Genomic DNA, 108,263 nt, shown 5'->3' on the forward strand with positions numbered 1-108,263 from the left:
TTATCATAAATAGTGCACCTGGACAAAAATCATAAATTACAATCTCAAATAATTTAAATTTGAAAGTTTTAAATCTTCTTTAAACTAACGATTTTAAAAACAGGAAATTTTATTTCCAGCAAAATTAATATTGAAACACCATTTCCAATCATCCATACGGTAGAATTCTATTCATTTAAAATAGCTCTAATGTAGTTATACAAACAACTACAACACCGATTTAACATAAACAACCAATAAATTTAATTTTTCTTCTAGTGAAACAAATATTCCTGAGCTTAATAAGCCAATAACATTAAATTGGAGGTTTTGAATTATCATTATGGTATTAGAAATATACAACACTAATTATCCTTCCATTTAAACTTTTTTTATAATTCTGTAATACATTGGCTTCAGTTGAAAAGTTATTCAGATTTGATGCAATTAGTGTTGTTAAACGGCTCGATTTGAGCCGATAATTAAAAACGGCTAATATATAATGTTTTTAGATGAAAAATATATAGTAATAAAATAGTTAAAATAAGTTCATTTTTCATCTAAAAACATTATATATATATTATTTAAAAGTTAATTGAACAACTTAAATATAAAATAAATAATATTCAAATTTAAATCAATCAACATTCCCCCTCTTCTACAAACAACGAAGCTTCTTCTCAGCAGTCATCGAGAGCTTGTTGTCCTAGAAGTTTTTCTTGTTTCGATTGTACTCGGTTTAATCTTGGTTAGCGCATAAGTCTCAAATGTTTTCGTAGGCTTGATTCTATCACGTAGGTTTGATAAAATCGTTTATTAGAGTTGCGTGAGTTTGTACGTTTTTTTGTAGGCTTGAATCAATCGCGTAGGTTTGATAAAAATCGTTGAACGTTATCGTTGGTTTGATATCCTTATCGTATGTTGTTCACATTTCTCAAAATTGTTATTATCATTAATCCAGTTGAATATTGGAATTTGGAATAAATCGGAATATATAATTTGGAATAGTTGATCAAATCAAATATATGAATATGCACGAATAAAATTTTGAATTTAGGAACAATAAAATATGTAATAAGGAATGATAATTTAAGGAATAAGGAATAAAATCCAAAATAAGGAATGATAAATCATGATGATTATTATATTATTTTTTAGGTGTTAAGTTAATCATAGCGTTTTATACTTTTAGCGTTTTATGCGTTTTATATTTTTAGCGTTTTATATTTTTTGCGTTTTACATTTTTTTACGTTTTACATTTTTTAGCGTTTCAATATTTAATTACTAGCGTTTTAATATTTAATTTATTTTTATTTATTTTCAATCTCCGAGGTTAAAATATGCAAATAATGCACCTTTCCCTCTCTTAAAAAAAATTTAAATTTCACACAATATTTTTCTAAAATAATGATGTTTTAATTTTTACATAACCCTTTTGTCTTCAAAAGCTTTATTTCAAAAACATTTTTTTTATATTAAGTATTACTTATAAGGGTTATTTAAATCAATCCCTTTTAATTCATATGTTTTAATTACATTTTAACATATTTAAAATTAAGTTTTATCTTCTTGTTTAGGATTTTTAATGGTTTATTTTTAATTATATCTAAGAATTCATCTTTAGGTTTTGTTAATTAACAACAATTCGTCATCATTCAAGAAATCAAAAAATATCAATATTATCCATTATGATTTTACATTTTAGTAATTTTAAAAATTTATAACATGCCTTTATCCTGGCATAAAATTTTAATTTTTAATAACTTTTCTTCTTACGTGGATTAGAATAATAAGTAATCATCATTGGTCTCACAAAATGGAATTCATAACCTAACGTCCAACTTTCATATTGGTTCTTTCTAGGTTGCCACCTTAGGTTAGGTGCTGGCTATCATATTCCAGTCCAACATCCAGAGCCGGGACACCATAAAGAAAGAAGCTTTTTGCATGAAAGAACGTACTAAGGTTTGATTCTTGGTCATCTCAGTAGGATTAGGTAGTCACAATAGATAAGGTAGTCATAATAGGTAGTCATCTCCATAGGTTAAGCAGTCTCCATAGGTTAGATAGTCATCTCAGTAGATTAGGTAGTCACAATAGATAAGGTAGTCATAATAGGTAGTCATCTCCATAGGTTAAGCACAAGGTAGAGTCATAATAGGTAGTCATCTCCATAGGTTAAGCAATCTCCATAGGTTAGACAGTCATCACAATAGGTAGTCATATAAATAGAGTCATCTCAATGGATTAAGCAATCGTCACAATAGGTAGTCATATAAATAGAGTCATCTCAATGGATAAAGCAATCGTCACAATAGGTAGTCAAATCAATAAATAAGGTAGTCATCTCCATAGGTTAAGCAATCTCCATAGGTTAGATAGTCATCACAATAGGTAGTCATATAAATAGAGCCATCTTAATGGATAAAGCAATCGTCACAATAAGTAGTCAAATCAATAAATAAGGTAGTCATCAATTTCAAATTTAATTTAATTTATACTTTATTTTAATTTTAGACAAATTATCTATATTTTATTCTTTTTTTTTTTTTTACAAAAAAGTAACAGGGCGCCATAAAAAGAAACAAGAAGTTAACAAGTTTTTATTTTTACAAAAGAAATCAAAGTAAGGATATTTTTTTTAATTTTTTTTTTAAACTTTTATCATTTAACTTTAATTTAAAACGAAAAACGTACCACCGTACCCGGGGCACCATGTAAATAATAAATGTAAGAACTTATTTTAATTATTTTATTACTATATATTTTTCATCTAAAAACATTATATATATATTATTTAAAAGTTAATTGAACAACTTAAATATAAAATAAATAATATTCAAATTTAAATCAATCAACATTAGCCAAAAAAATACTGTCTAAACCTCGAGATTTCGTTAATAGATGTTCAAACCTTTGTGCCACTTATGAGCAAAATCTTAAAGTTTGCATAATAATTTTCCTAATAAAATATTGAGTTAGCCGTTTTTTAAAATCGGCTCAAAATGAGCCGTTTAACAACACTAGATGCAATGCTAAATACACAGAAACTGCAAAAGTTCAATAAATTATTTAAAAATTATTTATTTTAATAATAACATTTTGATTTAATAAATACATTAATAATATATATAAATACTATTTATTATAAATTAAAATTTTAACTTCATAAAATAAATTAACCATGCCTATTTAATGCTATAAAAGGATTAAATTTAATATTAAATGTTTGATTAAGTAATCTACCTCCAATGATAATTTTAAATATCATAAACTATTATAAATAGCATATAAATTTTAAATAAATTAAACTTTTATCTATTGTCATGGACAATTTATTGTAAATTTTATTTCATACTAAATTATTCTATTTAATAGGTAATGATCAAAGTATCTCTTTAAACTCTCATTAGGCAAAATATACAAACATATCTCAAAGATATTTTTAATAAATCACATCTGTATCGATTATTTTTTTACAGAGATTCCCTACCTGTATCTATTAGATTTAATTTGAGGACCTACCAATGATATATGGACCTACCCAACTTCTCTAAACGTCACTTATTTTATAACGTCAATTTAATTTATTTTCTGCTGTTGGTCTACGATTGAAACATGTTATTTCCTAGAGTTTTACGAAGGTTTCAAGATAAGAGAAATATATCACATCTTTTTATTTCTCTTCCTGCAAAAAATAAAATCCCTCAAGCGGTTAGATTATATTCTATATATTAACAATTGATTATATATTGTAGGAAAAGTATGTGTGCTATCTTTTTATGAGTGTTGGCATATTATTTTATCCATTATGGGTCTTATCCAACATCAAGGAGTATCAGAGAATAGCTAAAGAAAGAATTGGATAATTTTTACATTACATAATTAGATGTTAATTTAATATATGCCTATCTTATTTATTTCTTGTAGAAAATATTAGAATTCAACTAAAATAATTTCATCAAAATTTATTAATTTGATTGTCTATATGGAATGTTATATAATTATTAATTGTCATAAAATTAAAAAAGAATTTTTTAAATCTTATGTTTCTGATTTGATATTGACAATAAAACAATTTAATTAATTTAGTCTCAACTGTTGTTTGTGATGGTGCTGGATTTTTCAATAGCTGTTCTAAAACTATTATTTTAATATGTTTTTGGATTAAATATACCCTATTTTATCAATAATATTAATTGGCTTACTCCATGATTATATTTAAAAAAATCTATATTAAATACACAAAAAAATTTAAGTATCAAAAACAAATACTTTGACATAAATTTATATATTACCAATAACAATTTTCTTTTCTTAAGAATATTTTATTAACCATTTTTTAAAAGTGAATAATATTGAAAATATACAGGTATTATTATTATTATTTGTGCTTTTACTTTATTATTGGTTTTTGCTGGATTACCATTACATAATAAATAAATAGTGGATTTAGTATTTATAATATAATTAAAATCTAAAAGTATTACTTTCTATTTTTAAATACGAATATTTGCAATTCTGCCCAACCCTTTTTATCTAGATACAGATACATGGCCTAAAAATATATTTAATTTTTTCAAAATACATTTTTTTAAAAAATTATAATCATGTAAGTTGTGTACAATGCCAAAATTGAAAATTGATTATTAAACTTTAATTGTGAATTGAATCAAATATAGGTTCCATTCAAAATTTTGAAAATTAAGTTTGTCAACTATTTGCTATCAATTCTCTTTTTTTCTGGCATTTGTAACCAAATCAATTTTGAAAAATTGCTGATGCTGGATTGTTACTTCTTCAGTATCACAAATATTGATCATCTAAAATTTTTAACATAAAGATTTTTATCATTTGTTATGTAAAATAAAACTTGTCCTGAATTTAAAATAAATAAAATCATACTGATAAATAATAAATTTTATACAATGAACGTAAAATAAAATTTATTTTGTTTTTGCTTTTTATTTGATAAGATGCAGATTCATCATTTTTATACATTGACCTGTTAACAACTGCACTATATACACGTGTTAAAATTTGAAATATTAAAATTGAGTATCATGTTATTGACATTCAACATGGAGTTTGTTTGAAGATCATATTTAGCTCTACATTTCTTTAACCATAGTGAAGGTTTGGTCCTAATTGTGTTAAGCCAAAATGTTAGCAGACTGGTCTTTTATATGGTCTATAGTCAAGAACTGTCTTTTTGTAAATACAATAATTATCTTATTAATTGGCTAAATATTGATTGAGGTCTGAAATGAGATTTTTACCCATAATAAAAAGCTATAAAATAAAATATAAAGTCAACCAACCAATCAAATAATTTTAAAAAATTGTATTGCTTGTAAACTTGATGGGGAAGGGGGCTCTTTGAGCCCATTTTAAAAAAAGACTAACTCAATATTTTAGCTAATATTGTTTAAGCCTTAATATTTCACTGATACTTTATACCATCCATATGAGCAAAATCTTCCGGATTGCGTAGAATTTTTCTGAATAAATTATTGAGATAGCTGTTTTTAAAAATCGAGTTAAAAAATTCCCATATATCTTTCATTTCTTCGTTTTCTTTAGGCTGTATTTTTCTTTTAAAAGATTTCATTCATCTACGATGATTCTTTTTCTGTATTTTATACATTATTGGAATCCATTCCGATTAGAGGTCTGCATTGGGCGGGTTTTTGGACCATAAGCCCGCCCACATAATGTTTTAAAAAAAATTTAACCTGCCCGCCCATAGTTTTCAAAATAAAATATACCTGCCCGCCCACCCATTATTTATAAAAATTATTTCAACCCAAGCCCGCTATTATAAAATTTAATTATGGCCATTCTTTCAATTTTTTAAGCATCTAATAAAAAAAAATTCAGCATTACACCTCTACAAAAAGTTTTTAGGAAATTACTATATTTAGCATAAAAAAATATTCTATTTAAATTATGGATAATTTATTTGATCAAATAAATATTTATGAAAATATAAATACAAAATTGATATTATATGTAATTAATAATGCAATAATAATAATGAAACGACATTTTCTGGATTCAAACACGTTCTTCTTTGTTCTAAAAACCTTCCTGCAATGCTAAATCCTCGTTCAGAAGAAGCACTAGTTGCAGGAATTGCTAATATTTTTCTTGCTAATCTTGATAGCTTTGGTAAAATCTATTTGTCGATTCCACCAAAGTAGTTTTAAATATACAAAAAAGTTATTTATAAAAAGCTTTTGATACCAAAAAAGGACATTTTAATTTTTAATATTCAAAAAGGTTCATACTAACAATTTTTTATTAATATTTACTTAAATGATTTTTAATTTTTTAACCCGCCCGCCCATTCTTAAAAAAATTTTTGCCCGCCCACCTTACCACTTAGATAGACGGGCGGCCTAAACCCAGCCCAATGCAGACCTCTAATTCCAATACTGAAGGTCCATTCATATTTATGAACATTTAATTTGACGAATTATTTACTCCTTAAATTATTCGTTTATCTGCCATGATCAACAAAATCATAAGATGAAGGCCTTTTTCACACTAAGTTGTAGGATAAAGTATCAACACAGTTAATGAATTTTAAAAATTGTTAGTATAATCGATATATTGTCGAAGCTCATCATATTCATTTAATTTGAATCTATGGCATTCTTTTATTTGCTTTTCGCAAAATCATGCTTTTCTTAGGAAAATTTCATTTGGAATAAGGTATATATCGGGAATAATTTGTAAAATAAATAATTTTACAAAATTTATAAATAATTTTCAAAGTTGTTCATTAGATGTGACTGCATGATGATTTTTAATGGTATATTAATAAAATTAGAATTTCAATCGAGCGACATCTGTAAATATTTAGCTTCATATAACGTCTATATAAGAGGGGTAGGAGCGATTTGCCACCAATTTTTTGAAGGATGATAGGCATACGAGGAGGGGGGGTTAATCTAAAGTAAAAATAAACGCTATTAATAGATTAAAGATAAAAATAAATAATGATACGTTATTATTCCTGGCCTAAATAATCATAAGGCCTGAAAATTTTTAACTGAAATTGTTTTAAGGCTATAAATGGCGGCTCACCATAAGATTTTTTAAATTAATATCTTAAGGTTGTTAAAATGGGTGGGTATAAATTTTCGGGTTATAAGTCCAACTTGACCTAATGTTTTTATACGAATTTTCTGGACATGATAATTTTTCCACAATTTCAATTAAAGCTCTTATGACTATCCATTTCTTTGTAGATTTCAATATCTCTATCATATAGACCCTGCCTACATATAATTCTCAACATGTTCCTAATGATTAGGAAAAAGTACACCTAAGAACCCGATAAAATAATATCCAATTTATTATTCTTTCATAGTAAATCGATCTATCTTAATAACCTACCTATTTGAAAATTCCAAATTCCTATTTAAACATTAAAAAGTTTTTTTAATTGAAATATTTCTTGCCTTGTAGTTTTGTTAAATCGGCTAAATCCTAATAGTCAAAAAAATGGCTAACTTTTGAGGCAAGAGTAATTTTTTTAGAGGTGCTAAAAACCTATTAAAAATGGAGCTATATATCACCACCACGGTGAACCTCATTCTGCCTTAAATAAGGGAGAAACGGCGACGATATAAAAATTTATAAAAAATATTTTAAAAAAAAACTTTTTGCTTCTCTATCTCCTATATGGCTACAAAAAAATGTGTATTTTAAAGATTCAATTTAATCTTGTAGTAGCATAATTTTGAACATTATTGTCTTTGATTTTTGGAGTTCAATTTTTATATTTTAAAATTTAGTCTTTAGATGGGGAGTGGGGGGGGGGGTAATATTATTTATATCTAGAGTTATAAAATCAATTGAAATTAAATCAATTTTAGCTGACTTCAAAAACAGATTAAATCAAAATTTGTTTAATATTTTGTGAGTCATTAAGTAACTTGTTGGGTTGGCAAAAATAAACATCGGAATCGAATATTTAGTCTATAATCGACATTAATTTTTATAATATAATAAAATTAACATTTATTATAATTTTATACTTATTTATTATTACACAAAAAAATAATAAACATTAATATTTATTTGATCCATCAATAATTTTCATAAATGTTTAATAATTTTTTAATGATAATATTACAATTATTTATTGATATATTATTTTTAAAAAAGAGATTTTTATAATCGAAATAATTTATAAAAATATATTTTTATTATTTTTAAAATGGTGCGAAATAAATTACATGTCCATTATAATATAAATATAAAATATAACAAGTTAAGTTGAGAAGAAGTAAAATGGAGGTTGGCAAAAAACAACAAATGTTTGGAAACTGATTCTTTTTATTATCTATCAAAATACCAAAATCGATACATCGCCTAAGTATTTCGACCGATACATTTTAAAAAAGATTTAACTAAATTAGATCTTTAAAAGATGATCGATTGGCAAGAAACAAATAATCAGCATTTAAATAAAATATACCTAAATATATATGATCTTCAACCTTAAAATATAAATTAAAAAGAAATGGAAAGTTAAAAAAGAATATTCTATTTACTGTAGGGAGGAAAAATAAATAATTTTTTTTCACATCTCATGAGCGAGTAAATAATACGACAATTTCTAGCATAAATAATTAAGGGTGGTAAAGAAGTATAATTCTTATGGGAAAGTAAGAACATGTTGGAACTATTAATAAAATAAAATTGCAAAGATTTTATTTTCCTAGTGTGGGCCGATTAAAAGAAACGTTTTTAAAAAAGCTCATCATTGGATAAATATGGGCTCTCGGGTCCTATAAAAAAAAATTCCGTCCAGGATTATCACAGTTCAAGACAATCATTTAGAGCAACAAGAAGTAGCGGAACCGATGGTAGACGATCCGCTTTGATTACTGTTTGCTAAATCCAGGCCACTTTTTTTCTGACCTGCCCCGTGGGCTTGCACATCCGGTCCTTTGGGAAGCTTTTTGGCGATTGCCAGAAATACTTCGTTCACGTTAATCGCGGTTTTAGCGGAAGTCTCCATAAACAGAAGCCCGTTCTCGTCGGCGAAAGCCTGGGCTTGCTCGGAGTCTACCACGCGTTTGTCGGCGAGGTCGGTTTTATTGCCTAAAGATAAGATAATGATATTGGAAAATTAGTATATATTTTCTTTCGGAAATGGAATATTAAACTTATTTTTTTAAAAAAAATATTTTAAAGTTAAAGTATAACATTAAATTTGTATAATTATCAAAATTTAAAATCGCGGGGTATTGGAAAAAGATAATTCCGATAGTCAAACTTAAATTACCAAGACCATGCTTAGTGGGCAATCGCCCTGAGCAGTCAAATTTTACGCAATTTCAGAGGCCACAAGATTTTAAAATAATTTATTTTACCTTTTTCTTAAGGGGCAAAGAGGGGGTGGTTATTTTTTAATTTGATCGGAAATTATATATAACAAAAGGATTCAACCGCTAATTGCATATTCCGTTATGGTAAATAAGCAGATTAGATTATGAATTTAGGTAATAAATAAATATATCAATATATCATACAAAAATATAAACAATTGGTAAATGACGAAATTATTAAGCATAATTTAGGTAATATATATTATTTTATTATAATTTACGTCTTAAAATGAAAATAACCAAAAACGCAAAATCTGTAATATTTTGCTGGGGAAAGCAAATATTTCGTAAGGCGGAGCCCATGAATTTTCCCCCTCCCCCAACCTAGTTAAAGCTTTAAAGAAGGTTCATTTATTTTTTATATTTTTATCTATACGTTTCTTTCTAATTTAAATATAATAAATTTATAAAAACTTAGATTTGAAAAACAACCTAATTCTTTATTAATCCCTATTATAATATTACAATTCAAATAAATTCAGATAACTAACCATCATATTTATTCTCCTCTAGTTCCTTTCCGTTCTATTCTATATTATATTATATCAAACATTAGCAAAGAACACCCAAAAGAAGTCTGGAGGTTGTTTGTAGAGTAAATTATCGTATTTAAATTATTATTTACCATCTATCTTTGAACCACAAAATAAATATTTACTTAGCAAAAAACAATAATTAACTGTAAACTATGGGCAAAACATTAAATTTTCCATTTTTCATGGCCAAGGTGATATTTGGTGCACTGTCAAGAAGTATGTGTTATCTTATTCCCAAAAATTGAATCATCTCATTTAAAATATGTGATATGTTTATGGCTGAATGTGAATCGATAAATATTTTTAAATCCTTTTCTTGTTGCAAATAAAATAATATCATATTTTTAGATACTCTTTTTTTAAAAAAATAATTAGTTTTTTTTTTAAATTACAAATAAATTGAGATTTGATTGCTTTTATCCATATATTATTATTAGGAAATTATGCATAAAATAAAATATTATGTTATTATATATATGCTGCCCCACTTCAGTAGTATTTGACCTTTCTTATTATTTATTTTAGCTTATTAAAAATTTTAATTTATAAAATAATCATAAAAAAATTCAAAAACTTTATTATAAAATATCAATATATAATTAAAATATGTAACTCTAATTCAAAATTATCACCCTTCGATGGTAAAATATTATTTTCACCCAGCTTTAAATTTTTATTGCTTGCCTTTATAAATGAGGCTATTTTTTCTGACAGTGAATTAAAATTAAGCTCTAATATATTATTCAAAGAATCTTTTGCTCAAGGTCACTGATTTCTAAGCTTTTGTATTTAAATGTTACTGGTATGGTAACCTTAGATTACTTTATGATCCATTTTAAGGGTTAAGTTGTAGTATGACAAGGAGATCCATATCAATAAAAGGTATATTTCTTTCATGTCCTAATAAATGAAGGATAGAATATTAGTAATATTTTGATATTTAGCAGTAATCATATTATTTATAAACAGAATATATCTTGGCCTTTTTCACACGCGATCCCAATCATTATACTATATGAAAATTTAATGATTTGTAAAAAAAATTAGGATGAAAGCTTTCTGCTTATGTTCTATAATCCTATTTTGTACTGTCATAACCAAAATCTAAAAAAATTTAAATTTGTCACTGATTGTGTCACCCATCTCTTGTTTATAAAATAATATGATGTAAACAAATTTTTTAATGAGTTTTTTTTGCCTTATATGTATAGAATATCTATTGAATACAATCTTTGTAGTCAGATTGATATGAAAACTCATGTCTATCAATTGTATAAATTTTTAAAAAGGTTATAGAATAAACAAATTATAATATAATGTTATAAAAGAGTAAATTGTTAATTTTTTAAAATAAGGTAAATAAATTTTCATGGGTAAACATTTTTGGTGGTCATAATGTGGTGAGTAAATATATATGCATTAAGTGGAAATTTTAAAAATATTTATATTTTCCTTATTATCTATAAAAAATTAAATTCTAAATATATTTTTACATTAATTACAAATTAATTCATATATAATAACATTAATAAAAATTCTAATTTTTAAAAAGATTAATAAATACTTTTTAATTTGAAAATTAATATAAACTAGAAATCAAGGATTATCACATATCAATGAGTAAGTAGTATATACTATCATAGAAAAAAATAATAATGTCAATTTTTTTTTAAATATCAGACTAATCTAATATTTAATATTGGCACAAACCTAGTTAAATGTTTATAGAAATTAGAGATGCAATTTAATAGGTTTGGGTCAATACCACTGTTCAGTATTGACAATCTAATATTAGTGGCCAATACTCAAGATTGTTAATTAACCTTGAAATTTTTTTAAAAAAATGAAAACTATTTTATATGAATCCATAACAAAAAATCATATAAAATCTTTAAACCAATAAAAAAAAGAGAAAGACACAGCAGCCATTAATTTTTATTTCCATTTCTTTTAATTTAACCCTCTATTGTGCCTCTCAAAAAACTATTAGTTGGTCAAGTTATATTTTTCTACTCATACTAAACTATGAAAAAAAAACTTGTTATTAATCTTAATTAATTTTTTGTTATTTTGTTGCAATGATAAATATGCATTCAATAAAAAAATAATAAGAGAATTCAAAAATGGCAATTTTTAAAATAATGAAATTTCTAATGTGTATAAATATTATATATAATATTATTTAAAATATTTTACCAATTTGTGGTATGTGTATTTAAAGATCAGCACAATAGAGGGTTAATTTACTTTTATAAATTAATTATAAAAGATAAATAAATGGAAAATGATAATTTTGATAAAATATTTGTTTTTTTTTCAATAAATATATTTTAGTATATGCAATACTTTGTAAATATGAGAAAATTTAAAAAATGGGTAGGATTGGTTTTATAAAACTGCTGACTGTACTAGTGGATATGAATGGTTGGAAGCATTACCAAGTCGTAACTAGATAATCTCTTATCATATGAACAATTAAGAGTTGCCATAAGCCATCGATTTGGATGTAACATTGTTCAACCACATACATGCATCAAATGTAAAATATTAGTTGACTCCAAAGGAAGACATGGTCTAAATTGTATATATAGTCAATGCAGGCAAGGCATGCAGCAATTAATTTAGTTATTAGCCATTCTCTTACCAGGGCCCGTAGACCAAACATCCTGGAGCCTATAAATTTATCATTAGATGATGGCTTAAGACCAGATGGCTTAACTTTTGTGCCTTGGTCTTTAGGGAAATCCTTAATTTGGGACTTCACATGCGTATCTTCTTTCCCAAAAAATTTAAATTCTAATCCGGTTGATATAGCCAAGAAAAATAAACAATGAAATATTCCAAATTTACAAATTATATTTTTACACTAATCGTTATCTCTTCCCTTGGGCATATGCCAAGCGGAACTTTAAAATTCTTAAAAAATATAGGCGATAAGATAAGAGCCCTTACATCAGAACCAAAAGAATACTTTTTTTAAAAAACAAAATCTACAAATAACTATTTTAAAATATAACTATTCATGTTTTTTGGGAACTTGTAGTCCCACCTCTGTTTTTATAAAATAATGTTTTATTTTATTTTATATTTGATATGTAAATTTTAATAATTTTATGAAAGATTTTAAAATTTAATAAAATATACTTATAAAAAATTTTTAAAATCAAATATTTTCTTCAAAAATAAATATCAAACAATATTAGCACGATGTTACCCAAAAAAATTGATTTGATATAAATAAGTTTACAAACATAATATTAAATAATTGTGTTAAGATTGTATATTTGAAAATGTGCAATTGTATAAAATCTTGAAAATATGTAATTATTATTATTAATAGGAAAAAATATTTAAAAAAATATAAAAATAAAACATTTATTATAACTAAAATTTTAACCCCAATTATATTCAAAAATACATAAATATCATTAATCACTAAGATTAATTAAATTGTATAAAAACTATTAAATATTTTTATTTTGGTAGATGTTAAATTTGAATATGATTCAAAAATAAGATACTATGATAACTAGTCAAAATTTTAAAAAAATTATTTGTAAAGTGCAAATTAAATAAAATTATTTAAAAAATGTCTATATAAAACAAGTATATAACTACTAAAAATATATTGATTATAAGTTATCTCATTTTTTAATATAAACAATTAATAATATATATTTCTTTACCTGCTAGTGCAATAACAATATTAGGACTAGCCTGTCGTTGTAATTCTTTAACCCAATTTTGAGCCCTAACAAAACTATCATAATTTGTAATATCATAAACGATGATTGCAGCTTGAGCACCTCTGTAATACATAGGTGCAAGGCTATGATATCTTTCCTGACCTGCAGTATCCCATATTTCAAATTTAACAGTGGTATCATCTAAACAAATAGTTTGAGTAAGGAAAGCTGCACCAATTGTGCTTTCCTGATATTCATGAAATTGTCCTTTGACAAATCTTAACACCAAGCTACTCTTTCCCACTGCCGATTCTCCTAGTAATACCAATTTAAATTGACATACTTTATTGGATGGATTTAATAAAGATGGTCTTTGCGACATAAGATTATCTAAATAAAATGTTCATACATCACGATTATTTAAAAATATTACTTTAGATATTGAGCCATTTCGTAATATTATAATAATTAAAAAATGTTTTGGATGAAATTGTGGAGTGTTGGATACTAAAGGAATTATTTTGAGCCATTTTTAAAAATGGGCTAAATCGAGCCGTTTAAAAGCGCTAATAATTTTGATATAGATTTTATTATGTTCAAATTTAATTTATACACGCTTCAGTGTACTATTATATTATTATATAAATTATATATTACCAATTTTATATAAGACAAAAAGTATTATGCTAATATTATTAAGAAATATATAATTCAAGCTTAATTTACTTTTAATTTCGTTAATTTTGTTATTTTAGTTTAAAAAGCGTTAATAAAATGTAGTAGCGTCATATACTACAGTGCAAAAGATAAAAATTGGTTTATACTAAATAAAAGAATTTTTTTTTAAATTAAAATATATTCGCCTCAAATTTTTTCGCATCAATTTAATCAAAAGTATGTCCATGGGATTAACTTAGGAAGAGGAACCCCATCGCATAAAATATTTTACAAGTAATATTTATCATAATAATAAAACATCCTCCTATATCCCCCCCCCCTCCAGTTCTCCTCCAAATAAAAAATAAAATACAATGGCACATTCATAAGTGAAAACGAAAATTTATAGGAAATAATTTGGACAAAGTTTTTAAACAGAAAATGAAAATTATCATGCTTTACTACCTGGGAAGCAATTAATTTTTTATTCAACAATATAGAAAATTAAAAAATTCGCATCCATTGAGTCATTCATATTTATATTTAAAGTCAAGACAAGATATACATTCTTTCTTTATAAAATTGATATCATTGAACATGAAAAACAGAAGTCCCAAGGTACTAGTGCATACAACATGAACGATATTGGAATGGGGGTTTTCCCATCGATTGGATGTTAAATTCTCATTCTATCAATAATTATCAGAGATCCGTGACAATAGTATTTGCAAATGATAATATACTATGCACCAACTTTTTGGATAAAATCTTGACAGCTGTTTTTTAAAAATCGCCTAGAAATAGATTTTCGATCAATACTACAGCATAAACATAATGATTTATAAATGTGCTTTAAGAGTTCCTAAGGTATATTTATTCATAAGCTAGTTAAATATAAAAAAATTTTATAGGGGAAACATTTTTTGACATTCTTCTTAAATTATTATTTAAGCTATCTTAAAACATAAATATGATTCTGATTTTCAATTGAAGGATTTTTTTTAATTAAATTTATTTGTCAATATATTAAAAAAAACATCTTATACTTAAAATTTATTACACCTAAACTAATATTGTTGTTGCCAATCATTTATTTAATCATTCTGGAATGATTTGAATATTTTCGAGACACTATAAGCTTTTTTATTTTAACCCCCTGAAATCCTTGAGGTAAATTTATTTCGAGTGTTTGATTGGACATCCCAATAACGTTAGATCCATTAGAGTGTGATATCATCATCCTCAAAGGAGGTACTTTTCTTTTATCTGTGTTCGTTACAATGGTATTATCAATTTTTGATACAGGCGTAATAACGGTTTTAGTTGAGGTTTTCAATCTTGACTCCATCATTAATTTATAACTCTTGAGATTTTGAGCATGTTTAAGTCTATAAAGTCGCTTGAGCTTTTCTATTCTAGCATCCTTATTTCTTTCCATCTTAGATAGTCGTTTTAAAAATTCAATTCTCATTGATATTTTATTGATCTTCATCTCGATTTCTTTTACACTATTCAACAAAAACTTCAAAAAACTGTCTAATTTTTCCAACACTTTCCTCAACCTTCTATTTTTTTTAATTAGGCTCTTAGCTGTTTCTTCGCGCCGCAAAATTTTATAGACATACTCTGAGATTTTTTGGGAGCTGTTTTGCCTCCTATTATTGTTCAAACTTGTGAGATTCGATGATAACTCTGGAACTTGCTTCGCAATAATGTAACTCATCTTTATTTCGTCGTGCTTATTTTTATTCAAATATTTTTCCAATTTTAAATATTCCTGTTTCGGTTCTTTACCTATTATTTTTTAGAGTTATATAGCCTTTTTTAAGAAAAAATGAATTATCATGAATAGAAATTGATGTTTAATTTAGAGATCTTCACAACCTGGCCCGAAGGTAAAAATAGGAAATATCTCCTATAAATTATCTTATGAATAGGGTTGGAACGGGCCCAGTTCGTAGGATAGATCTCAAGTTTAATTAATATTTGATTTTTAAGAAAATACATAATTAAAACATTTGAATAAAAATATAATTTATTATTTATAAGCTCACAATTACAATTATTTTATTGTATAATTCCTTTATTTGCGCTAGATAGATCCCAAAAGAAGAACTTATATAAAATTTTGACTTTAATCTTGTTTCGATATATATAAAAAGAAATTAACAATTATTTTTATTTAAATTAACACATTGTCTGATACAATCATAGACTAGACTATCGACGGTCACGTCTACATGAGCGGGAGGATTAGGAACAGTTTGCATCCTATTTTTTTGAGGGGGTAGGGGGTAAGCTGCTCTAAGGGTAGGATAAATTTTTTGGGGGGTTATCTATTAAATTTTGAGATGAAATAGGACAAAATTTATTGCTGTAAAAATTAATACTTTTATTATAGTATTTTTATAATACAATTCATCGACCAAATCTATATATTGCAAACAATCATATACATTGTTTTCCAAATAAACTATCCTTTTAAATGTAATTTAAAAGGTTTAGATATTTTAGCAAGCTCATAATGCCATAATAATTAATTCATTGTAAAAATGGAGGTTTTAATTGAATTTATTATCTAAAAAAATAAATTCTTTATATTCACAAAATATCGATAGTTGGTAGTAGAGATAGATTAATTTAAGTTATCCTTTATAAATTTTTTGACAAGAGTATCAATAAATAAATAGGTGAAAATAATGATAATTTTTAGGGGGGTAGGCAAAGGTTTTTGAAGGGGGTTTGCATCCAGTGAAAATCCTGTCATGTAGACGCTGTCGACGGTTAAAAAAAATCGCCATTTGCAGAGATACAACTTTCATTTTAATAAGTCTATGTTTATAATGATTAAGGTGAAATATTTGTATTTAAGAATTTTTTTTTATTTTATATAAATCGCATATAAATATAAATTGGAAGATGTAAAATTTTAATAATATAAAGATAATTAACTATTTTTTAAAAAATTTATATAGAAATGAATGTAAAAAATTAATTATATATTAAACAATTTTTAATAATAAATTTTAATAAGAAAGTAGGGTAACAAGAAAATTTCCATAAGATAGAACATTTTTAAAAATTTAATTTGTATATTTTTTATATAATAAAAATAGCTGTTTAATTTATAACAGAGTATAAATATATATCCTATAATATAAAATGATAAAATTTGAAATTCATGAAAAATTAATTTTTTTTGGAAGAATGGATAAATTAAAAATTAGAAGAAAAATTAAAAATAACCCCACATAATTCATGAAGACATAAAAGTTTCTTAAAAACAATAAATTATGTTTTATATAATGAAAAGAAAGATTATTGAGCTAAAATTATTATATTTTTAACTAGTTTATTTATCACATTTATTTTTAAATTTAACTTTTCTCTCAAAATGATGAAATAAATGTTTTTATATCTCATAATATGAGTTTAATTTATATTTGCAAATTACTAAGAGATCTTAATTCCTGATATATCATATGCTGATTAAAAAATGCCCTTGCATGGATCTACTTACCTTTTATTATTAATTAAAAACTTGAATTCCAGATATTGTCATTAACTTTTATAACTTACTATAATTTATATTCGTTTTTCCATAGATTTTTTTATATAAATTATAAATGACTCAAAGGTTAAAAGTAAAATTGTCTGGAATTTATAAGATTTTTCTATGCATGCGAAAAACGGGCTTAAAAAATAATTCAAATTGCTGGAATAAACACATTACCGGTAACATATATGTCAATTAATTGTTATTTTAATATAGAATTGCAATACAATTAATAAAGGTTTTGGATTAAAAGAAACTTATTTCTTCCATTGAAAGCGCAAACTTATACAGGCCATTTAGATTTAGCTTGTAAATATTTTGTTAATGGAAGAATTTAAAAATCCTGTCAAAACACATTTATTTTATTTATAAATGAAATAAGATAAATTGTAGATGTTGTATAAAACGATTCATTTGAAAAATGTGCAATGCAGAGACTTGAGATTTGTTTGGTTTCAAAAATTCTCGCATGGTTTACTTAAAAGGGCTTGATTGTTAATTAAAAACCTAAATATTATTAAAAAATAATAAACATTTTGATTCAAAGCCACATCTTATTCTATATAATAATAGAGTGATCAGGAATAAAAAATAGTTAAAAAAAAAGTCAGAGATATTAACATTATGTAAATTAAAAAATAGTAAAAAAAATAATATTAATTAATTACTCACGATATTATATATTATAATTCAGATTCAACTTAATTTACATTATATAATGATTGTTAAAGGTTTAAGAAAATTTCAGAATGCAGTTATTAGTAAAAACAAAAAATATATAAATAAATGTTTATACATATGGAAATGATACATACTTATTTTCGCTAAAAATTACACGAATTTTAAATTTATGTCATTTTATATTATAAAATAAATATTCATATTCTGATAAATTAAACCGCTATTTTTGTTATATAAAAAAATATATAATTAATCAAATTTTCTAAAAATGCTTCATCCATCGGAAATTTCTTTGTTACTTTATTTTCTTTAAAAATTGTTTAATATATATTTAATTTCGACATTCATTAAAATATGAATTTTTAAAGAATAATTCATTATTTTTATATTATATCTTTTTGAAAAATGTTATATCTCATTTATATTTATATGCGATTTAAATAAAAAAAATTTCATAAATACATGAAATATTGATCGTTAAAATCATTGTAATTAAAATGTAGGTTGTATCTTTGCAAATGGCCAGTACCGTCACTAAGTCCCCTGAAAAATTTGAAAAGCTCCTCAAAATTTTGAATTTTTTTTATACCACTAAAAAAGTTAGCTAAAAAGGCAATTTTGGATAATGTTAGCTAAAAAAAGAGGTAATTTTGAAAAAAAAATTTCTGATTCCCCTGAGATTGTAAATACTACTGACACCTGGAAATGGCTGCTAAATGAACAATGTTTATAAAATTATAAAATTGGGGTTGAGCAGTCCATGTTAATATAAGTGTATGGATACAATAAAGTTGAAATTTACCTAATCCTGATTAGGCAAGATAACTGAGGAAAAAATGCTAGGTCATTGAGGACCACAGCGAGAGAAAAATATGGGATCCATCTAAAAATTCCTACCCCCTAGGGAAATTTTAAGGAAATATATTTAAATATACTACATATATGATTCCAAATGTTGTGGAAATAGATGAATTATATTAGCATATTAGCCTATTGACAATTTCTGGTTTTTGAAATATTTTTATTTTATGAATTGATTAAATGAATGAAAATAATATACAAATATATATTTGGAATATAATTTTTTTTTTTACCTCGGCTATGATAGCTATTTCTGGATTTCAATGTATAATTTAATTATAATTAAAAGACATGTTTTTTTTAATTTTTTTAATAGATAATTAATTGAGGTAATAAATTTCGACGTATATAATCAAATGATAAAATAAATTTATAAGTCTATTCTGTTTATAAGCCATAGCCATAAAATATACATAAAATATTTATTTTTTTAAAGTTTAATTGATAATTCAAGTATTTGTGGAAAATAAAAATATTTTAGTATTTAATCTCATTTCCCCCTTAATTCCATTTTCTCTAAAATAAATCATCATTTCTTAAGGCTTTTGTGGTATTGATACTAATATTTTCTTCTCTTTATAAACAGAATAGGGATATTTCATTAATATCATAAAGAAATAAAGAATGGACGGGCGTTATCTCTCAAATTTATTTCATTTACTGAAAGCGATTTTAAAACTTGAAAAGTCGGATTTTGTTTGAAATGTCTCCAACATGTGTAACCTAACTATTCTATGAATTTAAGACAATCTTCGCTTTGAGTTTGAAAGTCAAATTCATACGAAAAAATACATAAAATGAACACAAATTAAAGGTAGTTCAAAAGTTTATGGCAAATTTTAGACTAGATACTTTACACCTTCGAGAATAAATTTCGGTCAAATTAAATTTTCCAAATTTAAAAGTCGCTCTGAATAATGATTTAAAATTCAGAGTATCTACCCGTTTCATATCCCAATGTCGCATATATTTATGATTACACATTGTCAATTTAGCTTTTATATAATATGATAATAAATGGCACTGCATAAGGTTGCTAATGGCCAGTTTTCGCTGAAAGTTGATATAAGCTTATCAAATGTTTCAATAAAAATCAGATTGAAAGAGATATGGATTTTTCCTGATGAATATCATATTTTCATCATTAAAATTTGTCTTCTAAGCTTAAGTGTTTGTAAATAAAACGCTTTTCAACATTAACCTTGTTTGCATAAGAAGCTAACAAGATTTGAGTCATTTGAATGGATTAAAGCGAATATTTATTGGTTTTGAACTAATCCACTTAAATAATTTTTTATAGTTAATAAAATTTCATTTTTATTGTATTCTCCACTCTTTTTAGTCAAGTGAGCGCAGACTTTAGAAAGATGTTCTTCTAATATAGATACACCTCTATATGTGTTTGTAGAAAACATGACTCTTTTTATATAAGATAATATATAATATCCATTTCTATATAATAATTTTAAATGATATAACCTGATTAATAAGTCATAAAAATGTGTTAGCATATAAGATACGAATAAAGTTATAAAACGCCTACTAGTTTTTAAGAGAATGTTACTAACTATTTTCAACAATTATTTTCTCAGGCTTATAATAGAATGATCATTTAAAATGGAAAATAATGTTTGGATAATATTGAGTAAAAAATATTTTTTAAAATATGTTACATAGTTTTAAAAAAAAACTCTTACTTGAATATAAATCGATAAACATATGAGTATGAATAATCAAAATGCCTAAAAATCTTGAAAACATTGTTAATGCTTTTCGCTATTTTTTTTTCTTAAATAAAAATTCAATAACAATCAATTTAAGTTGAAAAAAAAGTGCTGTAAAATTTAATTTTTCATTTTTTTTTAGATATTTATTGATACAAAATGGGCATGAATTTAAAACATTCAAAAAATCTTAATAATTAACATGAATCAGGCCATATGATTTGATTGTAAAGATTCAAATGTAAAAGGATCAAAGCAACTTCATTTGCACTCAAATCCTATAAAAAATCAGATTCAGTTATAAAAATCAAAACATAAAAAATATTTATAGAATGTATAATAATTTATAAACTAAACGCACTTTTCAGATAATTAATACGGTCATGTTTTCGTATTAAGGATATTTCTAAAAGGAGGTGAGATAAAATTCATTGGAGATTATTAGGTCTACTTATTGAGAGCCATTGAATTGGCTATATTACTTTTTTTTTAAACATTAAGAATATAAATATATGATATCCTATTTTGTTTTATGTAATGTATTTATATTTAATTTTAATCCCTAGCATATTAAAATATATTATATATTAATTATACATAAGTAAACTTATCAAATTGTAGCCGATGGGGAAGGGGGGGGGGCACTTGTTCATTTAATTTGTCAATTTATCAAAGTTAGTATCTCCATAATAAAAAGATAACATTTCGTTATATACGTCAAAATGGGATTTCTTAGGAGGATATTGAAGATTTTTGAAACAATTTGAATGCTGGCCAAATTATTTATGGAATGATTAGTTTTTGAAAGATATATTTGATATCTATCTAAAGTGATATAATATGAAACTGTGCCTCTCACTAAGTGACTTATGTGTGACCTCGAAGTTTAGCATCTAAAAACTTATTACCTATTAGATTAATATAATTTTGAATATTTTTTTTGAAATATTCATACGCATTATTTACCTCCTGATGCTGAATATTGAATGATAGTCCTACAAGTTCTGGCTTAGATTGGAGGAAAAAAATATTCTTTTATTCTATTCTATTTTTTTATTATCAATTTTTAAGATTTCGATAATTTTATGCAAATATATAAATAACCAATCCCAATATGAGAAGCAAAAAAGTCTTGAGCTAAATATTGATTAAAAATCTAGATAAATTATTTTAAATATCCTATTTTTTCTTGATATAACTTTTTTATGGGAAAAAAATATTTCGAAAATTAAATATTGTTGTATTGTAATAAACACGTTTGCACTTCCTTTCCTCAATTTTTCTAAATTATTAATCTAATTATTTGTTTAAAAAAACCATATAACATCTTTTTTTACCATCTAATTTCTCTTATTGTTATCAGATACAAATATATAATATAAATAATTATTATACTAAATATAGTGTTAAAATGACACAACGGGGGTGAACTGGCCATTAAGACTAGTGGGAAAAGTCCCATAGGGCCTAGAGATTATATTAAAACAATGGGGTCTTTAGATATAATATTTTTTTCTTTGTTTATACGAGTCCAGAGAATCGTTTGGAGCAGGTAATTTGAGAAGGGAATCTATTGGTTTGCAAGCTCAAATTTAGTAAGAGTAATTATATTTATAGCCATATTCTCAATTTATGTATGATACATGTAATAATCTCGAGGCAAAAAAACTCTTTGCAGGACTAGGCTTGGACATTTATTAGCGAACTCGAGATTTAGACAATATTTTTCTGGCTAAGATATTAAGTTAGCCGTTTTTAAAAATCATGTCAAATGCAGCTTTGCATTATTTATTGGGTCCGTGAAAAAAAAAGTTGAGTATCAGCGTCTTAGTTATTTTAAATTCCTTATCATGACAATAGAATTAATTAAAATAAAATATCAACACACAATCTTTCTTATTAAAATTTATACGCCTAAACTTTGAAATTTACATAATTATAAAATAAAATAATATTATAATTATAATTATAATAATTTATAAAAAATCTTTAAAAATCAAACAAAGTCACAAATATTTGTATATTATAACCAACGCCACCACATAATAAAATAATTTAATATTAATGAATTATTATGCTAAACAAATACTTCATTAGACAAATATATAATATTTTAAAAAACAATTATTTTTTTTTTACAGACACAAACCGCAAATATTATTAAGCAAAAATATTTCAAATATTTATGTTAATATTTTTTTATATAAATGGATATTTTTTTCATTCATAAAAAAAGTGAATATAATCCCTGTACAATTTCAAGTTACGACTCGAAATCAAAAATTTTTATTAAAAATAACATTCCATATTAAATTTGAGCTTTATAAAAGAAGGATTTGAAGGCTATAATAATCTTAAACAGCGACTTGGTCAAGGCTTAAAGAGGACATATGAATATCCCTATTAGTGTTCATTTCTGGTCATAGATATAATTAGATATTAAAATAACATAATAAAAAAAAATAAAATAATTTTATGACGATATCTTATTTTAAACTAAACAAAATATCATAGGCTGAAGAGCGTTAAAACGTCTCAATTATAATTATTCAAATATTTATTTTATCTAATTAGAGTTGCCATGTATAAATATTTTTTTACTTGTAAAATAAATTAGAGGTGTTATTAGCATAAATCACGATAAATATTTAAGTGAGTTTCTAAAAAAAACATGTTCAAATCGAGAACCTTTCCGAGAAAGATGATTGAGTTTTTTTTCCATAATGCTATTTCCTATTCCATAAATTATATTCTCCCTAGCCTAAATTCTTAAATACGATCGTGTTTTTGAGCCATACTAATGCTAAGATGCGCAGATCTGTTCAAATCAGACGATATGAATTCTCACTTAAAAAAAATTTTTTTATTCAGGAGGGACTCAAGACCTCGGCAATTTTATTTTCTATTGTTTTTTAAAAAGAGGTTTGTGAAGAAGAAAACAAACAATTTTTTTTTCCTCTAGTATAATTTCAATCTACCTTAAAAATGCCTACTTTTTCTTCAATCCAATCTTTAATAATTTTTTCTTTGGATCTGTCACCTTCTCCGCGAAATAAACAATATTGAGGTGCTGCCTATTGAAAAAAGAAGCTTATTATAGAGTAATTCCAAGATTATTTTAAATATAATATATATATTTCAAAATTTATATTATTTTACATGATCAAATATTTCTATCTTTCTTTCTTTCTCATTTTTTTTGTAAACGCTTCCAGATATTTTGTCAAAAAATTTATATTTTTTATGATTGCGAAATAATTAAATTTAGAAAGTCCTGTGAGCTCTTATAATAATAAATATTTATTATTAAATATCTTTGCAAAACAAAATAATTTGAGAATAAATTAATTTTCCATTATTTTTTTCTGCGAAGTTTTGGATTCCTTCATTTTGGACACAAAGTAATCTAATATTTCGATATTTATAATTATAAAAATTATCTATGGAAAAATATAGTAATTTTATTTTAAAACCATGTTAGTCTCGATGTGTTTTCTCCGACAATGTGTTATTTATTCTACTATATTATTTATTGAGGACATTTTTTTATCAGAAATGTATTCTAAAAATATGATCATAATACTTACTATAAATTTCGGACAAGACAAATTTGTAATAATTTATATAAATTTTTCCATATATTTTTTTATATATTATAAATTAAATATTCCTCAAAATTTTTATGATTAAATTATCTTAAATTATTAAACGTGCTGAAATAATAATAAGGAAATTCGGTATTAACTTTTAAAAATCCTCAAAAAGTGATTTAAAGATATTTTTTTTATGCCCGATATTGAGACTAGAATTTACAAAGAAATAACAATGGAAAGGGAGTAGTTAAGAATTCCTATTGGTATTGCCTAATAGAATTTATTTAATTGTGAAGGCGACTTTAATAATTTTATTATTCTTATATATTTGATATAAAAAAATAAAAATGGCTCACGCCTATTTCAAATAAATTAAAAAAAAAACACTCTTATAGTTAGTAGGTAAAATATATATTATTCATAGAGTTATTTGTTTTTTTTATTTGGGGGAGGGAAGGGGTAGCTTTGAATAATGTCTAATATCCTGTTATCTTTATACAAGTTTCGTAAATTAAAATTAACATATTTTATCTTTACGTAAATAAGAAGTGAAAGTTTAAAAAGTTATAATACCTTACACGCTACATTCAAACCTGATATTATCTTAAGTATTTGTTAAAACATATACTAGGCCTATGGAAAATTATTCGATATTCAATTTTCATATCGAATATACAAATAATCAAAAAAATTGACCAAGAGTACATTTTTAATTGATAAATAGAGGTCCAAACCTTTCTGTCACTTATGAGCAAAATCCTCAGGCTGATATAATATTATTTTGGCTAAAATCTTAATCGGGCCGATTAACAACACCGCCACTAACTATATTTAATTTTTTTTTATTATTGGGCTTTTGTTTAAAATTTTCTGAAACTAAAAAAAAACAACTAATTGCCTGAATATTATAGTATTCTATATCCACTTTTTCATAAATTTTTATTTTTTTCCTAAAATTCTTCCATATCATCAATAAATTAATAGCCATAAATATGATAACAAAAAATTAAGGCGATGTCCGAAATATTTTGTAAAAAAAAAAATTCAAAGAGTTCAGAAATTTTAAAATTTTAATGAAAATAGTATAATAAATTTTTTAAATTTTCTGGAATTTTATTTTAGACAAGTTTTTATTTTTAAATAAAGTCTAGTTCTACTTTTTCGATGAAGTATCGGAAGTTTGTGAATTTAATTTTTTGACATTTTGGACACAAACAAAAACTTATGCCTGAAAGAATAGCTTTTTTTCAAAATTTATTTTTAGAATTTTTACGAATTATTATGCAATATAATGCTTTATTTTTTTTATTATGCATGTAATTAGTGTTGTTAAACAGTTCGATTTGAGCCGATTTTTAAAAACGGCTAATTAAATATTTTGGCCAGAAAAATATTGCCTAAACCTCGAAATTTTGTTGATAGATGTCCAAACCTGTTTGCCATCTATGACCAAAATCTTCAGGCTTGCGTACAATATTTCCGGATAAAATATTGAGTCGGCCGTTTTTTAAAATCGGATCAAATCGAGCCATTTATCAACACTACAATATAATATAATATTTGAAGAAAAAAAATCTATGTTTGATCCATCAGAATACAATTTTAATATTCGATTCGAATATCTCATTATTCGATTAGATTTTCTGAAGACCTACCCTGGACAATAGCCATTAAATATAATAAAAAAAATACAATGATTTATGCTATCGATTTCTCCGAAAAGAATAGAAAGAAAGTTGATTATATATTTTATGAATTTGATAACTTAATATTTATCTTTTTAAAAATTATGTCCTAAAGTAAAATATTTAATGATTTCATGAATTGGAAGATTATTCGAAAAACTAAAATCTATCAGGGCATTTAATATACTATTAAAATTTAATATAATAAATTTTTATTCATTATGATTCATAGATTTGAAAAGTTTAATACACCGTTTTCAAACAAATTTACAGAATCAAAAACTTCCCCCCCCCCCTTTTTTTTATTCCTTAAAGGAGAATTATAAAATAAAATATTTGAAATGGTTCAAAATCTATTATTTTTTAGAAATTTGTCTAAGTTTGTTAGGATGGGAGGAATAAGTCCTATTAAAACTTATCATATAAGGGATAGCATTTCTATATTTATATACTTATTTATATCATAAATATATGATTGTAAAATTATATTAATACATTAACATGTCATATCTTTGTCTATGGTCGCTGAAGGGTATCTAAGTTCACGATAAAAACTTATCAATTATCATCAGGAAAGAGCACATATTTAAAAAAAAAAAAATATGTTCAAAGCTTTAATTAAAATGCAATAATTTTTTCTTAGATAATTAACCTTTCATTTTAAAGCTAATTTTTATCCTTAACTAAGTTTTAATTAATAACAGGGGATATTATAAATGAACACGTTTGGAAAAAGGAGGCCTCACAAATTTAAGGTATAATCAATAAAAATATAATCTCGTATAGTTTTTTTTCGAAAGAAGGGGGGGGGGGGTGGTTAAATAAATAAGAAATACATTGTAAAACGAGATTGGCTTCTACGTAAGGTTCCTTTTAGCAATTTTTATGCTATTTCAAATAGCTACACAATTGATTTTAAAAATAATTGTATATTAATTAGACAAGTTCAATAATATGCTTTATATATATATAACATATAATAAATATTTACGAATCACACATATTAACTTTTTTTATATTTTGTGAAGGACTATCATCTCTTATTCGCAACCTGTTAAATAAGACTAATATATTTTTGTTATAAGAGTGATCTTACCAGGCCTAGGCCATAGTTGAAATTGAATAAAGTGTCAAATCCAAGAATTTAAACCTCTTTTAACATTTTATAGGAATTGACTTATAACCACCTTTTCATTTTTTTTATACTATGAGTAAAATTTTTCCTAATTTGAGCACTTAAAACTTTGGAACATTTTGGTTACAAATGATTTTTTTAAAATTATTTAAATAAACATCATTCCACGTTAAAATTTGGCCACAAAGTATATGATAGGTATAGATAATATATTTATATATATAATCATATTAATCATTTTGAATATGCCTTATATGAGCACTTATGCTTAAAACAATTATTTTTATTATATTGATGTCAATGAAATATTATTAAAAGCCAGAAGGTCAATTTATTTCTATTTATATTCTAAAAAAGTGATTAATAATTTTTTTTCGCCTCATCCTGATAATTTAGGTATAAACCTATGCTGTCACTTTATTTATTATAAGTGTACATACATTGAAATTGAAGTCATTGTAATCAATTTCATTGGCTGTAGCAGACGTCATTTAAGGCATTTAGTTTAAATGCCTTTCAATGGCGGACTTCAATATATGCACTTTCTTGTTTAATTTGGGCAGAAATCTTGATTCCTAACTAATGCCCAAATTAGACAAGTTTTATAATTCATATTTTTAATTTGATTTAAAAACCTCACTTGCCATGTGCATGCGTATTTCCAATACAAGTGCGTCTTTTATACATGAAAGCGTTAATTTTTTTAAAAATAAAATTTATATCGTATATATCGTAATATAATTTTTTTATCCATTCTTTTATAAACTCTCGTCTCGCCATTCTCAAGCTCTTATTAAATTTGATTTTTCTATTTTATTAAATTATTTAAAAATGAATTTAGAAAATATAATTAGAAAATTTCAATTATATGAAAATATAAATCCTTTATTTGGGAAAAACGAGGATAAATTGGAATGGGTTAAGTGCACTGGCTGACAATTCATATATGAGTTTAACAAAGTCATGAATTGCCAGAAAATCATAAAGAGAATGGTTAAAAATGAAAAAACATTATTTATTATATTATAATATATATATAGATCATTTTAAATGAATGATGAAATGACTAAATATAAAACTATAATTATATTTTTGGTTTTATCTCGTTTTGAAAAGACTTTTTGCAGTAAGAAAAGGATATATTTTATTACAATTAAAAGCGTTTGTTCCATATTATAAGCTTTTATTAAAAATGATTTTAATTAAAGTCATTCCAAGCCATTTTGGAATGTGTTTTGATTTGGTTATCTATAGATTACTACAGAGATCATATAAAGGATATTTATTTATATAAAAAAAAATCTAGAATAAATGAAAAAGATTTCGATATCGCATCTTCAAATATTCCTCAGCCTTTTCTATGCTCTCCAAAGTAAAAATATAAACCCATAAACTTGTATAATGCCTTTTGATTTACAAAAAAAATAAATAAAATAATTATAAATAATGCTATCAAATTAGTTGATTAAAAGCATTGAAAATTGGATTTCTAACCCATCTTTCTCACTCCACATAATATTTTAAATGGGATCTCTTAATTACTCAGATCATTTAATTTTCAATAGAGGCGAGTAAAACTCAAAATTTTAATTTATAAAATTAATTATCTTATAAAAATATTTAAAAAGTTATTTTTACCCCTCCCTCCCCCAAAAAAATGATGCGGGTACCACCTTGGAACCCTTCAAACCTTAATAATACGGGGAAATAATTTCCTTTAAGGCTACCTCCTCATCCAAATAATTAAGCCACGTTTTAATCCCCTTAATTATACCTACAACGATGGATCCTAGAAAATTTAAGCTATGCGATATTTCAAAATACAAATATAAAATATTTTTATAATTAAGAATCCCATGACTATGATCTCAGTCAGATATACAAATATAAAAGTGTTTTCTGGCCAACTGCTGATATAATCGACTAGTTAACAAGATATATTTCAAAAAAAAATTAAACTAATCAAATGATATTACAAATTGGGAGTAAAACCATATCGAAAATCTCATGTCGAATCGTTTATAACTAGTTATTGAATGCTATTAAACACCTCGCCCCTGTCTGTGACTTTATTTTAACGGCTTGTAATGAGTTTATTTACGCAGAAAGTTTTTCTCTTATTTTATTTAAACCGGTTCTCCAAAGATGATTAAATGTTCAAAATAGTCCAACCTCCCTTCGAAATTCATTTTTTGTTATCATAATAATCAACATAATTAGTCCTTATCTTTATATGGTTTTCCTGATTTATTCCGGAAAAAGAAATCCTTATACAATCTTTCTCATGACCTTATAGCTCCAAATCTATCTTAGTTATCATTTTTAAACAAAATTTATTAATGGGAACTCTTCAATGATAGTAATTTCCCCTTTAATAAAACACGATTACTTATAAAAACTCATTTTTTTAAAATTAAAATGATAAATATTTCACATATTTTTCAAAATACTGTTTTCTATCATATAAAAAATTAATCTGACTTTATAAAAAATATTTATATAACTCCTTATTAATTACTATTACGAATGTAATTATGATTTATTACAAATTAGATATATTATGTCAAAATTCCCCCTTTCTACACGAACCAGAAGATGTTAGCATAAGTGTTGGAGGGAGTGTGATATTAAAATGCGTGATTAGACCCGATGTCGGCAGAGCATTCTGGGTTAAAGATGGAGTCGCGCTTTATGATCTAACTAATAACGATAGGTAAAAGAAAATGAATTTTATATTAAATCTATTTTTATAGAAATATATATATATACTATTTTTTTTTAAAACTATATAATAATAAAACCAAGTTGTTATTTAAGTTGAGGTTTATGTTAAAACCAGGGACCCGGAGTGAACCGTAACGAATCGTTAAACCATTATAAACCATTTTAAATATCAGAACCGTAACCCAATCGATATAATTATTTTTTGAAGTAGTAAAAAGAACCTTTATAAAAAAACGTTAAACCGGTTCAAACCGGTTCAATTTTTATATTTTAGGAATCAAAAAATTTGAATATCCAGAATTATACAAACTTGCTCTTATAGTACTGGCGGTTCTCGAAACACAAGTTTCTGTAGAAAGGGCCTTTTCGGGGCTAAAATTTGTGTTATGGTCACAACAAACAAATATGAATTCATTTATATTAGAAAATATATTACTTATAATATATTTAAAAATGAGTTATTTTGAATCTTATATATTTTTTTTATATATAATTCATAGATGCTTATAATAAAAATAAATTAGACGATAGTGTTGCTTCAATAAAAAAAAGAAATTCTAACCGTAATGAACCATTATGAACCTTTATAATTAGCTGAACCGAACCTTTGTAAATTTCTTTTTAAGAAACCGTAACCAAAACGTAACCATTATAATTTTTTACATACTGAACCGTTATAAATAACGGTGCGGGTCCCTGGTTAAAACTCATCAAAACACAATGATAATTTTATTTAAATAAGGAAATAATTTAAAGGGCTAAACTGTGGAGCAGTGGTTATGGCCTAAGTTTTGGTTTTTAAAACTGAAATTACGAATTTACTATCAGACTTAAAGTTCCCTCTTCTTTTCAGTAAAATCTAAATGACAGGCAGTCATAATCTGTCTAATTTTATAGAGGGGAAAAGGGGGAGGGGTGGCTAAGAAAGGAAAAAAAATTGACCTAATTTTTCTGATCACAGGATCCAGAATTTGTCTGACCCCAAAAAACAACTTATGAGTTTTGACATTAAATTTTAATTGTCTGTAAGAATATTCTGTAAAGAGGAAACCTCTTCAATGCGTAAATCCAAAATATGATTAATTACTACATTATTTTAAGCAGGTCTCTTTTCATTAACTGTATAATGGGAATTAAATAATAAAACATAAGGTATTCTTATATCGGAAATCAAAACAAGGGTGTTTACAATTTGCTTATTGACAATGCATTAATGAATCAAGATAGCGGGAGATGGCAATGCGCAGTGACAAATGGGTATCCTCAGACATCCAGGAGTGCAATTTTAAACGTTGTTCAAAAGTGTTTGATAAATTTTATTAATAATTTTCATAGTATCCTTATATATGAATTCGCAAAAAGAAAATTATTTTTAAAATTGATTATATCATTAAAAAAGGTATATATATATATATATATCAGAGACCTGCATATGTATCATTTGTACGGTCCGACCCGTGCGGACCCGGATTTTTTTTAAACTATTTTTTTCGGTCCGGTTCGGTCCGAACCGGTTCGGATTTTTTTTATAGATTTCAAATATTTGGTTTTAAAATATAGTGCCCGGCACGGCCCGGATATTTTTTTAAAATAATTTTTAGGCCCGGACAAGGCCTGCAGGTCTCTGATATATATTATGAAATCCATTGGAATTTAGAACCTTTCAATTTAAAACATTCAAGTATTCCTACATGTATAGAGTATCCTTGCTCTGAATTTCCGACAATTTTGCCTATAACATTTGAAGTAATTTTTTCAAAATTTATATGAACTTATGTAGATTTTTCATATAAATTTAAAAAATATTCAAAAGATTTTGGTATAATTGTCTGAATTTATGTTGTTGATAAGGTATGTATTCTACACATTTTGAAATGCATTGCCTGTCAAATCATATTTTTAAATTTATAAATCTCCCTTGGTAAATGATATAAAATTCAGAGATTTCGAACTTTTTCAATAATGATGCAAGGGAAAGAAAAAATAATGGAAGGAGTTTTTTTCTATTAAATTTTAAAAAAATTCTATGTTTATTTTTAGATACCAATATAGAAAAGCCACATACGATCGCATATTATAAGCCTTCGATTAATCAAACCGCAGGTATAATATTTATATTTAAACTAAATAAATCCATAGTGAGTTGTATCTTTTAAATCTTCTTATTCAAAAAAAAATAAATAGCTTTCCACTACTGCACACAAGATCGAATCTTGGTGACTTTCGATTTTCCTTTTCGATTGAACATCACGTTAATCGGTAGAGGATCCGAATGCTCGTTGCAAATTTATGAAATGGAAACTGTTTCCCTATTTATACCTTATTACGATTGTAAAACGACAATTGCCAGCTATAAAGTTTTAAATATGTCTATCTTTCTTTTCTTTTTTAAAAAAAAAACATTATTTCGAATCTTGAGAAGTAGCATTGTTAAAAACCGATTTGAGTTGATCTTTAAAAACTGCTCGATTAAAATTTTGGTCAAAATAAAAATTATGCAAGTCGAGATTTGGCAAATAGAAATCCTAACCTATCTAACATCTATAAGCAAATACGTAATATCATTTTCCAAACTTATCGGGCCCTTTTTAAGAATCGACCAAATCGGGTTTTTACCAACATTACTTGAGAGGGTTATAGGAAGAAAGAAGATGGTGGGATGGAGGGAATAGATTAAATAATTCGTTATTGTTTGGTAGTATCGATTGCAACATTTTTCATTTTACAATAATAAAAAATAGCACTGCATATTATGATGCTATTTTCAAATATAATATTTTTTTTACAGAATTATAACATGTCGGATTTGGTGTCGAACTCGGCGCTGCACATGTCTATAATAATATATTTTGGTATTTATCCTGATTCTTAAGAGGGTGTTTAATCCATATTACACTTACAAAGAAATTGTCTAGTTTTGTTTTATGGAATAGTTAGTGTAAATAAAATTTTACCTTAAAAAGTATTTTTTCAAACTTATGAAATTTAATTTCAAAACTTGCAAAAATTGATTTTAAACTTATATTTTATATTATTTATATTTATATAAAAAATATGACAGGAAGATTCACAAGTTCACTTCTCATCTAACATTATGTTAAAATATGGAGACATCCAAATAACTTACTATTTCAGCTGCGCAGTTCCTAGATATGACATCCGAAAGTATTACACTACCAAGAGAAGGGTTTTTGATCTATCACCACAAGCTGTTCCATATAAACGATCTCTGCCAAATGTATAAATTAATACATTATTTACAATTATGTCGATTCATAGTTTTATTATTTGGAATCATTCTCTCTCTAAATTATATACTTAATATGAAATATATTATATAAGGGGTTTAGCAAATCTGGAAATTTAGAAAGCAATTTTTTTTTTTTAATTTAATTCATTATTATTCCAAGTTTTTTTTTAATATTCAAAATCAAATTTTCCCGTTTTAATCCCGCACGTAAAATTAATTTTGCCGTGATAATAACTACACTCTTAATTTATACTAGTTTTTATCTAATGATCATAGTTAATATACATAATAATTAATGGAATTGTCTGAAATTCAAAGGGGTTTTATCTTATATAAAAAGCTGAAATTTAAAAACGCATTCAATAAATGATTTAAAAAAAACAAATATCAGATTTGTTTAAGCTAAAAAAATGGAAAGAATAATTTATTGAAGTTCATTTTACGCTAATAATAATAACCTGATTTTGAATAATAATATCATTATGTGTATTACAAATAATTTTTTATATAATATTTGCAGGATTGTCCAATCAGGATAAATAATACAGAATTCACAAGTATGTTAAAACGATTTTTTAAAAATATTTATTTTTCAATTTTAGAATATTATTTATATCCTAATCTGATCAAATTTAAATAAATTTTTTTTAAAAAAAACTACTTTATAAATTATTATTTATTTGTAAATATATATAAATACACGAATTTAGGTGAGTCGTATTTTAAAAATATGACTCCATATCATATATTTATTATACTTAATTTTATCTAAAACAATTTGTTTATCTATAATTTCAATTTCATAACTGATGATATCAAACTAGATAATTAGTCCGAAGGCTATGTCGCTCGGAATATTATTGAAACTTATTTCTGTTTAGGCTAGGCTATTCAGCTTTTAAACTATTGACAACTTACTCTGGTTTGTTTTAAATTTTTACATTAAATAAATAAATATTAGTTGTTATTTAAATATTCTTTCGGTATAAATAAAAAAAAGAGAAGTGGCAAATCTTATTAGCCTATTTCTTTTTATGGTGTTTAGGAAGCTAAAAAAATGGCTAAATAGAGCTGTTTAGAAATGATAGAAGGGTTAACATGCCCTTATAATTGTATAGAAGTATTTTTATTTAAAATAAACTATATTGGCAAATTTTTTCAAAACAACTATCCCTCCTCTCCCCAATAAATTTGGGATTACGGCCTTGCTAAGAGATATGGTGGCCACCACGAAATTAAGAGATTAGCTATAATAATTAATAAAAATTGTATACTTCTATTTTTATTATACTTTTTGTATGTTTGAAAATAAATTTAGCCAAAGTTACATGTGATCGTAATAGTTTCACCATATCTTTATTATTCTTGAGACCTTTTACCGGGATAATCAAAATCCCCGAAAATGGAGAATGCTTTCACCAAATAACGGACCAACGTAATTTCACCAAATCTTTTGGATTTGATCATTGTGGCTCTCAAAAATTATCTCAGATAGTATGAAACATTTAAATTTTATTTTAAAAAGAAAGAAATATATTTATAAAAAGAAATATGATTATTTAACGCTGTACTGTACCCACCCACAGATGAGATTTTACTTTTCGTAATATCTCGTTCTAGATTAGACTAAATAATTAGTTACGAACTCCGTTTTAATTATTAAGAGTAAGTTGCATAACTAAAATTAGTAGCTAATTTTCGTGACCCAAATTTCGGAATCATGTTATTTGTGTAATATTTTATATTTAACACATTTGAATTATGTTAATTTTGCTTTAAATTCTTGGACATACTAATAAATTAGTTCACTAAATTAGTCGAGCTAAGACAAAGTATAAACATGCATCAGAATATTACTCAAACTTAGGGCACTTGTATCATGCATGATTTCTTACGAAAAGAAAATCAACTTTAGATGTAGCCTAATTTATTTTCCTAAATATACTTGTGAGAAATTAGTCCCGTTTAGTTTTTGTCAATAAATAAAAACACGTATAAGGGTATTTCCAAATATAACATTTTTCTCAAAGGGGTTTTTGAGGCTGTTTCCAGTAAAAAAATAATTTGTCGAATTACAAATTTGGAAATAAATAAAAATTACTATAAACATGCTTCAAAACCTGCTTTATATGTTTTAAAATGTCCTCCCGCAAAATCTTTTTATTGAATATTTAGCCGATCTAATTATGTAAATTTTGTTAATCTAGCAACTATTATTAATAAGATTTAAAATCTGACTTACTCATCGTTCATTAGGCTTATATTTTATATTTTGTAGGTATTTAATTTAGATCAGATTTAATGGATATAATTTAAATTTATTTAAAGTATTTGGCCCACACGTATATGAAATTTTTCTTACTTTAAGGTGGGTACCCAACATCAAAATATTAAATCCACAAACTTTCAAAATCTTGATGAAAATAAATAAATAAGCTATTTTAAACATAAAATAAAGATATGTCCAAAACATATTTCTAGAAAATTTTATTAATTAACATACGGTTTCATTAAAATTAAAATTCGCAAAAGTTATGAACTTTTGTTAACTAACTTTGGACACAGTTTCGTAAATTTCCATTTTTTAGGCCCAGCTCGGGTTTATAATAGTAATATTTTAGGATAAGGCTCAAGTAGCCAGGATCCGGGGAGAACAAGTCACTGAATAGAATATAAAAATAATTGATGATATATCGGAACAAATTTAAATATGAAAAATCATAATAATTTAAGAGAAAATAACTTCCAAAGATGTTTTATTGCTAGTATTTTCCTTAAGAAAAAGATATTTGCAATGGGTGAGTGAAGTAAATGATCAGTTACTATCGCTCATTCATAAAAATTAAACATGCAGGGTAGATCAATTTAAGTTAGGATTTATGGCTTTTATTAAGATATAATTGCTAAGGATCACAAATATATTTTTCTAAATATTTTTATTATAAGGAAGGCAATGTGACGAAATTAACAGTCTCCAATAATATTTATATCGAAGAACATTGTACAGTGGGTTCATCAATGCGTCAAATCTATAATTGCATAATATACCCATAGGCATAGAGGAAAAATTCGTCTTTAACAAAAAAAGATTTAATCAAAGTTATTAATGCTGTATATGTATGTACGTGAAAACTTAATTATGTGTTTTATTATATTATGTAATGACATCAAGTAAAAAAAAGAAAATCTGTTTAAACTTATGCTCTTGTATATATTAACTGTTTTGTTTTCTAAATATAAAGATCAAATTCTATTTGTTTACTTTGTATATATTTTGCTAAATTGGAATTTTTAACAACACTAATATGGAGATATATCATTTTATATCATAAACCATATACGTAAACGTATAAATATGTAGTAGAATTTTATGAAATTTCATGTGATTCAGTATTATACTAATACCCTACTATACATATACTCCATAGGATTAAATTGTCTATTATTACTTTTTGCCGCCCGTTATGCTGGTGAGAGTTTTGAGTTATCTTACAAAATGGTAGTATTCAAAATGCTCCCACCCAAGTGTTCTTTTCTCTAACTAAATTTTATACATTTATCAAAAGTTTTAAATTGCCTTTTAAATTTCTGAAATTGAGGAAGATTAAAACGGTGAATGATATATTATCAATTCCATATATCAGGCTAGTTCTTATGGCTAATGCAAGCACATCATATATCAACATTTCGAGAACCTTATTCTTAATAAACATTGAATTATCATAATTAAATTTTATCCCTTCCCTAAAAGTTTTCAATTTTTTTTATTCAAAATGGTTCTATAGATAAAAAATAAAATATGAGATTTTTAAATATATTTAATTAAAATTTAATAACATATACCAGAATCACACTATCATGTATTATTATGGTATTAATGAACTAATGAGGTCATGATTGTATTTTTCCGATAGATAAGTGAATTTGCCGAATATCAATGAAAAACTTTGATGATATATATTTTTCAATTCTTACTCAACTGCGGCGCTGCCTCTGCCGTTGGCATTGTGCCAATGATTAAAGTACATGAATGTTTAATATTCCTAATTTTTAAATGACAAATAAACTTCTCTCCTTCTATAAAACAAAAAAGTAAGCTTCTATTATTGAGTACCAATTCAAGCACTATGAATCCACTAAGGCAAATTTTATGCTCGTAATGGTTAATAAGAAAAATAAAATATCTTTAGTATCGAGATAAGAAATTTTGTTTTTAAATACAAACTTAGTTCAAAGCGTCTAAAATACTCTATAGCTTTTTCCACTTCAACACACTTTTGATGAAATTTCGAATGACTTAAAAACTCAATTGATTTCAAGTGTAATCCCAATAACTATCTTAAAATAGACGTCCAGTAAATAGGCTTCGCCGCCAGACCTTGTGAGACAGACGAATAGCATTCAACATCATACTTCAGAGTCTACGCAAGAATGGAAAAACAGAAAACAGCAGGCTTGAGATTTACCCCCTGTACCGTAAATATTTTTACTCTCTACATGGAACCTCCCTAATCCATCAAAGATATATGGAGATGTCTCCTACACCCAACCCATTCAGTAGACTCTGCTTTACTGATGAAATGACTCACATTGATATGCTATGCTATAACCGAGAGTTCATAAGAAAAATACCAAAGATGTGCACAGATGGAAATTTGATTATTTTACAACACGGCCAGGAATTTACAATTTACCATTTTTAATCATTTTGGCTGTATTTCTTATATTGTTTTAAAAGGGAGACTCAAAATATTAGAAGTAAATTCATGTTTAACGATCCAATATATGGAATTGGTCCCAAAAATATTTGCTCAACCCTTCTTTAAAAAAATATTAGTTAAAAAGAATATAAGCAATTTGAGTATCATGACAAAAAACCAGGGATCCAATATGAATCATTAAACCGGTATTATTTACAGAACAGAAACCTAACCCGAGCCGTTAAAAATTTTTTCGAACCTGAACCTATAAAATGGTCTACTGGATTGAAACTTTTGATATCCTAACTCTTTTAAAGATTATTAAAATCAGTTTTGATTGATAAGCAACCATTTTTAAATATTTGTAACGCATTTGACGGTGCCAGCTACCCATGTTTAGCGAATAGAAGTGCTCTCAACTATAGAAAATGTAATTCTTCTCCTTATAAATATAATTTTACAAAAAAAATTTGAAATATATTCATTAGGTATACTATTTTTTAGGGAATAGTGTTTTTTTTAATGTGCTTCTTTTTATTACATAATTCTAATATATTTGTATGCTAAAAAGTCGAACAAGGTTTTAATGATTTAAATGTTTGATATTATTTATACGAATCGAAGCTTTATTTTTTTTATCTAAACCTGAATCAATACTCGTTATGAGGTCCCAGCAAAATGTCATTTAATTTTTTTGCACATACAATTTGGATTTATATAGCTTTTTTAAAATTCATATAGTGTCCGCCAACACTATCTTTTCAAAATTCATTTTTAAATGATACGCAAAAATAATTCCTGGAATTACTTTTTGTAAAATTGGTATGACAAGATATGGTTTTCGATAGGAATTTTAAGGATTAATTTGTTCAAAAAATTATAATATTCTCTTTTCAATAATAGTCATGATCTGAAAAGAAAAAACGGATAGAATTTTCTGGTCTTCAATTTTTCCAATTTAAATTATTTTCGCAAATGATCAGGCATTATGAATGATTCTTAGATTTAAAATTTATCAAGATCCTTTTAACTGATTCTACTGATAGCATTATCAAAATATATTCGCCAAATATTTAGAAAGGTTTCGCCGTGTCTGGCGCCTTATCACGGTGATTTTTTCTTAATGCAGCATGTACGTTTTTATGAGAAAGATGGGCATGCATGTTATTAAGAATGGGTTCTATGTTTCTAATGTTGTGTACAGCGTCACGTTAGCGACAGGAGAGGGAGGCGGGAACAGTTTGCATCCAAAATTTATTTGAGTTATCCATTGAATTTAGATGAAATAGGACAAAATGTATTTTTTTTTAAATTACTTTTATTATAGACCTATTATAATACAAATATATTGCTAAAAAATCAATCAAATCTATATTTTGCTCACAATCATAGACATTATTTTCTAAATAAAACTATTTCTGGATAATTTTCTGCTAACATTTTAAATATAATATAAAGGGATTAGACATTTTGCACCCAGTAAATATCCTGGCTGATTGTGTACAATAATTTACATTTGAATTTGCTGTATATTCCAAAGATCTCCACTTAATTGTATAAATACCCTTTTCGAAAATATTTATTAATAATTTTTTTTATCGGTTTTCTGTAGGTTACATTTTCTAATTTTAAGATATTAAAAAGATGAAAATATTTACCAATTTCCACGGGAGCTTATATTCCGATTAATATTTATTTTTAAAAATCGGTCCGAACGCGTTTTGTAATATTTTATAATTTAAACCAGGTACGGATTTTAAAAAATTATATTATTAAAAAGGCTCGCTCAGAGCCAATATCAGGACCTGCAGTCTTTATTAAATATTCATCACATTTTTAGATTTATAGCATAAAAATTATTAATAAAATAGTAATAGATTCTAATCATACCTGGTCCAGTGAAGCTATTGCGGCAAGGAATGCATTAATTAGTAGAAGGGTATTTAAGCATGGATATTGTATACATATTGGAAGGAAATTAAAAAATATTTTATTTTTATGATCAATATTGACATAGATGAGATTCAATTTAGTGGTGGATCAACATCTATACTAGGCCTGCAAATCAAAAAATTTTAGACTAGAGCCCACGGCCCATTGGCAATTTTTTCTAGGATATAGGTCCAGACCTCCGTTATTGGTCCAAATTTTAAAAAAGCTCATGAGAAGGAAATCTCCACAAAATATCTATTTTATTCTCTCTTAATGATAACTTTGATAATTTAATCATGTTTATCTATTTTATTCTATTGATTACAAAACATGATGTGAAAATAAACAGTAAAATATTTCCTACCTCTTGATTTTTTAGGAGTGAAGTTACCGAAAATAGGCTGAATATCGCTACCTTAGACGATAAAAGAGACACTAGATGTGTAGGAGTGTTTTCGTTTAAATTAAAATATTAAATACTTCATTTAAGTTTTGTATCAGAGATAGAATACTTGGTCAGATTATTTCTCATCGGGTGGCATCGGCCTCCTGCACATTTTATAAAAAGGAGTAAATTGCTAGTCAATTTAAGTGTTGGAGTTTTTTCTATAATAGGTCATAAAAAATTTTTATAGGGGGAGGGTGTTTTGAGATGAGGTGGAGAGGTGAAGGGCAGATAATGATTTATATTTGATTTTATGATAAATTAATTAACTTGGAGATAATTAGTGGAATACATTTGTAAATAGTGCGATTGGATTTAAATTGTAATTAAAAAATTTTAAACAAATGAAAATAAGTTTTGTTATTGATTTATATGTCCTAAATAGATACTGAAAATGAAAAGATCTATAAATAGAATTAAGTTGAGCGAGATGTTAAAAAGAACTGAAAGCTATTCCAGAGCGTTTTGGCAAATTATGTTAAATGATAGCAAGACAAAAATGGCGCGCAAAATCGATTCACAAGGTTTAGATATTTCGAGCGTTCGCATATTATATTTTTTTTATCGCCTGCTTACTAGTTGCACTAAATTCGAATATATTAAGGTAATAGATTAATTATGTAATATATTTTATATGTTTAATTTATCAAACGCTAGAACACTCTTAAATATCATTAGGCCTATGACTACAAGACGAATAGGTGATGGCGACAATAAATTCTTATGAATGTAATTATTTTATTTCATTATAAATAAAATTTACCGACAACAACAAATTAAAATTACACTTTTCTTCGCTTAAAATGTATAAAAAATAATTCATCAAAAATAAAATATTCAAGCATAACTAAAGTAATGGACGTTCTTAAGCGTGGGAAATTCGTAAAATCCGACTTTCATCCTATCATAACCCCATATATTGTCGAGGCATTATAAAGGTCAATCTGATCATATGCTTGGAAGGCGATACCTTCCTAATCAAAACTATCTCCAATATATCTTCCTCCTTTAAGGAACAATATTTTCTGAGTCTCTTAACCTGGGGATCTGTCAATTTTGAGCTATTCATTTGATCAATGTCAACTAAATTGTCTTCTGCTTCTTCGAACACTGACAAAATCTCGTTTCTTGCTGTCAAAAGGGCGTCACCGGTATCCTTGATGAAGCAATAAAGATGAACTATTATTCTGCATAGATTTTTTGAGAAAATCTGGGATTCGCAGTCTTTGTTGTCTCTAAATAAGCCTTTAAAATATCGAATCATTTCTAAGGCTTTTTCGGGCAAATTCATGACTAAATGAAGATCTCCCAACATGGGTTCATCTTTAAAATTTATGGGCTGGGATTGGTTGTAAAAATCTGTTTCGTTATTGGTAGCGGCTATTAAATTTGAGTTAGCGTTTAATTCAAAGGAGTTGGAATGATCGGTATGACATAAGAACGTTTGATTTGTCGATATTGCCCAATAAAGTTGCTTAAAAACGGTGAGCACGAATTTGTCGGCAGGTAAATGAGTGACTAGCAATTTAGATATGTTAACTTTGTTGAGCTTGGCATTTGCGAGCAAATTACAGTTGGGATTTAAATCGTTAGCGAACACAAGTCGGCAAGAAAGATTTTTAGGCTGCTTGAGTGCAGGAATAGCAAAAGGCCCCACCCCGGAAAAAAGGTCCACCAAAATGTTATTATTGCTAGTTACCTTAGTGATGATCCTGGCCCGTTCAGTGCTTAATCTCGGGTTCCAAAAGACGGAAGCTAAATCGAATTGAAATGTAAAATCATTCTCCCTCACTTTTACTATGGTATCTGGCTTACCTTTATAAGAAAATGAGTATCATTTATTTGGTATACAAAATCTTTAACATAAAATTATAAAAAAATTCGTAACAGATTTTTTCTAAAATATTTAATTAATTTTGACAGCTTGATTGGTATATTATAAATGACATTTTAGGGTTTAAACAAAATTCGTGATCAAATTTTCCAATTTATAAAACAAGTTAATTAATAATTAGTTATTATGATATTATAAATCAAATAGTATCTAAAAATTAATAGGGTGTTAAATAGAATTTATATAAAAGCGAATATAAAACACGATTTTTTGGCCCTATAAATTTTGATGAAATTTAGTTCACAACAAATACAAAGGTAACTCATTAAAACTCGGGGAAATTAATATTATTATTTTTTTAAATATTTTAAAAAAATTTTTTTTATTCGATCGTCTAAATATTGGTGGAATTTTTAGATGTAATAATAATTCAAAGTTTCATTACTCAAAAGTTTTAAGAATTGCATATTTTTTTTCGTTCAATTGGCGTAATTATAGATTTTGATGCAATAAGATTTTTTTTAATATATATTTTCAATATTCTTAAGGCGAGCATCACCAGAACTGGAAGAAAATCTTCCTCTCATTTATGTATATGTGAATATTCTTATTTTTGTTACTGGAAGAAAATCTTACTCTCATTTATGTATATGTGAATATTCTTATTTTCGTAATATTATAAATATGTAAAATTTTAAGTAAATTAATTAATTATAGAACTATTTATGTTTTTCCTTAAAATTCTATTATCTATTTTTTATCAGTTTATACATTATGTTTATTCAAATAAATTGCTTATTTATCTAGTATTTGATTTAATAGTCCTAACTTAGTAGTATTTAATATAGCACATGCCTTTTTAAAATTTTTAAATAATATACTCTATTTTTAAGGTAAAACTAAAGATTTGTGAAAATTTTCACAAAAAAAATTAAGGAATTCTTAAAACTTTTGACTAATGAAACTTTGAATTATTATTACATCGATAAATTTCCACGGCTATCAAAACGATAGCCTATTTATTATTTTTAAATAAAAATAATATTTAAAAAAGATTAAATAAAAAAATATAATATTAAAAATTTCATAAGTTTCAGCAGGGACCCGGAATGAACCGTAAAACCATTATAAACCGTTATAAATATCTGAACCGTAACCGAACCAATATAATAATATTTTGAAGGAGTAAAAAGAACCCTTATAAAAAAAGACAAAAAATTTGAATATCCAGGATTATATAAACTTGCTCTTATAGTACTGGCGGTTCCCGCAACACAAGTTTCTGTAGAAAGGGCCTTTTAGGTGCTAAAATTTGAGTTATCTTCACAACGAACAAATATGAATCCATTTATATTAGAAAATATATTACTTATGAGTTCAAATAATATATTTAAAGATGAGTTATTTTGAATCTTATATTTTTTTATATATATAATTCATAGATGCTTTTAATAAAAATAAATTAGACGATGGTGTTACTTCAATAAAAAAAAATTTCTAACCGTAATGAACCATTATAAACCTTTACAATTAGCTGAACCGAACCTTTATAAATTTTTTCTTAAGAACGGTAACCTAACCCTAACCATTATAATTTTTTACATACTGAACCGTAACCAAACTGAACCGTTATAAATAACGGTTCGGGTCCCTGAATTTCAGTGAATTACCCGATATTCATATAACCGATCCAATTTTAAATCGATTTTTACAATCTATATTTAAACCAATGTCATAAAATCATTATTTCATATTCAAAAAAAATATTCAAATAACTTTAACAAATGATTGAGTGTATTTTGTTTTTATTTTCCAAAAGTTATTAATCTAACTTAAAAATAAAATATGGGAAATTTTTATAGTTAAATATAGTTTTGTTAAATGCCTTGATATAGCCAATTTTAGAAATAGTATGATCAAGATTTTAGCAAAAATATTTTACCAAGTAAAATAAATTTTTTTAAAAAACTCATGTTGCTGTTATTTTTATTAAATTTTATAAGTATATTTTTCTGGAACATGCTGAACCCAGTTCAGAGATATTCAACTAAACCAGAACTTGAACCTTTTATAAAATGGAGGATCCACAGCCCTATTCCTTATAATTTAAAATATATTATACATTTTTTTTACATAGGGCTCACAGCCCTGTTCCTTATAATTCAAAATAAATATATTTTTCTACATATGAATATCCCAAATATGACAAATGGCAACTTTAAATAATTATATGTATATACTCCATTTAATAAAAAACTTTGAAAATGTGTTGTTTATGATTTGTTTAACTAAGTTTTAAGAAAAATTTTTTTTTATTCATGGAATAAAAGTTCTATTATATATTTACAATATTTACTGATCTAATATAATTAAATATTATATAATTGATTTTAGCTGACAAAAACAATAAAAATTTGATTTGACTTCATGACTCAGGTTCAGAATCCAAGTCAAAGGCACAACTTGAGTGTAAACTCGAGTCATAGAAACTAATTGAATTATTACAACTACAGCTTGGAGTCTAGAGATTAATCTATTTATTACTATTATCAATAAATATAGTTTCAATATAAACCTGCTAGCAATTCGTATTCAAAATTTCTATATTCATGTGTAATTATGTCCTTCTTATTCAACACTGTTTGGCAGGTTTTAATTTTATCCAGAAGCACCTGACCTTAAAGGTTATAAATATCATGAAAATATTATTAAATAATACCTATAATCGATCCATAATCCTGATGACATTCCCTAAGATTTAAATGGATTATATGGCCTATTTGACTAAATGATGATATACTATTATTTTCTAAAGGTAAAATTGCTTTAAAAATATCTGCACATTTCCAATTGTTATAATTGATAGATAATTTGTAAAATTCAATTTTAGATTTCAAATTTTTTTCAAGAGACAAGACATTTAAATCATTTTCCTTTAGAATTTTTGTATAATGAGGTTCCAGTAAATATATACAATGTTCATTATCAATATTTTTTATAGGATTCAATAAATTTGGAATTTTCAATATAATGCTTTTAATTAATTTTATACCATATGAATTTTCTTTTGGATTTATAGTAATTGAAGGAACAAGTGTATTGAACTCAAATTTAGATTTATCAAGAATTTTCATACCTCTAAGATTTTCATGTATTTCCCACATAGATTTGCAATCAAATTTTATATGAAAAAATTTTCTTAGCTTATAATCGCATATATTACACTCTTTGTTTATAAATTTTGAATAATTTAAATCGTATAAAACTTTCTTTAAGAGATTTAATAGACTGAGCATGACACATGTTAACTTTTTTAGTAAAAAAGTTTTCAATGAAACGATTGGCATTCAGTCAAGTATCACGATGGAGGCTTTAAATATTAGGTCTTTTGACGTTGATAGATATGACTTCTTTGAATATCATTTATTATATTTTCTATTTAAATGTAATATGTAAATATGAATTTAGACCCTATTATTTTAAAAGGATTAACCCTTTTAAGATCAAGATCCAAGGAATCAGCTCAGCAACTTAAATCTTTGTTAGATGAGTTAATTGCTAAATCAAAAAGCACAGAAGTATAAATTATTATTGATATGTAATACCAGATTTATCAAAGGTGAAAATTAATAGGGAAACTGATGCATTAGATAACATAGAAAAAGTTTATATCATTTATTTATGTATTGCATATATATGGTAGTTAAAAAGAGATCTTATAGATTTGGGCAATTCACATTCAGTTAAAAAACCAAAGATTGAAATTGAAAAGGTGATAATAAAAGAAGAACATTATGTAGAGGTAAAAAATTTATTTTAATATTAAATATAAAAAAATTTCAGCGTATATTAGAAGTCACTGCTTTAAAAAATGAGTCTGATTTATTTTTATATGATATATTTGGAGATATAAAAGATGTAGAAGATTCTAAAAACTTAGATATTCCCTTAGAATTGGATCTGAGCATTAAATGTGTTGTTTGCAAGTAATTTATTTACTCTGTGTTAAGAAATACAAATAATTGATTTTTTTAAAACTACGTTATATTTTTTAATAAAATAAAAATTTGAGGCTTAGGTCAAAAATATTGAATTTGTAGGGCTCAAATTTCTTACCTTTCATTTTTTTTTGCCATAATTGACTTGCCAAGGCTAAATAATTAATTACATCAATTTAATTTCATATCAAAATGATAACTTTACAAAGCTACCTTTTTAATTTTGATAAAAATTTACATGCGACATTGATCCTAATACTAATGGTTTTTCTTCTTGAGATATTTGATCAAAAATGATATTTTTGCAATAAATAATATAATTTGATAAAATTGAGATAGGTTTAAAAAGAAATATATATATTTTTTTAAAAAAATAATAATTTTGCAGTTCTTATTTAGGTTATTTTGAAGTGTGTTATATTAAGTTTATCAATTATAATTACCTTTCTCTTTATATCTAAAACTAATTATTTGATATTCAATTTATTTTACAAATGTGAAACTAAATTGTATGATTTGAATTTTCAAGATTTTTTTTATTCTGTCAAATTATTTATATAATTAAAATTTATTCAAAATAATTAGTAATTAATTTGTAATTTTTTATAAATATTCAATATTATTCATAAGCGTTTAATATGTTAATTGTGCAACTTTTTATTATTTTACATTTATTTGAAAATTATTTGAAAAAATTTATTTTTCAAATCGAATAATCAAATCAGATAATATTCTTATTATTCAAATATGGATAAGGAATTTGATTAGTGAATATTTTTTGTACGCAATAGTGTGCATAAATTTAGCATTTTAAAACGCAAATAATACATTTTAAATGCATTCGTAATAGCATTTTTTTTTGTTTTAAATTTAGACATTTCATATTAAATTAAATATATAAATTAACGATTCAGTTTAAACATAGCTCCGTTTACGTTTTTTAACGTTCAATTTGTGCGCACTATAAGGTAATATAAAAATACGGAAATTTTAAAATAAATAAAAGATTGTAAAAATAATAGGTAGAGTGATTAATAATTAGGAAAAAAAATACATAATTTCTTCTTTTTATTAAATTTAGCTGGTTTAATAAGAGGAGATGGGATGCAGCTGAATAAAAAATAAAAATGACTGGTACTTAAGGATAAAGAAAATTTATTTTAATTTCATCTCGGACAAATCCTAACCCTAATACAAGATTGATGACTTTGATGGAGCGCATGGAGGTAGTACCCCCTAACCCAAATAATATAGATTTTTTAAAGATACTGGTTTTTGCAAGTTTTAGATAGAATTAAATCTTTTGTTCCAATTTTAGATTTGGATAGAATTACTTATTTTCTAATGTTAGAAATTTTAAAAAATGAAGTTAAAAAAACTAGCGACGTCAGTACTAAAGGGCTAGTCAATTCTTTTATTTATCCAGCTACATTAAATTTATTTACCAAAATTTACTATTTAAGTGAGCCCAACAACAGCGACTTAACGTAGCTATAGTTTATCTCAAGACGAAATTACCTACTATGCGTCAAATTAATTTAATGAAAAGTCGAAAAGGTAATATTATTTCACTTTTTCTGCTTAACTTCGATCTGATGTTTCCACGCTATTTCTATGACCAGGGCCAAACTTAGTTATAGCATTCTTCATCATGATCTTGACATCAAACCCTGTAAATGGCCTTATTTTTATTACTTTTTACCTCCTCTAAATTTTTGCCCTTATTCACCTGGCAAACAATATCGGGAATTCTGCAAGTTTCCCTATTTTTCTCTTAATACTGGATATCATTTTCAACCTTTTCTTTTATTTCTCTCTTCTTCCGCTTTATTAACTTAGAAATTTATATCTTTAATACATTGGAAATTGTTCCAAACAAATCAGTTTAAACCAAAGAAGGTCCATTAACATTTACAATTGAAATACGACATATTTTTGACATAACAATTCACACGTTTATTATATTTGATCGTTCGCCATCATAACCATTATTCTCCGCAAAGACTCAGAGACTAAAGTTAGGGTTTATTCAGTTTTAAACAAAAAACATTATATCTAATAGTTACATTATTTTAAGCCAATCATTATTGCGTTTAAAACCAATTTCCTCTGTAGGATTTTCATTATTACTTATATAATTACTGTGTCTGTCGCAATTCATTTTCGACAATTTTTGATTAAAGTGTCTTGTTTTATCACTTCATCAAAATCTAACTTTTTTCGAAATATACCTGAAGTGGATGAAAAACCGGGTAATTGAAGTACTCCAATATTTCGCATGGGGAAGCTAGCTACTTTTAAATAAACACTAACAAAACTTATTAAATTACAAGTACCTTAACATCTTAACATACAGCTTATTTTATAATTTATTATTTTGAAATAAACTATTTAATAAATTGCAATTATTGAACTGGGAATGTATGGTATAGCTTGAGATAAACATTGGTAATTCGATAATAAGAACATAACACCAATAAGTTGTTAATCATGACAGTTCTATTCTTTATCAGAATTGAATTCAAAAACAAAATGTAATTTTAGAAGATATTAAATTGTTTTTCTATTCACGGACAAAAGGCCCCAAAATATCTTAACAGAGAATTTATTCAGTTTTTCTCTTGATCCAAGCCTTAAATTCCAATTATGATTGACAATATTATATTTTACAAAACCTTTAAATATTTTTTTAATGATGTATTGCTTACAATAAAAACTTTTAGAAAGGCGCATAGTGATGTTACAAATCAATTAATCGAATGTCAAGATTGCCATTCATTTTATCATCAGGTTTATATGATAAAAATAATAAAAAATAAATTTAGTTGGAGCACTGCTATCTGAATTTTTATAAGAGCTTTTAAAAACAATCAATTTATCATAACTATTTTGGTATTTGATTTAAAGATAACCTCAACACAAATACTGTTTTTTTATAATATTCATAATATGGCACTTATTAGAATGTGGGTAAACATGGCGGTTATATTTATTAATTAACATAGTAGGGGTGGCTTACACTTTGTTTGCGTTTTTTATGGGATTTTGGCAAGGACAATTTATAACGCCATTAATAAGATTATCTCTGATTGCAAGTTGTGTATAATTTTATTATCATAATATTAGATTTCTCTTGTTATCATGCTTTTATTTATTAAATTTAAAAAATATTGGCTTTTTTGATATTTTATCATAAATTTAATATTTTTTAATATAAAAAGTATGGTATTCGTTATATTTATTATTTATGAGAGCACTTATTTTGTTAGCTACCTTAATTTTAGCTCATTCCTGGTCTCCTATTATGCGTTAATTTAATAAGTATTAACAAATAAGGAAGAGTTAAAAAGAAACCTATTTTTAACAGTTATTGTGTAACAATCGGCTTGATGAAATTCGTATATAAAAACGTTAGATTTTTTCGTACTTAACTTATATGAGATCGGACCGGACTGATCGTCGGGTTCCATCCAACATAATAGTCCATTCCTTTCTTAGAAAAAAAGATCGGATTGTTGCAAACATTACTCAAGACTTCATCCCTAACTTTTGACTTACACCCAACTTCATACATTGCGAATCACATTCATAGATCAACACTTAGTGTTATGCATGTTTGATGGTATACATTTCATTTTTTAATTTATTTGCTAATAAACTCATTTAACTTGTAAAAACTAAGAATGTAAAATATTATTTTAAATAATTCAATTTGCAAACAATTTAAAAAATATGGAAATGTTTTCCATCAAACGTGCAAAACACTTATTAAATCCTAAACATAATCAGTTATCACTAGAGTTGATTTGACAAAATATTCAAATTTAATTAAGAAAATTTATTGTTTTTATTAGTCCTAATTTTTTTGGACCATTGAGAGATAAAAATTTTTAAATCGAAAATAAAGACTTTCTATAAATGATTAGATTCCTGTTATGATTATTGGATCCAAAATCAAAATCCTTCAAATGAGGAAAATGTTATAATAAATTAATATATCATTTAGGAGTGTCATACTCCCATAGTATTAGATGACGCTAATGATCCTCGCTTCGTATGGTATTGCAAATCGTGTTTATCTCGGGAAGATGATAGCAAAGTATGGGATATTACATAAATAAGCTATTCTGTATTCATTTTTTTTGGATAGACTCCGACGTACTCGCTTATTAGCTCAAAAGAAGACGATATTTTGAATCAATTTGCTTCAAAAGATAAGAAAGTTATTTAAATTGTTAAATTATATTAAAATAAATGCTTAGATATCTGATGATTCGCCTGTCCTAATTTATCATAGCAAAAATTCTAGCGAATCTTCATCCAAATCTAATGACATAGATATCATAAAACAAATCAAAAAAAAACATTCTTTATCTAGTACTCATGCCAACGCCTTCAAAAATCTCAAAATTCCTTTAATTAACAACACGACCAGTACAAAATCACCGATCTCCGTGTTCACTAGCAGTTCATCTACTAAACCTAAACTGACTGGTTTAGCAGGGCTAGCCGCAAATATAATGCAACAAAGTTCTGGAGTGAGTCCCACGTCCTCGATTCCTAAATTTGGTGGGCACAAAGGTATAAGCAGCCAACGATCGCTTAGCTTAACTTCCGCTAATTTGGGTATGATATATATGTAAATCAGTGATATATTCATACTTTCTTGACCAAATTATAATTAACCCATAAATTTTTTTAAAAAAAACTTTATATTTTAAGTTAAAATGAAAAATTTTTACATAAAATTTTAAAACCTATAAGAACTAAAGATGCTGTAAATTTTTTTCTTTTTTTAATTTAGATTTATAAATTAATTATAAATATTAATTTCACATAATTTTTTTGGTATCAATGCATCAACTAATTGCAATGTTGGTTTTTAATGATGAATATTTTCCTTATATTCATTTCTGTTTATTTTTATCATATTATGTTTAAACGCAATCTCTGATATTTACAGTATATAAAATATTGATTTTATAATATATATTTATGTATACTATGTTAATTTTTAATTAAAAATAGTTAATAAATCATCAAACAATACTGTATCCTTTAATGCGAACCTTACATCTTCTCTCTCTTCCACAAATATGTCACTTAAAAAATTAACTACCACGATTAAATTGCCAGGTATTATTTTTTTTAAACTCTAATATGTGGGTATTTATGTTCTATTTATTTAAATATAGCTTCGAGCAACTCTGGCTTCATACCTCCGACCATGAAAGATTTCGAGAAAAGATTGCAAAAAATGAAAAAGAAAAAGAATTTTTTTGGATAACTTCTCCTGTATATGATATGTTGCTGTTTATTTTATATAAATGTTCTATGTAAACAAATCTATATATGATACTTAATTAACAATTTTATTTATATTATTTATAAAAAAAATACAAATTTTATACTAAAATATATACTTGGGTTAACTCTAAATGAAGTTGGCTAATTCTTCCCATCTAAAATAAAAATATTATTTGCCACGAAAAACCTTACCTGAAATAAATTGTCAGCCTAGCCCAGCCAGAATTTATTTAAATAAGGAAATTCATTTTTTGAGTTTTATATCATTCTACAGACAAATAAGAAAAATATTGTCGGTGTTCCTTGCCGTAATTTGTAAATTATTTAAAATTTTAACCCCGGCCATAAGCTCATTTGGGCCGGTGTACTTTTGCAGATCTCTAATAATTATGATACCAAAAGTAAAATATTATTTATGCTAGATATGATTATTTTATTGAGATTACTTTCTCTCTTTGGTCTATGGTAAAATCACGATTTTTAATATATTAATATATAATAATATAATATATATATTTCTATTTTTTTGTTAAAACATAATCAAAATCATAGTTTCATGAACTTAATATAATTTTAAAAATACACGTTAAATAATATAATTAAAATCAAAAATTTTTTTTGACTAAAGCTAGAAATAATTCTTAATAAAAATAAGAATGTCATTTTACAAATATTAATTTTATCCCCATATTACACTTAAAGGAAAACATATTTTTTTGATTTAAAGCTAGTAAATTCTAACCAACTAAAAAAGAAATAATGATATCATTACATTAATATACAAAAAAATTCAAAATACTTAAGTCACATTTTCGAATTAAAATTTAGAAGTATAATTCATTATTGATAAGTTCCCTTTTTCAAGAAATTTTTTTGGTTAGATGGGATTTGTCAAACACTTTATCAGTAGTTACAAGAGTGAATGGTTTATCCGTCAATCTTTGAGCCAAACCTTTCCATATGTTACCAGGTAAGGTTTGATGGGCTTTTATCAAATTTTCTAGGGATGTTTTCGAGGCGTTAACAAATTTTTCGATATAATCCGAATCATTGAACCTGAGTAAAGGAGAAAAATAATTAATGAAATGTAGGAGAAGAAAAAAAATAGTAAAACTGATATGCCCCAAATGCAGGTCTCGAATAGCTGGTAAAAGAAAATCATTTTCTGCTGGTTATGTGCTACTGTGATTGGTAAACAAAGTTTTTTAACAATAAAACATTAGAGAAATCTTAAACGGATGACGCGTAGCCATTCACTTTTAGATGGGTATTAAACGTTAGAAGCGAAATGGTTATTTATAGTATAAACTACCAATCATTCACAACTAAATACTTTCGTTATTATGAATAATGTTCATTCACCTAACAACGGAATATAATTTTTTTTATAAAAGAAAATTTATCGAAATATTTGATTATAAAGTTAATTAATATAAATCGAAAATGCAGAGTAATACTTAGTTTTAATGGCGTCTCCATTTCCATCGGCGAACGAGGGAAATACTTGATTTGGGTACAATGGTTCCCCTATAAAAGTTTTCATTTTGACTGGAAAGCCCCCGTATATGGGGATCAGAGGTAACCTGTACTTTTCGTAAAACTTTCGAAATATACCTAAAAAGTAATCATGTAACAAAATTTTATCTCTAAGTATTTATGTTATGATTATATTTGAGAAAAATCCTTCGAAAAATTATTGAGCGAAAATCATACTTTAAAAACAAATTTAAATATCCAAAAATGTTAAAATTAAAAAAAAATCTTATAATGAAATCTTTGTAATTTTTCATGCATAGAAATCTTTAAAGATAAAATCAAAAGTTTTAATTAAAAAAAAATTTTTGAAGATATTTTTTCGAACTTCGGTTATGATAATATAACTGGCTATAATTATTACCACTTGATTTTTCTCAGTGGGCACAAATTGACGGTTTTAAACGCCTATAATGCATTTCAAATGGAATCGTGAAAATTGGTAAAATTATCATTAAGTTTTACTCGAAAACTGGTCGTTTTTTAAGCCCGACGTATTTTTAATAAATAAATTTTAATTGTAAAACAATATAAAAATGGAGCCTTTCATTATCAATTATTTATTTCCGTAATAAAACACACCCGTAATTAGTAGAATTACATTTCGTAGTAAGAAATAATATCCGGCCAATATAATATTATAAAGAAAAAAAAGTACTATATTAAAATATTTTAATCATTTACCTAAAAAACCATAAAGTTTAAAAATTAAAGAATGCAAACATAAAATATAGATATAGGCTAAGCACATATATATATATATTTGTTATGTTGCATCTTGTCGGTAAATAAATAAATTACGATGTGCGTATGAGTGACACATTTTCGCTATAGAAGAACGGGGAGTATATATTTTTTTTTAAAAAATTGGCAAATAAAGAAATTAAGTGCAACCGAAAATTAAGTAAAAAATATATTTCAAAAAAAATTCATATATGTTTTATTATTTTATTCATCAAATTGATGATTTTTAAAAAATACAAATTCTAATGCTTAAAAAATCTGGCTTAATAAATATAAATCCCCCTCCTTGATTTTAGACTCTCAAAGACATAAATTAATTCGTTAATATGGTAGTTGAGTATTACTAGAGTTCTACAAGGACTGTCCGAAGCCCAACCTGAGCCTGGACATTTAAGACTTTTTTCTCGGGCTCTAAGAGACAGCCCGAACCAAGGCCTGAAAATTAAATATTAGAAATATCCTCAATAATTATTTTGTTTCATCGAAATGTCAATGGGAATCCCATTCCATTTTTCAGCTTCTGACATATATTTAATTTACGTAATTTCTATTTTCTTAATTAACAATTTACTTATGTGTGATTTATATTGTGACTGGTTAAACCTCTATTACTTAATACACATCATATTCTACATTTAACCAACATAAAATCAAAATTAATCTGTTATAACAGTTATGAAATATTTTCATTTAATAATTCTTGTTTTATCTAAGATCTATTCACAATTAAATAACCTAAGATTTTTATATTTAAAAATTGTTTATTGTGGAATGGATGTTATTTTGCAATAAATAAACATTGTAAATCAGATAAGCTATGAAAGGAATTATGCTATGCATGTTTTTTATAGAAGCTGGATATGGGCTTACATTTTTAACTTATATTAAAAATTAAAACCGGAAATAATTTACGCGTTTAATATTAATACTTTTTGCATTCAAAATTTGAGAATTTTTTTAGCATAAGGAAATATTATGATGCAATTTTAACAATTCAAAATAATTATCAAAAAAACTTCATTTCTTTTATATTTGTTTGTAAAAGTAGAAATTATAAAATAATATTAATTATAAAATACAAAATTATAATAAACGTAAGAAAAAAAACTAGGTTAATGAATGTAATGAAAATTTAAAGAATAATAAATAGACATATATTATTTAAAGCTTACTGAAGATTTTTTTCAAAAATCAAAAAATTCAAAAAAAAATTGGAATTTTAGGTAAAATTTGATCATAAATCCCTGTTTGAGCACAGAAAAAATTCAGAGAGCATTATTATGAAGAGCATTTCAAGATCTGGTATACTCACATCATAGGTAGCCTTAATAAACACATAAATCTTAGAGATCAAATTTTTTAGTCAAGACAAGGATTTTTTAAGATTCTTCATTTTAAATAATTTTGACCATATTTTTTTTAAATGATCCTTAAACATTATGTCATTTTCCAATTAGCTAATTAGATTAAATTTATTTATTTTTAAAAAAATTTGGCTCAGGTTTTGTTATATATGGACATAACTCTGCCCTAGTTTTTAAAAATCATAATTTTATAAAAATAATAAATGTTTAAAAAAAACGCATAGCATAATTTCTTATATGATTACAAAAATAATCACATAAAAACAAATTTTAATTTAAACATTGTTAAAAATCTTTTTTTAATGATTTTATTAAAATATTTTTTGAGTATTTAATAAAACTACATATTAAAATGTAATGTGTATTTGTAGTAATATTTAGGACCCTACAAAGTTATTTTTTCACAACTAAAACCCACCGCGCAATTTTTTATTTCAGCCCGACCCGAGTCCGACTTAAAAAAAATTGATTTTCACCCTGTTATTAAATATAAGTAGGAATTTCTTCCATACTTCAGATTTTCCATTTGTGATTTCTTTGGTTTCAAACTCACGAGTTCTAACCTTTTCAGTGATTATTTTTAAATTTGGGTCCATTCTATAAACAATTTTATAAATATAAAAAATCTGCGGCTATTTAATTTTAAATAAAATGCATATACTTAATATTTTTAGAAAATAAAATTTATTAATTATTTTTAAAATTTTGTGGGCATCTTTTTTTAAAAAACCTCATACATAAAAAGATGTCGCTCCGATTTTTAAAGAAACATTTTTTATCAATCTACATGAAAACCTTTTCATAAGTAAGATTGATAAAAAAAATGGGATATTTTGTTTTAAATATTGTTCTGAACAAAAGATGTCCAAATAATTTTTTTAAATTTAATTTTCTAAAAATATTAAATATATGCTTTATTTTAATATTATTTATAACCGTGTAGATTTTAATCCATCATTAATTAAATGAAAAACGACACTCATTAAAAAACCATTTCTTTCATTTTTTTTATTGCATACACCTGATATCTACAAAAGTATAATTGCTAGGAGGTTAAAATTTTGCCCAAAATATAGGTCACGTAAATAGTTTGTAAACTAAATTAAGTAAAAATTGAAAGGGGTCGTCTAAAAATTATGTTATGGAATATCAATGATGTTCGGAGCTTTCTGATAACCAGGAACTGGAATTAAAAAAATTTTAATCGTATGTTCTCCAAAATCTGGAACTTTTGCATTCCGTCACGATTATGGACGATTTTTAAAAACGTCCCGATTAAGATTTCCGCCAAAATATTATTATGTAAGCCTGGAGATTCTGCTCTAAGATGGCAGAAAGGTTTGAACTTCTATTTGCCAAATTTCTAGGCTTACATAATATTATTTAGGTTTAAATAATCGGGTTTTTTTAACAACACTAGCTCCAACTTATTTAACCTCAAAATATGACTGATCCTCCCTAGAGGTCTACAATACCGCTTATTCTCCGGGCGAGCTTTTCAACAGTGGGCTGTGGCGAACGTTAGAAGATATTTTTAAAACGATGGATAAATAAATTTTAAATATTTTTCGAGCAAAATGAGCAGAACAGACTTATACAGTGTTGTGATGATTTAATGAAACATATTGACGATTAAATTAAAACTCATCTATATAAAATTATTTTCTTTGCAAAAATAAATTAAAATAACAAAAGGAGTAATAAAAGAATTTTCAAAAGTGCTATTTTAATTATTGTTGCAAAGAAAATAATTTTATATGGATGGGTTTTAATTTAATCGTCAATATGTTTCATTAAATCATCATAACACTGTGATTATAAACTAATAATTTTTTTATTTCACAATATAGCATATTTTAAAAGTTTAATTAAAAATACATTAAAATAAATAAAGAGCCAAACCAGTAATTAAAATAATTTTTAAATATTTGGCGGGTGGGTTAAGCAAAATTTTTAGTTAAATGGGCGAGAGGGTTAATTTTTAAAAAAAAACTATGGGCAAGCGAACTGGTTAGAAAATTCAAACAAAGAGTGCGCCGGTTTGTTGGCTAAAACCCGCCCATTGCAGACCTCTAATCTTACACCTGTTCAAAGTCTCTTCTTTATAATTTTAATAATTGTTATAAATAAAGTATTTAATATAATTTTATGGCTTTTAGGCTAAAAAATTGTTGACTGATAACCAATGGTAATTATAGCTCAAAAATGATCCTACCAAAAAATTATGTAACATTATTAATTTAAGCAAATTTTTTTAAAATATATACTACACTGTTGTGCAGATTTCATTCAAAACATTTCCATATTTTTTTAATTCGTTTTTAAATAAAATTAGCTTGTGAAAATTGATAAGAATATATAAATATGGTATTTTTACAATTTTTTTTGCATGTCAAATAATTTTATTTTCAAATAATATAAAAAAACATGGAAATGTTTTCCATCAAATCTGGTCAACACTGTATTTAAAAAGCAAAATGAATAAAATGTAATGTTTGATTATTGGAATAAATTTTTATTTTGCTAGTGATGGATGGTGATATGCCCTGATATGATAAAGAAAAATATCAATGAAACTGAAATCACTAATTATCATACATATTTAATTTCACAATTTTTGAGCATTTATATTTTATTCGTAAATTTAAACTAGAGGTCTGGAATGGGCGGGTTTTAGACAACAAGCCTGCCTATATGTTTTTTAAATATTTTTTCTAAACGCCCGTCAACCAATAGTTGTCTTTTTTAAATTTATCTCCTAACCAACCCATTTAACTAAAAAATTTGTTTAAATATCTCAAAATGTTTTAATGGCTGGTTTGGCTCTTGATTTATTTTAATAAACAAACTTATATTATGAAATAAATAAAAAAAAGATTTTTGATAAATAGAAACCTGTTCTGCCCATTTCGCCCAAAAAAATACTTAAAATTCACCGACTTATCTTAACCCGCCCGCCACCAATCCAATATTTATACTATTTTAAAAAACCCGCTCGAAGAATTTGCAGTTAACTTTTGAGATAAAAAATAACGAATATAAATTTTTATTAAATTTAAAAGTTCATGGTATTCTCTAAAAAAAATCAAAAGTATGGTGGAATTCTTTTTTTAATTTAAAAAACGCGTTCAAAAATGATTGAAAGCTAAAAAACACATTAACGCTAACATATCCATTTATTTTAGCCATTCTTATTGGCACTATAACCTTTAATTAATTAGCACTATTTAAACTACAAATTCAGAGCTCCTAGAAAACTTTCGACTAAATAATCGTATTTACTAATTAACAAATCGATATCAAACTAAACTAATAAAATATTTAAATCCGTTTTTCTTGAGCTCCGCTCGTAATCGTTTGTCTTCTATTTTTTATTATCCTTTATACCTGATTAATTTCTTGACGCCCCCCACCCAAGTAAAATAGGTAAATTAAATATATATTCTTTATAAATACTTAATCCAAAGGTAGCAACTCGGTATCCTTCCCGAATATTCTGAGTGAAGGCGGGTATGATGGGAACGTTTTGTTTGAGCGCGATTTTAGCGAAACCGGACCTGTGGTTCCAAACCAGGCTATAGTAATCGTCACTAAAAACGGCCTCCCTAGCTCCACCCGGTGAAATTATAAGCAGTTTGTTGTCACTCAAATCTTGGCAACAGGATTCGAACGTACCGGGGTGAACGTAAAACAGACGCATTAGAATGGCCAGGCCTGATAAAAAAAATATTCTTAAAAAATATATCTATCGTCTATTGCAACATCGTAATAAAAAATTAAATATTAAAATTTCACGAAATATGAAACCTTTAGGGATTAATTTTTTTTAAATATTAATATTTTTAAGAAAAAAATAATAAAATGAGTATAATTTCAAAAATTGCATCGACTTGTAAACACGTAGTTCGTTCACAGGTTTTTTCATAACGATTTCTATTTGGGTTTTTTTTAAACTACGTGCTAGCGTCAAGCTGATCCAAAAAATCCGTTTCTAATGGGTCATTTCCTATTCCTCATTTCTATTGTATCTCCAAAGGCCCAATATGAGCCAGTAGAATTAGTCTAATATATATTTTACCGGGTATTTTGAATAAGAATTTATCGCCTATAACGGATATCCTCCTATCAGGATCTACCGACATGAGCGTAACGAAATAGTAAAAATCGACCGGAACCGTCCCGTGGTATAGTATTAATATGGCGGGTTTATTTTTGGGTATATTTTCGAGACCGCAAATTTCGTAACCTTTGTTTACGTTTATATTTATTTTTTTAAAGAAACTAAATTTTTGGAATTATTTATCCGTTCTTGCGAATCATTTTATTATTTTTTCTTTTCCTACATGGCCGGCGATTTTTTTTAAATAACCTAAGTAACAAGTTGTCTAAAACATCGATTTGACCTTTTTATAAAAAAGAATGAAATCAAGATTTTAGCCAAAAAAATATTACCTAACCCTTAAGATTTGGCATTGAGATGGCAAAAATTTTGTCCTCCCTAATTTGCCCAAATCTCGAGGAGTCGATAATATTTTTTTAAATCGGCTAAATAAAGGTTTTGACAGCACTAAACAAGAATAATCAGAAAAATTATTTATCCAATCCAAAACCTCCAAAATCGGATCTAACAAAAAAAAGTACAACTAATTAAATATTATCCAAATTTTTTTAGTTTATTTTTAAAATGTTTTAAATATTTCGAAAAAATTTTTTTTTCTTTATATCGAAATTAACTTTTGCAACCGGAAGTAGAACCGAATTAAATACAAGAACCGATATAAAAAAAAATCTCGTTTAAAAAATATTTAGAATCAGAAACAGTTCCAAACTCTGGCGGAAAAAAAAATTAATTTTTAGTAAGTATTAAGTTGTGTTTTTTTTGAAAATAAATTACAAATTAGATGAAAACACTATTTTTTCGGGAAAAGACCATAAACGAATAAATAAGAGAATGTTTTAAATTTTATTAATATTTATACTTAAGAATCCATATGAAAAATATATTAAACCAATCTTGAAATTTTTTAATATCATCAATCATTCTAATAAAACCTTACCAATATATTTGTTGGATAGGTTTTAAACTCCTTCATTTTGTTAAATTGAGTAGTTTAATTACATAGAGCGTATCCAGGATTTTGCTTAGGTGGTTTTTTTTGCAATAATTTTACTGAAGTATGTATTTAAGTCCACTTATTGTAAGCATTTGGTTATATTAGATTTTTATAAAAAAAAATTTTGAATTGTCACTTTTTTTTCTAATAATTTTTAGATTATAGTCGTTATTTTAAAAAAGTTAAAAAATTTTACTAATTTTATTTTCAAATTTTTGGTATATTTCGCTACGAATTCGCGTTAACTGTGAATGCAGGGTTATAGTGATATATTGTATAAATCTCATGTGAAAAGGGGGTTGATGGTGGGCTTTTTATTAGCTTAAAAATTATATTTACGAGAACAGGCAAATTTGAGATGCCCCATCCCCTGGTTACGCGCCTGTTTAATAATAAAAAAAACTTAAATTTCGTTAAAATGATTTAAAGCATGTTTTTTTTCCCTTTTTTACATTTTGCTATACAGTTTCATTTTTGTTTTTCTTTTACAATTCTATACCTACAAATATGCTATTAAAATTGTACACTCACTCATGTGTTACTAAAAAAATTATACCACATAATAATGGGTTATTTATTTATGTAATTTTTTTAAAAAAATAAATTATACCATGCCATATGGAAGCGTGCAAGAGCCAAAGATTTGCTATGATTTTCCTAGCCGCGTTCCATATTTTTTTGGAGAATGGTTCATTTAATCTAAAAAAATTAAATATTTAAGAGAACATAAATACATTTTTTTTTCTTTTTTGAATCCCATTTTAAACAATAATATGGTCCTTGTATTTTTATTTTTTACTAGAGGACCCTATCAAATTTTAAATTAAAAATATTAAATATTTTGCTACAATCTATTACTACATAAATTCATATAAAACTTTATAAAGTTGATATTCATGTTTTAAATTTGAACAAAAAAGTAGAGCTTCTCGATTCAAGAATGGGGGGGGGGGGGGGGGGGTATTAAAATCTTTCAAATCCTTTTAAAAGAAGCAGTAAGTAAATTTATTTAGGGGGATTATGATTTTAGGTGTGGACGCAAAAGAACTACTTCAAATAAAGTTTGGAGTAAAAAAAAAGTAAACTATTTCAGAAGGTAAATTTTATTGATAGTAAAATATTTTCCCTGTGCCAAAAAATGGATTTAGGGATTTCTTTTATAAATTATTATTTTGGCAGATAAGGGTATTTTCTTTATTAATCAATATTATTATTATTGTTATTGTTATTGAAATTAAAATCCAATATAAATGAAAACTTTCAATATGAGAAGTTTCTTTCAAAAAAAAATTAACTATTATTTTATGAATGAAAGTATGGTATTAAAAATTTATGAATAAAAATCGAATGATAAGTTATTTTTGAACAGTAAAAAAAAATTGATTATTTTTCTTAGTTCCCTTCCCATTCCAACAAAAATTATTAAATTTTTCGTTATAATTTGTTATATTTGGGTATTAACTAAAAATCAGTTAATTTGGCCTCAATTTTCAGTCGTGTATACCGATCCCTCATTCACAACTAGCGCGAATTCGCGGCGAAGTATACAAAACATCATGTATTTTTGTATTCTTCACCATGAATTTGCGTTAACTATGAATGAGGGATGAAGAAAATGCGCTAAGCACTGAGGCTCGAATTTATTTTTCCTTTTTTCAAATTTGAGCTATATTTTTTAAAAAAAACCAAAGGGTGATGTTATGATTATCGGCTAAAAACTCGATCTCGCCGTTTTTAGCTGGCTAGAATGGCTAAAAAATAAATCAATTACCTTACTCAGTAATAATAATAATAATAGTAAATTAAGAAGATCGATTAAAACCCAGAAAAAATCCAATTAAACCAACTAAAAATCGATTTTTGAAAAATGGTCCCTTTATAAAAAGCCAACCAAATTGACCGAATATAAAAAGTGATATTGGCTTATCAATAGAGAGACCACTTCTACTATTATATGAAAGATATGTTAAAAATGTTTGTTTTATTTTTTAATGATTATTTAATATCTAATAAATAAATAGATAAGCAAAAGAGAAAAAAAATGATTGGGTTATTAAGTATTACTTGAGTTTTCGTCTGTAAATGTGCAAGGAGATGGCTTGGAGGTACAGGAATAAGAAAACGCCAAAAGGAATGAAGAAGAGCACAAATGAAAAGAATAAACATGTAAGAGGAATGAATGCCAAGGCTAAACATATTTATTTTTTTAAATATCTTTTAACAAAATGGAAGTATTCAAGTTTAGCTATTAGTGAGTGCATTAAATCTTATATATAAGTCAAGTGATTATATGGTAATATAATAATCGTTGGCTGAGTTTTATAGTGTTCTATAACCAATTTTTTTTAACAATTAACAAAAAAAATTTTAAAATATAATTATTAGTAATAATTATCATTCATTTGCATTATTACATTATGATCTGCATTTAAAATTTTTTAAATGCCCTCCTGATAAAATATATTTTTAAAAATTGGGTATAATTGGGTATAGAATAGTTATTATAATATTCAGCTGACAACATATGATTAGAATCTTATTTATAGGTTATCTTTTACCTTAGTTTAATTTCAATTATCTTAAAATAAAAAGAATTTGAAGATACTTCAATAATAATCAAAGGCAATAACCTAAAGCATTTACTAAAAAAATATATTAATTAAAAAAAATTCAAAAATTGTTTTATATGCAATTATAAGAGATGCATCAGTAGCACTTTTTAACACATACCACTGATACAAATATGTAATCAGCTAATTCACAAGATAATGATAACAATAACTAAAAGAAAATACTCATTTATTTTTATTTATCATTTATTAATTGATTTATTGTCAACTTTATAAAATTAAATAAATAAGAGAAAAAAATTAGCAATAGCTACCTTCTTTCTTATTAGTTTAAACATTTATATAAATTAGATACCTGCTATAGACAATTTATTTTGAGTAAAACCATATAAATAGGTAGAAATGCAATTTCTTGACTTAATCTCAAATTTCTTTAAAAAAAAATTTCAATCCAAATCACTATTATAGAAAATTACCTCCATATTCCTGAACTTACTGGACATCAAAATATATTTCAAAAACTACCCTAAAATTAATTTATTTTGTGTGTTGTAAGAAATAATTTTTTAAGTAATAAAATTTATCTAAATTATTCATAAAATTCAAATGGCAACAAAAATATTTCAAAATTGTATCAACCCACCTATATAAAATTTTGCCAGCCCAAATTTAAAATACAATTTCTGGCTCAAACTATCCCGCATGTTGGTCTAGTGGGTTGGGTTTTCAGGAACTAATATTAATAAATAATTATGAAACCATATTAAAATAGGCTATAAAATTAATTTATGAAGGTTAATTATCTTTTTTGGGTATAAAAAATTGAGGGTATCTGCCAATACCAATTTGATTATTTTTAAATAGGGGTAAACAATGAATATAATAAATTTGTGATCCTATTTTCAAGCATTGCATAAAGTAATAGATTATCATTTATATATTCTTTAAAACTTAGGAGTATAAATTTTATATTGCCTTTTTAAATTAATTATACAAGAATCTCTATAAATAAATTTCAAATCAAAACATTTTTAATATCAAAATAATCAAAAATCACAAAATGTGTACTAAATAATTTAAATCAAAATATTAGTACCTGTATACATGTAATATCTAAAATAAATTATTGATCAATTAGCTGGAATAATTTAAATTTATTTGTGAGTGAATGCCTTATTATTTACCCTAATTTAAAGTTTTTTTTTTTCAATTATGATTAATGCTTTATTTTACGTCGGTAGATACATAGTTTTTTAATGTTTTAATTATAATATAATACACATCAGCTTATATATATACAAAATTCGGGAATTGTTATCATAAAATCTTTAAAAACCTATCTTCTATCCAAACATCTGATCAATATAAAAATTAATTAATACTTTGGATAATAGAATAATTAGGGCCATCATAATCCAGAAAGCGTGGGAAAAGGTAACCAAAAGGCAAAGGCCCTCAAATAGCCAGAAAATTTGGTTTTAAATTAGAAATACAAGTACCATAGTAGAGTTGTTAAAAAGCCCTATTTGATCGATTTTTAAAACGGCCTGATTATTTTTAGCCAAAATAATATATGTAAGCCTCAAAAAATGGTAAATAAAGGGCCAAACATTTCTCCCACCTGTGAGCAAAATTTACAGGTTTACATAATATTATTTTATCTATAATCTTAATCAAGCCCTTAAAAACTAGACCCAAATCGAGCATCACAACAATACCAAAAAATAAAATTGCTTGCAAATATTTAGCCAGGATCAGGAAGCTTTCACATTTCACATCTTTGAGAATAAATTGCATGAGGAATATTGGGTGCTGTTTATTGGAGTAGTAAATGAGGCAAGCAAGGTCTTTGAAGGTAACTATTTTTGCAAAGGAACTAAAGATGTGACAAAAAAAAATTATCGCCACCCCCCCCCCCTTTCTTAAAAATTTGCTTCCTCTTGTAAATATCTTTTTAAGCTAATAAAAAAATTCTCACACACCCACCCGCTCCCTATCACTAAAATATAAATAAGAATTTTAAAAACAAATTAGACAAAGTTAATAACTTTTTTAAATGACAACTATATTCAAAATTTATAAAAAACCATTTTAATATAAAAAGAAACGAGAACCCCCAATTATTTTTATAAAACCTAATAAAGCCTAAAGGCCTATAAAAGTGAGCTTAAACACCTTTAATATTCATGGGTAAAACCCCACCTAATAAAACCCCCTCTTACCAAAATTTTGACTATGCCTATTAAAGAAAAGATTGGATATCTTCAGAGACAGTTAAAAAAAATACTCTACTAAGTCGAGAGGCACTTTTGATAGAGCTCTGTAAAGATTGCAAAGAAGTTACAGAAAAATTCTTTTTCCCAGGAAAGCTCATCAGATCAAATGCGACGTAAAATAAAATAGGTTATACAACGCCTATAAAAATCTTTAATATTTCTGCAGTTCCAATATCTTCAAATAACTACTTTTAATCAGATTGGAGAATAAAATAATAACGTATCAAAATGAATAGATGACCTTGTGGGTAGACCATTAGATGAGCATATTTACTCCAAAAAACCTATCACATCAATATAGCTACTGGTTGTTATTCAATATACTGGGTATCAAAGTCTTTAAAGACTATAGGACCATAGCCTTCACATTTTTTATATCTAAATTTTTATCGTGCTACTGAAAACTTACATACTTCACATTTGGATTATTTTAAAAATATATATGGGCATACCGCCCCTACAGAAATATTATGCTGCCAATCTTAAACTCAAAGTAATTATTCAGATATGTGACATATATAAACTTCCCTTTTTCTTCTTCTTTATAGAATTTAAAAGAGCGATTGATAATATAATGTATGAGGACTTGTGGAATATACCAATTTAACAATAAAACGTCACCACCTTTCAGAATAAGGAAAGGGGTTGCCCTTTCCTCTATCCATATTACTATAAATAAAATATTGAGCGATAACCTAGTTACAGACGCATTAGCGTACGCGGCGGGGGGTGTATCAGGGGGAAAATCCCCTCCCCCCCCCCAAAGCTAAAAAATGCAGATGCCGGATATATTTTTCAAAAATATTTATGTTTATATTAATTTATATTTGTTAATATTTATTCCTATCTCATATTTAATATATATTTAATTACATTTATTTATCACATTCATTTATTAAGTTATTTTATTAATTAATTTCGATTTCAAGTTTTCATTGGCGTAATATTTACCTATTATTTTCAAATATCTAGTGGCGTAATATTTACGATTTACTACCATTTTCATATTTCTAGTCAAATATAATTTTTCTGAAACTCCTTGTCAAGCAAGGGGAAAGAAAGTGCAAGCTTATCCAACGAGATGGAGTTTCCGCCATCAAGCAGTAACAACTTTTATGGAGTTAGAAGAACCGATTATTAATGCTATTACTGAAATATCACAATGGCCTGAAAGAAATATTTCCTCAGAAGCAAGAAAATTGTTGGATTCAATACTTATTAAAAAAAAAATTTCTCATTAGAATGTATTATTTAATTATACAACTATTTTATGATAAACATGGCATTGACTTGATTAAGAAGATGTGAATAGCGGAGAGCATTTTATTAGAACTCAAGGAAATCAGGGCTAATGTTGATAAAGAATTTCAATTTTATATGTTATTGTTGAGTCAAAAGGAGAGCTAATATTTGTCTCACTCGATTTGCAGAGGCAAGCTCATCGTCAAAACATTAGTATAAGATCAGTAGAAAAGTATTATAAAACTATAATAAATGAATGGTTTTTAATTCATCATGCAGCACTTACTAATCTGCAGCTTCCCAATCTTTTTCAGACAGTGATAGAAAAAAAATAATATTTGTTTGATGCCTTATTAGCTGAATAACTATGTTAAAAAGATTAACTAAGATATAATATAAAAAAATGCTATGGATGCTTTGTATAATTTCAAACACATTTTAGATTTTATTCCCAATGTATTAAAATTTATATATATTAGCAACTCTTCACATTAGTAAACTAATGAGAGAACATTCTCTTTTTTATGAAGAATAACAGAGCCCTGCAGAGATACAATTTGCAGGGCCCGTACGGATATTTTAAATAAATTATATTTATTTTAGATTTTTATACCTAATTTTAAATATTTGGTTTTAGCCGGGCCCGGATAATTATTTTAAAAAAAAATTTCCGGCCCGCTCGGGTGTTTTTTTTAAAAAAATTTCGGGCCCTGCCCAGGTGTATTTAAAAAATTAAAATACGGTCCAGCCCGGGAACCGGGCCTGCAGTTCTCTGAAAACATACCTAAGAAGTACAACTTCTGAAAGTGGATTGAATGGTTTGGATCTTTTAAATATTTATAGGCATTTGAAGCCAATCAAGTATGAGTAATTGAAAAATTAGCCCAATCCCAACGAGATTGGATTTTACATTGTAAATATAATACAAAATACAATTATTCCTAAGAAACTTTTTGTGTATTAATATTTCTATTTTCAACATTAAAATTTTTTACTTACATAATTTTAAATGCTCAAAAAATTCAAATTTCTATTTTGGGTCATTTAAGTGATTCAGGTGGTTATATTCACTTTATATTTTTTAATTCACATTTATTTTATAGTTTTTTATGTGCCGGTTTATATATATAATTTTTTTATAATTCATTTAATTTAAAATTGTGTATTAGAAATAGTTATTAGTCCTAATAAATTTATGCTTGATATTTTTAAATAACAATAATATTTCATAAAAAAAATTATTATCCCCTCCCCAGACCAAAATCCTGCGTACGCGTTTGTTCAGACGAGTTATAGATTTAGGTATTGTAATACATACCATCTGGTAAACAGTTTATATTTTATGCGAATAGTTATAATCGCGATAAATTTAGAAGAAACCTGCAATCTGATTACGCCATTATTTTAGTCAATAAGTTGCTCTAGACATAAACTACAAAAAACAATGGTCCTGCCAATAAGCCACGCATCCTCAATCGACAGCCTCATAATATAATTGGTAGAGATAAAAATTTATCAAAGTTTGAAAACCTCGGGTTTATCATAGACAATAAAGTTAGGAACAAGGGTGATCTTTAGAAAAAACGCCAATGCTGCTTTATACAAACATTAAATGGAAATCTAGGGGAATCAGCATACAAAAAATAAGAATCTCTTATTCAACCGTTTATTACAATATTTTAAAATATAGAGATCTAGGTAGTTAGCAGAACCAGGCTAAGAATATTTAATTCCAGCGTTATCCCTATCCTATTGTATTCTGGCGAAAAAGTTGCAGATTTTTATTAACAAACGTTATCTTCTATCCTAGAGTCATTTCTAAAGACAAGCTGTAAAAGGTTTAAATATTCCCCCATAAATATTAGCTTTAAAAAGAAGTAGTAGGATACATTTCCTAGCCCATATTATCAGAAATGTAAACACCAACATCTTTCAATGGTAAAACATATTAGAATTACATCACTACTGTTTAACAGAGTTGTAAAATACGTGACGGACCTAACCATAATATGAAATAATTTATTAATCATAATAATAACAAAAAATTAAAAAAAGATATCTTGAGTTTTAAATTCTTATCCCTCCAATAACTAGATTATTTATATTTCCCAAACACAAATATTCCCTTCCAACCCACAATTAACTTGAACTTTCTCAAACTTTAGACAACGGTTTCTCATATTAATCACCCCTACTTCAACATACAAATAATAAATTTCAAATGCTCACTATTTACATTTTCAAGATAAAAGTACTAATCATTTAGTCTTACCTTCTTACTTTAGATTATAATTTGGTCAGATCCCCTCCCCCCTCTAAAGGTAATTAATAATAATATAGTTCTCGGGTTTAGATTATGTTTCTCTGTCCAACCCTTTGTCACCAGCCTATAGATGTTTAAATAACCTTCTTCAGTGTTATACCTGCAGGTATATGCGGCCTCCCCACATATTCTTTTCTCAAAACTTGTCTTACATTATCTAAGATAAGATCAAAAAATATAGTAATTGAGATATCCAAGCGTGAGCTATTCCTTTCCCTATAAATGATCCTGATTTGAATTTTAAACTTTTCACCAGATGGATAAATCTAGGAAATGTAATAGACTACTGTAATTTGGCACATCAATTGAAAATGGCCTCATTAAACCATGAATTCTTGCCGCCTTTCGGTTGAATATTTCCCAAGGTCCCTGCATCCGCTTCCACTTCCATTCACCGGCAATGAATTAATTAATGCATAGGGCCTTCATGGCTGTCGATGTTATTTTTAATATACTCCCCTTTAATTGAGATTTCTCCTATATTCATTTGAGGATGGCTAATTGCTCTATCTAAGCTAGATAGTAACTGCCAATTCTAAATCAATGCCATAACATAACCAAAAAAGTTTGGCGGGGGCGAAGCGACAATCAGGTCTATTTATAGCTATTCCGCCACTAAAATCAAACAAAGACCTTGAGACACTATAGATTTTAAGCACTTTTGGAGGTAATATATCTATTGGAATTCATTCACGGTAATGTCTAGGGAATTCTTTGTGGTAGTAGCGAAAATTCATTTGAGGTAATGATTTGCAGTAAAATCGAGGTAACAAAAGAATTTTCGAATATGTATAGATATAAGATTTTTGCTATAATATTCGGGAATAGGAATTCTCAATAATAATTTTGTGTTGATATATTCTTGAAAAAATATACACTCATGGAAAAATCTTTTGATTGCGATAGACATTTGCGGTAATGCATTTACAGTTAAAATTCATCATAATTTATATATTTTTAGAAATAAGCATTTATATATAAAAAAAGCGAACCAAAAATGTTTTCTAAGAAATGAAATATAAGCCAAAGTTAAATCTTAAGACAAAAGTGAAATGTGTTAAAATCAGAGCCAGGGCCGGGTCTGAAAATTTTTTTTTTAAAAAAACCCTAGCCGGGTCTGAATTTTTTTTTAAAAATACCAGGCAGGGCCGTGCCGTATTTTTTTAAAAAATTTATACAACATGAATTATTATATTCGTCAATTAGATATGGTTATAATGATTATATATAGTTATGATTAATATAATGTTTGTTAACACTAGCTAACACTCATAGTATCTATTACATAATAAAAATATAGTTTCCCTGCCATGGAATAAATACGCAAAGGATTAAAGACATTATTATATAATATATAATATATATGTTATAATTTTTATTAAAAATATCATTTTTATTTTTTTTATAAATACATAGTATTTGTAATATACTAAATATCTGTTTAGTAAAAAAAAATAAGTGTTGTTAAACGGCTCGTTTTGAGCCGATTTTTAAAAAGGCTAACTAAGTTTTTTATCCAGAAAAATATTGTGCAAGCCTGGAAATTTTGCTCATAGAAGGAGCAAAGGTCTAGACATATAGTATCGAAATTTCGAGGCTTAGTCAATATTTTTCTGGCAAAAATATTGAGTTAGCCGTTTTAAATCGGCTCAAAACGAGCCGTTTAACAACATTAGCTTAATATACATGCTTATTAAATGATAATACTCGCCGAAAAATATGATAAAATACGAAATAATAAATTTTTTGAATATACCAGGTCGAATATAATTTTTAAAAATTCCGAGCCGGGCCTAAAAAAATTTTTTTTTTTAATCTAGGCCGGGCGGGGCCCCAAAAATTTTTTTTAAATATTCAGGCCAGGCCGTAAAAAATTTTTGAAAAAAAAATCCGGGCCGGGCCGAAAATTTTTTAATCTGGACCGGGCCGGGCCGTACAAATGGTACCTCTGCAGGTCTCTGATTATAATTATTAATAATAGATCCATAAAATTACTAAATAATATAATAATATATCAAATATAATTTTTTATGTGAGTAATTTTAAATTTATCATAATAAAAGTAAAATATAATTATAAAACTATTGATAAAATTAAATCATAAATTAAATAAAAAAATTAAAGCACAATACAAACAGTGGAATATTATATGTCGTAGATTTACAGTATATCTAATTTTATCAATAATCATATGACAATCAAGTAATTTTTACCAATATAGCGAATAATATATTTTACAGAAAACTATGAAATATTGATAAGGACATGAAAATATCTTTTAAAGACATTGTGGGTTAAATTTATAAAAATTAATTTTTAATATCATTTTTTATTAGAAATAAATAGATGGCGTTAAATAATTGAATGCAAATTGTTGCTATATTTATTATCAAGAGCATTGATTAATAAAATTTGATAAAATATTAACAGTAATATAAATATGTCTGTAAAAGTGGAATTTTACCTAGTATTTTGTAACTATTTCTATATAATAGAGGAATATCAACTATATGTCTACTTACTTTTTATAAATAAATTTCTTATACTTGTTTGGAATAAATTATTACCATGCTTTTATATTAATGTAAATACAAGTTATTTATTATATTTTATATAAACTAATAAAAATATATTTCATACTTTTTGTTCCAGGCTTATTTTTTTTTAAAATTAACCTCCTATCTTGTTAAAATATTTTATGACTATATAGACTACGGTAACCCGGCTTAAGACCGGGCAAAAGCGGGGAAGGTCCACCCAAAATGGGGTCCGGGAGCGAAGCCCCCAGTAATTTTTTAATTCCCCTCCCCCCTTAAGAAAATCCTGGCTACGCCTATGATTAAAATAATATTATTTTTTAACAATAAGTATAGCTAGATCTAATTCATGATATTGCAATTTAATTGGTAAAAAATGTACGCGAATGAATGGTTATGCGGACCCATAAGAGTTATGACTTAAAAACTGATGTGTAAAAAGGAATTAAACCGCAAAAGGCTCAATAATAGACTTATGGTTACCAAGTGGCTCCGAGGTATCTGCATTATGTCCAGTATATTTCATTATAATTAAATACGCTCTCATTTTAAAATATTTTAATAAAATAAAAAATATTTGCAAAATATTCATGCTAAATTTTTAATATTATTAGTATTTTTAAAAAAATAAAATGTTTTATAGCTTCTTTAGTCAAATATTATTTAATACTAAAAGGCACTCTTCGTTTGTAAAAAGACACTATATGACTAAAAAACTTAAGCGAGGCATATTTGTAGTTTGTTATTCCTAAATATATGTGTGTGCAGGGCCGTGAGAAGACGGCGGATGCAAAAAATGAATTTGGCGACACTATAAAAAAAATTTCTAATTTATCTACGATTTAGAAAATCATAAAATAAGGAAATTTATAAGTCATTTCTAAAATATTTTTGAATATACAGCTTAGAAATATGAGTAATATTTGTTCAATATATTATATTATAATATAAATAATTTTCTTCTTTTTGTAATTACAATCACTTTTAAATGGTTAAGAAACAAAATTTGGCTACCCCACTAAGTTTAATTTTGGCTGTTCCGACTTTTGCATAGGTCTGTGTGAATTGAGAGGCTCTAAGTTAACATACAATTATTTTAATAAATAGAGCTCCACCTCTAATATAAATTTTAAGCGTAAAAAGAGTATCGATCAGTTTGATAACTTTGAATGGAAATATATACTTAGAATTTGTTGTAAAATATTCCACATAAATGACACAATGAATTTCTCATTATAACAAATCGAGTCCCCTTTTTTTTCAATACCAGCTTACAATACCAACATAATTTTTTTTCTTATTCAAAAGTAAAGGAAGGAATAGATTTCAGTTAAATGGGGTCTCAAAGCAATTATCCAGACTATATAATAATCATTGGTGAACACAGGGGAGGCGAGAGCACAAATCCACCCCTCCCAGATAAAAAAATCAGATGCCGGTTAAAATATTTTTAAAAAAATTTACTGTTTTATGTTTATTAATTTATGTTTTATAATATTTATTCTTACCTCTTATAGCGTATATATTCCAAATTGCATTTATTATCATATTCACAAAATAAACATTTTATATTATGGATTAATATCGATTTCAAAATTTCTTTGGCGTTATATTAATTTGCCAGAAACTTTTTCCCTTGATAATAAAAGTGAGTTCCTATGAATGCTGCTGAAGGCATTTCTGAAGTCTAACTTGCAGGAAACCTTATCCACCTCAGTATTTATAAAAATACGCGCAACATGTGAGGTCACTTCGCACCCACCTCTGACTCCAAAATCTAACTGTGAGGGGAAATAGGAGGGAACTGATTTGATATGACCTGCATTATTTTTTTTAATGTTAATTTTTGTGTTTCCTATTTCTAGATACTTTAATAAATTCACTAGATATATATATTCTCCTACATGCATATTGGTCCCTGCTTCAATTATTTCATAGAAAATTAAACTTGGGATTTCTATAATAAAATTAATAATACATTCACTAGATATATATATTCTCCTGCATGCATATTCCTGTTTCAATTAATTCATAGAAAATGGAACTTGGGATTGCTATAATAAAATCAATAATACATTCCACTCTTATATTTGTCCACCCATGATTAATAAGGATCAAATTTTTATTTTTATCTTATCTTTCGGTTATTATATTTTAAATCCTTTCTCATTTACTGTGCTGTTTTTATAGATTGAAATAATTATTTAAGTTGCATTATGGAAAATGAACAATTTAACATAAAAATTATCAATATATTTCCTTAATTATTTTTCAGAAATTTCCATTATAATTAGTTGAATTAAAATTAGAAGATGAAGTTGACCCTACCTTTATTTTTAATCCTACTCCTTATCCCTATTTCAGTTATTATAAAAAAAATTTAAATATATTTCAGATAAAAAAATTTCCTTCCGATAAACATTACATTATATTATCGAAAAAGAACATAAATAAAAAAACAAAACAGTACTATGATATGTGAACTAAGTGGAAAAAAATATTCTTCTAAAATAAAAATCCTGATTATTTGATCAAAAAACATAAAATAAAAATTGGGGAAACTATAGGGGAAATTCGAAAATGTACAAAAATATTGACGACTTGTATCATATCAAAATAATATTTTATAGTTAGGATTAGTGTTGTTAAAGGGCTCATTTTGAGCCAATTTTTAAAAACGGCTACCTCAATATTTTATCCATGAAAAATATTACGCAAGCCTAAAGATTTTGCTCATAGATGGCTCAAAGGTTTTGATATCTATTGAAATTTCGATGCTTAAGCAATATTTTTCTTATTTTAAAATCGGCTCAAATAGAGCCGTTTAACAACATTAGTTAGGATATCAAAAGGTTCAAACGGCTTATACCTTTTTATAGTCTCGATTGGGTTACAAAATTACTAGTAGTTCAGACAAGGCAAATAATAAGCGACTAATACTGGTTTAACACAAAGTTTGAATTGCTCTTCAAGATAAAAAAAAAAAACATTTTGATCAAATTTTAAATGAAATTCCAAATTTTTTTTTGTATAAAATATTTTATAAATCATTTATGATTTTTATATGCATAAAAAATCTTTCATTAAGAAATCACAGATTTTTTTGTAAAAAAAAATTTTTCAATTTTATGATCTTCAAAAGATTTTTTGCCGATTTTGTTACAAACTCTGGTTCAGTTTTGGTTAAATTCCCTCAAAACTTAATAATTCCATTCAATTATTGTTTAATTTAATGATATTCATTTTGGAACTTTACGATATGCAATTTTATTTTAATATACAATATACAAGTATAAGTAATATTTTATTAAAAATAATTATCATAAAATCGAAAAATATAATAAAAAATAATAATTAATGTACAAAGATAATTTTAATGGTATTTTTTTTTTTAAAAAAACTAATGAAGTAGGCAAGATACCAAAATGATTAATATTTATATTGCGAAATAATTTTAGAAATACGTGTTATAATGAGAAATCGAGGATTTAATAAATAAGTAAAATCAATTAATGAGCTCCATATTCCCAGATTTTCGACCGCCTACGAAGCGACAATATATGAAATCAATGAAAGACAATCTAAGAGATTTATCATGGAAAGAGGCCACAAAGACGGGTATGCAAGCTCCTATATCGAAGAGGGTGCCCAAGAATCCAATTAAGCCTTGCATATTGAGCATTTCGTACAGAAACTTAGGCCTGAATAAAAGAGCTATCAGGTAAAACCATAGAAAGGGAGTATAAACCATGAAGTTTCCGAAAGATATCCAAAAATAATATGACAGATTTTCGTAAGGTAAGTTAATAGGGTTCGAATTATCAATATATGTATCAGTCGCGTTAACTCCACCCGCTTTAACAATATAAGGTAAAGTTAGTGAATCATCGTTATTGGATGTAGGGGATGACTCGCTGATATCTTTGATAGTTTTGACGTTCTTGCTCAGATTTACTTTGGTTTTGAAGTAAGCACTCAATTTATTATAACGGTAAAGAGTAGTTCCCCAGAGGATCAAATTAAGTGTGACGTGGAAAGTTTGGATCAAAAGACTGTATTTGACGGCTTGGTATTCGTGAAAATACACGTGGTCGCCTCGTATGTTGAACACCAAAGTTATAACTACGGCCAATACTGCTCCGTATACCGCAGAGAGAATACAAGTAGATCTATTAGTACTTCGAATAAAAAATTTGGTAACCCATTCCGGGATCAAGGTAACTCTCCTGCCTAGTTCAGATTCGTTAACTGCTCTGGTAGGCCTACTCCTGAACCTGTAACACAATATGGATTGGAATGAGAGCCTGATAGAACGATCGTTGATATCAACTGAGTTTAGGACGGTTTTGAACCAAAGGAACATCAAATAAACGCTATTGAAAACAAGCGTGGCGTCCAACAAACGTAACAGGAATATAGAGAATATCATTATGGAAGATGTTAGATATCTCACCTTCAAGAAAAATATATCCACGGTTACCTTTACCAATAAAAACAACAAGGATCCCCAAGTGAGATGCAAGCAGCATTGATTTGGACAACCCCAATGCGGAGCTAGCACAGTATTTCCTCTTAAATTGACGCTGTTTTTTTTTAAATTAGCGTTTTTGAAATGCGTGTTGAAAAAAACATCAGTATCGTCTGCGGTCCTGATATTTCGCTTGCCTTCTGCATCGTTGTTTATATCTGGATTCGATTGGCTGTTTCCCAAGCAATTGATATTTTTATTGCGTATTCGAGGGAACATGTAATAAACGAGCAAGAAAACCACGTTGAAACCAAATATGATAATAGTTACGATGAGATTTAATATCCAAATCAATCGTTCCTTATTGAACCCTTCAACATTCTCCTCAAGATCCAGCAGTAATTCCTCTTCTATAATGGTGGAGTTTAAAATGGAATCATTCTTTGCAAAGGATTGCAGATTCTTGACGATTGTCGATGTGGTTGCCAGGTATCCTATCGAAGAGGATATTCCTTTAACAGTTGACATTTTTCGTCGTAGGTAGAATTAATCTTGTTTACACAATATGTTTCTGAAGTTGCATCCTTTTTTTAAAAAAATAAAATAAGATTATATTTTTTTAATGGTTATGAATTATGATATAATAATTGTGATAAATTTTAGATTAATTATTAATTATGATAAAAGCATTTTATTGCATAAATTTGAGCAAAAATATTTTTTTATTTTGTTTTTGATAAAAATATTTATTCCAAAATAAATAAAAAACAAAAAAAAACGGAAAATATCTTGGTTTTGGCATAATAATGATCTTTATTTTTGAAAAAATATAATAAATTAATAAGGTCTTATTTTTCTATAAACCAAACCTAAAAAGGCAGATTGTAATTGTTTTGTTTTTCTTCCCTTATTTATTTTATTATAGTGATTTACTCAAGAAAAAATGTCCTAACTTGGAAAATATAGTATGTAATTTAATTAATGAATTATGTTTTGTTTTGTACGTCTCGAATTGTAATAAGGAATCCATATGGATTCCAATTTTAAAAGCTTACTGTATAGTGATTTTTAAATTTGAAAAAAAATGATTTTGGCAGAAATTTATTCCAGAATTTGCAAAGTCCTTGCGTATTTTTTTTTAAAAAACAAAATTTATACGAAAAGTACATATATTATAATATTTTTTTAAAAAGGGGATTCAAAATTTAACAGTAAAATTATATCAAATTCACAAATATGGGTAACTTTGCACATGTTGGATTACCCTTTAAAATAGATATTATCTCAATTTACGACATAATGTAAGTATGATTAAGAAACTGTTTATTTTTATATATTCCAGTGTGGAGTTGGCGGTTAAATGGAGACTCATGACTATAGTTGGGTGAGAGCGAAATGTAAGCTACGACTCCAATCTTCGGGGTATATCGGAGAAAATCGGTAAACATTAAGGCATTTTAATTTATATTAGTGTTTTTCAAATTTGAGCTGCTATCTTTTTAAGAAAGTTCTCCAAGGTCAAATTGATAGTTTTCGGTGTAAAACTTGGCTTAGTCGATTTTTTAACCGGCTAAAAATGGCTTAAACTGCTAAAATTTTAGTAATTGTCCAACTTGTTAAACGGCTAACTCAATATTTTAGCCAGAAAAATAATGACTAAGCCTCAGATTACGATAATAGATGTCTAGACCTTACTACCATCTATGAGAAAAATAGCTCGCGTAATATTCTTCTCAACATTGAGTTAGTCGTTTTTAAAAATCGGCTCAAAAGGAGCCGTTTAACAAAACTACGGGAGTGTTCTTTAAAAAATGGTATAATAAACTTTTACCAAGATTTTAATTTTCTACTTTGATATGATTAATTGCTATGTTATTATTATTTCTACATTTTTATATTTGGTAATTATTTATTTTTTTTGAAATGTGCTATTCTTCCTTTTTTTAAATCTTATTCTTTCATTTATTATATAAATGTTTGCTATAATAAAAAAATAATATAAAAATAAAAGTTAGTTTTCAAAATTTAATTTTTTCTTAAAAAAAGGAACTTAATATAAACAAATTCTGAAGGGATAAGAAATGCGAGCTATTGTTTAAAAATTTGTTATCAAATTTTTTTTAAGATTAATTCTTTTTTTGCAAGTTTTATTTTATGATAACAATCTAATCTTTTAATTTTTAAAAATAAGATTTTAAAAAATTAATTTAATGTTTCACAAATTTTAATAAAAAAAATTTTTTGCGAAAAAAATAACTCCAGTAAAATGAGAAATTATATTTAGAGGTTTTCTTCTATATTTCTATTGTTTTTGCCAAACCAAGTGGGACATTTTCAGCAGAGGAAAGGCTTGCTTGACATTTATTGGGGAAATCTTGTAGCTTAGTTTTTGATTGAGTTATTTTTTAAAAATAGGTACCAAACGAGCCTAGAAAATTGGGCCGTGATCATAATTAAATATAAAAATTCTTATAAAATTAAAATAGATATCAATATTTTCACTTATATTAAAGGAAAATCATAATTAGAATTTCTCTGCTTTTAGTCAAATAGGCTGTGTCCTGTACTCATCTTTTTCCTATTTTAAAACAGAATAAATTAATAAATAGAAATAACACAACTTAAGCGTATAAAACTCTAATTTTTTTAAAAAAGCTAGAATTAAGCAAATATTATTTAATAACCATAAAAAATGCATTTTAATTTACATTTTTTAATAAAAAAATGGCAGGGGTTAGGTAGGGCTGGAGTCAAGTGGTTTATTCTAAAAAATGTATAAATTATATTAAAAAATTAAAATAATGATTACCTAATTACAATTTAGCAGAATGAGTCAATAATATTTTTTTATAAATGGAAAATAATTTCTTTCTTTTTGATGGATTTCAGAATAATTATCATCTTGCAAAAATATTTATAATCAAAAGTTTTGTTTTTCAAATTAAATAAAAAATTAAGTCAAATTTATTTAAATATAAAAAAAAATACTTAATAAATTTACATATGTACGTTATTTATCATTTTTTTTTGTTAATTAAATTTGCGATCACGAGATTAAAGAAAAATGAATGAACGGGAAAGTATCTAATATATAATCTTAAATCATTTTTTTTTAAATAGTAGAAAAAGAAAGAAAAAATTAAATAAGTCAATAGGTAAAAAAAATATTTCTTTTATATGTTACGAACAGTGAAAAACAAATGGAATGGAATCATACATAGATCATGTAAGAAGCATCCCCCCTTCTAAAAGATATTATATGATAAATAAATAATCTTTTTTTAATATTTTATTTATAAAATTATCGATTTTGAGAAAGAATATGTAACAACCAAAATTACAAAATTATTCGAGTTTTTTTTTAAAATAAAAATCAAAAGTGATTTATTCTATTATTTTTCACGAAATGTTACAAAGTTATAAGATGAATATTATTATATAAAAAAATATATAAATATTAATTAATTAAAAGGGTTATAAATTTCTTCTTTCTTTCTTTTTTTAGTAATTTTCATCGTTAATTAACTATATTATATATTTAGTAGCAGAATATTTTATTTATTTATAACACGAGGTCAAAGGTGCTATGTGTTAGTTTAGATTTTTATGATTCCATGAAAGAAAAAAAAAGAATTATAAAAAAAGTTTAATTAAAATTAATAATATTTTAAAAACTTTAATTAGGAATAATGTTTCATTTATATAGTTCTATCTAATTATAAAAAAGTTTCTCTGAACTATCGTAAAGGTAATAATCTAACAACTTTAAAATATCCACTCCAAAAAACAATATTTTATATAAACACCTATACGTTTACCATATAAATTTTTTATGTTAGCATCAGTGTATTTTCTGGCAATGTTTTATTTTTTCATCTTTAAATCGTTTTCTGAGCACGTTTTTTAAATTCAAAATTTTGATTTTACTGGAAATGTGTTCTATCATGTTTGGAATACCTACCCTATAAATATCAGACAAATATGCCGTGAACTTTTGAATTTAATATAATTTATATTAGTTTTTTCATAGAATTTTCATGTAAATTGTAAGTGATTCAAAAGTAAACGGTATACAATTCATAAGATAGGTATTCTAGACATGATGGAATATATTTCCGTTAAAATCAAATTTTTAATAACACGCTCAATTCAAGTCGTAAAAATAATAAATTGCCGGAAAAAAAACACATTGATGCTAACAGTTATATATTCTTGGTTTTCAATTCATGCAGAACTATGTCCGAGTTTTTCTTAACTAGTGATGGGTCGATTTTTAAAAACCGCTCTATTAAGATTTTGGCCAACATAATGTTATAAGTCAGGAGATTTTTCTCATAGGTGGCAGAAAGGTTTGTACCTTTGCCAAATCTCAAGGCTTAATAATATTATGTTAACTAAAATCAATCTGGTCGTTTTCAAAAATCGACTCAAATTTTAACAACACTATTCGCGACTTTACTTTTTAAAATATCCATATTTTGTTTATTATAAATTTTATTTATGGATAGAAATCTGCAAAGCCCGGGCCATTTCGGCCAGTTAAAAATTTTAACTTGCCTGGCCCGTTCATATTTTACAAAAAGCCCCTTCCCCCTGCCCGTTAAATTTTATTGCAGGAATTTTCCAGCCATCATATTTTTTATCCATACATCTAACTCTTCCTATCTATTTCTTTCTACAACAACTGTTTTACAAATCATTTGTGTTTGATATCTGTAATGTTTATTTGTAATCGGATCATATTATAAATAACTTGATTTTTTATGAATTTACTATTTTATTTATATATTCGTATTGTTGTAGACATAATCTATTTTCAAGTAGTATTAATTAAAAACAGAGATCCGCAGAGGTACCATTTACACGGTCCGGCTTTTTTAAAAAAAAATTTCAAGTCCAGCCCGGATTTTTTAAAAATACTTTATATTTATTTTTGATTTTAGCTAATAGCTTTAAAAATACGACCGACCCGGCCAGGATATTTTTCTTTAAAAAAATATCCGGACGGGCTGGGTACAGGTCTTTGATTAAAATATTAGTTTGAGACTCAAAATAATATATCAAAATTTTGATACCCGGACTGGTCTATTAATATTTTATCGGAGATTTATGAGGTCCTACCTCATTTTCTATATATAAATTGTCTGCACTGGAGCTATTATTTATATGCAAATTTTCCAGCCTGTTATATATTTTTGTAAAAGAATTCTCGGCTCGGGTTTGATTATTTCCCAAAATATAAATGTTTTCTAACTAAAAAAATATCTAAAAAAAAATTAGCCTAAATATAGAAAATGGCTTATGAGCAAACATTGTATTTGCATAATTGAGCATATACAAATTAAATAAATATATAACCCTTTCATATTCGGAATTCTTATTAAATTGAATTTAGGGAGATTCCAAATATTTAAAGATATATATTTATTAATAAAAGATGCTTTGTGCTTAATTCTAATTGTAATGTTTGCTCAGAAACTAGAATTCTTTCACTATTATTTTTTTAACATTTCCTATATATTTTCTATATATTGGTCAAATTTTTATGAATAAATTTTTTTTTTACATTTTCTACTGGCCAAATATTTTTATGAACAATTTTTTTTTTAAATTTTCTATATTTTGGCGAAATCGTTCAATATCCATTTTACATTTGCAGATTGGGTATGATACTTGACGATTAATGAACATCCTAGAAATCTGCAAAAGTAGGCCTGGCCCGGGCCTAATATTTTTTAAAAAAAATCGGACCGGGTCGGGCCTTAGATATTTTTTTAAATATATCTAAATTTTTCATATGTTGAATTTTTTATTTAAAATAAAAATATTTGATTTTATTTTTAGACGCCATATAACATATATCGTTTATTTAAGAATTCGGGCAGATCTGAGCCGGTAAATTTTTCAAAAATAAATTAAGGGTTCGGGCCGCGCCGGCAAAACTTTTTTAAAAAAAAATCGGGTTCGGGTCGGGCTGGGCAAAACTTTAAATACATCACACACCTAAGATTATCGTAAAAATAGGAAAAATAAAATTTTAAATTTAAATTACTTAGAAATTCGGAACTTAAATTATTTTTAGCATGTAACATGTATTCTCATTTCACATATCTAAAAGGAAATAACAATACGGCGAGGTAGAAGTATGCAATGCAATTAGCTGGTTAAAAATGTTAAACATTGGATGAGTAGGTTAGAAATATATCTAAAACAATGATCTGGCGGGTTGGTGAATTAAAATTTTTTTCAAAACGGGCCTATATTTTAAAAAGGATTTTTTCTTAATATGCAAATAAAACCTAATAAATACAAAAATAAATGAGAAATTAGTTATGCAATTTTACACCTACGGGGAAATGGGGGGGGGGGGCTACAAGAGATCTGTAATACCCGGTTCTGGTAACGTCTGAAATTTTTTAAATTGAACCTGGAGGGCAAAAAGTAGAGATGCATGGCACGCTTAATAAAGTATGGAAGAAAAAATTTTAAAGCCTGATTAAAATAATAAATTTTCTTTACTTATAATTTTAATGATTAAATCATGACGTGCTACTATGATTATTCGTTCATAAATACTATTTCCATTTCATGTATTTTGTGTTTATTGCTTTAATAAGAAAATCATGAAACTTAAATTCTCACCATATTAATTTGATATATTTTTCCTGAATTTATAAAAACGAGACCGGGCAACCTAACAAAAAATTGAAATCGGACCAGCCCCGAGTCAGGAGAAAACTCAATCCCATCTGGGCCGGGAAAAAATTTGCCTTTTGCAGCCCTTCTAACTGCTACCCATAAAAATTAATTCTCTTTGCTAATTTTAGATAGAATTAGCTTTTCCCGTAAACCCAATGGTTTCTACTTTTTTTTTACCTCCATCTACCCCATTTTAATTAATTACCCTGCCCCTGAAGAATTTTTATTACCTCGAAATGCACTTTTTACCCGTATCTAACTGCAACTGAAAAATACTATCACTGAGAACTCAACCAATTATTACTCTATTATATTATAATAATAATAATTTTATTAACAGTAAATATATTTCAAATTATAAAATAATATTGATCTCCTTTATTATACTATAACACACTACACTAGATATATTTAGTTAAATAAATAAAGATTTGAACGAAAAAAAATTAGAATATATTGCAAAAAGAAATTTAATGTTGATTGCTTCATAAAAATAAGATGACTTGTGTATATACTCTTCAATAAAGAGAAGAGTCTGGATTAATCTTCAAGCAAAAAATGCAATGGGAAGCATTGTATACTTTAAACTATATTTTGGAGTTTTTTTAAATATTTTAAAATAAATTACTGAATATTTTGGCAACAATGTCAATTAGTACAAGCACAAATGAAAGGACCTTTTATACATTACAGAGAATAAGCTTACCTCAAAAGTACGACATCTTAAATTCGATTGAATGCACTATCTTTAATTAATAATTGAGATTTAATAACCAATACAGAACTACTTATTGAATTGGCGCATTCGTAAAGATTAAATTTTCATTTATGAAACGATATCTTTAACTTTTTAAATCATCATAATAATATTTAATTCTATATTTTATTGTGATTTCCATACCGGCTTATATAGCTATAATATTTTTCAATCATGTTTTATTCATAAATATTTTCCAATATTTCATTATTTGTGTTCGAAATTGTCATTTTTTAAAAATATGAACGGTTATAATAAATTTTTGATAATTATTTCTAAAATTTTTAATGTCCTAAAAAAATTATTTCAATATTTAAAAAAAATAATACCCCCCCCCCCCCCCATTATAGATAGTTTCTGGCTTCGGGCCTGCCCCCCGAAGCCTATAAAGATCCACTGATAAACTAAAATATTGGAATAATTTATTTACTACAAACAAGAGCCCTAGCATCGGACTTTCAAAAAAATAAATTCAAAGATTTGAGTCTAATTCCAAAAAAAAATTAGGAGAAATATTGAACGTGAGGGAAAATGTGATTTTATTATGGAAAGTAGATTAAGCGCTACAGATAAAAAATAATTGTTTTTCCTTAGAATATTTATAGGACCTATAAGAGACTGCCGGGTCGGGGTGTATGAGACTAAAAATAGTTATCGCTTGGAAATTATTTTCTTTAAGGAAAATATGTTAAATAAATTTGCCTTACGAATTCCTGTTTGCGATCTGCAAAAAATAATATTTTAATTTACTTCTTATTTCAAAAATTATCTAGGTGTTTGCTTCTCAAAATTTCAAAATTGTGACAATATCTAATAGGGCAAAATTGCACATCCGGAAATTAAACATATTTACTTAGAGTTTAATCATATTAGATTAGTAAATATAGAGATTGAAAACCAAGAAAAAATATCAAATACAATGAGAAGGTTAGCAAATAAATATGATACAAGCACAAATTATGATTCCAATAAGAATGCCATATTCTTCTCAAAAAACGCAGGAGAAAAAAGAGGATCATCCGAATATTTCCACCCTAGCAAAAAAAATGTTCTGGCAAATAGCACACCTATTGAAAGGGAAGATCTAGAGGTCTGCATTGGGCGGGTTTTTAGCCCGCCTGCCCATTTAAGTAGGCTGGCGAGCGAACGGGTTAAATTAAAGAACGGGTGGGCGGGTTAAGAAAAATATTTAAACTATTGGAGGGTTAAAAAAATACCAATCGATATCTGAGGATGTGTTGGGAAGAATATAACATCAACGTGGATGAAAATGTGATTTTACCAGTTTCTCCAAAAGCTAAGAGAATTCAATTAAAGGTATTAAATTATAAATGCAATGTTTGAAATAAATAGTATTCACGTCAAAATTAAACAATAGATGGTAAGATGTGGTTTTTACAGAGGAGAGCACCTTACCTAATGACATAACAAAATATTTAAATCTTAAAGTAGCGAGTTTTTGTATAATTTAGCAAGATTTTAGTTTAAGTTTATCATTTATAAACAATTAATTTAAATTACATTTTTTTTATATATTATAAATGGTTTAACTTTTTATTTAAATATCACAATTAAGTAGAGGATATACTTCAAACGGGTACCCTTCTTTAATGGAAACGACGAAAAAGATTTATCGATGCTATCAAGAATAATTAGTGCTTCTTCCGAATGAGGAATTAACATTTCTGGAGGATTTATAGAACAAAAGGGAACGTGTGTGTATACCTAAAACGAATTATTTGTTATTCGATTCGTATTTTACGAATACGAATAACACAATTATTCGATCGAAAATTCGAATCGAATTCGAATAAGGAAAATATATTATTCGTCGAATAATTTTTTATCTATTATTCGATCCGATACAGGGATCTTCAACCCCATGTGAGCGACTCTTTTCTGTTGGAGCTCACATGGTTACAAAATACAGAATGTCGTTAAAGGAGGAAACAATCCGAAAAACTTTATGTTTGAAAAATTGGCTGTTGTCAGATTTATCTTCTACATTATAGATATGAATATTATATTGATTTTTCCACATTGTATATAAATATATTATATATGTATGCTTCTATTTTGTCTCACTAATAAAATTTGTTTGTCTTTATCCTTAGTTAAATTTTACAAAATAAATTTTATAATAGATCTTTTTTAATTTATGGTAAATAAAATTTTCGAATCGAATAATCATTTTATTATTCATACGAATAATAAATTATTCGATTTAAACGAATACAAATAATTCCAATATACGAATAATGGAAATATTCGATTCGATTCGTATTTTTGTAGGTATGCGTGTGTGAATTCAGAAAGTGTGGATTCATTATTATTTTTGCATTATAAGAAATAATATCAATAAATATTAATTTTATATATTTTACATAAATATTTTATTAAATCAAATAAATTCATTATCGGTAATTTAAATTGAATATTTTTTTTGCTTAATCTAGCAATTTCCTAAATTATAAAACATTTTTGTAGGGGTGTAGCGCTGAAACTGAATCATTTTTTTAAATTAGATTTTAAATTAAAAGGATGAGCTTATTTAAATTTTATGGGAGGTATGGGTTATAAAATTTTTATATAATGGGCTTACGAGTAAAATATTTTAAACTAATGGGCGGGCGAGTAGCGGGTAAAGACTTTTAGACTCATGGGAGAGCGGGTATATTTTTTTAAAAACTATGGTCATGTTAGAAGGGCGGACTTGTGGGCTAAAAACCAGCCCATTGCATTATCTAGCAAATTTTAATAAAATAATTTTTATACATAACTTAAATTATAATTAGCTAAGTCTTGGCAATAACTTAAAATATGCTCATTTTCTGTGTATATTTTTTGGCTTTTCTTAAAAAAATTAGTATTGGTGTGTAGCCTGTGTTTACAGCAGTTTAAAAGAGGAGCACCCAGCTGTTGAGTAGAATTTTAAAACTCGTATCAAAAACTGATAGTTTTGTAGGTGCACAGGTCTAAATTAAGCGATTCATTATTATGACTTTATTATGAAGAACCCTTATCTTATATAAATGGGATTTTTGTAGTTTCAATTATTTTATCTTAAAATTTTAGTATATATATTTAAAAATCTATCCAAATTTGGCCTAAGGACATGTCTTATATTGATATTTTATCATTTAAAAAAATATATATCAACAAAACAAAACCATTTTAAATAACATAAATCTTCACATTTTTTATACATAGTTTGACGGTGAGATCCATAAAAAAAAGAAGTGTTATATATATTTTACACCAAGATATATATAAAAAAATGAATATAAAATCATTTTTCGAGTGGCACATAATTGAGTAATTTTTCAATCAAATCAACATGCCCTAACAACATTCTCCGGCAACAATATCGCTTGAGTCCCAAGGAGTCGAGTGCATCTCCTTCGGTATATTCAGCCTGTAAAAGCCCCAAGTATGCTTCCCATTTATTGCCTATAACCTTCCCACAAGTAAAACATCGAATTGGAATAAGCATCTGTAATCTTTTAATTTATATTGTATAATTTTAAATAAGGACAATATTTATCTGGTATTTTAAAAATAATACACGTTTACAGTTTAATCTAATTGTAAGTAAGTACATAAATTTCTCAAAAAAAAATCGATATAAGATTTATATTATTAAGGTTATTTTTTTTTTAAAGAAAATGGCATGTTAAATAATGGAATAAGGAATGTTGATCATAAATTTTTTTTAAAAAAGGAAGAAGAAAAATGAACAATTATTAATAAATTATCTTTTAATTTGCATAGATTTTAAAAAAATCTGTTTTATATTTAAATTGTTTAGAAAGATTTTTGATTCTTACAAACTAAAAAAATAATACTAAAATGCTTTGAAGTTTTTTAAATTTTATTATCAACAAACAGTATATATCACAATTTGAATGTTAGAAAAATGTGACAGACAATTTATATGTGAAATTAGAAAACAAAGTATTTTTATTTTATAATATTAACAAATTAAATAGTAAAAAAAATTGCATATAAAGAATAAAGTAATTCATAATGAGATTGTTAGAATCTTTTTCAACTCTATATCATTTAAATAAAAATTAGTCATTCAATTGTTTGTCTTTTAAATAGTTAGTATGACAGATGACATTAAATTATAAGTTTTTATTTCTAATTAACTATTTAATTTGTTTAAAAGAGATATAAAAGATCTTTATTTATAAAATAGGTGCACAAAGTGAATATTTAATGTATAAATGATTTCAAAGTTTTAAATATGTTCTAAGAAAAAAAGTGTCATAAAAAAGAAATTTATTAAATAATGATCATTATTGCATTAACATAAGGCAGGAATCTAAAAAGATCAATGGATTCCCACTTTTAGTGTGGATCCTATAGCAAATTATAGTTACATATTTGCCACTAATAATTATTCTATCATATTTTTTATGATCTTAATTATTTTAAACGTCATCATTTCAAGGTTTTTTATATTAGGTATTAGCTGTCAAATTTGAGTTGGTAATATCTAAAACAAATTGTATTTGTCATTATTAGCTAGATATAAATTATAAATGCTAAAAATTTCTTCAAATGTTTAAAACGTAGTTAAAAATAAATAAATATGTATGTATATTTTACAACAAGAATAATCTTTTCTTACATTGGTTAATTTCAATTAAAATAGATTTGATTTAAATATAAAAGGATTTAAACATCAAAAATAAATGAATTAGCAAATTTTATAGATTGATCAGTAGAAAGCATAAATAGAATATTACAACAATTATATCATACCAATAGATTATGAATATCATATTTAAAATTTTGACAAAAAATTGTGATTTCTCGATTAGTAAGAGTTCAAAGAAGTAGATGGCGGAATAAACACTTCTATATTTTTGAAATATATATTATTAGAAAAATCCTTTAGAGATACATATGTTTTTATCATTTTCTAATTTAATACATTAAGTTGCAAGTTTTCTAAATATCTTCTAAATCAAAAAATATTTATATTGCAATTATATCTATAATTTCTGTGCATTTAGGTAATAATGATGTGGACAATGGCTGATGAGGGAAGGGGGGTTTAGCCCTTATGAAAAATATGATTAGGCAAAAAAAAATCATAATTTTATATTGATCTCTAAAGAAAATTTGTTTAATTTCTTTTAAATTGATAAAACCTCCTCCTTAATTTTTTAATTCTATAAAATACCTCGGAAATTTTGCCTCTCATCCCCATTTTAATATGTTGCTCATATGCCCTCTCAGAATTAGGTCTCTGGTTTAGGGGCTGAAAATTGTCTATTTAAATTACTTATGTGTTATTATATTTTAGAAAAATAGTGCATTAAAGTATCTATATTTAAATTTATCTTTTTTCCATACAATCAATAAATAAAAGTTAACTTACTAAATGACCCCTCCAAACCATCTCCCGTTTGAAATGCCTGAGTGGTCATAAATGGGAGGGAAAGCGTAAATATGATCGAAATAACAAATAAATGGAAAGGATTTCTATAAATGAATAAATGTTCATAAATATGGAAAGAATTTAAGAATAATTAACAAATACATATATAGTGAAAGCTAAACTTATATCAGAATTTCGGGGAAAACAGATTTTTCCAGCCTGGATGCAAACAGAACTTTTTAAAATGTAAATTAAAATTAAAATTACTTTGAGAATGAGAATGAACTCATAGGGCTTTTCGATCACATATAAAAAGAGAAATTTTTTTTATTATAATATGTATTGCAAAAAATAATATATAAAAATAATTTTAGGTGTTTTTTTCATAAAATATATTTTATGTATCAGAGGCGTCTTCTACATATATAAAAATTAAAAACTGACAGTGTTCTTGGATAATGTTAAGTTTATAACTTATTTAATTAATTTCAATAAAATGTATTGGTGTAAAAAATTAATACTTTTAATATAGACCTGTTATAATACAATGATTTTGTTGATCATCGACATAATCTATATATTTTAAACAATCATAGACCTTATTTTCCAAAGACATTTTCAGAAAACTCATATTCATGCCAAACAATATGAGTGGTTTTTTTAATGAATTCGTGATCTAAAAAATAACTCTTTTATATTCATATTATTTTGGTAGTTGGTATTAGAGATAGTAGAATAATTTAAGTTATTCCTTCTAAAATTACCATTATAATTAAAAAGATGTATTTTATAATGGGAAAACGTAGAAATTTTTTAGGAGGGTAGGCATAGGTTTTGGGGAGGGGGAGGGGGGAGTGGGGGGTTAAAAATTTTAAAAGTGGGGATATCATTAAATATTTCCTGGCATCACCTCCCTTTATACTCTGGCATATTTTCCATTCAAATTAATTGATAATGAAAACATCTTTTTATTAATTACTTTTAATTTCATAGAAAATCTTTTTTTTAACCTATTGCAATACAATATCAAATTTATAATTTAAAGAACATAATATAGGAAATATATAGCATCGCTAAAAGAAAAGAAGTATAATAAGGAATCAAAGAAATTTAGGTGTAACATCACTAAATTTGGGTTGGACGTCTTATCTTTGCATAGTTTCGGTAAAACTAGTTTCCTAAATTATTTATAAATATAAGAGCAAGATTTTGGAAATTTGCTAAGTTGGATGTTGCCACTAAGGTGAAAGTATATATAATTATTTCCTATTTTTCAGTCTAATAGTAAAATATTTCCATTTATGCTAGAAATAGGTATAGAAGCGAAATTTGAACCATAAATTTACTTCCCTTCCAATGGATTATTATCTCCCGTCTGATTTGACTAAACAAACCCAGAGGGTTACAAATTGCATGGGGTGATGAGAAGAACTACTATTATCCTACCCACAAGTTTTTCACATTGTAGAAAGGTCAAGGAGTTCAAACGGATGAAGACGTAGTGTTAAACTTCTGGTCGTTCGGCTAAAGGTAACAGGTTTTCGAGGAGATATCTACTAGAAATTCATGATAAAACACCCTGTTTGCGGAAACGATAAGAATTCATTTGCAGATTTTAGAATTATAGGTACTTAATCAAACCCTATAAGGTTGTAATGTGTATAGCAAAAATCTTGGTACCACCTAGCAAAAAACAAAGATTTGTATAGGGTAATTACCCATAATTTGGACTAAACTAGGCTCTTGAATCTGTAAATATTTGAATTGGATCTCCCCATGCTGCAGGTGTTGCAGAGGTGTCACAATTTCTTAAATAAAGTGGATGGAGCTACCATTTATTGAAACCCTTGAGACATGTTCAACCTCGTTAGACTGGGGAGGTTGGAGCTGAGAGGGCCTTAGTCTGAGGCGACAAAACCCTATAAAGATAATTAGATTACCAGTTATTGTGCTTAGCCCAGAGACCTTTTCAGACCTTCCCCTAAGCCAATAATAATTATAACTGCTACCCCACTCAAAATTTTACCTCCCATCCCTTCTAAAATTTTGCCCCCACCTCTTATAAGATTTACCCCTTTCGTCAAAATCAAAATTAGTAAAAGAATGAAACTCAAATCATAGCTCCCCCATAACCCCCCCTCCACCCCCTTACCCCCTCCCCCTAATTTCCTCAAATAGCGATTCGTCGTTACAAATACTTAATTTCCCAATTTAAGACGATCTTTTATCATAGCCCCCCCCCCCCTCCCCGTCTCCTGTGGTAGCAGTCTCTGGTTTGATTATTATTTTTAGAATAGTCTACTACCAGATGCTGCAATCAAAAAAGAGATTTTTTATACCTAATTTTGGAATAAATAAAATTCTAAAGATTATTTGATGGGGTAATAATGTAAAATTTCTATTGGTCCACCATTTAATTTTAGAGTTTTTACATTACCTTTTAACGCACCAGAAATCTTTGCTTTGGTTTTTGTTTAAATTAATTTCAAATCTGTTAAAGTAGATATAAAAATAAGAAGTGATCGGTATCGATGGCACTTTTACAAAAGAAGTAACTAATTAAGACATCCTTTTATCGGGTATACCGCTATAGCTAAAATGAGCTAGTTTAAATAAAAATATAATTCATATTTAAAAATGATGAATATAAAATAAATTTTAATTATTTTATTAATAATTTAAAATAAAATAGATAAACTTTTAAAAAAATGAAATTTATTCAAATCCTTTAATTTTTTGGTTTTTTTTAAATTTTGAAATTATTTAAATCAGGAGTATATTACGTTTAAAGGAAAAGAAATTCAGATATTGGCACTCAATCAGTTAGATACAAATAATCCTCCTGCCATTTTTTAAAGAAAATTGGATATGATTGTAATTAGAGAGGAACACAATAATAAAAGATAAACTAATCGTAAATTAGCTCAAGGCCTTTGCATTTTCTCTTGTTCAATCTCAACATTAAAAAAAATAATAACCTAACATAATGAGAACAACCCGCGATCTAGATTATTATATTTCTGATGAAAATTAAAAAGATGATATAAATATTATTGATTAAACAACGAATTTTTATGAAATTGTCCATATCATATTTCCAGCATATTTAAAGTGACCCTCTTTTCTAAAATCAATCTTCATAAAATACAAGATTTTGTCTCATACCCCCTCCCCCCCCCCTCGCCATCATGAAAATATTTTTATTTTAATTCACTAAATTGATAATATATACATGCTTAAAATTTATTTGTTTTTTATTTATAAATAACAATTTGATATACAGTATTAGATTATTTCTATAAATTTTAAATAAATTTTAAATTATTTTGAAAAAACTTGTCCAGTATATCATATTCCTTTTTTAAAAAATATCTGCTTTGCCAATTATTTAATATAAACGTATCAAAATTACAATTAGTTTGTTAAATGGCTCAATTTGAGCCGATTTTTAAAAACGACTAACTCAATATTATAGCCAGAAATATATTGCTTAAGTCTCGATCCAAACCTTTCTGCCATCTATAACTAAAATCTCTAGGCTTGCGTAATATTGTTCTGAATAAAATATTGGCAAATTGAGCCGTTTAGCAACACTAGCTACAACCCAAGTCATATTTTAAAATGATAATATTAATAAAACATATTTTAAATATTTCGTTTATTTAATTTTTTTTGCTTTTGTGCTTCTAGGAACTTCGTTCTGTTTTATTTAATGAGATTTAAATTACTTCTATATTTATTTAAAAAAATAAAGAAAAAATGCATCTACGAAAAATCATAATATTCAAAAATATCTTGAAAAGGGAAAAATAAATCTTAATGTATTCAGACCAAATAGATTTGATAATTTAAAATTCGATATTTAAGATTCAGCCTAAGACTTGCTTTAATTTTTATTTCGCTTATAACTGGTTTTTGTTTACAACTTTTATATTCATTCTGGCATGATGCTTATTTTGATAATTTTTTATTTTTTACTAATAATTCTTTTCCTCTTTGAACCAACTACCACAGAGAATAAAGCAATAAAATATAGCAATAAAGCCCTTCTTAATAGTTTAGTAAAAGTTTCAGAATTATTTCCAAAAGCTTGGCTCACTTCACATTTAGAGAGTGATCATAGTTTTCAAACGGATAAATTAGTATACAACATGATCTAATCATTGATAAAATTTACTAAATAAATTCAGTCACTTTTTAATCTTAAGGTTGGCCAGTTACTCTTTATACTGGTTACTATACTACACTAATAAAATTTCCATTTAGAATTAGGGTTTGTTCAGTCAACTTTAACGGAGATTATACATAAAGACCACCGAAAAATCAATAATATATAAGAATTTTTTATAAGCCGAAAGAATCAGGGTTTAAGGGCGAAGCTCCCCCCCCCCCCATTAAAAAATTGTGTGGTTATGGCATCTACATGATCTCTAAACCATCCAATTCTCTAGGGATTAGTTTCTATAGATATTTTTGGTGAAAAAGATCTTCTGTGCTAGATGAAAACTTTAAAAGACATCTTCTTAAAGTAAATACAAAATATATTAATTAAAATTATATTATAATTGATATTTTATTAGGTATTATTATATTTCAAATTTTAATAAAGATTTCATTTACGATTATAAAAAAAATATAATTTGTGTCTGCAATATTTCATTTATTAGCCTTTAGGAAAAATATTTTTAGACAAAATATTTAAAGTCGCTACTAAAATATTTTCGCTACAAAAGAAAAATAGCAATAGCTCTAGCGCGCCATTTTTTTGAGAAAGTAGCTAATCAGTTGCGAAGCTATCTTTTAGAAAGTAATTCTAGCTATAGTGCCCTACTTTTTTAAATGTAGCATTAATCCTGATTTTATTTAATTTCATTTTCTAAAATGATTGTGTAAAGTAGATAATGAAGATTATTATTGTTTTATTATATCTAGAAATATACTCTCCCTTTTGCCAAATTTTTTTTATTGGAATTATTTACATTTTTTTAAAAGCGGGGTAAAAAAACATGCAATATTTAATTTTTCGCAATTAAATAAAGTGTTATTATTATAATTAGTAAAAATTAAGGATTTAGTAGAAATTAATAACTTATAATTGTCATATAATAAAATTTATTCAAAATAAAACGCAGGAAAGAATGATAGCATTGATATATTTATCATTGTACTAATCATATAGGTATAAATATAAATTTATCATTTAACAAGAAATGTCATCTATAAAAGAATCTCCACCTAAAAAGTATACCTCACCACTTCGATGACAATAGTTTCCAAGAATTTGGTGATCTTGACACAAATCAATTTTGATTCAAACTTTAGTAGATATATTAATAGATCTGGTAGAAAATTTTGATAGATGTAACAAGAAAAAGAGATTGATGTGGATGATACATATCATTGTAATCTTTTAATTGGACGCAACGTAATATACTTGCTAGTTTATTATATATTTCCCAAATACATAATAAAAAATATCCATTCTTTCGGTAGTTGCTAACCAAATCGAGATATAAATAGCTATATAGAAAAAAGCAAAAGTTTATGGTAGCAGACGACGGGAATGTTATTAATACCGATTTTAAAGACACCGATCAAAAAAATATATATGCCAATTTTAGAGAAAATACTATGCCACATATGCATTGGGATTGTCCCAATTATTGTTGCATGCATAACTTGAGGATCGTTACTGTTTCTATTAGTAGATCTTATTGCAAATATATTTTTCGAAAATACAAATTATACCACCACTTTCCAAATAATATTCTTCCTATTCCTGCTTCGTTTATAGGATGGCATATTTTTTTTCAACAAAGCTTATCTAATGTTCTTATGGCTCAAAACTGCCCTATACTCCATCAGTATTCAAGATTTTTCTATCAGGTTCTCACTCCAACCCTTATTCTGTTTCAGGTTTTGCAGTAGTAGTAGGAATACAAGGGCAGTTAATGAATCAAATTTTGGAAAAAGAATTACTTTGATACCGGAATGGTTCTCCAAGTTTTTTATTCGAAGCACCAATATGAAATTTTTATTCTCTCGACAGTGTCTAGGACACGATATTCAATCTTCGAGGCCACAACCTACCCGAATACAAACATTATGTTTTTAAGTAATATCTTGGTCAAGGCTTTCAATGTTCAGTAAATTGAACGCTCACTTTAAAATTGATTATTACTCTTGACTTATACTGACAAAATATGTGACATTAACGACGCAATTGTGGAATATATAAATTTGGAACCTTGGTAACTATTCCTATGATAATGTATCGTATTACTTTTGGATATCTCTCAGAAACATCTTGTTTTATGATTTCTATCTTTGGTTTTATTTGGTACTTAATCTATTCCAATTTTGGTACGATCTTGATCATTTTAGAATTTATTTCTTGGGATTCTTTGGCATTCTCTTTGAAATGGGAACTCGCGTACCCATTCTTGTTGGTTCGTTTCATGATAAATTGCTTAGATTGTCTTATATTGATTTCATATGTTGTCGATTCGTAGGTGGCAGAAAGTTTGGTAATATGGATGCATATTGATTAACATACTCTGACATTTAACTATATAATTAATTTGTTATAAAGATTTCCACTATAAAATTTATAAAAGTTTATAATAGGACTCCTATTTTCACAATTTTTTTTTTTTGCTAATTGAAATTTCATATAAATTTAAATAAAACATTATATCTTTGTAAATTTATTTATATATTTGATCTATTTATGTTTTTTTATGATTAAGTATCTATTTTCTCATAGAGAGAGTAAAATTTTTGGCTTTAAAATTTATTTTTCATGAAGTTATTAAAAGATATTCAGAAACATTAATTCGAGTTTAATTTAAAATATGTTGTTAAAAGAGTCTTCTGTCATTAAAGGGTAATTTTATTTTATAAAAGTATAAAGTTGTGCACGAACTAACCCGTAATCTCTTAGGTAATGAGTAATATATCCAAAGACATATCATAAAGATAATTATAGAGACATGTACCAAACAAATAATATACAGAAGCTCTGAACCGATTATTGGATATATCCAGTAATATGTATATTCAAAAACTATTTTTAAAAATAATGTGTAAGAACGGGAAATATTGGACATGATCTAATAAAAATCTTGATAATCTGTAAATGTTAATGAGAAGTTTTGATTAAAACTTTATTATCAGCTAAATAACTTTTCTACTTAATACGTATATGTTAATTATTTTTAAAATAAATGAAACCCTTTAAAATATTTAAATTTTTCAAATGAAGACTGGACATAGGTATAGGACATTTAATCGGGACACATAAAGAAAGACCATACACAGAATTATATAATAATGAAATGTTGTTATATATATAACAAATTTTTATTACAAAAAAAAAATTAACACAAGAATGCCTATTTCAATAAATAATCAATCTTAAAGTAAACTAAAAATTCGAAAATATAATTTTCTATAATATTTTATTTTAAAAGAAAGTTATATCTAAAAGACCTGTGCACTGGCAAAACTATTAGCAGCAGACGAGGGTTTTAAAATCAAATCGGTGGCGTGCTTTTCAACAGCCGTTATTATAGAGAGCGTAAATTGGCGCACCGACATAAAATTTTTTGGAATATATATTTAAATTATTAATTTTTAATTGATAATTGAATTTTTTTAATAAAATCTAAATTAAATTAAATATACACTACAGAGATATTGGCATATTTTTAAGATATTTTTATTGAAAAGAAAACTGATTATTGTGTAGAATGTTTATTTTCTAATTTTGTCTGATAATTTCATTTGATATTTCTTCTTGGCTAATCTCTATACTTAATTATATAATATTATCATATACTCTATAAGTTTGATATGTTTAATAATAAATTTAGATGTGCAATTTTGCTCTACACAATACCTAGATAATTTTTAAACTGAAAAATTAAATGAAATAAAAATACTTTATACACGCAGATCGTAAACAAGATATCTTAATGCAAGTTTAACTTCCTTGTGTGACATAATGTATGCGCAATCAATGTAATTTACAAGAAAACTAAAACTACATAGTTTTTTCGGAATTCAATTCCTTTATCTATTTAGAGATATTTTTATAAAATATATATGCTGTCTTATGTTTACACGATTACATTTTTTGTCACAACATAATAATTTATATTAAATTTTGTTCACTAATTGGTATTGCATTTATTTATGATAATATTTTGAAAATATAAAATGATTTATGAAAAAAAATCATTATAACAATACACTTTCTAACCATTTTTTATTTATTTTTTAATAATTTGGTTTTTCAAAATTTTGATCTGATAAACTAAATGGGAACGTTGACAAAACTTTTAAAGACACGTTTAACTGGTGCAAATATATTTTTTAAATTATATTATGTATGAATTAATATAACATTTATATTAATTTATAAGGCCTATATTATAATCTTCTAATTTGATCTAAAAACTTGATCAAAATTAATATCAAATTAAATTTAAAATTAAATTTATAAATTAATAATTTAATTTTGGATAATTACTTAATTCAAAAATGGGTTTTAATAAAAAATCAATTGCAATGGTTTCCTCATTACAACGTGTTATTTATATAATTAATCACGTGATCCCTGTATAATCTAACAGATCTTGTCATTATGGGCAGGGTAATAGAAATAATAAATCAGCTGTGGTAACATTAATTTACTTTAGTTAGACTTATGTCATAATTTTGCGCTTAAACTTAAGTTGTGTCATTTTTTAACTAAAAAAAAATAAAACTTTGTCATACAATTCGTTACTATTCAAGAAATAGTAAAAAATGACATAATTCTTTGATAAAAATGCCCTTTAGTAAGACGCTTATCCGAGAAAAAATTAAAGTACTTTTCGCATAAAATAATTAATTTTTAAAATCGATGGCGATTTTTAAGCACAATATAATATTTTTTATTAATTGAAGTTATATGTCCTTTATGTGTGAATTTGTCAATGCGATTGAAGAACACTTACATGATAAACTTTCAAATGGGTGGGACTATGTGATAAATCTCAATTTAGATGTGGGGCAAAGTTAACCTCACAACATCGGTACAGATATTTCGTTTCTTACTCTTATCATGTTTCACTAAATCTATATGAAAAACTGAATAATTTTACTTATTATTATTATAATCCCTAGTAGCATGGATAAATGCAAAGTATTATGATAAGTAGTTGAAGAAAAGATAAATTAAGTAAGCACAAATGCAATATTTGAATTATACTCATAATTATAATTTTCTATATATTATATATATAATGTTATAAAATAGCAATTTCTCCGCCTTCTCTCCTGAAAAGCTCATTAAGTGACGTAGTTTTTCTTAAAAACTAATATCAAATTGTGAATTTGTTTTTAACTATTTGAATTATATTTCTCTTAGAAAAACTGAAAAGCTAAGAATTTTTTTCTTTGCTCAGAAATTACAAATATTGAATACATATTTTACTAATTTTCTTGAAAAATATTTTTTTTAAATTTCTCAAATTTTTAAAATTTTATTTTGGATAATTTTGGCCTTATTTGGCGAAATTATTTTAATGGGAAAATTAAAAATTTGGGGTAATGAATGAATATTTAAACGATCCATTATAAGATCTTCTAACATTTAGGCACTTAATTAATTGATATAATAAATTTTTGTAAAAAAATATAAAAATTTTAAAAATCGACCCAGCTCGATTTTTTAGAATCATATCCTTTATCGCCTCTTTCCGAGGAGGGTTTGCAGGTCTCTGATAAATAATATAATTATTATTTTTTCATTATAAATTAAATTCTATATTTTATAAATGATAAATGTTTATTATATTTTTTATGTAGTTATTATAAACATAATCATATTTTTATCGAAATATAAATGGATACAAAATCGAATAAGAAATAAAAAAATTTCAAATATTAAAAAAAATTTTTTAATATAATTTTAGTAATTTCAAAAATGTAATAAATTATATTCGAGAAAATATATAGTTATAAATATTATAAAATTTATATAACGGATTAAAATTATATAAAATATATTCTAATCATCATGTGAGATGAGGCTGCCAATGAAGCTGATGTAATTAGTCCTGTGAATTGCTATTGCGAGTCTTTGTCTTAAGAAGAAGCCTTCACGAGGTTCATCTGTTAGTTTGCGGATTAGCGATCCAAGTTCCTTGAAGAAGGAAAGAGCACGATTCCCAAAGGTAGTCAAGGTAGTGGAAATGATAGGAATGAATAAGTGATCTTGGGATATTTCTGAATATTTTGCAATTTTTAGAAGCTCCTTGTTCTCCAGAATGTTAAGGGATTGATTGGAAGGAGCCAATGGATCAATACAAGAGTAAACCCAGACCAAGAATTGGCCTCGCTTCCAGGGAATTTGAGAGAACCCGTCGCATTTCCCATCAGATCTGAAAAGACCAGAAGGTTCGAGAATAGAAGGAATTTGAGCGGATCTCAGGGCTCTAAGAATTATAGAATTTCAAATTTTATGTCTAACGATGCGGCCTTTACATGAACGACAATGTAGACTATGCCTTCCATTACTCAAAACAGCAGAACTGCAGCCGGCACAGATGTGGGGTTGGGTTACTAAGCAATTTAAACGGATGCCTATAGCATGAGTTAGCTCATTTTGGTCAATTGTAATAATTTTTGTTATAATATTTGATGAAATTAAATAAATTTAAAAAAATTAGCATCCTCAAGATTTCGTTAATAGTTGCCCAAACTATTATGTCACCTATGAGCAAAATGCTTGCTTAATATTTTATGGCTATAATATTGGGTTAGCCTTGAAAAATCAAGCCATTTAGCAACACTACCAGGGAGTTTAAAAACGGGTTCGAATTTGTAAAAAATTTCCTATAAATTCGGTTCAAAGTTCGTAAAGTGTGATATGAAGCCCTGAGAATTACCAATTAAGAAGCTTATTGGTTTTTTTAAAAAAATTCAAAAGTACCTTTACACTAAATAATAATATATTTATAATACCTTATTTATTACTATTTAATAAATCTTTATAACATGATAATAGAATATTGAATGGAAAGGATATTAAATAAGCGAATAAAAAAATTTTTTGACTAATTTGTTAATTACCTCTTTGGGCTTAATCTATAAGCGCGTGTCGGAGAAAATCCGTTATCATTAAGTCGGTTTAATATATATTGGTTTCTTTCAAATTTGAGCTGCTAAGTTTTTAAGTAAAACCCCGTGTCAAAGTGATAGTTTTGAGCCGGCTAATAAATGGCTTAAACAAAATATTTGTAATATTTATCCACAAAATAAAAATTCATAATTTTTCAAATAAGCTTATTAACCAGAACATTTTTTAGGCGCCGTTTTGTTGTTACATAAAATTTATTGTCATAGCAAATTTCATATATTATTCTGCTGAGCAATTTATTTATAAATCTGGGATTTAGATTTTATATCTGAGGCAATTTTTTTCTTCTTATACAATTCAGTTTTCTTATCTGATAAAGCATTAAGAAATAACTGAGCTAACAGTATTGAACTTTTTTTTCTATTTCTGAGATTAAATGCAGGGCTTTAAGCCGTAATCGTTTCGGTGTAGTTTAAGTTAGGATATAAATAACAGTTCATGGTTCAGGTTCTATTCCTAAAAAATAATAATAATATCAAGTGGGGTTGAACCATTAAAACCTGACTCAATTTTCGCATACCAGTATACATTAGAATTATGTAAAAAAAGGAATTAATATGTCAACAGGTTCAACCCGGTTCACAGGCATTTTTAGAAGTTCGGTTATAGTTCGAGTGACAAATTATTCAACGGTTAATATTGGTTTAACCATTCTGTTTGAATCCCTGATTAAATGGTAGCCTAATTGTTTTGTTAATAATATTTAAAAAAAACTCAATTAAAGAAAAGAAGTATTCCTATTAAAAATAGGAGGAAAATTTTCAAACATATTATTAATAGTTCACATTTTTTACATTTTTACTACCATTAAAAATACCTATTTTTTAAAAAAAATAAAAATTTTTTAAAAAAAATAAAAATTTTTTAAAAAAAATAAAAATTTTTTTTAAAGTTAATAAAAAAACCTTAATAATTTGCAGCAATTAAATATTATTTTAGGTATAAATGTATAAAAAAAAAGATGTTAAAATGATTCGTTTATAAATGATAATTATATAATTTTTTAAAAAAAGAAAAACTATGTTAAGGTTATTAAAATATAAATTTGGAACATGCATTTAATTTAAAAAAATATATAAAATCAAATTATAATTATAACTAACAAGACATTCAAAAAAAAATGAGCTGAGATGGATAGATGGCACTCGTGCAAAATTTTTTATCATTTCGAAATGCTTTCGTGATTTAAGACATGAAACGCTTTTTTGTTTTTATCTTTTCAATATTCTTTTATTTATTCTTTTTATTTTACCTTATCTATTTCAAATATAAAAACTGTGTGAAAAACGTTTCGAAAGAGAAAATGATATCAAATTTTTATTTTAAAAGTATTTTTATGATAAAATTATCATTTATTTTAATTAACTTTTATAATTATATAAATATTTTGAATCTAAATTGATTATTTTAGCCCATATTTAAAAATAAAAATTTTACTTATTATTTTTTACAGAAATGCTAGTCTTATTAATATTAAAAGTTATATTATATGCCTTTAATTCAATTAAGAATTAATTTGCTATTACCCTAATTAACAAATGGACATATTGATAATGATTTGTGGTTAAAAATTTTAAAAAAAATAATATTTATATAAAAATATTTAAAAGGAATTATAAATATAATGCCTAATTTCAGAGGAATAGGCTTGTTCTATGTCCTTTTCACGGTGATAAAGATGTCAATGGCTGTTAGCATATTAAATTCGTCCATACTAATAAGTAATAAAAATTATAAAAACTTGTTGAATTATGATAAGGCCCATTTTAGAAGAACCTTTTTCCTTTATAACTTTAGGGATTATCAATTAATTATTTATTAAAATTTTGCTATTTTTATATAATTATTTTATTAAGTTTTAACTTTTAAAACATAAGAAGAATAGAATTAAAAAATAACAATATGTACTATAAATTAAATTTAATACCAAACAGCGAAACCGCATGCACCCACTTACCACTCAATGAATTCACATTTTAGACACAGAAGGCAATCTAGGAACCGCAACGAAGTTATACCAGCCCGTTTGCTATTAGAGTTTCTGGCGGATGTAAAAATTTCAATCGTAGAAAGATTATTAGGAGAAGAGCCACCAAACCAAGAAACGAGCAATCAACTTCGTACTGAATATGGGAATGTGGAAAGTAAACTAAATCGCATATTTTCACCGCCTCAAGATTTTGGGAATACAAGGAATACAGAAAATTTAGATAATTCTTTTAATTCGCGCAACACAGAGAGAAGGCTCCATGCAGAAATTCATCAAAGAAATAGAGAAACTGGGCATCGACGTAGACCTATACATGTAAGTCCGGAGAGTAGGCGGAATCCCCCATTTCCGCCCCCTGAAAATCCAGGTATAAACCAAAATTTCAACTTTCGCAACGAACATAGAAAGTCACATCCCGGAATTCGTCGTAGAATTGAAGAACCAACTCATAACCAGATTCGAACTACCCATGGAAATCTTGAAAATAAACGTAATAATCTGTTATCGTCTCCGGAAAATTTGGATAATTTACGCAATCATTTTAACAGGGAGAGAAGACCTCACCATAAAATTCCCCCCAAAAATCATGAACCTAGTCCACCGTACAGGCCCGATGACAATCGACAACCATTTTCCCTTGATACTACCTCGGGAAATCTGTTAGATATTAAGAAATTACTTAAAGGCTTATCTATCAACGATTTGTTAAAACTTATACGGGACTATTCGTCGAAAGTTTATCAATCAAAGATTGGTGATACGCAAAATAATAACATTAAAAAATTGACCAAAGAGGATGTGATTAGGCAAAGTTGTGTAGATGTTGATTGGTCAAAGAAATTTGATCAAAAGTCGATTGATAATTTGAATTCCATCGATTATCCGACCATTAAAAATTCGCTTTTATATTTTTATAAAATTGCCCATCATTTTATAGAAGATACTCTGTATTATTTGTCGCTAAAACGAGGGAAAGGCAAGGATAGTTTCCAAACTCAGGATGTGATATTAGACATATCGTTCATGAGAAAATTATTGGCCGAATACGAAAACGAGCAAAGGTTTAATAGCCACAATCCACTCAATCGCGCTATTTGGGAATACTTATTGCATTTAGATGACATGATAGAATATAAAAGGTCATCTTGTAATTATGAATTTAGTGATGGTCAGTCGCGTTTTCCCTCTAAATTTGAAGGTGGCACTTCACAACCTAAAAACGTTCTACATCATATTCAAATTAGGGATCACGATAATGATAACAAGTATCATACTATTGCTCCAAGGAATCATTTTCAAGAAGCGATAAATTCTTTGCATCGTCTAAGTAGAAGTATAGAATGCATAATAAGCATAATCGAAAAATGTTACGAGAAATATTTTCAGAGCAAGGCTAATGACATAAATAATCCGAGAGGTTACAACCTTTTAATATCAATAAAACAAAATAATGAATATTTATTAACGAGTTTTGAATACATAACAACTTTGATCAATAATCATAGATGCAATCGGGAAGGTAAAAGGTTTCACTCTCTCCACGACCCTCATAAGAAAGAGCATTATCATCATCAATCTCGACAACAGGGGTTGCTGACGCGAGATGAAACTATTTTTTATGAACAATTGAAAACTATGCTGACTGTTGTCAAGCGAATTCAAATAAGTTTGAATGAGAACGGGCATTCCATTGAATCAACTTGTCACGACTATTTTCAACATATTGGTAGACAGTTACCTCACAAAGAACGGAATAAGCTTCAAATAGATGATAATTATCACGACGAAGCTCACCAAGTTATAAATGCTATAAACGACATTTTGCATTTAGAAAAAGACAAAGGCTCCCAAAAATACGGCCAACTCACTCATTTATTGAATCAACCCATTTCAACCTTACTTGATGATAAATCGAAAAGTAGTAGGAATAGATATTCCGATATACCTCGCGAAAGGGTTAGAGATGCTAAGAGCGAAGTAAAAGACAAAGATATAAAAATCAAAATAATTGGCATTCCCCTCCTCAGAAAAATACGATTTAAAGAGAGAAGACACCACGAGAAAAATATTCGACAAGAAATAAAACTTGTAGTAAAAACGCCTATGCCAAAGCATATAAAACGTATTGTAGAAGCACCTAAGCCAAAGCATGTAAAAAATATTGTAGAAGCACCTAAGCCAAAACATATAAAACGAATTGTAGAAGCACCTAAGTTAAAGCATATAAAACATATCGTAGAAGCCCCTAAGCCAATAAGACCTATCATAACAAAAATAAGACCACAAAAGAAAAAAGTAAGTTATAGTCGTCCAAAACAACAAGATTTTCCTTCAAAATTATATTATCCTATGAACTATTATCATGATAATTTTGATGAATGGTTCGATTATTTTCCTATTGGATTGAAAAAAAGAGACTTAAGGGGTCTGAATAATCAAACTTTTTCACCCCAGACATTTCAACGAAGAATGCCGGATGACCCTAGAAGTGCCGGCTTTGCTCAGACATTGATTTCTATTTATAATGAGATTCCAAAAAGTATAAAATACAACGCATCGAGACAAGTAAATTAAAACATTTTTATTATAGATCGCCCATACATTATCGGCAATATGGTGCATATTCAGACTATATTTGTAATATTTTATTAATTTGTTTGGAAATTTATCTATGTATTTAACACGTGTTGGAATACACTTCCGGCTCAAATAAGATTTTTCAAAATTAAAAAAAAAGTAAAGTAGATGATTTACACTTAAAAATAGCCAAAATCATTTATCGAGTGTGTTTTTAAATTTGAAAATCTAATTTTTATATAAAGTATTTTAGTATGCCTAAAATAGGTATCCAATAAAATTTCAGAACATTTGAACATAAACTTTTGAGTTATTTTTTAATATATATTACTTAAAATTACAAAGATTGAGGGAAAATATCAATCAGGCAATCTCGTATAGCTTGATTTCGCACAATTCTGGTAGCATAATATTAATATGTTATAGAATGTTATTTTCAAATAAATTTATATTTATTTATTACTATATATACACATATATATTTATATTCCAATCTCTGTGTAAAGTCAATGAATTCAAATATTTGGATTAAATAAAATGATTGATAATTTATGTTAATTGTATGTGTAAATGGGCATAACAGCTCTTATCCTAAATGGACATGTGACTCATCGGTAGCTTTAAATTCTATCAAGGTTTCAGTCTTGCTTTTTACAAACGTTTACCCGGGTTACATTTTTTTAAATTATTTTAATTAAACTCCTAATTAAATTATTTTATTCAGAAAATTATAATATAATTACACAAAATAAGTAGATTCAATACAGATTTACGCATAAAAATAACTATAAAAAAATTCTAAAGATGAGAATTTTATTGCTCAAAAAATATATTGAACGAGTTAGAATTAGAGAAGAGGTAACGTAAAAATCTTGCCCCACCCCCATAATAAAATAGTTATTAGGTTTTATTCATAATCAAAGATCAAACGTTAAATTTTTTGAAGGCAAATTCCCCCCCCCCCCTGTCACAAATCTACTACTATACCCCCTAAAAAATTATTTATCGACCGTTTGGAGTATTTTATTGGTAGGTTAGGTGGCATCGACTTATTTTACCTTTTGTAGCTCTCATCTTTCCTCTCTTCTCGCCTATTAAATAGAAATTCGTTATCTACAGTTTGCCCTATTTTCCTTAAGTTCCAATATAATGCGTTCAGCTATTCTCGTATTCTCAATAAAATCGATGACTTTTTTTAAAAATATTTTACTTTAGTTTTGCAAAGAGTTAAGGTATAAAAGTTTTAATCTATTAAATTTATAAAAGTGAAATGTGTTAAATTCTCAATATTTTAATTATATCATCAAATTATTTTTATAATAATAACAATACAACTTCCTAATATTTCAAATATTAAACAAATACTATAATATAAATCAATTTGCATATTTAATGAGTTTTTGATATATATATTGTAGTAGATATTTGGTTATAAAATAAATTGAAATTTTGTAATGGATTATGAAGAATTAGGGAATTAACTTTTTAATTCTGTGTGGTCTAATAGACTACCAATATAGGACTCCACATTTAAAAATTTATGGATGTAACGGTTAACTAAGGAATCCCAGCTGAATTTAAAGCATGCTTGCTAAGGTAACTGAATAAAGTGTGCCTAAGAGCTAGCCGCTACTCCTGATGAATTGAAGGCGATGTTTGCTCGAATCTCTTAGTAACAGCTAGCGCATTTTTATGAGATAATTGAGTTGATGTTTAAGCGAATATCAAGCGCAAAACTGAATTCTTGGTCATTGAACTAAAGACCTAGGTTTTTAAAAGGAATAGCCTCCAATAATTTACATGAACCAATGTTCAAAACAGCAAAAGAGGAATGGTCGACAGATTATATGGGGAATAGTTAATCAACGGTATCTGTAATCATATGTAAAACCCAATTTTCTGCTTGTTTGAAGTTGGAAGAGGAGTGTAAAGTGCATTTGTGTTGCACAATAAGGAAAAAACCTCATCTAGCAAATGGTCATTTGAAAAATAATGAAAGGCAAGATAGCAGAGATAAATCCACATATCGACAAAGTATAGAGACCGAATTCCGATTCCTCCATTAGAAATGGGTAAAGTGGCTTGAATGAGTGATCATTAAAATGAGGATTGACAATTTTTTCCATTATACCTTTTATTTTTTAACTCGTTAATTTTGAGTTCTCCGGTAAATTTGAAGATAGCAGTGGATTTTATGGCATAAAGGATTTTGGGAATGTTGAAAAAGTATTTTGGGAATGTTGAAAAAGTATTTTTTAATTATGAAATATATCTTGTGCTTAGGAATGGAATATAAGAGCTCATCAAAGTTTCTGAGGTTACTTAAGGTTTTTTTTATATTATTGTTGGATCGCTCCCACACAACAATAAGAGACCAAGTGAAAGATTTTGTCTTGTATAATGTTTTTAGAACTATAATTAATTTCAACGTCCAATTATAAGAGGCAGATTTTGGTTTTGTTTGTGTTTAACCTAAGACCAGTAGAGACACATACATTTTTTATTATGTTGCGAGCCTTAACGATTTCCACACGTGAACCACTTATTGTACCGTTTTTGGTGTATCAAATGTAGAGATCGAGCTTGTAGTTGCTTTTAATTTTTTAATAATAAAATTAAGACCTATAATTAGTAAACCTACGCGGTTTCCTTGTTGAATGCCTTCGGCGGATGCGATTGGTATCTATTTGAAGAAGGGTAGGATCTTGGTAGCAGCCAATTATGTAGTTAGCATAAGTTGGAAAATATTTGGTGTTAGTATGGAGATTATTAGAAGCACTCCTGAAGTCGATTATAATTAAATGTGCATAAGAAATATTATTTTGGAGTTAAAATCGAGAGCTATGAGCCGTTGCCTAGAAAACATACATTTTAAATCAGACCTAACTACTGGGTACAAGAAGACAGGTAGCAACGCCTGTAGACCCGAGTCAAAAGATTTTGGCAGCGAGTCTTAGAAAGACTCTTCCTATGGCGATTTGTCTTATATCTTTATTGGGTTTAATGAGGGCAATAAGTTTAGCACCAAATAAAATCCTACAAATAAAGGATGGATTATCACCAGATGCAATGATGTTGCATAGTAATGTTAGGAAAGTAAACAGATTTAGTATTAGTAAATGGAGCAGTCAAGTCATTCAAAAATATAGGTCATATATTTTCAAATCCATAGGCAGAATCTTTTTGGAATAAAAGGATTGCCTTTCTGAGCTCTTCTTGTGAGAACTCTTATTCGAAATATATTGTGTATCTATCGTGTTTTTTTAGAAATTTTTGGTATGTCGTCTTGTCAAATGGAGCAACAATTGAGGTTGAAGCAGCCAAACAAAGAGTTCCTTTTATATTAAAATTATAGAATTTCTTAGGAATTAATTTTATTATAATTTGATAGGATTTAGAGATGCTGTTATATAAAAGAAGTTTTGATATTAAAACCAAGAGTTAAGAGTCCTATGACCAAAGAGAATAAAAATTTTCAAGTGTTCCTTAAAAATTTTCAAAAAAGAATTTAAGTATTCAGAAGAGGTTTTCAATTCTAGCATGCCTTTACCTTTAGGATAAGGAAACAATTGATGGTGCTAGTGTAATATTGTAGATGACTGAAGTGATAAATTGACTGTAATTAACACAATCAAAATAATCTACATATATAATTCTCAAAAAACGTCAATTATATTTATCCAATAAGATTCTTTATTTTTTATTCAATGTAGTCTTTTTACCAATAATCTTCTAATGATATTCATTGTACCAATATTCATTAAATAGTAATTCTTTTTCGTCATATAACTAGATATT

The 108,263-nt window shown here is 26.2% G+C and overlaps 7 protein-coding genes and 1 long non-coding RNA gene across 17 annotated transcripts; 4 read left to right on the plus strand and 4 right to left on the minus strand.

Annotated features, from left to right (window-relative positions):
• Positions 1–3,561: 3,561 nt before the first annotated feature.
• On the plus strand, positions 3,562–4,071 carry LOC135928527 (uncharacterized). The gene is made up of 2 exons (XR_010572372.1): positions 3,562–3,694; positions 3,739–4,071. It is a non-coding gene; the product is annotated as an uncharacterized LOC135928527 (long non-coding RNA).
• A 3,978-nt stretch (positions 4,072–8,049) lies between these two features.
• On the minus strand, positions 8,050–14,123 carry LOC135927778 (ras-related protein Rab-5C-like). The gene is made up of 3 exons (XM_065463960.1): positions 14,043–14,123; positions 13,610–13,999; positions 8,050–9,100 (listed from the first exon to the last, which is right to left on the minus strand). The coding sequence occupies exons 2-3, from the start codon at positions 13,989–13,991 to the stop codon at positions 8,829–8,831; spliced, it is 654 nt and encodes a 217-aa protein (XP_065320032.1). The 5' UTR covers positions 13,992–13,999; positions 14,043–14,123; the 3' UTR covers positions 8,050–8,828.
• Positions 14,124–28,812: 14,689 nt separating this feature from the next.
• LOC135928596 (uncharacterized) lies at positions 28,813–36,539 on the plus strand. Its single transcript, XM_065465052.1, has 9 exons — positions 28,813–28,873; positions 30,055–30,214; positions 31,378–31,529; positions 32,266–32,328; positions 32,410–32,582; positions 33,287–33,463; positions 33,996–34,032; positions 34,794–34,969; positions 36,422–36,539. The coding sequence occupies exons 1-9, from the start codon at positions 28,813–28,815 to the stop codon at positions 36,527–36,529; spliced, it is 1,107 nt and encodes a 368-aa protein (XP_065321124.1). The 3' UTR covers positions 36,530–36,539.
• A 4,781-nt stretch (positions 36,540–41,320) lies between these two features.
• LOC135928006 (tRNA (guanine(37)-N1)-methyltransferase-like) lies at positions 41,321–45,648 on the minus strand. The gene is made up of 3 exons (XM_065464312.1): positions 45,106–45,648; positions 44,962–45,063; positions 41,321–42,367 (listed from the first exon to the last, which is right to left on the minus strand). The coding sequence occupies exons 1-3, from the start codon at positions 45,548–45,550 to the stop codon at positions 41,457–41,459; spliced, it is 1,458 nt and encodes a 485-aa protein (XP_065320384.1). The 5' UTR covers positions 45,551–45,648; the 3' UTR covers positions 41,321–41,456.
• A 151-nt stretch (positions 45,649–45,799) lies between these two features.
• LOC135928310 (integrator complex subunit 12-like) lies at positions 45,800–51,795 on the plus strand. The gene is made up of 10 exons (XM_065464752.1): positions 45,800–45,964; positions 46,006–46,050; positions 46,090–46,188; positions 46,230–46,372; positions 49,108–49,174; positions 50,391–50,483; positions 50,535–50,606; positions 50,647–51,010; positions 51,413–51,520; positions 51,580–51,795. Exons 1-10 carry the CDS (start codon positions 45,845–45,847, stop codon positions 51,669–51,671), a joined length of 1,203 nt encoding a protein of 400 aa, XP_065320824.1. The 5' UTR covers positions 45,800–45,844; the 3' UTR covers positions 51,672–51,795.
• Positions 51,796–52,267: 472 nt separating this feature from the next.
• LOC135928044 (DGAT1/2-independent enzyme synthesizing storage lipids-like) lies at positions 52,268–64,175 on the minus strand. Its single transcript, XM_065464366.1, has 7 exons — positions 64,113–64,175; positions 62,511–62,634; positions 61,057–61,145; positions 59,411–59,578; positions 58,789–59,046; positions 53,149–53,305; positions 52,268–52,747 (listed from the first exon to the last, which is right to left on the minus strand). The coding sequence occupies exons 1-7, from the start codon at positions 64,120–64,122 to the stop codon at positions 52,552–52,554; spliced, it is 1,002 nt and encodes a 333-aa protein (XP_065320438.1). The 5' UTR covers positions 64,123–64,175; the 3' UTR covers positions 52,268–52,551.
• Positions 64,176–74,685: 10,510 nt separating this feature from the next.
• LOC135928987 (uncharacterized) lies at positions 74,686–78,827 on the minus strand. Its single transcript, XM_065465467.1, has 2 exons — positions 78,672–78,827; positions 74,686–76,446 (listed from the first exon to the last, which is right to left on the minus strand). The coding sequence occupies exon 2, from the start codon at positions 76,388–76,390 to the stop codon at positions 74,900–74,902; it is 1,491 nt and encodes a 496-aa protein (XP_065321539.1). The 5' UTR covers positions 76,391–76,446; positions 78,672–78,827; the 3' UTR covers positions 74,686–74,899.
• On the plus strand, positions 76,746–104,769 carry LOC135928986 (uncharacterized). Of its 10 annotated transcripts, none has more exons than XR_010572441.1 (4): positions 76,746–76,827; positions 77,056–77,163; positions 77,205–77,302; positions 96,667–96,818. XR_010572441.1 is itself a non-coding variant. In XM_065465465.1 (4 exons), the coding sequence occupies exon 4, from the start codon at positions 101,862–101,864 to the stop codon at positions 104,460–104,462; it is 2,601 nt and encodes an 866-aa protein (XP_065321537.1). In that variant the 5' UTR covers positions 76,746–76,827; positions 77,056–77,163; positions 77,205–77,302; positions 101,833–101,861; the 3' UTR covers positions 104,463–104,769. The 10 variants fall into 10 exon arrangements, 4 of the variants coding, with proteins under 4 accessions (XP_065321537.1, XP_065321536.1, XP_065321538.1 ...); XM_065465465.1 differs by lacking the exon at positions 96,667–96,818 and adding an exon at positions 101,833–104,769; XR_010572440.1 differs by having other exon boundaries at positions 77,056–77,302.
• Positions 104,770–108,263: the final 3,494 nt, after the last annotated feature.

Source organism: Gordionus sp. m RMFG-2023, chromosome 4 (assembly GCF_954871325.1).
Source record: "Gordionus sp. m RMFG-2023 chromosome 4, tfGorSpeb1-WG-v2, whole genome shotgun sequence".
Classification (NCBI taxonomy): domain Eukaryota; kingdom Metazoa; phylum Nematomorpha; class Gordioida; order Chordodea; family Parachordodidae; genus Gordionus; species Gordionus sp. m RMFG-2023.

Bases quoted from the DNA above. Each gene is read 5' to 3' on its own strand.
- LOC135928596 (XM_065465052.1), top strand. From the start codon at position 28,813: ATGAAAAAGATTTCGATATCGCATCTTCAAATATTCCTCAGCCTTTTC. The intron at 31,530-32,265 runs GTTTGATAAATT...GTTTATTTTTAG, and splicing joins TTTAAACGTTGTTCAAAAGT to ATACCAATATAGAAAAGCCA. The intron at 34,970-36,421 runs GTATGAAACATT...TTTTATTATAAG, and splicing joins CTCAAAAATTATCTCAGATA to GAAGGCAATGTGACGAAATT.
- LOC135928044 (XM_065464366.1), bottom strand. The intron at 59,047-59,410 runs GTAAAATATATA...TTTTTTTATCAG, and splicing joins ATTCTTATTCAAAATACCCG to GCCTGGCCATTCTAATGCGT. The intron at 53,306-58,788 runs GTATTTATAAAG...ATTACTTTTTAG, and splicing joins AGTTGCTACCTTTGGATTAA to GTATATTTCGAAAGTTTTAC.
- LOC135927778 (XM_065463960.1), bottom strand. From the start codon at position 13,991: ATGTCGCAAAGACCATCTTTATTAAATCCATCCAATAAAGTATGTCAA. The intron at 9,101-13,609 runs GTAAAGAAATAT...TCTTATCTTTAG, and splicing joins TATTGTTATTGCACTAGCAG to GCAATAAAACCGACCTCGCC.
- LOC135928986 (XM_065465462.1), top strand. From the start codon at position 101,523: ATGCCTAATTTCAGAGGAATAGGCTTGTTCTATGTCCTTTTCACGGTG. The intron at 101,620-101,832 runs GTAATAAAAATT...AATACCAAACAG, and splicing joins AAATTCGTCCATACTAATAA to CGAAACCGCATGCACCCACT.
- LOC135928006 (XM_065464312.1), bottom strand. From the start codon at position 45,550: ATGTGGGAAATACATGAAAATCTTAGAGGTATGAAAATTCTTGATAAA. The intron at 45,064-45,105 runs GTATTATTTAAT...ATAACCTTTAAG, and splicing joins GGATTATGGATCGATTATAG to GTCAGGTGCTTCTGGATAAA. The intron at 42,368-44,961 runs GTTTATATTGAA...TTTCTTATAAAG, and splicing joins TGAATACGAATTGCTAGCAG to GTAAGCCAGATACCATAGTA.
- LOC135928987 (XM_065465467.1), bottom strand. From the start codon at position 76,390: ATGTCAACTGTTAAAGGAATATCCTCTTCGATAGGATACCTGGCAACC.
- LOC135928310 (XM_065464752.1), top strand. From the start codon at position 45,845: ATGAATTTAGACCCTATTATTTTAAAAGGATTAACCCTTTTAAGATCA. The intron at 46,051-46,089 runs GTTTATATCATT...TATATATGGTAG, and splicing joins CATTAGATAACATAGAAAAA to TTAAAAAGAGATCTTATAGA. The intron at 46,373-49,107 runs GTAATTTATTTA...AAAAACTTTTAG, and splicing joins ATTAAATGTGTTGTTTGCAA to AAAGGCGCATAGTGATGTTA.